Source organism: Miscanthus floridulus, chromosome 15 (genome assembly GCF_019320115.1).
Source record: "Miscanthus floridulus cultivar M001 chromosome 15, ASM1932011v1, whole genome shotgun sequence".
Lineage (NCBI taxonomy): Eukaryota > Viridiplantae > Streptophyta > Magnoliopsida > Poales > Poaceae > Miscanthus > Miscanthus floridulus.
The window spans coordinates 61,629,374-61,773,552 of NC_089594.1; the positions used below are offsets into that span (position 1 = coordinate 61,629,374).

Consider the following 144,179-nt stretch of genomic DNA (forward strand, 5'->3'; position numbering starts at 1 on the left):
TCTAGAGCACCATGAATAGCTCAATGCTCTAGCCCCTTGTTCCATGTTGCTAAAAGGCATCTTTTAGTGTTTATTGCACATACCATTAGTCAAGTTACAAGATCATGGTTGTAGTTGAGTAGTAGCATCAAACTACCCAATGCAATACCCCATAGGTGACAAGGTACAAGTACAAAAGACTAGGATATCCTTAGTGGTAGTCAAGGTAGACACATGCAGTATGAATTGAATGATTAAAGGTGAATAGGACAACAAGGAAGATCCCATGCTATACTTGCCTTAAAACACCGATCCTTCAGTAAGCTTTAGTCTTCAATGTTCTTCTTTTTCTTCTTGATCACCACGTATACCTCACCGACTGGACTTAATCATAAAGCACCACACAAGCATCCATACAATCATACGTGAAGCAAATAATAGATCTAAATTAGAACAGTACACCAAACATAAAATCAAGATGAAAAGTTTATAAAATGAATCTACGTCTTGCTACGAACACATAGACGCGAGAACACGCTAATCGAAGCTACGGTGAAAAAAAATACATCTACTGAAAGATTTGCTCATAAGAGAAAATATAAAACTATTAGCTTCATGTGTTTTAAATATATAAAAACATATATAAGACATTTCATAGAGATTATAATTTAAGTCAAATTTAGATTTGATTTCTAAAACTAAAGTGAAACAAATCATATTCTATTTATAAAATCCAGTTGCATAATTGTTATTTAAGATATAGTTCAAACCATGAAATTCAAGTATTAGTGACATGATAAACACTGTTACTAACACATAGATCTTGATGCTATGAATCTAACGCAACTTGAATGGACTAAAACGGATCTAGGACGCAGAAGATATGATGTAAACAAGATTTTTTTAATTGAATAATAGATTAAATCTAATCATGAATTTTTAAAAGTTAAAAACATGCTGAACAGTAGTATGAACATGTAGATTATGAAATTATGAACCTAACGCAATTTGAACGGATCAAATCGGAGTTAAAACGGAAAAGTTATGGCCAAAACAAAATCAGTGGTAAATCTGTAAATAAGTGAAAACGTATTTTGGATCTAAACCGACGAAACTACGCTTTCCAAAGAGGAAAACAGATTCTGAAAAAGTGCTATGGGCTGCGGGTTTGAAAATATTAAACTGGAGGTGCTCTTTTAAAACAAACCAGCGACGGCGGCGACGGTGACGACGACGGTGACGGCGACGGCGAGAGAAAGAGGAGAAAAATATAATTTACTACACGAGGGATTTCTCAAACTAGGGGCTCCCCATACGGTAGTTTTGGTGTGCTTTGCCTAAGGGGTTGGTTGATATATATAGGAAGAAAAACTCCTCACATCCACGTCAACAAGCGATATGATACTAATTGATGTTACCCCCTCCACATTTACTAATGGGCCTAAATAATCATTAAAGCCCATTAGTAAATAAATGCATGGGCCTTTAGGTTTTATTAGGATTATTACACATGGGCTTTGAGCGTTGGGAAAAATGAGAGATTTATTATTTTCGAAATTAATTAATTTCATGGATAAAATAATTCTAGAAAAGTCCAGAATTGATATTTACGCCACGAAAATTACTCCGAGACCTCCGAAAATTGGGGAAAAATTTCCAGAGACACTTTGGAACATGATGAACCCAAATAAATTATTTGGAGCTCATAAAAATATTATTGGGAACTTGCAACATAAAGATTAAGGTGAAGGAGGTAGGAATTAAATTCCAGAAAGAAGCTGGAAAATTCCTAGAGATAGATATTCATCTCCTAAACGTATAAAAAACACACATTTTGCACATAGAAACATGAGGTGCGACCGGCATGAATGCAACAAATACGTTTCTACCTTATGATAAATTTTAAATTAATCAAAATTTTTATGTTCCTATGTTTTCATGTGCACAAAAATTCACAAATAAATCATTTTAACTCTATTTTCAAAAGTGGCAAATTTTAGGGTGTTACAAAAGTTAGATTAGATGTTTTATCAACTAATAAGAGGATAAAATTGCATTATAAAGAAAAAATATTATTCTTAAATATAAGAATTAACAAGTAACACGTAATATCCATGGTCATAAGAAAATAGCATCAAATTAATCTGATACAACTATTATACTGGCCTATATTTTTACAATATTTCATGATCAGATGGCATAAATTTGAATGAATCAGAAACAAAAAATCATTTTTGGCCATTCGGCATAGGCCTATTGAACCTCGCAATAACTTTGAAGTTAAGCATTGAAACAAAGAACTTCTAACGAGGCGTATGCCATATAGCTGGAGGCCACATAAGTCTTGTTTGGTTGCTCGCATTTGGCAACAGCGACGATAGCAGCATTTGGCAAGCGCACCATGCATATTGAAATGGAGCGCCAATCACCGTCGGCTCCAAAATGTTCATCTCGATGGACAATTACTATAAGCAAGCGAGGAAGGATCATTCTTTATGCTACCATGAGAAAAGAAAGCACAGTGAGAAGCGGAAAATAATGAAAAGAAAGCACATGTGGAGAAGCGGAAAATAACATGGACAAGAACACAAACCATGTAGATGATCTTCTAGTGACGCCAATGGCATAAACTCATAAACAAGAAGGCGTTGGTCACCATCAGCACAGTAGCCAATTAGATTGACCAGGTTAATTTGATGTAAGAGACTGAGCATGAGAACCTCAGCCAGAAATTCCCTATTTCCTTGGAGACCATTACGATCAAGTTGCTTCACAGCAACAGCCTGGGAAGTAAAATTATGCCAGTATCCAAGACTAATACAGGGTGTAATTATAATTGTTATTTTCTTTTGTTAGCACTGTCGACCAACATTTTACTTAATGTTTCAACTCAGAAGCCAAATTTGAGAGGATTTAGCTTTACAGACAAGCATCAAAATGGTTTCAGACAGACTTACCTGCCCATTCTCCAAACGTCTTTCATATACAAGACCAAAACCTCCCTCCCCTAAAAGGCAATCTTGCCTGAAGATCTTAGTGGCTGCAGCAAGTTCATGAAAAGTGAAAGTCTGTTGCAATATTTTGACTGTTCCCGTCCCTATGGATAATTAGATCCTTCTTAGAGTAGTCCACCTTGTGATCTTGATTTATCTAAGCAAGGAGAAAGAAATTATACACTGAATCAGCAGCAGTTACACTCAAGAATTCAACATTTTAAAAGGTGCATAACTCAGAAAAGCAGAACTATATCAGTAGAAAAGTGTAAATAGATGGTGCATTTCACTTTTAAGGATACATTTACTTGTAAATAAATTCATAAAAATAGTTGTTTTATCCTAGAATGTTCCTCTTCTCTGCTTTGTAAGAAGCTATGTAGTCGGCTCAAGAAAGTTTGTGACGAGATCCTAACATACAGGTATGTTAAGCCGATGTCCCATAGTGTTCCGATGTCCCGTAGAGCTATTGTGTGTGATCGCTGTATCTACCTATGCTTTAGTTATACCCTCTAGTCTAAACTAGAATAGAACCGAAGTAATAGAGAAGTATTTAGGAACTTTGAACTCACCTGTTGTCCTCTCAACTTAGCTAAACTGCTCATTTATTTTATCATGGAATTCTACTATGTGTGTGTTATTATTCATAACTCTTATCATTATCAACACTTATCCCCACTTTTGTTTAGTTGGTATACTAGTTAGTAGATACATGATGTTGAACTATCAACTTCTTGAACCATTGTTTCCCTGTGGACAAATACGATACCTTAGAATACTACCGGTGAAAGCTACAGCGGTATCCGACGTTTGAGGATTTATCTGTGTGCGTTTAAAAATACCAACAAGCTTTCTGACGCTGTTGCCGAGCAAACAATTGGTGTAAAGATTTTGATACTAGCTTGATATCTGCTAATCTAGTTATCACTAGCTTTAGTAGGATAACCCCTTTTCTGTTGAATTGTGGAATAAGATAGGACAACAGACGCTGTTTCGACCTTCCGGCAAGCTTCCACAAGAAAATAAGAAATATTGAAGAACCCCAGGGCGCCTGAAGATTCAAGATCCATCAATGTTGGAACCCTGCTATCTCACAGGTTTGTATAGACATATATATATTATTCTAACCACGTATAGATTGGAGAAAAAGGTCAATGTCACAAAGATTCAAATCACATCTTAAGTGACGAATACAGACGCTGCACTTCTCATAAATTCAATCATGTGAGTCATGGTAAGTATGATCAAGAAAGGTGAGATAGTCTTGCTAATGGACTTTAAACTTGAGTCATTATCTTTTAAATACTTGCTCTCCACTGCATGTTTACTTTGAATAATTTATGCATCCACTCCGTTTAGTTTAAATTCTCTCATATCAAATTCACAACATATTTAGTTACATGCATACATTCATGCCACTTGCATCTTTTATTAAAAAAATCTCTCACCATGATCATGCTCTTTCATCTCTATTTGAATAAATCTCTATAATGCTTTTATGTTACCTTTTGTTTACTATAGTATGTTTAGGTTTGGAAGTATCTTTATACATCATTTTAAAGTAAGCATGGTGCTTAGTTTAAATCAAGAGGTGTGTGACCTTATTTCCAAAGGCTTTTTAAATTAGGTGTGGTGCTTAGGTTAAAATGCCTTCCTTAATCAAATTAGACATGAAGTTTAGTTTGGTTATTGAACTAAAACTTGTTGTAGTAGATATTGGTTATTTTGCTGGACTATCCCCTGCAAAAAACTCTCAAACTCAAATTGGGGAAGTTCTAAGATAAATTCACACCAGAGATGAAGCAAGGCATATTAATTCCAAAAACTTTGCACAAAGAAGACCCAACTCATTCTTCATGGAAGGAAGAACTGTGAGTATCAATGTTTATTCACATATCTTTTGTTGTAAGTTATCTTAGCCTTGAACCATGCTAGAATGCAGCTAACACATAAAATTTGTTAATAAACAAAATCTATGCTAAATCAATCCTAAAACCATTCTTTCATTGGCATAGAGGAAAACTACAAAAGTTATGGACATCAACCCGCAATGTAAATTTGTTGTATTCCATCAGGTATGTATCCACTAACATTTTGCAGAAAAAAATGAGTCTAAGTTATGCCTGTTCAAGGTATGAACCTGCAAATCCAGAAATCACCACTACAGCTGTAAAAATGGACGAGCAAATCGATAGGCTATGAGCAACATCAAAGATAATCTAGCATTGAGCCTTCCCAAGACTCAAGCTAGAATGCTGATGAGAAGCAGGATGCAACCCACCTCGTATTAACCAGGATATGCCTGCTTTCATCACCATCGAAAAGACCAGCTTGCACGTCAACAGTAAGGAATAAGACAACGAGATGCCACTACATCATGGCATGCATCATCGTGTCAATAAACATCAGTAATCAATGAGGTCTATCGATGGTGTCTTGTAAGGCCCTGAATGACCATAATCGTAAGACGACATCCCTTAGTCATTGGAGATGAAACTTCTATGTGAGTACCAATGAGGTTCCTTCTTTGATCATCAAGACGGCTAGGCGTATCGCTAACAAACAAAGAAGAAGAACCCTCCGCCATGCCATTAGAGGACAAAGACAAGCAAGGAGGAACTTGAGCTTACATCTCCAATGAACCCCAACTCGTCAGCCAAGAAATCAATAGAAATCAAGAAAGGTTGATGAAATAAGAGCATGTAGTTGTCCGTATCCTCATCTCCTGGATTAGATGATGCAAATACAAGCTAAATGCAAGGGAGAGGTCCTGCTCAGTGGACTACGAGCTCTCACCAATAGAAGATCATTCAGTAGAAACAAATCAAGGTCTGAGGAATGAAACAATGAGAAGAGTAGAAGGTCCAAACAAAATGCCTGAGAAAAGACAAAAGGATGGCATAACAAAAGAATGTGAAAGAAAGAGTACAATATAGCACACAAGATGCTCATGAACAACTCAAGCAAGGAAAGCTTCAAGCAGGAAGAAAAGTACCACCACAAGTCAACATCATATGGTGTCATCAGGCTCCAATGATGAAGGTAACATCTTAAGGTAAGTGGTCATTAATTAAAAATGATTCCCTTGATTCTGATATGCACATAAATGAAGAAACAAACATGTTTGAGTTACAACTTTACTTGATCCAACCTGACCAACTCAACATGTCTTGTTCTTTAAGCTTGTTCATAGCACCACTATTCTTGATCTTATAGTCTTAACCAAATGAGCTAAAATATTGCACATCTTATCTCTAGAAGATGATAGTCATAATCATGTAAAGATTGATACATTATGAAAAGATAGTACGATCCTTCCATAGATTAAGAAACTCAACCATTTTTGTCAAATGTTGTCAAATGCTACATTTATGCTCATCTTTCTAATCTTATCACCCATGTTATAAGAATGAACAAATCACATGACATCAACCTTATCATATTCAATATGCCTAAGGTTAGAGAAGAATAAGTAAAGTTTTGGTTATGTTGCTATTTTCCCACCAACAGAGCCCATGCAGCTTGATCTCTACCTTGTCTTCATGAGCAGGACACACTTCAAGCAAAGTGTGGGAGAGTTAGTTGATTCCCAAAATTCTACTAGTGAAAGTTCTAAATCCGGCACACAAGATGTCACTAGCTTCTACTACTAATGCTTGATTGTGAAATGCTAAACAAAGAGAAGAACAAGTCAAAAGAAAGATGAACATGTCAAACCAAAATCAAATTTAAAACCAAGACTGGGTTTGGAAGAAGAAGGTGGCACCACCATAGGAAGCGCCACTAATAGGAGGCGCCACCACAAGAATCCTCATCTTCAAGAGCAAACTGAGGGATGACGTATGCCTTTCTCTAGCCAAGGGTACCATGATAATCAAGAGACCTATCAACGCTTCAACAACAGGCTCATAATCATTGAAGAGACAATTGCTGCCATACTAGGTATGTTATTTAATCATACACAATGACAGGCAATTATGGGACACGAGGTGGCCAGTCTCCAACAATAGCAAAACCAAAATTGGGAGGCTTTGTTCTAGCACCTCCACATTCGGCCACCCCATTGAGCAACCACGTCAACAACCAGCTTAGGGGAGGAGCATCCCCCGTGCATCTAGCTAAGTATCTCTTTTCCCTTATTGTTTTTACTATTCTTAGTTTGCTTTATATATCTTAAAAAAGATGCATAACTAAACAAAAACAAAATAAAAATTCATCTCCATAGTAATAATAATATAGAAGTATGTTTATGTTTATAATGTGTGATCTAAAAAATGAAAACAAAATAAAAAGAGTGTGTCTATTTTGATTTTTAAGAGCTGAATAAAATAAAATGGACTCAAAAGATAATCTCTTAAAATGGAAATGATGAATAGTTGCTATGTTGTAATTCCTTTCAAGTATCTAGTTTTTAGCCTTGAATTCTCCCGAGTTTTAAATAAGATTGTTTTGATATAAGCATTTACTCTGAACTTAAAACTCGTGGGTAGCATATGCTTGATCTAAGTCTAGGTAATTGACTGATATGATATGAGAATGTCTGAGCTACTATTTATCTTGTTTCGAGTGACACCAAAATTCTAGAGATTTACTTTTTAGAAAACACAAAAAATGCTATGATGAGTTCCTGTATGACGAAGCTTGAATTCCCACAAGAGCTATACATGTTATTTAGGCTAGGAAAACTTCCACATATATGCTGCTTGTTTTGCATTGAGTTTGGTCAAGCCTTGTGACTCTAAGAGATTTGTCATGCTCTTAAAATCAAGATCACATACACACCACCCAAATATGCACTACTCCTACACTGAGAGTAGGAGCAAAAACATGCTTTCCATTTAGATTCACCCAAAAATGTTCTACTCCTACACTGGGGGTGAGCACAAAAACATGCTTGATAGGTTTTCCATCCACCAAATAAATGCTTCAAGTTCTTGTTACTATCTCTCAAAGTTTTGTTGTAGAAAAGAGGCATGGGGCTATGCAAAAGTTATTCATAAAAAAAGAGAGAAGAAAAAATGATGAAAAAAATAGACACAAAAGTGTCTGAGATATTGAAAACAATGGGTACTTAGATGCCTGCCTAAAAAAAGAGAAGAAAAGTATAAAGATAGCCCTATTCTCTCGTAAAAATATTTCCAAGTTTCAAATGAGAGATGTGTTTTCAAGGACCAAAGTAGAATTAGGATAGCCACCATATATATATCCGCCACATATATCCACACATATGCACATTTTGATTTGATTGTATGACTTAACTCTTTTTGGATCCGAGGTTTGACTTTACAATATATGCATTGCAAGTATGCTCTAGCTTTCTCCCTACCTATGAACTCCACATAAGCCTTAGTGATAGGAAGAGAAAAAGGCATAACATCTTTATTGCCCTGGTGAGGATCCACAATTACCATATATATATAGAGACTTGAGAGTGTCATACAATGGAATCTCTGAATTTTATTTTGAAAACTTATAAAAAACTCTAGAACAATGGTTGAGCAAAGGACTAGAGACATAGTGCTTGACTTGATCATTCTGTCTTTCAATTTCCAATAAGGTTTCACCAGGCTGTGGTGCTGTCATAACTAGAGGTGTTATGAGGAATTGTTTGAGCTCGTCAAAGGCCTTGTCGGCTTCAGGCGTCCAGGCGAACTTCCCCAAAGCTTTGAGTAGCTTGAAGAAAGGTAAACCCTTTTCCCCCCTAATTGGGATATGAAACGGCTTAAAGCCTCCGTGCATCCCGTTAGCTTTTAGACATCCTTTACGTAGGTCAGCGGTTTCATCTTGGTGACCGCTTCTATCTTTTCTAGGTTTGCTTTGATGCCGTGGTAGCTGATGACATTGCCTAGGAGTATACCCGATGGAACACCGAATATGGACTTAGTGGGATTCAGCTTCCATTGGAATTTCTTTAGGTTCTGGAAGGTTTCTTCGAGGTCGGCGTTGAGGTTATCGGCAGTCTTAGACTTAACCACCACATCATTGACATAGGCATCAACGTTCTTCCCAATTTGCTCTTAGAGGCATCGTTGGATAGCCCTCTAGTAGGTGGCGCCGGCATTCTTTAGCCCAAAAGACATGGTGGTGTAGCAATAGGCACCGAAGGGTGTGATGAATGAAGTCTTGATATGGTCTTCCTCCTTTAAGGAGATCTGGTGATAACCAGAATAGCAATCGAGAAAGCACAAGAGCTCACAACCGGCTATTGAATCTACAACCTCGTCAATGTGAGGTAAGTCAAAGGGGTCTTTAGTGCAGTGCTTGTTGAGATCGGTGTAATCAATGCACATTCTCCATTCATTATTCTTTTTTCGTACAAGGACCAAATTGGCAAGCCACTCTAGGTGATACACCTCTTTAATAAAACCAGCTGCTAAGAGCTATGTTAGTTTTGCCCTAATGGCCTCCTTTTTGTCTTGCATGAATCATCATAGCTTTTGCTTGATTGGTTTGGCGGTCGACGAGACATTTAAGGAGTGCTCGATCAGCTCTCGAGGAACGCCAGGCATGTCAGTAGGTTTCCATGCAAACATGTCGATGTTTCTATGGAGGAAGCTAACGAGCGCGTCTTCCTATTTGAGGTCAAGATGGCCCCAATCCGGGCCATCCTACTTCTATCGCCGATCACGAGCTCAACCTCCTTTATGTCTTTGGACTTAGTCATAGACCGAGGTGGCTCCTAAGTTAGGATCGCCTGCTCCTCTACTAGGATCTTCTTAGAGTTAGTGATGCAAACCTCCATTCTGGCTGAGAGGTCCATTGCTTCGATGATGGTGATTCCTTCTTGTTCATAGTCGTAGGCAGTGGAGACGTTGGCGTGTAGGGTGAGGATGCCCTGCTCCGTCGGGATCTTCAACACCATGTAGACATAATGGGGCATGGCCATGAACATGGCGAGAGCTGGTTGACCAAGGATGGTGTGGTAGGCGGTGTTGAAGTCTGCCATGAAGAAGTTCACGTACTCAGTACGGAAGTGGTCGGCGGTGCCAAAATGGACTGGCAACTTGATCTGCCCCAAAGGTTGGGATGCTCTGCAAGGTACAATACCCCAAAATGGAGAATCAATAGGGACGAGATTGTCCTTTGTGAGGCCTAACTTAGTTAGGGCTCCAGCGAAGAGGATATTGAGAGCACTCCCATCATCGATGAGGACCTTCTTGAACCACACGTTACAGATGGTTGGATCCCACACGAGTGGGAAACATCCAGGGTATGGGATATCTGCCCATTGGTCAGCCCTACTGAATGTGATAGGATGCTCCGACCAGTCCAGATATTTGGGATTGGCGACCGTGTCATACTTGGTGATCAACATGACCTACCGAGCAGTGAGCTTCTGCTGGTGTTTTCTCTCGAAGGCGGCGCATCCTCCAAAAAATTGTGGTGATGGTCTTGTTGGCATCTTGGGCAGTAGGTCGTGCGCCCTTAGGACGCTCCTCCACTTTGCCATTGTCTGACTTGTCGCCCTTGCATGTTCGCCATTTCTGCTCCTCATCGTGGAAAGCTTTGGCCATGCCATAGCATTGCCGCATGGTGTGATTGTTGTTCTTGTGAATTAGGCATGGACCATCAAGGAGTTCTTCATAGGCAGAATTGAAATTTCGCTTAGCGTGTGGCTGCACTAATTTGTCGATGGAGTTTCCTGGTCGGTGGCGACATGGTTGTGCAGCCCTTGATCCCTCTGGCTGATCAGCTTCTTCGGAGTCTGCGTATGAGTTTGCAACCTTGAAGAGTTCACCGATGATCTAGGACCTCTTGCGGTAAATTTTGTTGTACAGCTCCTGACGATGATGGAGTCCTCTAGTGAAGCAGAGATGGCCTCACTGTCTAGCCAATTCGTGGGTGGCCACATCTAATTCTGGATGTCGTTGACTTGGGCCTGAGCTGCTTTGAGCAGTGCTGGAATCTTTAGTATCTCTGGCGTTTGTGGGAGTCTAGAGAACTCATGGTGGCCACAGCCAGATTGGCGCTCGGCGTCTGCTCCACTCGCTGATTATCCACCATGAGAAACTCTTGTTGGAGATTATGGGCAAGAGGTGGTGGGCCACCTCTAGCAGCTTGGGTGGCATTTTTTGCTTCTTCATTGCGACGTCATTGATGATCAGTGTTCTTGGCTTCATGCTCATGGTGCTGGACACTAGTCTCTCCATCGACAGCAACACTGTCATGGCCAACCATGAAAAACTCTCTCCCCAAACCTAGAGGGAAAGATGGGTAGCTGTTGGCAGAGGCCTTGAAGTATGGCTCAAGAATTTCCTCTAGGATTGTGTGGAGCATTTTGTCTAGAAGATCTATTTGGATTTGCACCATGTTTACCATTGGCACAGGCTGGTCGGTCTCAAGGAAGTTGATCTGATAGAGGTCGTCGACATGGCTACGCTCGGTGTGGTTAGCAAAAAGATGGTGCACGACGTCCTGATAGATCAAACCCACACCCACCATCCCAAAAGAATAGGGCTTTAGCTTGCTCTCCATCGGGGTGGGGAGTGGTCAGAGTTGAACGGTATGCCCTTCCGAAGTTGTTGTGATCACCAGATCGGAATCTAGCTACCTTGAACGAAGTGGTCAAGCAGGTCGCTCGGTTGTAGCGGCATGGTGATCTTGGAGTACGAGAAATTCGTCGTTCGCTTTAGATTGATCTCAGACAAAACCCACGAGGAGCTGACATTCTGCTAAACGGTCTATGACCCAATCGATGGATGTGATCAGATCATCATTGTAGATGGATCTCCTAACCTAGCGGTGCGGTAGTGGGATCAGAGATGTCATTGCAAGTGTTAGCGCGATCGGTGCAGGGTGATCCTGCACCGCTGCCATGATCTCCCCGTTATCATCGAGGCCAATGATCCAAGTCATGGATTCGACCGTGAAGATCTAGCCCGGCTTGAGAAAGGACATGGAGCTTGAGAAAGTGACCATCTGGTTAGCCATGGAATTGGCACACATACCCCTTACCTGGTGCACCACTATCGGCAAAATCTAGTTGGTAGTCTACTGAGGGGTATACCCATGGTAGTAGATGATCGGTGGAGGTGCGTGTAATAGGAACCGAATGGTGACACGGGTGCAGAGACAACGGTTTAGATAGGTTCAAGCTATCTAATCGACGTAATACCCTATGTCCTGTGTCTTTGGTTGATTGTATTAAATATGAGATGAATTCGAGGGGGTCCCTACCCGCCTTATATAGTCTGGGGGGTAGGGTTACAAGTCGGTTTAGGCCTAGATCTATTCAGTTATATGGTAAGTATTTATAAGGAATATGACATCTATCATATCTGAAAAGATCTTCCTTCATTGCCAAGATGTCTTCTGATTGCCTTGCAGTGCACACCGACCACAACTAGGCACCGTAGGTCTTGATCTTATGGGATGGACCTCCCCTGGCGGTGCAGCCCATGTCTGTTGTCGTGGGTACCTGGGTTATACCCCCGGACCAAGTGAAGGTTAAGAAGCCCCATGGTTGAAGGTAATATGGGTAAGTTTAAAAGTTAGGTTAGTTTATTCTAATCCAGAGGAGAATTTTTGATTGAATGCATGTGTACTTTTGAGGCGTGAAAGCATTGTAGCAACTCCTGACCCATTGTTCTAGTTTAACTTTGCTTAGGGACTGTCAAAGGGTAAGCTTGGGGGAACTTGTTGATGGTTGTTAATGTCAATCATAAACCATCAACATATCCAACATATATGCTTAATTCCACCACTAAACATAGGTATAGGGGTTTAAACTAAAGAATTCCATGAGCTTTTGTGAATATGTGAATGTAGGAGGATTATCTAGAAAATAGCCCGGGACCACTGTCATACACTCTAAATAGGAAAACCGACATCAACAAGTGATTCTACCTACGACACCTGTGAAAGTTGACTCAACATGGAGCCCAAGACCCACCACCAGAGGGGGAGGCCCACCTAGCATTATGGTGCGCCGACCGGCCTAGTGGGGAGGTCAGTTCAGTCTACTCTAGAGTCCATTCGCTCTCCATCGCCTCGTATGCGTTTCTAAGATCTACACCCTTGATTTTAATGCGGTTTTAGGTTGGTTTATCCAACGATGATTGAGGGAGTCGACGCAGATCGATGACGTGGCAATGCCTTGCCCCCTACTCCATCTCCCCTATCTAAGTGTTGACGGTAGTTAACATTCATCATAAACCGTCAATATAACTTGCATAAATGGCTAAAATGGATCACCACTATAGACTTAGGGGTTTAAACTGACAATTTCCATGAGTTTTGGTGAATCTATGTTGTCAGCAGGATTTAATCAGAAAACCACCAAGGAGGACCTATTCATCAAAGTAAATTATGGAATTATGCCATGTAAACAACATGGGAACACTCTAGAAGACTCTAGGAGGCTATCCACCGAAGTGGAGCCCGTGCCCCTAACATGTGGGGTCGGTTGGCCCCACTAGCAGACCGGTCGGCCTATGGTCCCCCCATGTTAGCCCCTCGTTGCTATGCTGGTTCTCCACCACCTTAAGGATTGCATCTCCACCATTTATTCAAGTTGGTTTGATCTGAGGGCTCAAGATTAATGCTTTGACCTATATATACCTGCCTACACCCCCCTACAAGGCATTGACTTTTGATCCTAAGAGCCTAAGGGCTAGAAACCCTCATCCATATTTCCACCAGGATCAGAGCTAGCAATCAAGAGAAGATTAGTCCTCGATAGGATCTAGTCTTGTATTAGAGATAGAGAGATAGAGTGAGAGGAAAGAGTTTGGAGGAGTCCTGGCCTATTGGTGTTCACTCTATGGCTTGTACCCTGGTGGAATCAAGTTCTTTATGAGCTTGCTTCTGAGATTTCTTTGGTAATCGACTTCTAATTCAAGTAAGCATCTTGTTCATATTGTTCTTCAGGTTTGCGACTCTCTTTTGAGTACTTTAATCCTTGTAGCTCTTGGGTTAAACTAGTATTCATAGTGTAAGCGTGGTGCTTAGACTCAGTTACTCGTGGATGTACCCTATTTTCTAGATCGGTGGTAGCTCACGAGGGTGACTCTTATAGCCTCATTGAATCCTTTGTAGTCCACCTCCTGTTAGTAGGCCTAGCAGGACCTTGTTACTATAGGAAACATACTCTATCTGTGTTTTCTCTAGTAATATCCCTAGAATTGAACAATAGAAGATAAAGTTTATCAAAGTTAGAACTAGAAGACCTTAGCAGTCTCCCCAACACTCCTATTATCTAGCCTTGATTGTGAAGTTAGCTTAAGTTAGATTTGGTTATTCTCACACATGTTTCTTTGAGTTCAATATAAAACTAGGTACTCTCGGTGAAGTGCTACATCGGTATAATATCTGTGCGCTTGTGGATTATTCTGTGTGCATTAATATATACCAACAAGCATTTCAGGCACCGTTGTCGGGGAAACGGTTGCTGAGTTAACTTTGAATCTAGCTTATCCTTCTATCATTATTCTTTTATCTTTTATTCTTTTATCTTTTCTTTTATCTTTACCATGGATCAAGAATGCACCCCTATCTACCGATATGGTGCACCCACGAGCGCATGCCTATATCCACAAGAATCTTCAAAGCCTATCCTAACACTTGGCTATGAGTTGCGCCCATGTTTAATTAATATGGTTTAGGATCAACCCTTTTCGGGCGAAGATGATGAAAACCCCTATTCCCACCTAAATGAGTTTGAGCAGACCTGTGCATGCCTACACATAGCGGGCATGTGAGATGAAACCTTACGATGGAAGCTTTTTCCTTTCTCTTTGATGGGAAAAGCTAAATGTTGGTACACGCTCACCATAGGGACTAGACAAAGAGATTGGGAAGCCTTATGTTCTAGCTTTTGCTTACATTTCTTTCCCATCTCTAGAATAGTCAGCCTTTGTTTAGAGGTTCTATCTTGTAAACAAGAAGAAAAATAATCTCTAGGCATGGCTTGGGAATGTCTTAACGCTCTCATTAATACTAGCCCTGACCTTGACATTCAAGACCCCATTCTTCTTCAACGCTTTTATATGGGTCTTGATAGAAAAACCTTGAAGCATCTCGATGCGGCCTTAGGAGGCTCGTTCCTCCATGCTTCTGCCAATTCGGGGAGAAGCATTCTTACAAAAAATCCTAGAGAACACCACTGAAGAAGTAGAAAATAAGCCGCTAGAGGAGGAATCCTAGATAGCTGAACAAGAACCTTTGCCTAACCCATCATCAACTTTAGCTATCCCAAATTCGGAACCACCGAAAAAGGAGGAAACTCCAATTTTGTATTTTATGCTTGAATCTGAGGATGAACTTTTTGATGAATACGGAGATACCTCGAATTACCATATCATGAGCAGACCCCAGAAGCCTAGGAAATCATCATTCCATGAAGAAATCATAGATCCTTCTGAGGAAGCTTTCCTTCAAAAGACTACGAAAGAGCTAGTATCTATTATAAGCAATGAATGGTTAGAAGAATCAGAGCTTTCCTCTGATATGATTCGCTTAGATTCACCTTCTATATCCATTCATAGCCAAATTAATAAAGCTCTTTTGATGCTCTTTATAATCTAGTTGTGGGTGTTAATATTATGTCTGCATCTTTTGCTCATGATTTATTGAAACACATGCCATTAACCCCAACAACAAAGTTATTGAAAAGTCTATTAGGACACATTCTTCCAAGTTTGGGAATTTTCTATGTCCTTCCTATCTAGGTAAAAGGAACTAAGGTTCATCTGAGCTTCTATATTTTTGATATTATGGAGTTCGACCTATTGAAGGACAACCAATCGAAAGACTTATCCAAGAAGGACAAATGGGGAAGTTGAATATAAGACTTGGGAAAAAACTTTAAACTTTCTATACCCATTACTCATTCTCTAAATGCTAAGACCGAGCCAATTCCCAAGGAAGACCCAAAGGAAGAGGTTAAGGTTGCATCTCTTGATGACTTGATCGAACCCAACCTTGAAGATGATGCCCATCTCTTCATCTAGGAGGAAGAAGAAAATCCTACTGAGTCGGAACCTCTAGATGAATTGCTAGAACCACCTAAGCCCACCATTGATCTTAAACCCCTACCTTCTAGTCTTAGATATGATTTTCTCAATAATGATCAGGATTCTCCTGTGATCATAAGTGATAAACTTTCTTAGGAAGAATCCCTACGCTTGCTAACTGTCTTAGAAAAGCATCGCTCTGCTTTTGGTTACTCGCTCCAAGACCTTAAGGGAATTAGCTTTGCACTTTGCACCCATTGCATCCCTACAGACCCAGATTCTATACCTTCTAGGGAGCCCTAGTGTAGGCTTAATAATACCATGAGAGAAGTTGTTAAGAAAGAGGTTTTAAAACTCTTGTATGCCAGGATCATCTATCCCGTACCGCATAGTGGGTGGGTAATCCCTATTCAAGTTGTGCCTAAAAGGGAGGCATGACTATTGTTAAAAATGAAAAGAATGAATTAATCCCTCAAAGAACCGTCACTAGATGGCGGATGTGTATTGACTACCGAAAACTTAACAAGGCAACCAAGAAAGATCACTTTCCATTGCCCTTCATTGATGAAATGTTGGAGCGACTGGTAAATCACTCTTTCTTCTGTTTCCTTGATGGGTATTCAGGTTATCACCAGATTCCGATTCATCCAGATGACCAAAGCAAAACCACTTTTACATGTCCATATGGAACTTATCCTTACCATAGAATGTCTTTTGGGCTATGTAATGCTCCAGCTTGTTTTCAAAGATGCATGATGTCTATATTTTCTGATATGATTGAAGAAATCATAGAAGTTTTCATGGATAATTTTTCTGTTGATGGAAAAACTTTTGATGATTTTCTTAAAAATTTAGACAAGGTTTTGCAAAGATATGAGGAAAAGCACTTAGTCCTTAATTGGGAAAAATGTCATTTCATGGTTAGAGAAGGTATAGTGCTTGGACATTTGGTGTCCGAACGAGGGATAGAGGTAGACAGAGCTAAAATTGAAGTAATTGAACAATTACTTCCTCCCGTAAATATCAGACGGATCCGCAGTTTTCTTGGTCATGCGGGGTTTTACCGCCGCTTTATAAAAGATTTTTCTCATATTGCTAGACCACTTACAAATCTTTTGGCTAAGGATGCTCCCTTTAAATTTGATGATGCATGCTTAAAATCTTTTAACATTCTTAAGAAAGCACTCATCTCTACACCAATCATTCAACCCCCTGATTGGTCGCTACCTTTTGAAATTATGTGTGATGCTAGTGATTATGCTATAGGGGGCAGTTTTGGGACAAACAAAAGATAAAAAGAATCATGCAATTGCTTATGCTAGCAAAACTCTGACATGACCTCAACTTAATTATGCAACAACTAAAAAAGCGCACATGGCTGTTGTTTTTGCCATTGATAAGTTTAGATCTTACTTAGTAGGAGCTAAGGTGATTATTTATACTGATCATGCTGCTTTAAAATATCTGCTCACTAAGAAAGATGCTAAACCTTGACTTATAAGATGGATTTTGTTACTCCAAGAATTTGACTTAGAAATAAAAGATAAAAATGGAGTAGAAAATTATGTTATCGATCACTTGTCCAGAATGTAGTTTGAAAATTTACAGGAATTGCCCATCAATGATTTGTTGTGAGATGACATGCTCTTCAAGATCACGAAATCCGACCCTTGGTACATGAATATTGTTAATTTTATGGTTGCAGGTTATGCACCACTAGGGGAGAACAAAAGAAAGCTCATCTACGAAAGTCATCTCCACATATGGGATGAACCGTACCTCTTCAGAGTCTGCTCTGACGGCCTACTTAGGAGATGTGTACCGGAAGAAGAAGGCATCAAGATTATAGAACGATGCCACTCATCACCACATGGAGGACATTATGGCGCATTCCGCACTCATTCAAAGATCTAGCAAAGTGGATTCTTCTGGCCAACCATGTATGAAGACATGAAGGACTTCATCAAGAGATGTGGAGCATGTTAGAGGTACGGGAATATTAATTCAAGAGATGCGATGCCACTCACCAACAACCTCTAGATTGAGCTCTTTGATGTTTGGGGAATCGACTACATGGGACCATTTCCAAAGTCAAAGAACTATGAATACATCTTGGTGGTAGTTGACTATGTATCCAAGTGGGTTGAAGCCATGCCCTGCAGAGCATCTGATGCTAAGAACTCGAAGAAAATGTTTGAAGAAACAATATTTCTATGATTTGAAGTTCCAAGGATGGTGATTAGTGATGAAGGCACTCACTTCACTAACAAGAATTTTCACAATTACTTGTCAAAACATGGGATCCATCACAATGTCGCTACTCCATACCACCCTTAGATAGTGGCCAAGCAAAAACATCAAATAATCAAATCAAGAACATTCTATAAAAGACGGTCAATGAAATGGGAACTGCATGGAAGGATAGACTACCTGATGCACTATGGGCTTATAGAACGGCCTATAAAACACCACTTGGGATGTCACCATACCAACTTGTCTATGGAAAGACCTATCATCTGCCTGTTGAGCTAGAATTCAAGGCTCACTGGGCCATCAAGCGATGGAACATGGACTTTGAAGCCACAGGAACCAAGAGGAAGATGCAACTCTCTGAGCTTGATGAATGGCATGAAAAAGCATATCATAATGCCAAGATATACAAGGAGAGAACAAAGAGATGGCATGTCAAGAGGATCAAGAAGAAGGAGTTTGCCCCTGAAGATAAGGTATTACTTTTTAATTCCAAGGTGAAATTATTTGGACACAGGAAACTTTGGAGCAAATGGGAAGGACCATTCAAGGTGATAACAACCTCGTCGCATGGAGTGGTAACACATCAAAATGACGAAGGTACGTTATTCAAGGTAAATGGCCACCGTCTCAAGATCCTTCTAGAACCTAAAAAACCACATGAGGATTTTGACGAGGTAGATTTTCTGATTTTACCATAGATTTACACCACTGTCATACTCTTTACATTTCGTAACGCAAAAATATACTTTTCAGGATTAGAAATCACCGCGAGAAAAATCCCCGCAAGAAGATGACATGTGGGGCCTACCAGTCCCACCTATAGGCCGGTTGGCCCACCTGTTAGCCTCCTCACGCAATTTTGATTCTCTTGTGTCTTCTAGATCCTTCCTCCCCACAATCCCATAGTTTTTTGACACATTCTTCTTTCTTTCGTTATGAGACCTCTAATGGATAGATCTTGACCCTTGCTGCAAGTTGTTCCCCCTATAAGCGAGCCCCTGCCTGCCTCCATAGCCATCCCATCAAATCCTCCTGTCTCCAACAGTAGCAAAGCTCTCCTCTCTAGTCCCCATGGCCAACAAGCAGATCGTCCCTTGCGGTTTTGATCTAAACAAGAAGCCCGACGCGCTTGCACTGAGCGTCGTTCCTCCAAAGATCACCCCCATTATCTCAAGCTAGTCTTACTTCACCCAAGCTATCTGTCATCCAATGATCACTCCATTGCCGCCACACCCACTTCTTTGAAGGCAAGCCACGCCAACAAGAGCCTCATCTAGACGTCCAGAAGCTAATCAAGGTGACCAAGGAGATCAACCTCCTTCCTACGAAGGGACATGAGGTGCTAACTAGAGTCAAGACCAATATGTTTGGAGATGTTACATGTGCGAAATATCAGTCGGTCACCCCTCGTACAACCATCAATGGAGTCCGGGCTATGCTAGATCAAATCAAGGTTGTTCCCCTGAAGGAGAAGAAGAGGAAGGCGCCATCAACTCTCCAAGAGAATAAGGAGAAACACCCTTGGATGACCATTGCCCTCTTAGAGAAAAAGATTGAAGATCTAAGCGATGTTGTCTATACCTTAGAACAGAGGATCGGCGAAGAACACATTTATTGCAAGAGCCTGCAACAAGATTTAAATGCTTTGAATCATTTTGTTGCTAAGACGAGGAAGTGAGAATTAGGTAGTTGATGATAAGGCACGAGTGGTTAGGTCAAGTGTTTAAAGATAGTAGGGCTTAGCTCAGATTGTTAGAGTGGTTGAAGTTTGTGCTAGCTAGTCAAGAGTTTGTGTTTATGTTGGTTTGTGTAATAAAGTGCCTTATGATGTTAATGGAGTCTTATTATTATTATCTGCTCTCTATTTCTTTTAGATATATGTTTTATCTCCACATGTTGTGCATAAAGGTATACAGGAAAACAAGTGTGGGGGAAGCACACCGCGACAATAGAACGGAATTCGATCACAAAAATCATGAAATTCAAGAAGTAATGGACTAAGAACCATGTCGACCAAAGATGGACCCAAACGGGCTCTGGAGCAGGCCGCCCAGTCTCCCCTATAGGCTGGTCGGCCCACCATAGTGGCCCCATGCTTCATCCACGGTCAGGTTTGATCCCAATACATTCTATTTTCACATGTTTCACTTTATGTTTCAAACCGAATTGAAAATCCTTTGATAAAACAACTTTAAAACCTGAGGAAAGATTATTTTTCTCCTTAGATCCTTGTTTTGACTTTACAATATATGCAATGCAAGTATATTTTCATATTTATCCCTACCTAAGCTCCATATAAGCTTTTAGAAGTAGACAAAAGAAGGCAAAGTCATCAATGCCTTGGTGAGGATCCAAAAATACTATATATACAGAGTGATTTGAGAGTACCACAAAAGGAGAAGGTAAGCTATGTTTTGTTTTCAAAAATTTTAAAATTTTTCTCCAATTGACTTGACTGAAGGAAGATGGTGATCTGTTTCAAGCTCTTCCATTCTTCAACCGCCCAAAGTTTCACGGTAGACACTTTGAATCATGCAGAGCATGTATGACTGGGAATAGTTTTATGTTGATGACTTGTCCTAAGGTTATGTCTTGAGTAATCCATCCTTTTATCGAGGATGAGTAAAAGCCTAAGTGTGGTGGAGCTTGTTGACGGTAGTTAACACTCATCACAAACCGTCAATATAACATGCATAAATGGCTAAAATGGATCACCACTGTAGACTTAGGGGTTTAAACTGACAATTTCCATAAGTTTTAGTGAATCTGTGTTGTCAGGAGGATTTAATCAGAAAACCACCAAAGAGGACCTATTCGTCAAAGGAAAATATAGAATTCCACCATGTAAATTACATGGGAAGACTCTAGAAGACCCTAGGAGGCTCTCCACCGAAGCGAAGCTCATGTCCCTGACATGTGGGGCCAGGTGCCTCACCTATAGGACGGCCGGCCTATGGCCCCCCATGTTAGCCCCTCGTTGCTATGTTGGTTCTCTACTGCCTTAAGGATTGCATCTCCGCCATTTATTCAAGTCGGTTTGATCCGAGGGCTCAGGATTGACGCTCTGGCATACATATACCTACCTGCACCCCCTCTAGGGCATTGGCATTTGATCCTAAGAGCCTAAGGGCTAGACACCCTAATCCATATTTCCACCAGGATCAGAGCTAGCAATCAAGAGAAGATTAGTCCTCGATAGGATCTAGTCTTGTATTAGAGATAGAGAGATAGATTGAGAGAAAAGAGTTTGGAGGAGTCCTGGCCTGTCGGTGCTCACTCTACAACTTGTACCCTGGCGGAATCAAGTTCTTTATGAGCTTGCTTCTGAGATTTCTTTAGTAATCGACTTCTAATTCAAGTAAGCATCTTGTTCATATTGTTCTTCAGGTTTACGACTCTCTTTTGAGTACTTTAATCCTTGTAGCTCCTAGGTTAAAGTAGTATTCATAGTGTAAGCGTGTTGCTTAGACTCGGTTACTCGTGGATGTACCCTATTTTCTAGATCGGTGGTAGCTCGCGAGGGTGACTCTTATAGCCTCGTTGAATCCTTTGTAGTCCACCTCCTGTTAGTAGGCCTAGCATGACCTTGTTACTATAGGCAACATACTCTGTCTGTGTTTTCTCTAGTAATATCCCTAGAATTGAACAATAGAAGACAAAGCTTACCAAAGTTAGAACTAGAAGACCTTAGCAGTCTCCTCTACACTCCTATTATCTAGCCTTGATTGTGAAGTTGGGTTAAGTTGGATTTGGTTATTCTCACACACGTTTCCTCGAGTTTAATATAAAACTAGGTACTCCCGGTGATGTGCTACATCAGTATAATATCCATGCGCTTGCGGATTATTCTGTGAGCATTAATATATACCAACAATAAGGCGCCCACTAGTTCCTCTAGGAGGCCATCATCTATTGAGAGCCATCTCTCATTCAAATCAAGATACACCACAAGAGAGAAATCTCCACAAAGCTCTCAAGATGCAGAAGTAGATTAGTTAGTTTGAGAGTTAGGGAGAGTTGAGCCATGCTCAGGTTATAGAGAAATCTTCGGAGGTTGGGTATATCTTTGTATCTTACCTTTGCAAGACTTATGCTTTAATATAGTTATCTTATCTATTTACTTTTATGCCTTTCATGTGTATGGTTAGTATAGTTTTCATACCTTAGCATTGGATCTTCGCTTGCATTGAGTGCTCTAGTTATGGATCATGACTAGGGTAGTAATCGATTGGCTAGACATGGCGTCTAGTTTATAGGTTACCTAAGATGGCACCCAACCCTATGGATAGCTGTGGTAGCCCTAGGTGGTGACAGCCCTGATGCCCGACGTAGTCCACCAGGTTCGGGTTGGTGTTTGTAGGACCATAGTCAGAGCTTCCTAGTCTCTTTCTCATCCCTTTCTGAGGCTAGTGTTCCGATGTCCCGTAGTGCTATTGTGTGTGATCGCTATATCTACCCATGCTTTAGTTATACCCTCTAGTCTAAACTAGAATAGAACCGAAGTAATAGAGAAATATTTAGGAACTTTGAACTCACCCGTTGTCCTCTCAACTTAGCTAAACTGCTTATTTATTTTATCATGGAATTCTCCTATGTGTGTGTTATTATTCATAACTCTTATCATTATCAACACTTATCCCCACTTTTGTTTAGTTGGTATACTAGTTAGTAGATACATGATGGTGAACTATCAGCATCTTGAACCAACATTTCCCTGTGGACAAATACGATACCTTGGAATACTCCCGGGTGAAAGCTATAGCAGTATCCTTGTGCTTGCGGATTTATCTGTGTGCATTTAAAAATACCAACAACACCGTCACGGTGGACGGTGCCCTATCAGGCGCCTATCGATGTCTGAGATGGAAGAACGCCGCTGGCTCGGCCTTTGTTTCAATTGCAATGAAAAGTTCGGGCGTGGTCACAACCAAGTGTGCCAGCACCTGTTCTTGTTGGACCTAGCGGCGGCGGATGATGACCATGACGCCACCCCCAATGACTCGACACTACGAAACCACCGCTATCGCTCCACGCGATCACCGACGTCCACACCAGCAACACCATGCTGGTGCGCCTCCAACTGGGCGACATCAATGTCCACACCCTCATCGACTTGGGCTCGATGCAAAACCTCATCACCAAGGAAGTTGCCAGCCCCACTGGTCTCCCATGGTCTGCTGTAGCTACGCACCCATCACAATGGTTAATGGCGAGCGCGCGCCGTGCACAGGCGTGTATAAGCGGGTGTCGTTCTCCATTGCTAGCGATCAATTCTCCATTGACTTCTTCATGCTCCCCTTGCCAAGGTACGATGTGGTGCTGGGTACCCAATGGCTCACCACACTTGGCCCCATCCTGTTGGACTCTGCGGCCTTCACTATGTCCTTTTGGCACAAGGAATGTCCGAGTCTGTGGGCACTTGAAGAAGTTCGTCGGCACCCCTCCAGCTGCACCACCAGCGCTTCCATCCTACCCACCATGATGATATGGTACCTGAACCAGAACGTGCTTCCTGTACGCACCTCGTTTGGGGTGTTCGCCAGGTTCTCATGCACTAGGAAATGCGAACCAGCTGCATCGGCCACTTGGGAAGACATCGACAGGCATCCTCAATCGCTATACATCCTTCCAGCTTGAGGACAAGCTGCTCATCGAGGGGGAGAGATGTCATGCGCATGCAGCTGTGATCAATAGCAATTAATAGATGGTTGAGGATTAGTAGTTATGGCAGCAGCAGTAGAGGCGCATGCAGCTGCCAGGAGCACGGCAGTAGAGGAGCATGCGGCTGTAATCAATGGCAATTAGAGTCTGGGGAATAGATTAGAGTTAATGAGAGATTAGAGTTAACGTTGGGGAGAGAAACAAGGATCTAGGGCTGGGCGCCTAGGGGCTGAGCTCCTCTATATTTATACCCTGTAACCAGTTGAGATTGAATCAAGCAATGAACAAACCTATTCCTAATCTCCCTATTCTCTCAACCCCTTCAACATAGGGCGTCCAGTGGATAAACCCCACGCCATTACCAACCCAAGCTACGAGCTTCGCAGTCGAGGGCCAGCTACCTTGAGTACCAATGCCCTTGACAACCTTGCTGACTTGAAAAGGATGAGATACTTGTTAACCTTCTTTCATATTTGTTAACTAGTGGCCAAAATCAGCAACTGTTGGCTTTATTAAGCTCTGGGGTAAACTAAGGTAGGTAAAGGGCAGAGTACCTTTGGGAGCAACCAAATGTCTGAGCCAAAAGGTTAAATCTCTCTTCATTGACATTAATAGGTACCATCATAGACTTTGCATAGTTTACTTTGAGGCCTGTTAACTCAGCAAAAGAATTGAAAATTGCTTTCAAGAAAATAATTGCCTTGCATCCCCTTGCATGAAGATAATGGTATCATCTGCATATTGCAAGATAGGGAAGTCATGGTCATGAGGTAGTGTCACAGGTGGGGAGAGAAGACCTTGCTGCTGAGCTGAATTGAGGATACTTTGTAAAAAATCAGCTACAAGACAAAAAGAAGAGGGGACAGGGGGTCCCCTTGCCTCACTTCCCTGTTGCAGTGGAAAACCTTGCTAGGAACACCATTTAGTAAGGCTACAGAAGTACCAGATGTAAAAATCATTCTCATCCACTTAATCCAAAGTTCAGGAAAGCCCTTTTGTTTACCATGATTTGTATCATTAGTTCATGCTCAACTTTGTCAACTTCTTTTTCAAAGTCTAGTTTTAGTATAATGATTTCCCTTCTTGATTGGTGGCAAAGATGCACGAACTCTAAGGACCAAGCTAAACAATCCTGAATGGATCTTGCCTTAATGAAACCATACTGATTTTTATGGATGAGCCTAGGAAAAACCTGTTGAACTCTATTTGCAAGAATCTTAGTTATGACCTTCATGGAGGTGTTCAGGAGGGAGATGGGTCTAAAATCTAAAACTCTAATGGTGTTATCATTTTTTAGCACTAGGGACAATATGAGATCCATTCAGACTTTGCATACAAACATTTCCCAAGTAGAAAGAATTACAAAGATTGTAGAAATCATTGCAGATGATGTGCTAGCACCTTTTAATAAAATCAGTGTTAAAGCCATCTTGGCCAGGAGCTTTATCTAAAGGCAAACTTTTAAGCACCAAATCAATTTCTTCGTTACTAAAATGGGTCACCAAGGAGGACAAATCATGATTAGATTGGATAAGATCAGACAAATTGAAGGTGATACCAGTGAATGAAGATACTCCCAGCCTTTCCTTGAAGTAGTGCTAAATAAGATTAGCCATGTCCTTGTGATCAGTGACCAACTGACTAGATGAGTCTTCAAGAGCTGTAATGAGATTGCCCCTGTATTTGATTGTAGCATTAGCATGAAAAAAACTTTGTGCTTCCATCACCTAATGTGGTCCATTTGATAGACCATGTTTGCCTCCAATAGATATGCTGCTGGTGTTGGAGAGAAGTAAGTTTTTCCTCCAGCAAGGATTTGAAGTTCCATTCTGGAATGGTTAAGTCCCTGAATTCTTCAATGAACAGTAGAAAAGAAAGGGTTAGCTTGACATTAGCAATTGCCAATTTGAGGCTGGAGAGGTTTTTTGCCACTCCTTTAAAACTCTCAGGTTTTTGAATTTTGCAGTAATGATTTGCTACATCTGTGATGTAAACAGGAGCCACCCAACCCTGCTGAACAACATTCATAAAGTCATGATGATCCAACCAAAAGTTTCCAAAACAAAAGATATTTCTACTGGGATGGAAGTGGAGATGGAAATCAGACAAGGTACATGGTCAGAGGTCTCCATGACCAGAGGGTAGACAAAGGTTGTAGGGTAGGAGATTGTCCAATTAGCAGATGTAAAGAACCAATCCAGCCTTTCTAGAAGTGGAGCAAGTTGCTTATTAGTCCAAGTAAACCCCGTACCTTTCAGGGGCAATTCAATAAGACCTAGTGCACTTATAGCTTCATTAAACAAGTACATTTAAGTGTGGTCACCTCCACGTTTATTCCTATCAGCTGGACTTCTGTATAGGTTAAAATCTCCCACCAACAACCAATTAGTCAAGTCAGGCATCTGAACATTCTTGAACCAGCTAAGAAAATCCCTTTTACCAGATGAGGTACAAGGAAGCATAAATGTTAGAGAGGACTCAGATGTCATTATTGTGCTTAGAACAAAACTCTAGAGAAAGACAGTTGTTATTCTAAAAAATCTTAGTGCCAGCGAAAAGAGAAGATTTCAAGATGACAATGGATCCACCAGAAGCACCTAAAGAAGGTATGTATTCAAAAGCATCAAAAGAAGGTGTACAAATTTTCTTAATGAACATAAGATCAAAAGATTGTTTCTTAGTTTCTTGGAGACAGACAATGTCACACTTACTTTCAACAATTCTGTCTCTTACAGCATCCCATTTTTTTTATCAGAGTTAATACCTCTAACATTCCAACATAAAATATTCCAATTTCTAGTAGCCATAAAACAAAAGAAATGGGCAACATAGGTCCTAGACTACTGAGGACCAGTGGAAGCATCCCCCTGACTAGAGGATTCAGCTTGAGAGTTCTTTGCCTTCTTTTTGGTCACTACTTTCTTTCTTGTAGGCTTGGCTTGGAGCTTGGAAGGAGACAGATCATCAGGGTTAAGACCATAGAAGGAGGCACCCAGGTTCTTGATGATCTTGGGAGAGATTGTTGGAGGTGTAACTGAGCAACACCCAGGCAATTTCTGTCCTTACAGATGGAGGATTTGAAGCCTATATGTAGTTTCTTGAGCCTTGTGCTTCTTCTCACATCAACTTCAGAGAGGGGTGCTTTCCCTTTGCCTTTGCCCCTGTGCCTTTTAGGAGTCTGGAGCCCATCAGAGCTATCAACCAATGAGCTAGGCATCTTCTAGATGTGACAGCTGCTCATCCTCTAGGAGTTCTAGCACCATAGAGGATGATTGTTCAAAGTTTGAAAAAGCAGGAAGGACAACATTTGGGCAATCTTTAGGAACGGAGAAAAGGGTGGCATTACCTGACATTTCAGATCTCATAAAGCTCGAAGCATTGGATTGTAGGAAATCCTTGGCCCAGTCAAAAGTCGGAGACTGCAAAAGGAGGAAAGAAAAGAAATTCATCCAAGAATCAGGGATAAGATCTGAAGGAGCACATTGAGAATGGTGGGAAAAGAATTTTACCCAATATCTGTAGGCCTCAGGTGAAGGACCAAGAGGAGGCAGGTGACCAATTGGAGACAAGTTACCAAAAATATGATCAACAGCAGGTTGAGCAATCTGCACCATCCCAATCTGTATATTCTGGTCAACAGGTTCAGGGCCAAGCTGATGGAGATTGTCAGCATCATAACCCAGCAGATCTTCAATCTGAATTTCATGTGGGATCATTGGCTGGAGGTTGTTGAAATCAGGAAAGGGTGCAATTTCAACTTGAGGAATGGGTAGTGCAACTTTAGGAGGCTCAACATCAGAGTCCGTGCCAGTTAATTCATCCATGACAGTGATGTGCTCCTGCTGATTCTGAACAGCCTCTGGGCCTCCCAAATGAGCAGCACCAGCAGGGTTGATGATGACTTCTTCCTGAAGATCTTACTACAGTTATGATGAGTAATAGGAGAGTAGCGAACACCAAGAACATGGGAAGCAAACTCACCAAAAGAAGAGAAGGTAACCAGTGAGGAGGCTGAAGAAGAAGTCATCGCTGAAGGCGACGGTGCCCTGAGGCGCCAAGCTCGACTCCAGGGGACGATTACAGGGGGAGGAGGAAGAATACCGGTGACTTCTTTAATGTATTCGGTGATTGAGTGAAACAATTTAGGCCTTAAAGAGGGCACCTGCCCACCTGGCAGCGAATGATCCCGACATATTCGAGAAACTGAAGGGTCGGGGGCAGGGTGGGAGAATCCAGGCGCAATATCACATTTGCCAGAATCGTGCCCAGGTTGGAGGCATTTGCGGCAACGGATAGGGCCTGTGCAAAAAGGCAGCTCATGGGCCAGAGTCAAACATTTAGGACACAAATTGATTACAGGCTTGAAGCCAGGGTGTTTGAACGAATCTGGCACTGGGCCTAAAATGCCAACACGTGAAAACTGTTGGGTGGCCTCAGCAATTGAATGTGTCTGAACGGCCGAATAATGAGACGATGAAACTTAATTACCAAAATTAATACGCGAAAAAACCAGTCTTCGGCCAGGATTATTGTGAAATTTGAAATTTGAAAACTCCATGGAAGATGAAGCAAGAGGAAGACGATGATGACCATGGACAGGGATAGCATTGGCACCTGTAAGATGAGTAGGCTGGCGCTGAGGTGGACGGCCTCTTTTGACAACGTCAGACCATTCGGCTGCTTGCACTGCTTCCCAGTTGCGCAACTCTGCTTCATAGTTTGGCCCGCCACCATGCCAGAGGTGGAAGAAGATTTTGAGGTCTGAGCACTCGAACGAACGTAGCTTGAAGATGTGAAAAGCCCACAGACTTCGATGAAATGGAGAACCTGAAAACACGATCAGCCAACTGCACCACACGAAAGGCTTGAGAATGGCCTCCCCGCACAGATTGAAGCAGAGCCCCAACCGATTGAGGAGAGAGATGAAACTTGCATCTTCCCACAGATAGAACGAGAACAAATTCTTGCGAAGAGGAAGAGGAAACAAAATTGATTGGGGAACCAAAACGACGAAGAACCTCGGCCTCAGTCACCCGACCAGGCCAGGAATCGAGAATTGGAACCTCCATGGCCAGTGATGAGGCTGAGGTGCCATGGGAGGTGAGCTTCTCAGAAGTCGCCGGGATCACCATTTCAACCGAGATCCAGAGTTTGTATAGAGCAAATTGTGTGTGTGTGTGTCTACAGATGATGAGCTACAAAGGTTTCTCTGCGATCAATTCAGGATCCTTGCTCGGATTAATGAGTCTATACATAGGGGCCGGTTCGAGGACTCCCTTGTGCGTGAGCAGAACCCAGAGATGTGTGATATACTCGCCACCGGTAGCCAGTTTGTTAATGTGGGCGGTCAGATTGTTGGACGGTGTGACGCATAGCAGCTTCTCTGCCCACACCCTTGCAAGCAATTCCCATAGTGTTGACTTGTTGTTGGAGTATTGGTCCATTAGTTGGTCGGCTAACTTTATGCCATCGGCCAGGATGCCTTCGTATTTGTCGCCATTTTTGCCGAGACCGGACAGCCTATCCAAGACGGCGTCCTTGGAGCGGCACCCGACTAGGCAGTGTTGTTGCGCGTTAACCTGCAGCTCTTCCAAGAAGAGTTTCGTGCTGTGGAAGTTGTCCATCACCAGTTCCGTTGCGTAGAACAGCAGGTAGGAACTGTAGTCCGAGAGCGTGGTGGTCACCAGCTTGTTCTCGTCGGGGATGGCGGTGGTGGCGACCTGCTGCTGGGAAGTCTGCTTGTAGTCACATACCGTAGTAGCAATGTGCCAGATGAGCATGCTTCGAATGATCCCCTGACCATGTATGCTCCATCTAAAAATCAACAAGAGTGAGTCTTCGTATAATGGTCGTCCTGTCCTGAGATATAAGATATTGAAGGTTTAAAATTTTATGCCTAATTATAAAGTATATGCTCCAATCCAAAATATCGTAAAGCTCTTTATACCTCAATGATTCTTCTTTCCCCATGTTGATGAGCGTCCTGACACCATGGTTCATGTTGTGGCTGTGTTTAGTTGGGCGAAATTTGGGAATTTAGCTACGGTAGCACTTTCATTTTTATTTGGCAATTAGTATTCAATCATGGACTAATTAGGCTCAAAACGTTCGTGTCGCGATTTCCAACCAAACTGTGCAATTAGTTTTTTTTTCGTCTACATTTAATGTTCTATACACGTATCGTAAGATTCGATGTGATGACTGCTGTAGCACTTTTTGAGAAAACTTTTTAGAACTAAACAAGGCCTGTATCACCTTATTTCATACTCACTTGCATTATTGCCAGTGACCCGGACCCATCAACCCGTCCACATGTTTCTTTTATTTTTAACACTTTTTTTAAACTATTCTTAATTCTAACACGGTTTTTTTTTAAAAGTAACACTTTTGGCCGCGTCTATTTTCAGGGCGCGGTGAAACAACTCTGCCGCGCCATGCATGGCGGCGCGTCAGGGTTGCGCACATGGCAACGTCCCGGCCCGCTGGTCGCTGATGTGGCAGACCTTGCCGTGCCACCGATCAGGGCGCGACTGTGACGTGCCACCCGTCAGAGCACGGCAGAGCCAAATAGAGGCCCACGACCCAGTCCCTTTCCTCCCTCTCTGTTTCACTCCACGCCGCATAGCAACCGCCTCCGCGCCTCCCCCGCCGGCTCCCTCTCTCCCTTGTCTCCCTCTCTCAGTCCCTTTCTATCCCCACTACGCCACCGCCCCTCCCCGTCGCCGGTGCGGCCGCCGCTTTCCTGTGGCGCGGCCTCCCTCTCTCCCCATCCTCTTCCTCCCCTATCACCCCCTGTCCTTAACCCTCCTCCAACTTTGGGCGCAGAAGAAGCATGTGTCTAGAATTGTTGAGTTCTCCTTTCATAATTGCAACGAATATTTTGTCAAGAGGTGGGAACTTGCGCAGAGGAATATAGCTGAGCAGGAGCGATTTGGAAAGGCTGGAGCAGAACATTTGAAGGAGGGCGAGGAATTGGCCAAGCAGCACACCGCCGAGCCGTATGGACTCCGCCATTATATCTTTAGTGTACGGGGCAAGGGTGGCACAAGCTTAAGCAGCGAACATTATGGTGGACGAAACTATCGAGTTGATCTTCACAAAGTAGAGTGCAGTTGCAACGTCCCTCAGATCATGTAGGCCCCTTGCTCTCAAATGATCACGACCTGCAGGGTTCACGGGTATAACTTTGAGAATATGCCATATATGTCACCCTTGTATCTTCGTTCGAACACCGTTAGTATTTGGGAGAGGAGCTTCGAGCCATACGTTGACCCGACATAGTGGCCTGTAGTAAGCGGCCTCCGCTTCATCTGGGGCCTCTACGGCCTGAGTGAAGAACACGTCATCATCCTCCTTCGCCTACAAGCCTCCTTCCTTGCCCTCTCCTCCTCTAACGCCCTCCGTCTCTCCAACCCCCATTCATCAAGCCTAACATCGATCGGGTTACGAATACCGCGCTGTCTAGCAAACTCACGCATCTTGTTTTTATGATGTTTAACGAATAGGTTGACGTAGTCAGGTCCATATCCCCTGTTCCGTGCAATTACTTGTCTCCCCTTTAGTTCATCCAAGAACTTAGCTTGACCATCATAATATTTCCACCTGTATTTCCTAGTGCTCTGTTCAAACAAAAAATTATATCAGGGTTTATCATAGCTTGATCTCCGCATTCGCGCAGAGGAGGTTCCTCGAGTCGTCTAACTGCGGCTAGGTGCTTCTCCTTAGCCGTCATTGGCGGGGGTTAGGTGGGTTGGAACCCACCGCTTGAACCCATCACGTGGATGTCTCCCTCTACATCAATCGTCGAAAAGGAGGTACCTAGGGTCAAACTTGTCTGCACCATCAATCCATTGAAAGAAAAAACGCCTCTCATGGGTCTACACAATAAGATTCCAACAAAATATTAGTAGCCTACTTAAACAAATGAAGAAAAAAAGATAGTGAAAATAATTACTTACATTAAAACGACTACATATGTAGAAGCAACGTGCCGCTGTGTCTGGATGTCTCGATTGAAACACGTCAGCCGGGAAACCACAGTCACAGTTAGGGACAGGGAGGTCAGGAGAGACGGGGTATCTTTGCAAGACGCGTCGGGGTATAATTCTCTAGGACGACCCCGTTTTCGCCAAAACTCCTCCCGATACATGTCTTGCATTTAACAAAACAGTTGTAATTTAACAAACAGAAATCAAAACATCACAAATTAATGTCAACGAGAACCATTTGCATTATAACAAATAAAATATAACCTACACTTTGATGCAAATTCTATCTTAGATGTAAACATGTAAACTATATAAAAACTATACTTTGGTCACTAAAAATTGGGTACATCAACAGTGTGTCCATATATTTATTCACATATAAAAGTTGAGATGCAATCTCAAACAAGCAAAATTCATATAAAAATTGATCTTAGAATACATGGTAATCATAATTCTAAGTAACCAATTAACCTTAACATTGGCAATCATAATCCTAATATGTCAATTCAATGTTCTAGCTAACTCATATTTTTCTCCATACCCTAACTACTCATTAAAATCCTTCGATCCACCGTGGAGGAGCTTCATTACCTTAACAAGGCCGAGGAGGAGCTTCGGGGAAGGTAGGAAGGGGGCCGGCAAGGGAGGGAAAGTCAGAGGTCGATTGTGGGGGAGTCGGGAGGCAATGGCGCGGTGGTGCAGGCTGGGAAGCGCGGCGGCGGGGGCTGGGCGGCGCGGAGGCTGCTGTTGTGCGGCGCGGAGTGAAACAGAGAGGGAGGAAAGGGACTGAGCCACGGGCCTCTATTTGGCTCTGCTGCGCCATGACGGGTGGCGCGTCATAGCCGCGCCCTGATAGGTGGCGCGGCAAGGCCTGCCACATCAGCGACCAGCAGGCCAGGACGTTGCCACGTACGCACTCTTGACGTGCCGCTATGCATAACGCGGCAGAGTTGTTTCGCCGCGCCCTGGAAATAGGCGCGATCAAAAGTGTTACTTTTGAAAGAAAAAAAAAACAGTGTTAGAATTAAGACGCAGGACGTTGTATACAGCGCGCTTCACAGGCATGGGCAGATCCTGGTGAGCCACGAAGCTGCGCCGGAACAGTTTACGCCTTACCCGCTTCGGTAGAAGAAACGGCACGCGAGCAACAAGAGAATTTTGGGACCGGATGCAAGCACCCAGAAGCGAGTACTGCAGATGAACCCTAGCAACCTCTCCATGATGGGTTGCCCTCGCCACCGAGGATGGCGCACGTACCTGCACGCCATGCTCACCTTGTGCCAGTCGAGAACAGCAGTGTCATGTACCGGAACGATTCCACCATCACGAACAGAATGGTCAGCCTGGTCAGCCAGATGTCGAATCCCGTGGCGACCGCCGCAGCGGATGAACCAACGAGGGCATCGTCACCCTCAGGGTCAGGGCCACGGTACCGCAGCAAGGCTGGGGAGAAGAGAGCACACAAGCTCAGCGTCACCGCCGCGCTGAACACTAGTGTCTCAGGTACCAAAGTTTGGTGAAGAGATGGGTGCCTCGCGTAGAAGAAATCAAACAGAAAACCGAGCTCCACCTCGGTGATACGGTACTCCCACTCATGCTCTTCGACGTCCCCAGGCGGGTTCCAACTGGTTTCATACTCTTTGCGGGTGGGATAGCACCCAGTGAAGCGACGCAGGAGCTGCCTGAACAGAGCAAATGACAGGCACAAGTCCTTAAGATTGCCTGAGCTCAACAGCGCACCGTCGCACTCCTTCACCATCTGAATGTCCACATCTCTGTCTCCTCTACGTCCATCCTCCAAGCCCGCATCACCGTCACCGTCAACGTCACCAATGAGCAGGAGCCTGTCTCTCCTGGTGATGAACCTGTTCTCCTCGGCGAGAGTATGTTCTCGGCTACCCGCCAGCAGGAAACCCCACAGGCGCATCGAGAGCTTAACAACGTTGAAGAGGACAACTCTGATCTGGAGGTGCAAGGAGCTGGGGTAGGAAAGGAGCAGGAACAGGACATAGACAATCTGGGCGGCCTGGTTCAGCATGGTGCGGGCTTGCTGGTCAGAGCCATCGATGCTGCAGGCAGCAATGCCATCAGCGCAGCCAAGGAGGAAGCACGCCCATACGACCACGAGCTCGTTGCGGACGGCGGAGGACTGCATGAGCCCAGTGGTGTAGGATACGGCCGGGTAGCTCAGTATAAGCGCCAGCGCCAGCCAGATTAGGAATCGGAAATCGGGGCTGCGGCTGCTCCGGCGGCCTGAGCTGAGGAAGACCGGTGTGACGAGGAGCGCAAAGGTGAGGGTGACCAGCACCTCCACGGGCTACTTTGGCAGCCCAAATTCCCGGAGGGATCCCTGCGAATTTCTTGGGCCAATCTCCCCGTGCCAATCTCCCCGGTCTCCCCCGGACCAAATTTTGGTGCTCTTTAGAACCCCATCAACCCGAGGTTCGCAACCCGTTTCCCTTCGTTTTTCACGCAGAAATAATCCACGTGCGAGGAGGCCGGGAGGGTTTCCCCGTGCGCTCGCGAGTCGCACGCGGCTTCTTCCTCCGCTCGCGACGCCGCCCAGTCGCAAGGCCGCCGCCACCACAGCATCCGGTCGCTGCCGCGCCGATATCCAGTCTCTGCCGCCCCTCCGCCTCACGCCAACGGTGAGCCCGTCTCCGTCGCCGTGACTTTTGTGGTCGGCGCACCCTGGCTCCACTTCGCTCCACTACCGTCATTATCGTCAGTCAGTCCACCTCCATCCACATCTCCTTCCCCATAGAAGCTTCTCGATCTGCTAGAGTTTCATCCACATTTGTTTCTGGTTGATCTTGGAGTTACCGGTCCGCAGCTCGGACGCTTCTACCACTAGCCATTGTGCCGTCCGCGAGCAACACCGACGTCGCTGGCAACACGACACAACCTCTGCCTCTACAGGTTAGTCTTCTGTCCGCATCTCACACCCCTACTTGTAAATCTGGGCAAAACCGCTACTAGAAAGATCCACCGTGCTGCACCAAGGTTGTTTCAGATCCAATTGCTGCATATAGCTTAAAGAACTTTACTATTCATTAGCAGAGTGATTCTATGGTTTCTTGTTTGTAATGTGAAAATAGATATCATGAATTATGATTCTTCAATAATCGGTAGAGATTGTAATGTTCATTGGTGAGCTGGTTTCTGTGTTCAAAACACCATTGCAATAGAATAGGATGGCATGCTGTGATGGATTTTTTTCTAGCATTGCACAACAACTATATGCATGCTTGTAACGGTCCAGACATATATTGGTTGGGACGTTTGGTAGTCTTGCTATTTTCTAGCATGCAGACTAGTATAGTAACCGGTCACTGCAGTAGCAATTTTCTGCAAGGTGACTGATGCATTTCTTTTATTCTATTGTGACTTGTTGTGCTTTTTAGTATAGTCTTGCTATTCTCTAGATGTTAATATATTTTTTCTAAAAATTGAGCTAGCCAAACTTGACCCTATGGTTTGAAAAAGAGGGAGTAGCGTAATTAAACCTGCAAAGCCAACACCGCACCTAGGTTTTGAATCTGAAGGATCTGAAGGATTATTGTCTACTTTGTGCCATGTTTGTTAACTTTTACTCTCGCTGACGGTCAGCACGAGATCTTAAGCAGAGTGTGCCTTTTTAATTTGATGGCAGCGTGGGATCTTAAGCAGAGTTTGTTATTTAATTCTAGTGGCGTCATACTCGTTATTTACTCAATCTAATAATCTGCGTGCTAAATCTTGACAAGTGCTTCTGCTACGGCCTCTAATAGCACAAGTCTATTTGCTATTTTTGATGGGCTAGACGTCTCAAGTGCATACAATGAAGCTCAATCTGCACCTTCCAATCAAGATTCTATGCAAGGAGCAAGGGGTGGGAGAAAGCGTAAGCAAAGTCATATTGGTTTTGCTATTGAGAATTTTGTGCAGTATAAAAAGATGCAAACAAGCAAAACCATGGAAAGTCTCAATGAAAAGAAGAAACAAGATGAAGAATTTTCAGTCCACAAGTGTCTCAATAAAGTGGATGCAATGGAACTTACTGATGTAGAGAAGGCGTATGCTATGAATGTCTTCAAATCTTAGATAGACAGGGAGGTATTCATGAAAATAAAAAACAAAAGTGTTCGCTTGATTTGGCTCAAACAACAGATTAGGTATATTATTTGAATCTGCCCTTCTAATATCTGGGGTATATATGAACTGCAGTCATTAGTTTAGGTACTTCCATTTTTCTTGTCTGAACTGTAGCTTACTATCGTCCGTTCAACAATAGCTTGTTCTGCACAACTGCATTTCCTTTTTTTTGTTCGGATCTAAATTCTTGACAGCAACAATGCCTTCCATTATCATTTAAATATTACATATTAGTGTAGACTTATTTTGAACATATTTTTGCTATTGCACAACGATGACCAGGTAGTCAAAATGCACTCTTGGTCATCATTGTTGGAATAGATTAGTGTACTCTTATTTTAGTATTGGTAAAGTTAATAACTTAGTATAAAGTATAGCATTCCTCTTTTTTTCCTGTGCCAGCAGTCTAGCCATGGTTGGTTTCCTGAAGCTGTCCAGACAAGTAGTTGAACCAACTATTTTCACCATGTTTTGTAGCAAGTTTGAACTGAATATTTCCACCCATACTAACAGGACCTCACAAACGTTGTGTTTTGTTTGTGGCACTTGTATGAATACAGTGGAAGTAATAAGTCAATCCAAGATGTTAGATGGCACTTTGCTGTTTCAATCATATTTCTTTCTTTTTCTTTTGAGAAAGCTAAACTATCCTTTTTGTGCCTAGTGATTCATTATATCGTATAATCATTGAAATAAGTATGGTTCTTTCTTTTTTTGTGAGTGAGCATGGTCACAATTGAGCTGCAAAATGAACTTGTTCTGTTCTTGACCATCTTTCTTTGAGCTACAAATGATAGTCATCAGCACATAGTCCAGGTGGACAGGCTCCCAGCTTGTCTGCAGGCTGCCTCTAGCAGAGCGAGTGCATCCGTCCTCGCCCTAAGCACAAACTCCTAGCTTTTTGGATCATTGATTTTGATTTTGTCTAGTTGTAAATTTGTTTAAGCTATTATACTTTTTCTTTGTGTTACTTGCAGAGGGATCGGTGGAAGCAATGCATGATCCGAGAAAAGTGATGCGGACATGCTCAACATTTGTGCTGTCATCTTGTCTGCAGTCAATCAATGCGTGATCTGAGAATTGTCAGTTTATAGTGATCCTATTTTATTTTTCATTACCTCATTAGGTATTGAAGGAACCGTGACGCCTAAGAGGGGGGGGGGGGGTGAATTAGGCAACTTAAAAAACATAACTCTAAACTATGGCCTCTTTTTCTAACCCTAGCAAAACATATGCAATAGATAAACTATCTAGTTGTGCAACTATGATTTTACTAGTGTGTTGCTATCTCTACCGCAAACGTAGTAAAGTAATCAATGTAAATGCGGAAGCTAAAGAGCAAGGTAGAGATATCCAAACTCCCGTCGACGACTCCGGTATTTTTATCGAGGTATCGAGAAGCGCGCAAGCTTCCCCCTAGTCCTTGTTGGAGCCCCTCGCACGGAATCCCTCGCAAGGGCCAAGCTCCTAGTCGGGTAACTCCATGGATAGCCTCGGGCCTTCCCCACGCGCAAGTGGGTCTCCGACGTGCCTTCCGGCAAGCCTCTCCTAGATGCTCCCCACCGTCTTCACTATCAAGCTTCCGGCCGAAACGCCACGCGCCTTGTTCCCTTCGGTACACGATGGCGGCCACACCACAAACGCGGTTGGTGTGATCTCACAAGACTTCAAGCCCCTCCGATGTACAATAATGGTGCGCGGAAGCACCAAGTGGTAAGAGGTACGCAAACCTCACTAAACACTAGGCCTAAACCTAGAGCAAGCGCGTGAGCGATGGTCTAATCAACCTAAGCACTTCGCAAAGCACCTACGCTAATCACCTAGTAAATCATTAAGCTCTATGCAAGTGGAGATCACTAAAATGGTGTATCAACACCCTTGGTATGTTTCCTCAGCTCCACACCTCTCAAATGGCCGATTGGGGGTTGTATTTATAAGCCCCACTGAGAAAGTAGCCGTTGGGGTCGAATTCCCGTGAAACTGCTACTGACCGGATGCTGAATCGTCCAGACCGGACGCGTCCGGTCGTCCCGACCGTTGAGCTAGCAATATATTGATCAGACGCTGGCCAGCGTCCGGTTGACTGCCACCGGACGCGTTCGGTCGCAGATTTGCCGCTTTGTAACATTACTGTACTCGATCGGACACTACTGTCCTGCGTCTGGTCAGTTTCAGCGCCCGCGTCCGGTCCAGTGTCCGGTCGCCTGTCTGCCGAGTCCTCTGCCCAGCGTCAGGTCGCTTGTCCAGCGTCCGGTCAACTCAGTGAGCTCGTACGGCTTGGTTCCAATCTTCGTGCTTGGACTTTGCTTGATATCTTGGGTCTTCTCTTGTGCTTCTAAGGTCTTTCTTAAGGTGTTGATCATCGGATCACCACGTCGCCTTTGTCCAAGTCACGTCTTGCACCCTATTGAACTACAAAATAAACACTTGCAAATTCATTCGTCCAATTTGGTTGTGTTGGTCATCAAACACCAAAATCCAACGTAAATGGGCCATGGGTCCATTTTCCTTGCAATCTCCCCCTTTTTGGTGATTGATGACAACACGACCAAAGCAAGCAAATGATAAGAATTTGGAGATTAAAAAACTACCTACTTGCTAGGATGCAATGCAAAGGGCAAAGTTATATGATACTAATTGATAGATGCCAATTAAAACTTTACTTAAAAGCTTGTCTTGCCCTTGCAAATGTCCCCATGTGATATTATGGATTAAAGCCTAGCTTTCTAAAAAAAAATTCTCCCATTACTTAGACTAATCCATAATTCACTTTCCTCCCTTTCTCGGACCATTACTACTTGTAACTAAATGCTTGTCTTTGGTCCTTCAAATTCTCCTTCTTTGGCATCAAACACCCAAAAAGGAATATATTAGTAGCACAAGGGAGGGTCAAACTTTATGAACCAAAAGAATGATTTGATTAGCATGGAATAGGTCACAAAACTTGATTATCACATTATATAGACTAAACTCCCCCTAAATTTATGCATACATATGATAAAAAGCAAAGCATATACATAATTAGCAATTTATTGCACAAGAGAGGTTAATCTATATAATGCATGGAGAAAGCAAATAAATATCAAAGTGAGATCAACATGGTGATATCGGTTTAGAAATACCACATGTGAAAATCAAGTTGACTTCTATCAATTGAAGTATAATGCTTTCCTCCGGGGACTCCATTTTCCTTGCAATGAGACTACTACACACAAGATAAGCTTGAAAAGGTGTTAGTCTCAAAGCATCCAACTTGTAGATTAAGGAGAAAATTTCCTATTTGACACCAGAAATAATGATGCTTTTCTATTTGACACCGAAATTAAAATTCTTTCCTATATGTCCTCCACTTAAGTTTTTCTTTCCTATTTGACATTTCCATCAGTTCTGTTAGCAACTAACGTTAGTTGTCCAAGTGAGGCAATGGGAAAAGACCGTTATGCCCTTTGAGGGAAGCAAATGAACTCGGTAGTCTCTAGGAGTCGTGGCTGTTCGTCCTCAGGGCTGGCCATCGCGGACACGCGGGCGAGCGCCGCGGCCTTGAGGCCGGCCATCGCAGACATGGGGGCGGCCAGCGCGACCAAGGCGTGAGCGAGCAGGGCCGGCGCGCCGAGGACACAGCACCAACTCACAGCAGGCCACCGCGCCTGCTAGCTCCGGCGAGGCCGCGCCCATCCCGTCGCCGCACCTGCGAGCTCTGGCCCCGGCCACGCCGCTGTGGGAGAGGCCGCCATGGCCGTGTGCCTGCGAACCCTGAACGCCGGCCGCAAGCTGTGCTCTATTTTGCCCCCGTGTTTCTTTGCTTGATGTCATCATGACGTCATACGCGTTATATGGCTGTTTTCCTTTAGAAAAATAATCTCATAAATTCATTATATATTATGAATACACGTATACGTGTCTCACACCAGCAGCAAAACTGAGCCATCCATCTCGTGATCTACGGCTAAGATTAAACGGATTGATATTGAACTGATATAATTATAAGTAATTATATAAGATTATGTTCATTCCTTTATTTATTTTACAAAAGCAAAAAGAAAAATATAGCAGTTCGAGATAAAAACATTCAAAAAGAAAATAGCAATGTCAACCATGGAATGTCATGACTGGTAAAAAAAAACTCCAGGGGTAAAATGGACTTTTCTCCTAGGACTTAACACCGTTAGCCGTCCAAACTGACGGAAATGTCAAATGGGAAAGAAAAACTCGAGTGAAGGATAGATAGGAAAGAATTTCAGTTTCGGTGTCAAATAAGAAAGCCGCAATATTTCTGGTGTCAAATAGGAAATTTTCTCTAGATTAAGCTCCCCCTAAATTTGTGTACACAAGTGTTGAATACTTGTAAAATTTGTGCACATTGATTTAAGTATCAAAATACCACTTGAAAGATGATATTTGGGAGAGATTATCTATAATTTGGACTTTGGCTCATATTAGATAAATAATTATAAAACAAGCTATGTGCCGTGCTCCTAAACAATTTTAAACCATGTAGGTTTGCTCCAAGGGTTGATAATGAAACTGAGCAAGCCTACCATATGATATACCTATTGAATGCATGACAAAAGATTTAAGCATGTAAATGCAAACATAGGCATGAAAGATAACTAGATGCTTTAAGAGTATATCAATTGAAAAACTAATACCAATTGAAATGAATACTAATTGAAAGTAATGATATTTAGTTACCTAACATGGGAAGGAGAATTTAGGTCCATAGTATTCACTAACCTACTTGGCAATGCCTTTGTCCATCATAATGCACCCCATGAAATGCACCCAAACTTTGCCAAGTCTCCAAATTCTCCGATGTCCGATGGACTTCTCACTTCCCTTTCGGGATCCAAACCTTCTTGGTGCTCTTCATGTTTCAAATGATTTCCTTTGGCACCCAAAAGCGTTTGACCCCATTGTTGGCTTGCTTGTTCACCTTGATGGCCACCACCTTGTCATTTTTCTTTTTCTTCAAGAGATAAGGTGTGGATGCCTTCTTGTCCACCTTATTGGTGTAGGTGTTGGAGAGCTTGCTTGTTTGCTTTTTCTCCTTCTTCTTTGCTCCTCCCCCATTCTTCACCTTGCACTCATAGGACTTGTGTCCTTCCTTGTGGCATACATAGCAAACAACGATTTGTCCTTCATCAAGCTTCTTCACTCCCTTGATGGTGTTATCTTGATGAAGTTGGGTTTGCTTCGCCTTGCCTTTCACTTGAGTCAAGTCCTTGGTGAGGCAAGCTACTTCTTGCTTGAGTTGCTCATTCTCCTTTGCAACCTCTTGTGTGCATGTATCTACAATAACTTTCTCAACATAAACTTGGTTGCACAAAGGTGAGTCTAAACATAAATCATTACAAGAAGTAGAGGCATCCTTTTTAGACATGTTAAAGATAGAACTTTTCTTTTTAGATGCCTTGGTGGGGGTTGTGCTAACGGCTTCAAGATTAGCAACTTTATTAGTTAGCTCATCACAATGTTTGCACATGGTTTCCATTTTAGCAAGCAAACTATTATATGCTACTTGTGAGCTAGCTAACTTTTCTTTTAATTTTTCATTTTTCTTTAAGAGTTGCTCATCATTGATTGTGCATGCATTTGTTGTTGCACTAGTCTCAAGTTTCTCAATTTTAGTAGATAGTTCAACATTGAGATTAGCAAAGTTCTCATATTGTTCAAGTAAGGTTTTGTATGCTTTTTGTGAACTATCTAGCTTTTCTTTTAAACTTTTGAGCTTCTTTTGTTGACTACTGCAAGCTTTAGCATAATTAAGATTTTCTTGCACAAGTTCATGATAAGAAGGCATATCATCATCACTATCACTCTCACTAAAGGAAGAGCTTTCGTTACCTCGTGCCATAAGGCACACACGAGAAGAGCTTGATGATGAGTGCTTGCGGCCTCGCCTCTTGTGATGGGGTTCTTCCTCACTTGAAGAATCATCCCATGATCTTATTGATGTGAGGGCTTGGTTTTTGCATGCCTTCTTCTTTGTCTTGGGTGTGGGCTTGTTTGGACAAACTTCCACAAAGTGCCCCAACTCGCCACATCCATAGCATCCTCTCTTTCTTTGCTTATTTCTTTGATTTGTGAAAATGAAATCTTGAATTTGGATGGGCACACCCTTGACATTGAGCCTTTGGATCACCTTCTCCACCTTGTTGATCACTTTGATTGATTCTTCATCAAGATCGGAGGTGGAGGAGGAAGATTGATCATCACTTGAATCTTCATCATCATCATCATTGTCCTTATCTTCTTCTTCATCTTCACTTGAGGAACTTGAGCTTGAGCTTGTCTCAACTTTCTTGCCCTTCATCTTCTTTTTCTCGCTACAAGCGAGAGCTTTGCCTTTGCTTGATGAAGAAGCTTCTTCTTGACCCATCTTACGTGACATTTCAAATGCCACTAACTTGCCAATGGCTATGCTCAGGGTCATGTTGCTCAAGTCCTCCATGTTGTGAAGGATGGTGATGATGCTTGCATATTTCTTTTGTGGTAGCACGGAGATGATCTTCCTCATGATGTCTGCATCATCTAGCTTTAATAATCCTATAGAATGGAGTTCATTGATAATTAGATTCAAATGAGAATACATATCACGAACAAGCTCATCATCATTCATAGTAAAGAAATCATAGTTTTGCTTTGCTAGATAATGTTTTTGCTCACAGACATTGCTTGTGCCGTCATGGAGCTCTTGGTGTTTTAACTAAATTTCATGTGCCGTATTTAAAGTGAATACTTTGTTAAAAACGTCCATACTAAGTGATTCAAACAAGCAATTTTTAGCTCTAGCATTGAAGTGCATTTCTTTTTCATCACTCTTTGTGGGTTTTTTAGGATTCTTGATGGGTTTCATCCCGTCACGAGTGACTCTCCATACACCCAAATCAACCGCCTCAAGGTGGCAAGCCATTCTAGCTTTATAGTATGGGAAGTTAGTGCCATCAAATTGTGGAGACCTAGCGGTATCCATCCCAACCACTCTACAATAGCATCGGCTCAATGGCGGTTAAGCCAAAGGTTCAAATATGAGCCAACCGGCTCTGATACTAATTGAAGGGACCGTGACGCCAAAGAGGGAGGGTGGATTAGGCAACTTAAAAAACCTAACTCTAAACTATGGCCTCTTTTTCTAACCCTAGCAAAACCTATGCAATAGATAAACTATCTAGTTGTGCAACTATGGTTTTGCTAGCGTGTTGCTATCTCTACCGCAAACATAGTAAAGTAATCAATGTAAATGCGGAAGCTAAAGAGCAAGGTAGAGTTATGCAAACTCCCGTCGACGACTCCGGTATTTTTACCGAGATATCGAGAAGCGCGCAAGCTTCCCCCTAGTCCTCGTTGGAGCCCCTCGCAAGGAATCCCTCGCAAGGGCCAAGCTCCCAGTCGGGTAACTCCGTGGATAGCCTCGGGCCTTCTCCACACGCAAGTGGGTCTTCCGACGTGCCTTCTGGCAAGCCTTTCCCGGATGCTCCCCGCCGTCTTCACTATCAAGCTTTCGGCCGAAACGACGTGGGCCTTGTTCCCTCCGGTACACGGTGGCGGCCACACCATAAACACGGTTGGTGTGATCTCGCAAGACTTCAAGCCCCTCCGATGTACAATAATAGTGCGCGCAAGCACCGAGTGGTAAGAGGTATGCAAACATCACTAAACACTAGGCCTAAACCTAGAGCAAGCGCATGAGCGATGGTCTAATCAACCTAAGCACTTCGCAAAGCACCTACGCTAATCACCTAGTGAATCATTAAGCTCTATGCAAGTGGAGATCACTAAAATAGTGTATCAACACCCTTGGTATGTTTCCTCAGCTCCACACCTCTCAGATGGCCGGTTGGGGGTTGTATTTATAAGCCCCACTGAGAAATTAGCCGTTGGGGTCGAATTCCCGCGAAACTGCTACTGACCGGACATTGAATCGTCCTGACCGGACGTGTCCGGTCGTCCCGACCGTTGAGCCGGCAATATACTAATCGAACGCTGGCCAGCGTCCGGTCGGCTGCCACCGGACGCGTCCGGTCGTAGATTTGCCGCTCAGGAACCTTACTGTACTCGATCGGACGCTGCTGTCCTGCGTCCGGTCCAGTGTCCGGTCGCCTGTCTGCCGAGTCCTCTGCCCAGCGTCTGGTCGCTTGTCCAGCGTCCGGTCACCTTAGTGAGATCGTTTCTTCGCGATCTTTCGTACGGCTTGGTTCCAATCTTCGTGCTTGGATTTTGCTTGATATCTTGGCTCTTCTCTTGTGCTTCTAAGGTCTTTCTTAAGGTGTTGATCATCGGATCACCACTGTCGCCTTCGTCCAAGTCACGTCTTGCACCCTATTGAACTACTAAAATAAACACTTGTAAATTCATTAGTCCAATTTGGTCGTGTTGGTCATCAAACACCAAAATCCAACGTAAATGGGCCAAGGGTCCATTTTCCTTATAGGTATGTTGATGGAGATGATAGTAGGAATGCCGTATATTAGCTTTGTTGGAAAAGATGATACTTGAGTAGAACTTCTGTACGAATTTAACATGTGGTGCTTTAATTTATTTATATTATGTTTTCTGCTATTTTGTGTATATATCTTTGTTGGAAAAGTATGGTATAGTGATAATCTGTAGATTTGTACGCATAGCTTACGTGACAACAACAAATAGAGAGGTGTATTTTCTCGTGACCGAAGCAGGGAAATTGCATTCCGCTTCCAAACGATAGCAGGGAAATTACCCATGCGTGGATATCTCCCCTGGAATTTGGATAGGGATTCTACTGTCCAAGAAAATCCCTCCCTTCTGATTTGTTCCCAGGGTTAATCAACCTATGGCTGCCAAAGTAGCCCCACACGGACCATGCGGCCCACTGGGGCTGGCTGCCCACGCCGTGGTAGCACCGGGTGGCGTTCTGGATGGACAAGTGCTCCTGGCATCATCTTTTGGTTCTGCAGAGGTTTATTGCTAGTATAATTGATAGTCGACTTTGATCATGAACACTGTCACTATATACAGAAGAAGAGATGGTGGCAAGTATGAGTTCTTGTGATTGAGTCAATTTCACCGATTATTTTGAACAAGATGTTATCCTTCACGGAACCGGAACAATATTTTTTAACAGGGACTTTTGGATGTGGAAATCCTTGGGCATGAGTTAACATTTCACGGTTTCGTGTGATTCATCATATTTAATTTAATTGTTTAAAAATATGGATGAAGTCGACATTCAAACTTTTGTTCTCTCTTGACTATCGTAACCCACTAGATGGTCTTCAATCTTCATGCATGGAAATGGACCGGAAGCCCGGTGGAACCAACGACAAGTCTAGATATTGTCAGTTTAATTGTCACCAATCACTATGATCTGGACTTCCATACAGAAAACACCAATGATGGCGAACCAGCAGCGGAACATGCACGGGAAATTGCATGTGTAATGCCAATCTTGACCTTCTTTGGCACGCTGGGTCATTTCATTATCTCATCTCGTACAAGATTATCTATGGTTCGCTTTGTTGGTTCATGAATTCACATTGCACCAACCGTGCGGTGACAGCTTAGCAACACATGTCATCTGTCCGCTCCCGTCACCCACGCCTTTTGTTTTGTTTTGAAATTAAATAACAACACCCCTCCCATCAAAAAAGCAAGTGCAATTGATCTTGCTCAATTATATTCGATTTGTAATGGAATTCCAAATGGCACTTACGAAGGGACCGTGATGTCTATGTCTAACAGCAGGATGAATTAGACACTAGTGCAGAAATAGTTTTTGTTGAGGTCTGAATTTTTTTTACATATGCGGTTAAAGAGCGCAGGCTCTAGTACAAACAAACATGTGGGACCATGGATTTGAACCGCTAGTGCAGATACACCTACAGTGTGGTAGTGTTAGGTGAATGTCACTTAAGTATATATACCACCAATGTAAATTGATTCTACACTATAGCTAGTTGTTGTCTTTAGTTACTACCACACATACGGTTTTCTTAATTGCCGCCTACTAACAAATATTTACACTAGCGGTTTTCTTAATATTTACTCTATAAATACTTTTTTCTTTCCCCAACCAGAACTATACAGATGAAGCCACCCTCCATTGTTGCCATCCTTGGAGGTCCAAAAATTGCAAAATACAAAGAGGGAGGTTTTCATCTTCATTTCTTTGAAGCAGGTTGCTCAAGAAGGCTAATTAATGCCTATTGTTGAGTACGTAACAGCGGCGGTACCTAAACCCTAGATTGGATAGCGCTATAATAGTGCTATTAACCCCTTGATTGATTCCCTTAATTAGTCAGGGGCTCAGGGGCCACACCCAGTGGTTGCGCTCATATGCCCTTGCCGCATAACGGAAAAAGGCCCATCAGGTCTTAGGTGGCCCAATTAGAAAGCAACTTTGGTTCCTAGGGAACGCCTTGGGACAGGTCAGCGGCCAAGTCTCCATGCTCGAGGGCTCAGGAAGCTTCAGAGAGTGCCTAGTCTCGAACGGTCACAACCGACCACAGAAGGCTGGGAAGCTTGGCTCCCTCAAGGTGTTGTGTCTCGACCAACCTTTCACTCGCAGCGACATGGGAAATCACCTGATAAACCCTGACAGAGGTCCAGAGCATGACACGTGGGCAGAGCTACAGGGTTCCATGCCCTACAAGAGCTCTGCCTCCTCAACTTCGTGAGGCTGTGTCAACCACTCCCATTTCAATGTCACTGCCAGGGGTGTGACACAACATGACAAAGCGAGCGCGCACCATCTATGTCAGGATCGCCTCCCTCTTAAGTAGGTTACTTAACCTGAGTAGTCTTCCATTGACTACCATTAGTTAGATAAGACACTTAATCGGTCATCGTAGTACACCACCCATATGATGTACTGAACTAGTTGTCGCGGGGTCAAAACCGAGGCAAACATTGTTGTTCGTCGAGTGTCACTGACTGTGAGGTCTCTGGTGGTTCGGGTAGACTCAAGAACACAAAGAACACACAGAGGACACAGAGGTTTATCCTGGTTCGGGCTATCGAGGCCCTACGTCTATCAGTTTGATGATCCTTGTATTCAAGAGCACCCAAATCGAGAGGTTACAACAGAGTGTAAGAGAGATTTGGCCAGGGATCGCTAGGTGTTAATCCTAGGCTCGTCGGCGATCAGGTCTCTTCCTCGTCGGAGAGTGTAAGAGACAATGGAAAGGGGAAGAGCTCTCGGTACTCCTCTCGGGGTGGCTCTACTCTCGGTGCAGAGCTCAAGCTGTTGGTCATGAGGACTCGAATGAATCTGTTTTGTTCTTCTGTTCGTCCTCTCCCCTCTATAGGATCCGACCTCCCCTTATATATCGAGTTAGGTCGGGTACATGGCGGTTTGGGGAGTTTAGTCTATTGTCTACATGTGTCAGGGTATAGGAGGGCAGTTGCAGCAGCGCAGATGGACCTTGGCATTGGTGTGGAGCCGAAGAAGCCCTGGTCATCGTCCGGCTGCTTTGTTCTAATGCTTTGACCGTCAGGCTTTGTCTGCTTGGACCAGCCTCCACCAGGTGCACCTTCTGGAGGCTTCCTTGGTGGCGAAGGTGTACGTCTTGGGGGCTAACGAGTGGGCACGGGAGCCCCCGAGCCCCTGAAGCCAGCGGAGGGTTTTTTGTCCCCTTATGTCATGCCTCGTGCGTGACCCTATCGGAAGAGAGGTTGACAGTGCTTGCACCCACTAGTGCAGGCGCTAGGGAGCCCCCGATCCATGGGCGCTCGGGGCGCTTACTTCCAGCCTAGGTCTTGGCTTGCGCTAGGGGCCGGGACTAAGGATCGGGCTCAGGGCTCCCGTCGATTAGGAGCCTGGGGCTCGTGTGAGCCCTCGAGCCCCGAGCAGAGGTAGAGGACACACTCGGGCTAGTGCCTAGTCCTTGGCTAGAAGGTCCGTGCGAGTGCACCTGAGGGTCGTGATAACCTGTGCATGAGGAAGGTGATGGTTGCGTGGGTCCCCTGGCCTAGTCTCTCCTAAGGGAATGCCCCTTCCCTTGGCAGTTCAAAGAACGCCGTAGAAAGGATGAACTTAGGTGAGACATAATGACACTCCCGGACTCCGATGGTCAACTACAAGTTCTAGCACGCATTGTCAGGAGCGGCTCAGTGTTGTCGGCCATGACAACAAGGAATGAGGATGAATGATTCGAACCCCCAGAAAACTCTATAGCAGAACTAGCTTGCGCTGTTCTACCACCTCTCTCTTTCTCTCTTCCATTGTAAAAACAAACATGAAGAACTTGTTGCTGGACATAGGGCATAGACATCCGGACTAGGATAAGCCCTTTTGTATCTTGAGTGCTAAACCACCGAAGTCCCACACATCGACTCATCGATCAATTCACTAATCACTCATCATGGTTATGAACCCACAACAGTCTAAATTGATGCATTTGAGAAAATAAATAACAATGCATATAAACTTGTAAGATGCGCAAGTCTAAATTGATACCTAGAGCTGCTAGTCCTTGTAAGATAATTGAGAAAATAAATAACAATGCATATAAACTTAAGTTGTCTTCTGAGTTCGGGGTTAGTTCCACCTTTAACATTGCAGATTTGAAGCCATATATGGGAGACCAAGATGAGCTTCAGTCGAGGATGACTCCACTTCAAGAGGGAGAGGATGATGTGGACATCACTCCTTATGATGTACCTACCACTCCACCAACAGCTATGCAAGGATCGATGACTACAGCTAGAATGTGACAATTAAATCTAGAGGTGAGCTTGTTTTTAAGCGATCCTTTTCATGATTATGAGAATAAATTGCTACCTAATGATGTTATCATTCTTAAGAACATTGGAGCGGGTCACGAAGAGCTTGGAGAAAGGCAAGGAGTTAAAGAAGGCCCGCAAGGGCGTCCAAGTCAAGAGGGAGGTCTAGCCTAACTTGAATTCAAGTCCAGCTCAGCCTTCAGGAGCAGCCCGCACTAAAATGTATGCCCAAGACGCATACAAACTCCATTTGTGATGTTCTACTTATGCACGTAAAGATAACTTCATAAGCTAATCAATGGCATTGGTTTCACATCAAAATTCCACCGAAGTCAATAGGAATCTGCCAGTGTGCTGTAACACTGTGTATCATCTTAGAGCCCATTAGGGGGCACATCCATTGGGTATACACGCCCTCAAAGACTTTATATTGAGCCTCCACCAAGGTTTTGGGATTTTGCTTAGATTCATCTATCATTGAACAGTCGACGTTCATCGGTTTGTGAGATCCTAACTTTGAGTGCTTAATTGTACATTCATAATTGTCACTTCATTCAGATTGTGATCTTTAGAGTTCTTACTTGTGTTCTTCGATTCATAGGCAGGGATTAGCTAGTCTTGTTGAGGTCAACTGGATTGTGACATGGTTGCTAACTAGAGAGATATGGTGCTATTGCAAAGGTTTAGGTTTTTTGATATAAAACCGGATCGGTGTGTCACTTCTCCACCGAATCGAGATTTACCGCCACCCGACAGAAGATCAGGACCCTCATTCTCATCACTGCACTTCATAGACACATCAAGGGGAAAAAAACAGGACTGCGACTGATGCATTGACTAATAACAAGTGGATCAACGATATCAACTATGACTGATGATTGACATCATTACAGAATATGTAGTGATGTGGGGTCTAATACAAGAAGTGGGTCGGCAAGAACAACCATACACAACCACATGGACATGAACGGCGAATGGACAGTACTCCGCAAGGTCAGCATACACCCTCCAGTTTGAGGGCAAGGTAAAATGTCAAATAGCAAGAGCGACATGGAAGACCAAAGCACCTCCCAAATGTAGGTTCTTCCTTTGGATGATGCTACAAGATAGGATTTGGACGGCGGCAAGACTGCAACTGAGAGGGTGGCTGAATAGTCTACCAAGCACGTTGTTCATTGAATGTCCACACTCGAGGCAAATCTGGACAGCAATAGCGGCCTGGTCCTGTAGAAGAAGCCTATCCCCCTCATCGTTGAATAGCCAGCTATAAGATCTCAAACAATGGTTTGCTAGCATTGCTGATCAAGAACCACCTTCTATCATGGAAGGCACAAGAGCACTAGCCATGCTCATTAGTTTGGGAGATATGGCTAGAAATGAGCAATAGAGTTTTCAGTCAGAAGGTGGTTAGTGCAGGGATCAAGGCCGATGGAAATGATCACCCTTGCACACCATCGGAATAGTCAAGAATCATATGTTTAGGTGATAAATTTTCCTTTTTTTCGAAGTTGAGCTGTCGTTTTTTATTTTTAGTGTAAATTAGACTACTATCTTCAGGGGTGACAAGCAATGAAGCAATCCAATCAAGAACTGGAAGCCTTGTAAAATTCATGTGCTGCTCGCACGCTTTGTACTCTGCTTCTCCACGTATATAAATACAAGCCGGCATGGGATCTTTCGGAAAAAAAAAACTCATAATTTAATCCGGCTATATGGAAAGGCATGAGGGCTTTGTCATCAAACCTTAGAAACTTTGGCCATTAATTGTTTTTAGAATATCTTGTTCAGAAAAAAGATCATATGGTAGGCCTGTGTCTTGAAAAAATACTGTAAGAGATACTCGCAAAATTTGTTTCTAGAGATAGCTTACATATGGCACACATCACATTTATACAGAAACACTTTAACAACCCATCTTGTGGAAGAAGGGAATCAACGACTGGTCTTGGGAACGACACGTACGCCTTGTTCAGGATACCACATGAATCTCACAGCTCAAAGTGTAGCTACAGTAAGGTGGTATCGTAGATCTCCATGCCAGGACATCAGATTTCCCACGAAGCACATCCCTCCCCAACAAAACATCTGGAACAGTTATCATCGGAGCTTCATCCTGAGCAGAAACTATCTGGTACCCATTAAAAATGGTGCAATATTCCTTAGAGCCATTCAACAAGGGAAACAACATGGGAAGTAGTTTTCTGTCTTGTGAAGGACTAATGACAGGATGCGCATCGAGTAAGAATGGATATCTCTTGTTGACCTCCTTGAAACATGACAAAGCCATGCGCCAGAACTTCGCACTGAGGTTATCTCTCAGCATCCTAGCTATGGCGTTTCCAGCAATGAAGGAACCCTTCAGGCACGTGGCGATCTCCATGGCCAACGATGCGAGCTCCGGTTCCTCCTCAGGGTGCATGCTCCCAAATGCAAGAGCTTTGAAGAAGTACCAGTACGCTTCCTGAGTTAGATATCCTATCTTGAGAGCCCTTGTTGTTCCTAATCTCATAATCTTGTTGGACCGGCTACAGATTATGATCTTGGTCACAACATTTGTTGTAGATGTAGCAAACCTTGTGGATGCTGAGCATCGAATTAGACGACTCCATGAAGCCTCACTGATATCTCCGTTCACTTCAACAATAACCAAAACACTCTTGCTGCCTCTCTCCGAGGCATGCCTATGATACTTCACCCTGCTACCACCACCTCTGACATGAGTAGCAATCCTTTCATCAAGGTCGTCTTCGGCGAAGAACACAATCCGGTAAAAGGCCCTGCGCACCCTTTCATCGTTGCATACATATTCAAGAAGTGTGCTTTTACCGGATTTCGGTGGACCAACAATTGGTAGGACATCAGGATGATGATCTTCAGTAGAGCAGCCAGCAGGAGGGTACTTTTGGGCCAAGACGAAGTTGATAATGTGTTCCATCTCTACATGGCGATCAAACATACAGTTCTCCAGGTTCAAGTAGGTGCTATACAAACAGCGGTACAATGGAGGGCAGCCCTTTAGGAAGACGACGAACTCCGCTGCATCAGTGATGACTATCTCTAGGGAGCCGAGCACCTGACGCAATTTTTTCTCACCAAATTGACTACTACTCCTGCCACCACTACTACTACGACGCAACTGAATGCGCTTGGCAGGGTTTAACTTAGAGATGGCAAAGGACGAGTAGTGACTCACGTTATCATCCTTGGCTTGTTGGTGGGCTGCTGGGTCGTACTTGAAGGCGTCCAGCGCGTACTGGCCTCTGAACATGCCCGCCTGCAGGATCTTGAGCTGCTCGAGCATGGCCTGGCTCCTGATCTGCCGACCGTGGGCTTCTTCGACGATGATGCCAACCCTTAACAGCTTGCGGCGCAGGTCCTCGTCGGAGGGTAAGGAAGCTGCCTCTGCCTTGTCCTTGGAGAGTTTGGCGATGAAGAAAGACATGGATCGATTGGTGATCTCACCCAGAAATGCAGATAAAGCAGCCTCCATTTGATTAGTATAATCAGACTTGCATTGGTCAGGAAGCACAGAGCCGGAAAAGAGAGCATATATCTTATCTGAAGTACGACTAGTATTTCTTCTGTCCGTTGTGGTCGATGCAGTGGCGGACGGTGCCAGACCGCCGGAGGCAATACACCTCTTACCGTCCTACGCACGGCAGGCAACGGGGCAAGGGTCAACGCCGGCAAGCGAACGGTCCAGACTCCAGAGCAGGCATACAAGTCGACACCGTGATTGGAGCTAGTTTATTGTGAGAGAAAAATATTATATTATAACTGATAAATTCTGGCTGAAATCAATAAACTAATAGACTGATTAGCAGGACCGAGCGAGGGAGACTTTCCACGCCACTTTCCCACAATCTAGAGACATTTGAATACATTCAGAGTTGACCAGAGACATTTGAATACATGGGGAAGGTTGACGCTTTCATTAGAGATAAACGACATCAAAGTCTTTGGTCTAAAAAAATACATTGAGCAATAGCATACGCCCTGTTTATTTGGGCTGGTTGGGTTTATAAGTCATAACTAAAAATACTAAATACTATTGATTGGTTTGGTATAAGAAAAAATGCTGTTCGTTGGTTGATAAGCCATGGCTTATAAGTCAAATACGATCAAGCGAATAGGCTGATAGTTCAACTGCAATACTGTATTGTATCATCCAATTGTACCAAGTAATATTTGTATTAGTTTCTGAGCAAATACTACCTTTCTCGCTCATATCTAATAGTACTTATTAACGTGCATCCACTTTGTCGCTGACCATTTGTCGCCTTTAATCACTGGACTTGCAGCTAAATTGAAAGGGATTATTTGCAGTTGAATACAATGGCATACATGCATGACGCTTAATTAACCGTATGTTGAAAAACATGTCATAACAGCAAGATTACTGGGTAATATAAACTCACCATGCATGCTTTGGGATCACGAGATCCATCAGGCTTCATGCTCCAGAAAAGCAATGCATCTCCCATTTTGGGTTTAACAGAGATACCCCACTACTGTAGAAACCATTTTTAGGGATGGCTTATAACTCTTTGTAGGGGCGGTTTGGCCAGCCGCCCCTACCAAACCGTCTCTACTATTTGTAGGGACGGTTCTCAGGCCGCCTCTACAAATTATTTGTAAGGGCAGCTGTAGTATCAGCAGTCCCTACAAATTGATTTACAGGGGCGGCTGTAGTACTAGCTGCCTCTATAATACCTATTTGTAGGGGCGGTTTAATCTAGAACTGCCACTACAGTACGTTTTCCAGTAAAAGAATTCAAATTTATAATTCAAATTTGACCAGAACACTGTTTGTTTCCGCATATTCCATCTAGCATTCGCGTTGCCGAAGGCCCCACGACCAATGTTCCGAACCGCGTTCGCGTTGTCGAACGCCCTGCGACCAGCGTTCCGAACCGCGTTCGCGTTGCCGAACGCTCCGCGACCAACGTTCCGAACCGCGTTCGCGTTGCCGAATGCCCCGCGACCAGCGTTTCGAACCCCTTAGACTACAAGCACAAGAGTATTATATAAACTACAATTACAAGTTCAATTCACAAGAATATATACAATCCATCATTAAATATACAAATTCCATACACATTGTTATCAACGTCCTAGGGCTAGTCTTTCAGTCTCACGAAGGTGTTGATACTGAGGATTTCTACCTAAGTTAGACTCTCGGTCATGGTAGACGTCTTTGACGTGTACAATCTGGTTCAATATGAAGTTGCAAAGATCGCCGACGAGCTCTAAGAGTTGGTCATCCTTGTATGGATCTCTTTTTATTCCTTTCTCTTCTTTCCACTAGAAGAGAACAATTTTCGGTTTAGTATTTTCATACCATGTACTGAAGTTTTTATACTATGGGTGAAGAGGTTCAAACTTACCTTTAAGGGGTGTCTTCTGTAGGCACCAGTGTTACTCATCATATAATATATATAGTATCCACAATGTACACTCCCAGGCTTCTGTTTGGGGCACTGTGTGTTTTGCATATGAAAATGTTAAGTAATGTTTTTGACAGCCATGTAATGGAGTACTGAAGAAGTAAGTTACACTTACCACACATAGTGTTTTTATAGCCAGCTTGCCTTCCATGATGATTAGTGACATAGAACCTAAATGTCCTGTTCGAATCATTTTAGCAAATACAACTTGTTATAATCCAAAAGTGAACGTTACAAGTATGTATACAAACATATAAGCTAATGAGGATAGTCGATAGGTATACGTCTTGAGAATCGATATGAAGTCTTTGTATGTCACCGGGTCCCTATCTATTGAATCAAAGACCCATGCCATGCTCCTCCCGACATCAATGGCTATACAAATCCAGTGGTTGCTGCATGGATTTAATCATAGAACTAGATAAGCTCTTTTGCATCGAATAAAATATATCGAACAAAGCTTTAAGTATAGAGTTGAACTTACTCGAAGTTGTATGGTAGCCATATAGTAGAGTGTTGTTGGAGAGTTTTGAAAGCCAGGGCAATGTATGCCGCAACCTTAAGGGACTCTTCCCTTAGTTTTGCTGTATGGATGTGCTCTTTCTCCCGAAGAGTCTTTGCAGCAGCTAGCTCTTTGGCATCCAGTTTCCACTATTTAGGATAATTAAAATTTGTTTGGGCTATAGCTTGAGGGTATAGACACTCGGCTTTCACACTTGGCATTTGTTTGACAATGTGCACTTGCATTCTACAAATCATGGAGTGGGTTAGTTACAACAAAATTCAAAGATTACATTCATATCATATAGGGAGGACAAGGACTTACAGGAACCATGTGCGAATTAGATTCATCTCCATTTCTCCTAGGTGAAAACATGTGTGCATGTCATTGAAGTCAAAGACAATTTTCCTAGCTGGGCTTCCAAATATGCCGGTAGGGAAGCATGCTTGTATGAGGTCTATGCTCATTGGGAGAACACGAAAGTACCAATCATGGAACCTTCTTATTCCAAGTGGTAGGCGCTGAATGTCCCAGTTTGGTAGGAAGGGCTTGCCTCTTTCATATATTTTCGGGCAATCCTTTGACCATTTGATGGCATCAATATTTGGATACTGCTTTGCAATTTGGTGGAGTTTGCTAGTGACGGCCTCCTCAGAACCCCGTGATGGGACTTTTTAACTTGGTTCTCAGGCTTGAACTGGTCATGGGAATACCACTTGGACATCGACAAGACGTCTTTCATCGGAACGTAAACTAGCCTTATGGTGATTGGATGCTTCTTTCAAAGTTCCCATTCAGGCACGTCCTCATCTTCTTATGCATCACCTTCTTCAGGAGGCACTCGTTGTTCATGTATCGGTTGTGCTTGTTGAGAAGACTGTGGCATCTCATCATGCACATGCTCGGTACAAGCTGAAGAAGGTTGTGGCATCTCATCAGGCACATGCTTGCTAGGAGGCGGGGAAGAATGTGGTATCTTAGGAATGTGGTGGTCACGAGACGATGAAAATATCTCCTCGACCTCAACAACTTGCTCCAAATTTGGGAGAGGGGGAGGCGGCGAAGAAGTAGTCAATATAATATCCCGTTTGTGCCAGAGGATGAACTGCCCCATAACGTCTCCAAGTAACACCAGTCCCTCGGGAGTTACAGTAGTCTATCCTCTATAGTATGAACTCGGGCTTCAAGGTATGCACCTCGACCCTAGTGTAGTCCGACGGTATCTTACTATTGTGGTGTAAGCCACTAGGAAGGATGTGCCACACCCGTTGCCACCTCCATCATAGTGCTCTACCAGGCCACTGAGAAACACCAAGGTGTAACTAGTTGGTTCCTGTATGCGATCGATGGGGGTTGTGGTTGCAGTGGAACCTTGGCTGCTAGGAACTTTCAGAGGGCTGCCAACTAATGCCTGTTCTCCCAACAGGCGTCACTAATATCCGTGGCTCCGTAGACAGCCCTTACTCCTCCAGCGCCTTTGCAACTAGAGCCTTTACTTGGAGCTCAAGATTAGTCTCCCGGTCTCTGCCATGTTTCTTCTATATGTGCCTGTCCTCTTCGAATCCTTGCTTCTAGGTCATCCTTTTCCCTAGCCCCCTAGTGCGGCCTGTGTGCTCCTTGTTTCCCAAGCCAAGGCAAAGCTCATCCCTCTCTCTGGAAGGATTGAATGAGCCCTTCTCCTTGTCTTCAGCATATTTTAGTATCCTTGATACTGCCTCTTGGGTCTCTGGCTTATTAAACTTAAGATTACCGCCGGATGATTCTGTACTCCTCGCATATATCTAATTCCTTGAGCATACCTTCAAATTTATCAGATCAATATTCCCAGCAGCTGCGGCCTCTTCGTCCATCTTTCTAAACTGCTCTTCCTTGGCATAGTAGCCACCGGGGCCTAGATGATGGTAGTGTTTGTTCCTCTTCACCAGCTCGGTGTTACGGGCACTGAGCTCCAATGCCTTTGGTGAAGTATTTTGAGCCACGAGCTCCTCCCATTGACTAGGAGTTATTTTGCCGAACTCATTGAAGGGAGTTAACCCCTTTTTGATATACTTCGTGTTGAGCTCCGACCTCCAACGTCGGAATGACTCTCCCATCATCATGAAAGCATTTCTTTTACCAGTTCATGCTTACCCTCCAGAAATCTAAAATTGAGCTTTAGCTGCCTATCCCATAGTTTATTCTTTTTGTTCTCTGGTACCTCTTTCTAGTTAAGGATTGCTGGGTTCAATTTATCTCTTACTAGGGCCCCGATCACATTACGGAATCGTCCTCTTAATTCCTTCGGCTCAAGGATCTCCCCTGCTGGCCCAACCTCCATTATCACATAGCATGCCTTATCTGGATATAGATTTCCTTTTCTATCCCCTCATTTCCTCTTAGGCATGGTAGTCGTGGTTGTGTCTTGAGGTTGTGGAGTAGAGGCATCGTGATCCGTCTCTGTGGCTGTTGCCTCTGCTCTCCTTTCCTCTACTCCATCTTGTCCAGCGAGATGTCACGGACGTCGATGTTGTCTTTTCTGAGTTTTAGGAGGGACCTATATATACGACAGGTCAAAGTGTTAGCACAGGTAACACAGCCAAAGCTTTAGCAAAATTTACAAGCTAAGGCTTTTTCCCTATCTCCTCATTCGGGTCAAAATCCTTGTCCAAATCTTCCTTCGTTGGCCTCCTTCTGGCTTCACGTGGGAAAGGATCCTTGGGACTTTCATATCCCTCTTCTGAGTCATCATCATCATCATTCTCTTCTTCTTCACCTTCAGCAGCCTCTCCTGCTCTTCCTTCTGCTCCCCTTCCTCCTTATCACACTACTCCTGAGTAAGCATCACTTCTAAATCCTTTTCTAACTCATTATCGAACTGCTCCTGAGTTAGCTGGTCCTCTAGTGCTTGCTCCTCATAGGTTGGCTGCTCATCATGCTCGAGGCATCGAGCTACACTATCTGGTATCCACGACATTATTTCGCGCTTTGTTCTAATAGATGTAAGAAAGTGTGCTTTAGGTACGCGAGAAGGTATAAGAAATTAAAAAGGTATATAAACCAAAGTAGTCCTATAAAACAACAATATATAAAAAAATGAGTAGTAGCAGTAGTAGAGGCCTTAGAAACATGTCAATCATCATTTGATCATGAACTTGGAGCATCAAGGCATCATAACAGAGAAGAGAGGAGAAGGTAATGTAGGGGCGACTGCTAATGATGCCAAGTTCCTCATAAGTTCTTGATCATCAGCTCATATTCCATATAATGTATTGAAAGGGCATCTAGCCCTTTAGTGGGTTTTGGATGATTGAATGACAACGTGATTAAAGAACTAACCCGTTTGCTAAGTGTGGATAGGTAATAGGTTATCTCACAGGTACTTAATTAAAGCCAAAATGATGTGTTGTTGTATAAACAATCTAGTTCAAGCACAAGACAACAATGCAAATGGAATTCATGCAAATGCTTGTTTATTGTGGGATTTTCATGTACTATGTGAAAGCAAGCTCGTGAGTATTAATTAATGAGACATAAGGGATTGCATATGGAATGGTCTCATATTTGAAGCTTGCTAAATTGAAATGAAAAAGATAACAATACATATGAATGGATGATTCAACACAAGATGTGACTTAATGGCTTGAGATGGTGAAGATAGCAAGGAAAGGCTTCGAGATACTAAGCAAGGGTGAAGGGCAAGCGACGGCTTGGTGGCCAAAGAACCTATCTAGGGTGAAGAAGAAAGTACTTGCATTTAGTTGAGGTACTAATCAAGCTAAGATGATCATATTGATGTGAAGGATTAAATCTATATTGGACAAGTTGATTAAAGTGACTTGATGCATTTGGAGTTATTCATATTTGATGAATGGAATCAAGTCACGTGCTCAAGATGGCTATGCTCAAGTGACAAGATCAATATTGACATGTTGGCACCCTCACTTGATGAAGATTGAAAGACACGACATCAATTTAAAGAAGATCAACTCAAAAGGTTTAATTTCTTTTTTCTTTTGATCTTGAGTTAATAGGTATGCCATACTATTAAGAGGGATGCAAGTTTAGGTGGTCTGAGGAAGATAGAGTGCTCAAGTATAATAATTAAATCAAAAGAGAGACACTCTAGCACTTCACGAGCATAAAGAATAATTTTCTGTGACTGTCGGTGTTGGAAGTCCCGACGTAAGCCGGAACTCCCGACAGTCGGAAGTCATGACTCTTGTCGGAAGTGCTGACTCCCAGTCACTGCCTGTGCGATGACTGTGGACGTCGGAAGTTCCGACGTGAGTCGGAACTCCCGACAATCGGAAGTCCCGACCCAAGCCGGGAGTCCTGGCATCGATGGTTCTACTGACCTGTTGACTGTGCACGTCGGAAGTCCCGATGTTCGTTGGAAGTTCCGACCGTCGGAAGTCCCGATGTTCGTCAGAAGTTCCGACGTTGGCTGTCTCGGGTGGACTTTGACCTTGCATGAACAGTGTTTTCTTCATACGTCGGAAGTCCCGAGATCTGCGTCGGAACTCCCAACGTAGATCTGAACGGTTAGTTTTTGCCTTGGAGTATATATACCCGTCTCCTTGATTCTAACCGTTGCCCACTCACTTCATTGCAACGAACACTCAGCCAAAACAGCCCCCAAGCATTCTAGGCTCCCCTCTCTTCACTCCTTTGCTTCCAACTTTGATTCCCAAAGGGTTTGAGTGATTGGAGAGTGGATTGAGTGAGAAAAACACTTTGAGCAAGCTTGAGCACTTGATTTCTTCGTCAAGCCGGTTTGATTTGCATTTGTTACTCTTGGGGATTTCCCCTAGCCGGCGAGGCGTCGCCCAAGAGCTTCCATCTTGTGGAAGAGCCTTGGGAAGTTTGTATTACCCTTGTTTTCTAGTGAAGAAACTCAAGTGACCGTTGTGGTATCCTTGAGTGAGGCAAGGAGGTGGAAGAGACTCCGACCAAAGTGGTCACCTCAACAACGAGGACGTAGGAGCTCCTTTGTGGGGCTACCGAACCTCGGGATAAATTCTTGTCTCCTGCGTGCTTGTTGTTGTTGTGATTTGCTTGAATTTACATGTATTTAGTTATCTTCCTCTCTCTAGCTATTTCTTAGGGTTTGGGCCTCGATCTATGGAGTGGTGGCTTATCAACGTCAAGAGAGTGACCCAACACCTTACCTTACCACTAGGAAGTGGGTTTGTAAGTTATCGACATCACAAAGTTCATTTTAGCACTTGTAGTTCATTTCCCGTAGGGGTCGGAAGTGCTGACAGTTTACGTTGGAAGTTCTGACCCAAACTGTCAGGACTTCTAACACGTCGGAAGTTCTGACCCAAACATCGGGACTTCTGACACGTCGGAAGTTCTGACCCAAACTGTCGGGACTTCCGACATTAACTGACTAGTGCATTTTGATTCAACTCTTTGGTTGCCGTTGTTTGGCTCCCTAGGTTTATCTAGTATCTTTTATATACTTTGTGGCTAACTTATGAGGGGTTGTATTACTTTGATTTGGAGTTTCCATTTTGGAAACTCCTATTACTAATCGTTGCCGCTTTTAAAGGTGTTGATTTTTCAGAAACGCCTATTCACCCCCCCTCTAGGCGACATCCTAGATCCTTTCATGTATAGACTTGGACAATTTCATCATCAGCAAAACAAAGGAGAGGAGAGGAGAGGATAGATTTGGCAAAAAAAAGCAACAGTTGCTTAACAAACATAGAGAGGAAAAGGTGTAAAAAAGGAACTGCTGCTTCTCAAACATAGAGGATAGGAAAGGTGGCAAAAATAGAGGAGAGGGGAGATTTGGCAAAAAAAGCAGGTGCTGCTTCCCGAAAAAAGCAACAGCTGCCATACTGACTTTTCTCGATCACACATGAACATCATATGCTTAATATCTTCCGAACCTGATAGGCGGATCGGACAATCAGAAGTAGTAGACAGTAGTAGTAGGGAAGTAGTAGAATTAGTTGACAGAAGTACAAGTAGTTGATAGAAGACAGAAGTAGAAGTAGTAAACAGTAGTAGTAGGGAAGTAGTAGAAGTAGCAAAAAAGCAACAACTACTTAGGAGAGGAGAGGAGTAGAGTGGAGTAGAGGAGAGTAGTAGTAGAAGAGGAGTGGTAGAGTAGTAGGAGAAGAGCAGGAGGATAGTATAGTAGTAGAGTAGTGGTAGGAGTAGCAAGTAGTAGTAATAGGAGTTGTAGGAGACCAACCAGCAGCCACTAGTAGTAAGAGTTGATAGAAGACAAAAGATAATAAGTAGCAATAGTAGTAAGTAGAGAGAGGAGTAGTAGGAGTAGCAAGTTGTAGTAGGAGTAGTTGGCCAGCAGCCACCAAGTACTAGGAGCAGACAGCAAGTACAGAGAAGATTAGTAGCCACCAGCCACATAGTAAGAGAGAATAGTAGTAGAGAGTAGAGACTATGGAGTAGTAGAGCAGTAGTAGGACAGCAAGTAGTAGTAATGAGAGTTGTAGGAGACCAACCAGCAGCCCGCAGCCCACAGCCAGCAGCCACAGTTAGGAAAGCAATAGCAGTTAGGAGAAGATAATAAGTAGCAGTAGTAGTAAGTAGAGAGAGGAGGAGGACAACCAGCAAGCAATGAAAATAAAAATCAACTATCTATATTCCCAAGAAAAAGGTTTCAAAACATAAAAGAGACTAGCAGTTATTATAGAAAGACAACTATCTATGTTCCTAAGAAAAAGGTGTACTATGAAGTTTTCATTTTAACAAACTGGAAGAGAAACCAGCAATGTGATAGGTAGCTACGTAGAACTTTCATGTACATGCAGAACTACCAAAAAATGTGTGAACTTATAGTCCATTAAATTAGGTAGGAAAGTTGAATTTATAGTTATTTACAGGCCCAGTTATACAGAAGGTTGAACTAGATGCCAAATTTGGAAATTAAACAAGTTGAGGTTTTTTTCTCACAAGAACACCAAGCTGTAGTGGCTTATAAAAATGACAAGCCACAGACTGCTCTAGCCGCACAACACTGTGGAAAGGGTAGCTGTTCATAATGATGATGTTGGTGATACAATGTATAATACATTGTTAAAGCACGCTAGAACAATTCCTGCGAGTGTGCCAGTTGGCAACTAGTTCATGGTATAATGTACTGCATCAAACAAATACAGGAAATTGAAGTAAAGACTGATTAATTGAATACATGTTAAATTCAAGAGCAAGCACATATGTCACTGGTACATGGGCAAATCAATGATTTCGGACAACAGTTCAAAACATATCACAGCAATGAAAAATAGCAAGGCTAATAGTAAAAAAAATGTGAGGCTAGGTGCAGTGCAAAGAGTGCTACAAAGGCAAACATTAACACCAGGATGTCATGCCAACTACATGAGAGATGCCTTGTGCCCTTTGCACACATGAGAACCTATCCCTATGATAAATAGTTCTACAGCTGGGTCACATGAGTGGCAATGTCAAAGACAGTTACCAAAAGCACCCTTATCATGCTTCAAACACAGCTCTGTTTTTCGCAATATCATTTATTCTTTGGACAAACTCTGCCTATAGGACACCGAACAGGCATGATACACAAAAAATCATTTACCCAAATCTTCCCCTCCCCTCTACACATTGTTCAGGGAACTCCCCAAATACTACCCACCTAGACAATTTACTTGCTGCAATGATAAAAGTAAGGAGTAGAACAGCTTTGGTGGCCAAATCCTGCCAGTGGGTCGCCTCAATTCCTAGGTGCATGTCATTTTTTGGTCGCCTCAATGCCAGTGGCCAAATGCCTCAATGTAAAGAAAGATTGCACTAGAAATAAATATAAAAAAATATTGGTGCATGTTGTGTAATCCCCCACTGCAACATTAGGTTTAACTTATATGTTCAAGTAAGAGCTTAAAAATGGAACACCACCTGAGGCACCTCAAAATTTCAATGTTTTACACATTATCATTAGAATGTGCACACTATTAGATGTTGCCTGATTTAATACAAACTGATTTATTTTTTGTGACAATTACTAGCTTGCTTCAATAGATAAGCTCAAACAAAACACAGAACTGGTGCTTAGGTCATGCCGCATGCATAAAAAACACTAACATCAAAGTTGTTGATTAGTGACTGTGAGAGATTGAGTTTCCTAAGTTTCCAAAGACAACTAAGATATTTTACAAAATCACAGACAAAAGGTTTGGGTCATATGGATGGGAAAAAAATTGGGATGTAAAGAGCAATCAGCGAAACTGAATATTCATTAATATTGTTATCTCAAGGAACCTAGAAGAAGTGAAGAATGCCAATGCAACTTTTGTATCCATACATCACTATTCATTACTATTCCACATGATTTCATAGCATTGTTCCCCTTTGAGAGAATCTCATGCTCCTAATACTACATGACAGTACAAAGGATGGACAACCAAAAAAAGTGAGGATAAAATTCAGGCTTTATTAATTTCAAAATCAACCATCTATTTACCAGGGGAAACTATCCATAACCAAAAAAAGGAAGGCATTTGTAGTGGCATAATTTAGCACTGATCCAAAACACTAGCCAATGCAACTTGTCGCAGCACTCATATACAAAGAAAAACAAATAGATTTAAATTCAACACATCCATTCAATGCCACCAAGGAGAACATGCCTAACGAACTAGCCATGATGATGAGAGGTCACTGCTGCTGATTGAGCCATTGAAGGAAAAACAAAAAAACAGTGCAAAGAGCTGGAAGAAAGCATCAACACACTCACCGGAGAGCACCGGAAGGAGTGCGGATGCCGGTGGAGGTGCGCGGAGGCCGCTCACCATTGGAGGTGTGGACGGTAGGGAAGGAGTGCGGACACCGGAGAGCTCGGGCACCGTGGCCACTCGCCGCGAGAGGGAGCACAGACAGCCGACACACCTGGGCCACGGGAGGGCGGGGAGCAGGCCCACGGCACCTCAAGGTCGGAAACCCTAGCGTCGCCGGTTGGGTGCGGGGAGGGGGCACGCAGGTGCAGGAAGGGGGCGCGGGCATCGAGAGAGGTCCGGGGGTGCGGAGAGGGGGCACGGGCGTCGGGAGAGGTCTGGGAGGCGGTGTCGGCGGGGCGTCGGGGAAGGAGTGGGTAGCCTGACAGCGTCAGAGGAAGAAGAGAGCGCCCTACAGGTTTTCACCCGTGCACCCTTGTATTTATACTCAGGCCGATTTCTAGGGGCGGTTCCTGATCCAGCCGCCCCTACAAATGCATTTATAGGGGCGGTTCCTGATCCAACCGCCCCTACAAATATTTTCTATTTTTTTAAATTATTAATTCTGTATTTTTTATATCACAAAACACAAAGTAATATAAAAATAATTGTATATATGCACAAATATAATGTTTTGTATTATTCTATATATGCAGAAATATATATATAAATAATTATAGTCAAAACAATATAGAAAACAAAAAAACAAAAATTAAAATTTTGAATTTTAAAACTCCAACTACAATTTTATGACATTAAATGAAATAAAATGAAAATATTGTAAACATAAAAGTTGTATAACTCATCAACATGTACAACTTTTATTTTGGTCATCTTGTCATGTGACTTTGTTTGAACGATTCAAAATTTGAAATTCAAACAATTTCAACTTGAAACAATATTTTAAAGAGTAAATGATTTCAGATGAAAAACTCATGAATACCAAAGTTGTAGAACTCATCAATATGTACAACTTTTATGTTGATCATATTTTATTTGACCAAATTTGAATAGTTGAAATTTTGAATTTCAATAAATGGCAACTTCAAACTAAGATTTTGAAACCTTAAATGATTTCAACAATAAAAGTCGTGAACATAAAAGTTGTTGAACTCATCACTATCTACAACTTTTATTTTGGTCACTTCTTCATATGACAAAGTATTAATAAACATTGTTCACAAATTCACATATGACTTATAGTTTCATGAACTATATGAGAAACATGTTGATTTGTGAACAATGTTTACTATCACTTTGTCAGATGAAGAAATGATCAAAATAAAAGTTGTAGATCTTGATGAGTTATACAACTTTGGTATTCATCACTTTTTCAGCTGAAATCATTTAATGGTTGAAAATCTCATTCGAACTTGTCATTTTTGAAATTTGAAAATTTGAAGTGCTCAAACTTTGTCAAATGAAAAGGATGACCAAATCAACACACTAACTTGATAGGGCATGATTTTAGAAAATTTTAGGAAAAAAAACCATCACATTTGGAGTTAGTATGAGGAAGAAAGACTAGTTACAAATTTATCCCAGAGATTTAAAAAAATCACAACTGTTCATAATGATCAATGATGAACAAGTGTGATTTCTCTTTTTAATCTGTGGCTGAAACTTGTAACTAGTTTTTCTCCCTCATACTAACTCCAAATGTAATGGTTTTTTCCTAAAATTTTCTAAAATCATGCGCTATCATTTTAGTCTAGTCATCTATCTTTGTCACTAATTTTGAATAATTCAAATTTTGAATTTCAGAAAATGATAGCTTCAAACCTGATTTTCAAACACAAAATGATTTCAGCTGTAAAGGTGATGAATATAAAAGTTGTATAACTCGTCAAGACCTCCTACTTTTATTTTGGTCATTTCTTCATTTTATAAAGTGTTAAGTGATTTCATAAAGTTTTAGTAGTAATATAGTGGATGTTCAAATTGATTCATCTGGATGTTGCAAAGGGTAGTCTCACACATATGCATAAATGTAGTCTCACATATATACAAAAATATGTAGTCTTACATACATACATAAATATATAGTCTCACACGTATGCATAAATGAAGTCTTACAAACACATACTTACACAAACACTCCACGTTCAACAACTAGCTAGCCCGCTGTAACGACTTTCTCCTTGATACCTTTTCGTTCCCATGGCAATATGTCTTTGGGTAGGTTCTTTTCCACAACACTGATCTTTTTAGGAAAGTCTGTGAATAGCGGCATCTCATTGTAGTTATTGTAAGCTTCAACATCGTCAACGCCATCAACTCTAATAATGTGTTGTTTCCTGAAGGCAACCACGTGCTTTGTCTTCTTCTTCGGGGGGAGGTTACTTAGTGGGTCAAACATATAGAAAACTTGTGTGACACGTAAAGCAAGCATCCAAGGGTCATCTTGGTAGCCTAGATTCTCTAGGTCCAGGACTCTTAATCCAATCTCATTCAGTTGGTGTTGTTTGATCTAGCGGCATCGAAACAGGGCCACCGTTATATCCCTTCCATAGTCAAGTTCCCATATCTCTTCAATGATGTCAAAGTATTGGATCTTTCACCCCAATGCATCGAGAGCCTCTATTCGAACACCGCTATTTTGGTTCACATATTTACTATCCTTTGCGTGGGTATAGTATGTATACCCATTGATGTCATAAGCATTCCAAGATATCACTTATCTCAATGGCCCCTCCGCCAACCTACTGATGATAATAGAGTCTATGGTTTCTCTAGGCGATATGTTTTGGTCCTTCAACCATGTAGTTAGTCGTTGCTTGTGTTGTTTTATGACCCAATCATCCGAACGGCCATTTCTCTCTGCCATAATGATAGCCAAGTGTTTATCAATGTACGGTTGTATCAGTTGTGTACTCCGCAAGACACTGTAATGCGCCCGACTCACCTCTTTGTAATCATGATCGATGAACACTTTTCTACCATTGGTGCCCTTCCCAGCCAGCCTACCCTTGTGACGAGAATCGGGTTTACCAATCCTTTTTTGTACTTTTAGGTACTCTTGACAGCACTCGACGACTTCTTCAGTATTGTAACCCTCTATCATGGAGCCCTCTAGGTATGCTTGATTATGCACGTATCGACTTAGAACCGACATGAACCACTCGTAGGACCATATTTCATGCAAGTAGCAAGGGCCCAGCGCCTGTATCTGATGAACCATGTGAATCATAAGATGTGGCATTATATAAAAAAAGCAGGAGGTAAACACATCTCTAGTTGGTTTTGTGTCTCCACCATAAATTTATATAGGTCACTCAGCTCTTGCTTGCCAATCGTCTTTTGTGAGATCTTCAAAAAGAAGTAGCACATGCGGGTGATGGCCATTTCAAGAACTCTAGCTTTATAGCCCTGATTGCAATAGGTAGAAATACTATCAGCATCACATAGCAATCGTGAGCCTTGCAGTGTTTTATTGACAAGTCTTTCATCGACACTAGCTTCTTCACATTTGCTAAAAACCAAGTCGAGACTTTGATCCCCCTCAGGAAAGTGCATATAGCTCTCTTCTCGTCTGGTGTTAGGTTGAAGCACGCTGTGGGCAGAGTGTATTTTCCATTAGCCTCAAGTACCAGGTGAAGTTGTGGCATCACTTTTAGCTGCACCATATCTTTCCGTGCTTTCAGACCATCCTTTGACTTGCCTGTGTCTATCAAGGTAGCAATGAGACTCTTAAAGACATTCTTCTGCACGTGCATAGCATCAATGGCATGGAGGACCTCCAAGTCTGGCCAATAAGGTAGATACTAAAAGAAGATCGATTGTTTCTTGAAAGGTACGCCTTCGACAGGAGGTGTGCTTCTATCTCTATTTGTCCTATCCAGATTCTTCTTTCCATAGATGACATGTATGTTTTTCACCATTCTGTACACGTGTTCTCTATTATGACGTCTCTCCAGAGGGGGTTCATTCTCTGGGGTGTTGTCATAAAATCTAAAGAACAATTTACTGTGGTACTTGTGACTTGTCTTTAAGAAGCGTCGGTTCCTTAGGTAAACTATCTTCTTAGATGCATCTAGGTACACCCATATAGTACCATTCAAGCAAACCAAGCATCCCGTCTTCCCTTTGATCTGTCCAGACAAAGCAAACAGCATGGGGTAATCATTGATAGTAACAAATATTATTGCTCTATATATGAAGTCCTCCTTTCGAAATGCATCATACATCTGCTCCCCATGCCTCCATAGCCTCTCCATTTCTTACATCAAAGGCTCGAGGAACACGTCTATATCAATGCCTGGTTGTTTAGGGCCAGAAATAAGAATAGTGAGGAGAAGGTACTTTCTTTTCTGACACAACCATGTTGGGATGTTGTACACTAGCCATATGTTGTGGTCACTCATCCTCTCATTGAATGGATTCATTCCATCAGTGCTCAAGCCAAACCGTATATTCCTTGGGTCATCGCTGAATTCTTTATGCTTCTCATCAAACCTTTGCCACTGACTACAATCAGCCGGGTGTGCAATCTTATCATCATCCACCTTGCGCTCATCATCCCACCATATCATGAGTGCGGCTTCTTTAGGGTTTAGGAAGATACGTCTCAAGTGGTCGGTCACTGGTAGGTACTATATTACCAAGGTAGGAATTCTTCTTTGCTTTGTATCGTTGCCTAATAGAGTGTCCTCTGGGGGCTGAGATTCTTGTACCACCTTTTTTGTACCCTTCTTATTTATCTTTTTCCCATGGAGGCTTCGTCCCCACCGTAAAGGTTATTGTTCTTGTACTGGCTGGCCCCACACCGGGGATATTTATCCAGTGACTTGAACGTTTTGTCATGAAAAAGTATATAGTGGTTGGGGCATGCATGGATTTTTTTCAACCCCCATTGTCAATGGACTTATGACCTTCTTCGCTTGATATGTGTTGGCGGGAATTGAGTTTTGTTGTGGCAGCACCCTTGACAAGAGATGCAATAGATCATTGAAACTACAGTCTGACCAGCCGTACTTAGCCTTCAGGATGAGCAGCTCAAGCACAAAACGTAGCAATGTCCAATGTGTCGGACAACCCTTTTCAATACCATATACAGTCTCCTTCAATGCTTTTATCACCCTTTCTAAATTTTCTATACCTTTCGGGCTATTTAGTAAAATCTTTGGTCTAAGGGCTCGAATCATGTCCTCCAAATCATCTTCATCCCTGACACGTGCTCCACCATTATTATTGGCACCACCTTCGTCGTTACCATCCCAACCACCAGCATCACCACCTTGTTCATTGCCAAACTCAAAATCCATTTGTGCATCAAGCTCTGCTGAATATTGGGATAGGGATTCTATGGTTTCGTCGTCGTATTCCTCCTCATCCTCATCATTAATAATAACCGTTTCACCATGATGAATCCACACTGTGTAGTCCTCAACAAATCCTCACATAATCAAATGTGATATGATGATAGTCACATCTGTCTATGTCATACGGTTCTTGCAATCTTTATAGGGATAAATAATTGTATCCTTATTCTCTTTCAATGTCGTTGCATGCTTCTTTGCGGCTTCAATAAATTTATCCACCTCTTCACGGAAACCTGCCTTGAACCTTAATGAACCATACATCCAAGAGTTCCTGTACTCCATTTTTTACAACAACAACAAAACAAACATTAAATGACTACTTATTCAGATATATATAAAAATGAATCAAATTAATAATTACTTGAGAATAATTGTATATACTTCAGATATATATGAATATAAATCTAATATAATTACATGAAGCATACAAACACACCATGGTAGAGGAAAATTAATTAATGGTCCATTTATCCATAAATAATTAAAATACATATTTATTGATTACAATAAACAATTTCAAAGACAACAATTAGCAACAATTATACTTTACCCAATATCTTTCATGCAAACCCTAGTCCAATTTTATCAAACATAAATTTACAAAAACTAAATTAATAAAAAAAATCAAACCTTAGATCTAGATCTACATGTACATGAAACATGCATAAAACTAACTAATTGTTCACTAAAATTAAGAAACATGGACCAAATAAGGGTATGATCTTGTTCTCCTCCCTAATTTACCCTAGTACATTTCAAACTTGGGTCTAATTTGCTTCATAAATAGCTCAAGCACCATAGAAGAGAGAGAAAAACAAAACTTTAATTACTCACTAACCAACCATTAAAACTTAAAAAAGTGTGGAATAGCATTTTCTTACCTTCTACAACCTCTCCACCAAAGGATTTAAGACCAAAACCCCCCCCCCTAGTAGAGCAATTTTTGGGAGGTGCCCAACACCTCCCCATCTTTCTTTCACGGGTTGGAGTGAGTGACTCGAGAAGGAAGAAAGTGCTGCAGTTGTGTTATATGTGGGTTATTTGTAGGGGCGGCTGGTGATTGAGCCGCCCCTACAAATCGGAGGTATTTTATACGGGGGCATTTGTAGGGGCGGCTCAATCACCAGCCGCTCCTACAAATAGAAACACCGGGGGCGGCTGTTGAGTGAGCCGCTCTGACAAATCAGACCCATTTGTAGGGGTGACTCGTATCACCAGCCGCCCCTGCTGTTCTATTTGTAGGGGCGGCTGGTGTCTGGGCTCCCGAGCACGCCACTGTAGGGGCGGCTCCATCACCAGCCGTCTCTACAAAAAATTCGTCCCGTTGCTAAAAATATTTTTTACGTAGTGCCCCTCTTTGCCGACGGTGCGCTGCCTTTCGCTGTCGCGTTAGGGAAAACAGTCTCACCACCCTCTTCGACATCCCGAGCTTCATAAAAAAAATATCACCATGAAGAAAACGTCATTCTCACATTTTTTTTATTTAGTCACCGATAATAATACTCACAGATACATGAGAAAAGTCGCCATACGAGGTCCTCCTACTTTGGTGATGGAACTACCGTCGGTGTACTCAAAGTGAGGCTCGAACTTCTGCCCAACTGCATAGTGGAGAACTTGAAGGCCCTCTCCATTCTCTACAAAAGTAGAGCGACATAAGAGATTGATTATATGATGAATTATTATGATCAAACATCTTAATTACCATAATCCCATAATCCAGGTGAAGCCAGATTATAGAGAATCGATTGTCCAACTTATCAAACTAAAAAGGATAAAATACAAATTTCTCACTTTAACCCACCAATAATCAATCATCATATTATTTTGAGACAAACACTCTGGTTATTATAATCTATAATCCTAATTATAATAATCCTATGTATAATCCTGATTATAATAATCCATTTGTGATCTAAACAAGCCCTTAGCTCTATCAAACAACACCATCCAAACATCAAACGTAGTGAGTATACTAAATATTTTTTCCATGGAATAGTAGGAAAACACATCAACATTAAAATACCTCCATCTTGAAAGGATGCAAATTTAGGTTAGTCAAACTACTAAAAATTTGACCAGATTTATAGAACAGAGTATATTCAAATTTATGACACAAAATATGTATACTACATATAACAATTAAGACATTTTCATGACTAACCGAATGACATTTATTTCATCTCATAATACTGATATTTTCTTAAAAACTTGATCAAACCTGAGTACTACTCTAGAATCGCATCTTTTCCGGATGAAGTACATACCTATAGGTACCGAGGTGTAATCTGCTATCCTTTGCTCAATTGTACGAACAATTGTGTCCTGCCCTCTTGTAAGAAACATTCCTGAACTTGTTCGGCTACTGCATATATCGCCATCAAGCAAAATGAGTATCACACACAGGTAATGCAACATTGTAACATTTCCTGAAATTGGAATTTAGGCAATGCTCAAACCTGCTATCCTTGCCCCCTCCGGTCAGGGGATCAACTACTTTCGACCTCGTCAGGCGAGGCTTTGCTAGTGAAATCAGATGGTCACATTCTATCTTGGACTGAGAACGAATAGCGTAGGATTCAGTGGTTACGAGATTACATGGTGAAGCAAACTAAAATGAACGGAAAGACAGTCGACAATAACAAAAGGGAGGTTGAAAATGAACAAGAAATTAATTAGTACTGACATTAAATTAAATCAACAGCCAAACAGACATGACTTCATATATACACATGTTGAAAATATTTGTCAAGTGAGAATAAGTAGAAAAAAAAATGATAAACATAACATGTTCCTCCCCATTCCACATTCATATACACTGTATGAAATTAGGATGGTAAAGATTACAATGTACATCCTGCTCCGCTAAAAAAAGGCTCTTAGTATATACTAGTAGACGTTTCAAGTAAGCTGCCAGTAGTGCTGCCGCCATACACTACGTAAAAAATGTTTTTTAGCAATAGGATGATTCTTTTTGTAGGGGCGGCTGGTGATAGAGCCGCCCCTACAAATGGTTGCTAAATGAGCCGCCCTTACAAATAAATTTGTAGGGGTGGCCGGTGTTATCAGCCGTCCCTACAAATGGCCCGATTTGTAGGGGCGGCTAGATATCCAGCCGCCCCTACAAATTGATTTGTAGGGACGGCTCAATATCCAGTCGCCCCTACAAATTGATTTGTATGGATGGCTCAACAATGAAGTGCCTCTACAAATAGACGCCGAAGTAAGCACTTAAATTCAAATTTTGTAAACGACCTCGGATGAAGAAACAATCTAAATGAAAGTTGAAGATCTCGAAAAGTTATGAAACTTTGTAGTTGACAACTTTTTCAGTTGAGATCATTTACTACTTAAAAATACTGTTTTAAATTATTATTCCTGTTTTGTCCTCTAATTCGGAGCCAATTCTTAAAACTGGCCTAGTTTTCACATACGAACTCCGATTTGGACGTTCCATATATCAAAATCGATCAAAAAATTTTTTTGGATCCGTCCATCCTTGCTTTGTTGGGGTCGGAGAATTTTAAATTGGTCAAAAACTGATCACAAGATCATCTTTTCGTGGTCACAAGCTTTTTGTCGATTTTGAGCACGTCTTCTGAAATTTCCATAGGCCACATCTTTCACTTGTTTGAGCTCATATTTTCTGTGGTTACTTCTTTTGTGCTCCTAAGTGAAGGAAAAATATCAAAAAAAGAAAAAGAAAAAGTTAAAATTTCCCAAAAAACGATAGTCCAAAAAATAGAAAAAAAGAGAGGGGCAAAAGAGGAACACTATCTAGAGGAGCACATAAAGAAGGCCCAACGTTATTTTGGAACACTAATTGATTTTAGATGAAAAAATCATGAACATAGCAGTTGCAGAACTTATTAAGATCTATAAGTTTTATTTTGGTCATTTCTTCATCCGATAAAGTGGTAATAACATTGTTCACAGAATTTACATATCTCTCTTATAGTTTCATAAACAATAAGAGGGATATGTAACATTTGTGAACAATATTACTACCGCTATGTCGGATGAATAAATGATCAAAATAGAAGTTATAGATCTCGAAAAGTTATGAAACTCTATAGTTGACAACTTTTTAATTTGAAATCATCTTGTCAAGAAAAATTACGTTTGAATTTCTAAAATTTGAAATTTAAATTTTGTAAACAACCTCAGATGGAGAAACAACCAAAATAAAAGTTGTAGATCTCGATAAGTTATGAAACTTTGTAGTTGACAACTTTTTGATTTGAAATCATCTTGTCAAGAAAAACTACGTTTGAATTTCCAAAAATTTAAAATTTGAATTTTTTAAACGACCTTGGATGGACAAACAATAAAAATGAAAGTTGTAGACTTGAAAAGTTATGAAACTTTATACTTGATAACTTTCTCATTTGAAACCATCTTGTCATGAAAAACTACGTTCGAATTTCTATTATTTGAAATTCAAATTTTATAAGTGACCTCGGATGGAGAAACTACCAAAATAAAAGTTGTAGATCTCGAAAAGTTATAAAACTTTGTAGTTGACAACTTTTTTCATTTGAATTAGTTTAGGGCCTCAAACAATCAATTTATGCTCAGTTTTGTATAATACATGGGGAATCAAAATGGATTGTGGACACAAGTGAATGTGATGTGTAGTGGTAGAGGAGATGGTGCGAGAGAGAGGTCGCCCGTTTGAATCCCGGCTGACGCAAAGTGTGAAAAAATCGTGAAAAAATGCTGCAACCATAGAGTGAGGGTGTGTGTAGCTGCCGATGGGGACCTCCTCGATTAAAAAAATTTGCTATTTTTTTGCCCCTTTTTTTGTGGTTTCTGAAAATTGATTTGTAGGAGTGGTTCAATATCCAGCCGCCTCTACAAATCAGATTTGTAGGGGTGGCTAATAACACCAGTCGCCCCTACAAATCGATTTGTAGGGGCGACTGATAACACCAGCCACCCCTACAAATCGATTTATAGGAACGGCCTGAGAATCGCCCCTACAAATCAGTGATTTTTAGCCACCCTTTCATAGGGGCGGCTGGCAAAACCGCCCCTACAGAGGGTTACCGGCCGCCCCTAAAAACCTTTTTCTACGTAGTGATAATATCGTCCCACTATGTTCTTTTGTGCATCTATCATAAGTGTACAAAAACATTAGGGATAGGATTAATTCGTAAATAAGTTAAATCACATGTAAATTTCAGTGGAAGAGGGGCGATTGATGAGCTGGTGGTGTCGCAGGCAGCTAAGCAAATTCGATCGCACGAGCATCAACTAACAGTGGTTTGGTGTTTTGCTGCCCCCACTCCTCAACTAAGATTTCATCAACATACAAAAAAAAAAGGAAAATTTTTCTGTGGGACACTCCACTTATGTGAAATTGGTTGTGGGACACTGAAATATTTTTTCTGGGTTGTGGGACACTAATTTCTTTCATGTAAGACACCGCCCAGTGTACCTAGAGCAAAGAAAAAAATACCGTATCCTGCAACCAATTCTATGAACGACCAGTGTCCTGTAGCAACAAAGAAAAACAACTCGGTCGTGATCTCCAAATTATTAACCAGTGTAATAAGATTGCATGTAGGACATCATATGGTCTTTTTCGCGTAATAATAGAAAGGAACGAGGCAAGGGACTCACAAGGAAGTTGTGGTACAGCCTAGCGTGGGCTCCGACGACAACTCCTCCGTCCAGAGCCTTGCTTTTTTCGGTGGCATCTTTGCAGGTCCTGTGTAGAGGAATTTGTTGAATCGGTATAATAGTATCGTGGCGTCCATAAAATTCTTATCATCATGGGCTGTTTATCGGAGCACATAATTGCTCAGTGTATTATTATTAACGATTAGTTTATCTAGCTAGTTAGGCTACCTGTCATTGTCAAAGGGGCTGACTGATATATGGTAGTAGTGCGTGGAGAAGGTAATAATAACTAATAATAAACCTCAAATTTAACTTCCCATATATATAGATTTCTGACCTTATATATACGAATACATGTTGACCTGAATTTGGGTAGGAGAAAGGAGTCTAGCTAAATTCTGAAACTAATACAATGAGATCAATCACGTCAATTAATCAGATTGAGAAAAAAGTGAGTAGATTGCTTCACATTGTGACAAAAAAAAATCCAAACTCATCTAAGTTCGTGATCGGAAAAGAAAAACATACGAAGGATTAAGCAACAAAACTTTGCAGATTATTACTACACCTGACGCAGTACAGATGTTTTGGACGAATCAAATTAACCAATGTTAACCACACGTTGAAACGATAAATCCACTGACATATTTACCAATATTAGAAAAGCTTGTCCAAGATGCATGTGGTTTACCTAAGCCGCCGCCGCCGCAGCGTGATGAATCGGACGACGACGATACCTCCGCCTGCTTGTCTGCTTTTCTCCACGCTGAGAAAAAAACAGCATAACGCAGCCAGCCGCCGGTCCTCCATCACTGCATGCACCTCGTCTATTTCTCTCCCGCTAGTTGCCCACAATAAAGTTTCGGAAAAAGTCTACTTCACCCCTCCCACCTTTTATACTTGATCTACTTCACCCCCAACTATGAAACTGTCTATTTTACCCCCTAAACTTTTCAAAACCGTCTATTTTACCCCCCTGGGCGGGTTTTCGGCGGCGGCTTTGCTACAGTAACAACAGGGGTTTGGTACAGTAACAGCGGGTTGCTACAGTGACGGTGTGTTTGAATTTCCTTTTTTTATTTATTTTCGGTGAATTTTTGAAAAATCATAAAATAAAAAATCTAATTTTATTGGACTCCACGTGAGTAGATCTACACATGTGGAGTCCAATAAAATTAGATTTTTCTATGATTTTTAAAAAAATTCACCGAAAATAAATAAAAAAAAAGAAAATTCAAAAACAACAACACCGTAGCAACTGTACTGTAGCAACACTGTTGTTACTGTAGCAATTCTCCAAAAGCTGAATTTTTGTGGACATATTTCTCATAGTGTTATAAACCCCTCCATAAAATTTCATGTTGTTTGGAGATCGTTTGACTATGTTTTTTACTTTTCCCTAAAAGCACTCTTTCTCGGTCGTTTTGGTCTCCGATTGCTTCCTCATCTTTCTAGCATCATTTCTTAGGTCCATAGTACTGCTGTGACTACGTGATCTTGGCAAGTGCTACTTGAGGGGTTCATGGATTGTATATGGGACATAGGCCAAGTTCTTGCAAAGAACTTTAATCGGCTCTCATTCAATCCCCCCCCCCCCCCCCCCCCGAGAGCAACCGTGTCTCTGCTGCTCGGCTCTCTTCCTTAAGTGAAACACACACGTCGAAAAGGATCAAGAAAACTATTGAAGAGTGGAAAGATATAGAAAAGTATTTTTGTGCACATAACTCTTCAAATGGTGACTCAGATAGTGAGCTTTAGAAAAAAAATATTGGAGATGCTCTAAGGTTAGGAAAGGGCAGCCAGCATTGGCGCCTTTGTTCAGCGCGTGGCCGATGCCTGATCTCCACTGGTAATATGGATTGACGGCCTGACGCCTCATATTTACGCGGAGTGCTTCATGGTTTTTTTCGCAATCGTGTCCTTGGTATGTTTTTCATTACTAGCAAACGTGCCCGTGCGTTATAACAGAACCCAATAGTATATAATTCGTAGCTCATATGAACACGGTTAATAAGGCCGGATCACATGTGAGATACGTAGAGCGCGATCCAACACATATTGCACTTAGATTCTGTATCCATTGTCGCTAGACATAAGTTGTTCTGATTAGTATGAGTATGGGTTATGAGTCCACGTCCCATAACATGAAAAGCTGGACAGAAGAAAGTCTTCACTTCCCGGATAGTTAGGAGAAGGTGGACAGATAAAATAAAAATGAAATTTAAACTCTTTAATAATAGATATAGATAAATACTATGTATAAATGTTTAGATATAGATAGAGCTGTTAAGCTACGAAGAGTTTTTGAGTTTTGGTTCTTTTTTATTTTTTTGTTCCGTTAATGCCCGTGTTTAATTTTTTTCCACCGTTCCATCTCTATTCTCTAGCGCGTTTAGATTTTCTTTGTTCTTCAGGTTTCGAGTTCAATTACGTCCAGTAATGCCTTTTCGTGTTCAGGTCCGGTAATTCATGCTTCCAGTTTCTTTTCTTTCCGTCCTTGTTGGTGTCCGGTTTTCTGTTGGCTTCGGAAGCAATTTTTACACGATTGCTATCATCCTCACAAGTAGTTTGGAAAAACCGGACCAAAAAATGAAATAAAAAAAGATAGTTGGGATGTATGATTTAAGTACTATAGTTAGATGAATATTTGCTTTTAAAAAAGATGAATATTTTTGACTTCTTAGGGTTCATTCACCGCCGTCTCTGTATTCTCCGTCGAGATCCAGGAACGACCCCTTCTCACCAGCCCTCAGCTCCCCAACCAAGCACGTGAAGGACGCGGCGGTGACTGTGCTCCCGGCTGCGGTGGCGGCGGCCGTCCCCGCTGCCCGGGGGGTGCGGGTGGCGAGGTGCGCGCGTCCACGGACGCGGCGGTCCGTGGTGACGAAGCTAGAGGGCGGGCTCGGCAAGCCGGTGCCCACCACCAACTACCACGCCTGCTACGAGTACCAGCGCCGCTGAGGGATGCTCGCAGTGTGGCGGGCGATGAGGAGGAGGACGACGTCGACGACCTGGAGGGCGAGTTCGGCCTGCAGGACTGGTGGCGCGGGGCATGACGATGACCCGCAGTACGTCGCCGAGTCCATGCTCAGGGCTAGAGGCGGACCGACCTATAGGGCGAGCTTGGGCGGCCGCCCTAGGTCCTCTCTGGTGAGTTCCACTAGTAGCCTTAGTTCTCTCGGCCGACGACGGCATCCGTCAAGCGACTCAGCGAGCGCAGTCGCAAGTTGGTCATCTGCGTGAGGTTGAAGAAGATGCGTCCTGCTGGGCTGTCTAGCAAATAAGGCCCATCCCCACCCTAGTCCTCAAGGGTCATGGCCCATTTTCTGGCCCAATGGCAATAGGGCTTGGCGCAAGGCAAGTTAGAAGGACCAGGGGCACACGCACATTCGCTCAATCGCTCGCATAGCAGCTCAGGAGCTCAGCAGCGGCGCTCCAATCCAACTCGCGGCGGTGCTCCACTGCTCTAGGCTGGCATGCCATGCTCCTTGCCTCCCTTCTCCGGCTTCCCCGTCCCTAGCCCCTAGCCCCCTATGCCGGCGTCCAAGTGAGCGGCGGCGGGTGGCCCTGCGCGCGGCTGCACGGCTACGCTCGGGCGACCGAGGAGCGAGGACGTCAGCACCCAGCAGGCAGCAGAAGATGGATGGGAGAGGAGATGAAGCGATTGTGGGAAGAGATGAAGCTAGAGCCGGCGATGCGTCTAGTACGGCGAGGAGGTCGGCAGCTCCAACTCCATTGAGCCAGAAGCGGTATAAGAAAATAGGTGCTGCCCTTAATCCATTATCCATTGCAAATTGTTAGTCAAATAAATAGATAAAGATTGATCTCTGACTAGTGAAATCAATTCAACGGTTAATTGGTTTTGCAGATTTGAAAAGCTTTTTTCCTAGTACAAATTCCGCAAGCGATTGGTTACAATAGTATGATTGGTTGGAATATAGTGTGGCTAAGGATGCAACATTTTGCTTCTATTGCTTTCTTTTTAAGCAAAAGCCCTTAGAAACACATTTTGGTCATGATGCATTCAGTAAAGACGGGCATAGTAATTGGATTACAATATAGATAGGGTATACATACATAGTTAGATTGGTATATCGGTCAAGTTTTGTATCTGTACGTAGCGATCTGCCCTAGCTCATATTTTTGGCTGGGTCCGCCACTGCTCAGGGCACAGATGAGCTACGGCTGCGGTGGGGACGCACATCCTGGCTTCAGCCCGTCCCCAATGTGCCGCTCCTCACCAACGGCCAAATGGTACATACATGCTGCTCTTCTCTTCCTCTGCTGCTTGCATTGCTTGCTTTCGATTGAAGTCTGCAGGCTAAGACAAGCAAGCAAACGAAGCCATTATTGTTATAAAGCAACAAATAGTGATACTTAAGTGAATAAGAATTGCTATAGCTTGTTTGTCCTCTGCCTGAAACTCTGTTGTCTAAAGGTCCATGATTGCATAGATAAGTCACCCGAATTGTTGTGGAGAAATATGAATATGCCAATATGACACCCAAGTGTTTTTTCTGCTAATTAAACATTGTCATGTATTGAGTATGTCCCTTTTCATATTCGTTGTTCCATGTGGGATGATTTGAACAGTTGATTCAGTTACCTATCTGAATAATATCGCTTAAACTTGTCTTTCCTGTTACCTTAGCATTTTACATGTCTCAGTTATGAACTCTGGATATTTGCTAGCTCTTTTGGTTCAGATGATACTCCATTTATTTCCAATTCCATTGGTGTCATCACCCCTGCATCTCAGCATGGATGGGATCAAACCTATAATATCATGATCTATATGGTGTACATTTGTTTCCTTATTGTCTGATGCTTCTATCAAGCACTTGTTTGATAGGAATTGCATGTTGTTTTTCTTCCAAAGGAAGCAGCTCATCTTCTAATGTTTGTTTATTTTTCAGGTCATCTGAACCAATAGGTACTGGTGCCACTTTCAAGGCCTTGAGGGCATGGCTGCCAACAACATGGCTGCTAGCCTTAACCAGCAGATGATAGCAGATGAAGGGAATGTTGAACGCTCACATAATGAAGTCTTCTAAATCATTGCCTAGTAGTTGAGGCATGTTTAGGATTGCAACATCTTACTGATCTTGGATATGTGCAACTGCATATCGACTTACTTTGTATGAACTAGTTGTAAGGTTGCTAGTTGCTTTGCTTAAACTTCTGTATTCTTCATAGCTCATATTGTTCCAGGCTTATAAGCATTTGAAATCGCTTGGATATATCGTTGGAAGATTTGATGTTCCTTGGACAATGAAGCATAGTTGTACTTGTGACACTGATTAGAGCTTAAATAGAGTAAGACTAAAGTTATGATCTCTACAATTAATCTAGTTCCATGCCTATCAACTTTGTATCAAATTATCACCCAAAGGTTTCTGGTGACAATACTCTGTTTTTCCCTTCCCCATACTGGTCTGAACAAGGAAAAAACACTAATGAAACTGAGGCATTATTTATGTTGACTAGGGAAAAAGGATTGGATTGGCTGAAAATGTCAGATTAGAACTTGACTAATCTATGAATGCATGTGCCAAGTATATCTATAATAGGTTTGGCTCTGGCACTGGAAATGTCAGATTAGTCACCACCTGAAGTTGTCTAATACATCTTTCAGATAGATAATAGTGATTGTAAGACTGAATTAGTGAAAAAGACGTACCAAGTACCAATCATCATAAAATGTAACCACAAACACAGAAATCAAGGTTACAAGTAGCATAACAGCCATGGTGGCTTTGGAATTACTTAGCACTAAAAGCCTAAAGCAACCAGTAATAGCTCCAACTCAAAGCAATCCTACATCTCAAGCCATATCCAGCCCAAGGCAAGGGTAAGCTCATTTTGTAATGGGTAAGCTTCATGCCTCTAATTCAATAGCCTGAAAAAATGTGCAATCACTTTATTTTGACTGATGATCCACCAAATCATTATCTGTAACGTTGGACATAACTAAAAGTACGCAAGCTGATAATACAGTATGGGTAAGTTCACTGTAAATATGTTAAGATAGTTCCATTATTAGTAAAATTTGGTGGTGGTAACTGGTAAGCAATCTGAGATGCAGGAATCTGAGAAATGAACAATAAATTAAGAATCACTGAAACTAACAGCTGACCCATGGTGCACCAAACTTCAGTTACTTCAACATTGAAAAAACCATTACTAATTGGGCTATTTGATAATCGACAAGGCTAATTAGAAAACTAGACATGATAGTAGAATGACAGTGCTTATCAGACATATACAGTAGCCCAGTGAGAGGGTTCAAAGTACTACATGGGTTCAACTGGTCATAGGCTCACATCACTTCGAGATGACCAAGCCAATCTTCAGATAAATAAGAAATTGTAGATTCAGATCAATATGAAATTGCAGGTTCAATACAGGATAACAAAATCATATAGATTGCAAAACTCAAGGCATATATAACAGAAACAGTGTTGCGTCTTGGGCATCCCAAGACTACAATACAATTACCAGATGAAACAAACAATAAAAGAAAATCACACCATAAATCTCTTTACATGATGTCGAACAGGTTCATCAAATAAAATCTGCCCTACAGAGCATGGTTTCATTTTAACTAGACTTACAAGTTCCTCTAAACCAGAGTTCACTTACTAGCCATGTACTAACTATAACCAGTGCAAATGATTGCAAATCGAATTACACTACTAACATATTCTCAGCGAACAAAAACCTAGAGAAAAGGAAACTGATGATCATGTGGCAATGTTCAAAGGATATGAAAGAAAAGCAATATTCTCTAGTAAAGCAGCGAGTGCAGGGTTTCAGTTTCAATTTAGTTGAGGGCAGCATCACAAGGTCCAACTAACTACTAGGCTTGCGCTACACACGACTGAGTAGCATGACAACACAAGCATCACTTCAAATGAGTTATGCACCAGCGTACCTATTATACAACAGCAAGCGGATCCTTGGCAAATCATATACCCAGCACATCTTTAGGGAGCTTTGTTTCCAACAAATGAAGAGTAACATTAGCCATAACTAGACAATCCTCATAGATAGGTAGTTTTTAGCTTTGATGAACATTACTCTTAACTACCTCTTCTCTCATGGAGCATGTTCGACGATTGTGACCCTCACCCTTACACAGGGTACATTTCATCTTAGATTTCTTCTTATTTGAAACTGACTTCAATTTTTTCTTCGGGGCCCCTCTGCTAGGAACATGCATGGGAACTAAGACATTTCTTGACTCTGCAGAATCAACATCTAGGGTTTGTGGCAACACCGGACCATACCTCGTGTCTCTGTTCTCTCCTCTATTTGGTAGGATCATAGCAGCTTCCTCATGCAGAACGCGTTTGAGCCGCACATATGCTTCAGGTGAATGAGATGCTATGAAGGATGTAGTGTGACTGATATTGCGTAGCTCATGGTACCTCTATAGGCTATCGGAATAGTCATACATGGTGCTCTTCCTTACAGGAGGAAATGCACTCTTGTCCCCCCTTGTCCACCTTTTCAAAACATAGCAGCCTAGAAGCTCGCGTTCTTTGTGATAGCCCAATACAAAGAAGATGTGTGAGCAGGGGGTTCCAAGGGACTATAACTTAAGATAAGAACAAGAAATTCTCTTCAGATTGCCTTCATCAACACATATCTCGCATTTCACATGGTATTCTCTATCTCCTTTATCCTCCCTGCCAACAATATACTTAATCGTATCATAGCCATCTAGAATCTCTCTCGCAAAACACTTTTTTGGCTGCTTTTATGCAGAACTGCACCATGGCAAAAACTCTTGGTGTGAATGATTCCGCAGCCTCTTTCTCAATAATTGAAGCATCTGGTTCTCAGCATGGCAAAGAATTCGATGCTTGAAAGTCCAGATTTGCTTCATTACTGCGCAGCCGTGAAAGGCAGTGGTCAAAGTGCTCTACCAGCTCGAACAGTGTCATTTTATGATCTAGATTTACCTAAAACCTAGAGTTTAGGCTTTCACTCCACTGGTTGCTCCTCAGTCCTAAATAGCAATTATCAGCATGATACGTAGCACACCAGATTTCCCTCCTCTCATACATCTGATACAACCACGACTCCTTATCTATAATGTTATGCTTATCCAAGAATTCCAGCCATTTCCTCTCAATATCTTCTATGGAGAAACACTCATAAAGGAAATACCTGAAATCATCCTTCACACCATCATCATGAAGATTACGCACAATGTTCTGCTCAATATGCCATATGCATTGCCTATGCGATGAATTCGGCCACACTAGCCCGATTGCTCTCTGCATAGCAAGGTCTCCATCAGTGATCACGAAAACCGGATGCTTCTGAACCATGGCATCAGAGAATGTGCTAAGAATCCACACATATGACTCAATTGTCTCCTAGGAAATAATTCCACATGCAAAAAGAACTATGCTGCCATGGTGATTCACCCCAATAAAAGGAAAAAGGGGCAGGTTGTACCGATTCGTTTTGTACATGCTATCAAATACGACGACATCACCAAATGCGACATAATCAAGCCGACACTGACTATCACACCAGAGTAGTCCCTTGAGGTGCCCTTTCTCATCAGTATTGTAGTCGAAGAAGAAATCAAGATCCCTATGTCTTCATTCTGTCAGGTAACTGATGACTGTTTGAGCATCACCAGTCTCCACCTTATTGCGATGGAAAAAATTATACAAGTCCCTTGATGTAAATCCAACCTTATCATACCCATCGTATTGCATTTCTATAATATCCATTATCTGGTGTTTGCGGATCCCAGAAATTTGCATTGCCACAATATCAGCTTTCTGCTCGTCGCTGATTCTTCTATGTGAACGCAGAAGACAAGTAAGGTCTCGTTCCGCCATCGGATGGTTGTGTTCATAGATGAAATCCTTCACATACCACTGCCATGTGTTCTGATCCCGTGCAATCACAAATTTAGCAGGGCATTCAACATGAGTAATATTCCGCGGCTTCATAGCTGCAAACAAACTTCCGAAGGGTCCTCTCATTGTGGTCATTGCCCCACTCACAATAGCTTTTCCTCACACTAAATCCTTTCCCGCTACCGTATTTGTTATAAAATCAATATCCTTCTTTTTCACTACCAAACATCTTCCTAACAATTTTATTATACTCCAGCAAAGAATCAAGACCTAGCATTTCCTCCTGCATCAATTAAAAAAATAGAGTACATTAGTATGCCACGTCCTACAAAGATATCTTATGCATAACAGGTTCTTTGCCTACATGCAATCATCAGTAAAGAAAAAGAAATGACCAACCCTAGTTAACAACTCCATCGCAAAGAGCGTCATGACAACAGCAAGTTCGAAATTAGATTGCTCAAATCACGTGTGCAGTTATAAGCACCACTTAACCCACCAAAAATAAATAAACCTATATGAGGAATACAATATATGCCAAGAATCAAATTCACAAACAAACATTGTTTACCATGTGCATCAATGCCATATAGCACATGTTCAAAACTGTGGCACCAACAGATTGCAGATAGATAGTCACACATCAAAAACAAGTTTAGTAGCAGAGCATGCAGCTGAAACCAGATTTCACCGGATTATATTATCACTGCTGAAAAGGACCTGACACATTTTTATGATTTTCAGCTGTGCTTTATCTCACTAATAACCAAAGTACAGTTTACATAATCCTCCAAGCAAAGTATGTTTGTTTAAGATGGCCATGTCCTAGCAACGAGCAATGGTTTATCCTGAAATCAGGATATCATTCCATTGACACTGTTCGCAAGTGAGATGAATAGAATTTAGAATTTATGAATCCATCGTTAAGTGCAAAACAAGTGCTTGGATCATACACCGGAAACAAATGCATTGTTGCATTCCCAATTCATGCTATATGAGATAAATCAAATGCAAAACAAGTGCAGAGGACGGGAACCTTGGCCTTCTGCGATTGGAGCTCGATTGGATCTAGATCAGAGAGTTCTCCATGGCAAGCGCTGTTGACGAAGAGCACGGGGTGGCCAACGGGGGCCAAGCACGTCTCCTCGGCAACTGCAATGACGGCGCCAGCGGGGGCACGGGCCGCAAGCGCTAGGCGCGGGCGCAGGTGCCGTTCGCGTCAGGCGGCGGCGCCGGGGAGGAGGGAGGAGCAACAGCGCTAGGCACGGGCAAGGGCAGGCCGGCGACGATGGCGCCACGCGAGGGTGAGGGCAGGCCGGAGACGGCTAGGGCTAGCACGAGGGATGGGCGCCGGTGTTGCGGGAAGGCGGATGTCGGGTAGGTCGGCAACGTTTTCCCTTCACATAGGAGCTCGGGTGCGTGGGCGGGCCGGGAGGTGGGCCGGCAGGGGGTGGTAAGTTGGCTTTGCGAAATGACCATAATACCCTTGGACTGAATAAAATCAAGAAAAATAACTATTTGGGTAGGCATCAGGAAAGCGTTTCCAACCATTGTAAAAGGGCTCTTTATTTTTAACCAAATCACAAAACCACACATATAACAATTTGAGAGTGGAAATCTTTGTTTCTCAGAGAAAGGTCAATGGTTCAAAGAATAGTGTTGTGTTTATTATTTGTATTTTATGTTTATTTATATGAGGAAAAACAAAAAAAAACCACCACAGCTTAGGAACCTATTTTTTTTAAATTAAAAGACCAAGCGGGCTTATATATTTAGGTAAATCGATTTTAGGTGGCGGTTATTTTTAAAATGCCTATGGACTGTTTCTACACCATTTAAAAATAGATTTTAGGTGGCGGTTATTTTTATACCGCCTCTGCAAATTGGATTTTCGAGGCGATTAATTGTGACCGCCTCGGTAAATGAAAACAACCGCCTCCGAAAATCCATTAGGCATTTTACGAGGTGGTTGGATTATGTGACCGCCTCGGTTAATAAAAGGGACACCCCCTCACAAAATCATTTTTATAGTAGTGATTTTTATATTGCAGCTAACTTATTTGCTGCTCAAATATGCTTTAACCTTATTTTTAAATGGTGTAGAAACAGTCCCTTGTCAAGGAAATAGAGAATGATCATGACCAGGAAAGCAATTTCATGGAACATTGGAATAGGCGACCTGAGCATTGGAATTCGAAAGAACCACTCCTTTTTCTATCTTCTTGTATGAATGCTTCTATAGTGGATGAAACACATGCTATAAGTGACGAGATGCATGAGAAAAAAGTTAGCACCATTGCTAGGTAAAGTAAAATATACTACATGTTAAGAAACACCGCTCGTACACGGTAAAACAGCCTTTACTTAAATAAATTAAATAAATACACAAAAGGCGTGACAAAGATCACCCCTGGTTTTCTAGTTGTACTTGTTAACATACATCCACTTGGTCGCTGACCATGCATTTGTCGCCTTTAATCACTGGACTTGCACCTAAGTTAAAGCAGAGATTTGCAGTTGAATAAAATGGCATGACACTTAATCAACTGTATATTGAAAAACATGTCATAGCAACAAGATTGGGTGAAACTCACCATGCAGGCTTTTGGGATCATGAGATCCATCAGGCTTCATGCTCCAGAAAAGTAATGCATCTCCCATTTTAGTTTTAACAGATATACCACTCTTTAGCTTTGGACATTGAAACTGCTTGCCTTTTGCTGTCGCGTTAGGGAACACAGTCTCGCCACCCTTTTCGACATCCGAGCTAGAAAAATTCAAATATTGCCGTGTAAAAATGATAATCTCACATTTTTCAAATTTGATCAGAAAAAATGTCGCATATTCATAGAATACAAGTATATTATAATAATACTTACAGATACTCCCTCCATACTAAAAAATAAAGTCATTTTGGACAACGACACGGTCCCCAAAGTATTACTTTGACTCCTTGTTTTTTATAAAAATATTTATCAAAAAGTGATATATGTATATTTTTATGAAAATATTTTTCAAGACAAATCTATTGATATGGCTTTCATATTTCTAAACTCAACGACTTAAAAGTTATTCATGATTTATATTCTTGATGTTTGACTCAAGCATTGTCCAAAACGATTTTATTTTTTAGTACAGATGAAGTACACAAGTAGAGTCGCCATATGAGGGCCTCCATTTTCTGTGACGAAACCACCGTCAGTGTAGTCAAAGTGAGGCTCAAACTTCTGTCCAATTGCATAGTGGAGAACATGAAGGCCCTCACCATTCTCTACAAAATTACAGGAAAGCAATTAAATTAAAATAAGAAAAAGGTGCTACTGGCATTTGAAGTAAATTGCGTGCTGTATAATAAAATAATCCGACACGATCACACGAATGGCATTGCGCCCATCAGGTTATGCTGTTATGGGCGGTTACTGGTTTTCCATTTGCTGTATTAATAAAGTACTCCCTTAGTTCCAAATTATAAGTCGTTTGACTTTTTTTACATAAATTTGCTATGTATCTAGATATAACATATGTCGATATACATAACAAGTTGATGTATAAAAAAGTCAAAACAACATACTTTGGAGCGGAGGGAGTATCTCTTATTGATGGTATACATCTACCTCTGTTATATATTTAAATGCACAATTAGATGTCAAACCATTCACTTTAGGAAAACTGCACCTAATGTACAGTTCTAACCATCTTAGTTTTCGAGACGACATAATGGTGAGTGCACAATTAGCACATTCAACTGTTTTACATTGTGCAGTTTTTAGTGAAATAATCCGACATAGTGGCATGCATTATATAACATTGAAACCTCCAAGGCTAGAGTGAAGTAGACAGAGCATGCTATCCAAGAACTGCAACACAATTTATCAAATGCGCGAGTAATTAGCTGTGTCAAACAGCACCACCCAAACATCGAATGTAGTGATCATACTAAATATTCTTTTCACTGAAAAGTAGTCAAAACATATTGTCGGTGTTTTGGACCCGAGGGTCCTCAACCAACTAGTGAAATGTACCGCGTGCCCCTAATCCCGGATGCTGATGCAAAGAGACACAAGGTTTATACTGGTTCAGGCAATAGTTACCCTACGTCTAGTCTGAGAGATCGATCTTGTATTCCTTGCACCGAGGTGCTCGTAGTAGGGGGTTACAAGCTGGGCGAGAGAGGGAGCTAGTCCCAGGTCTCTGCGTGGAACGGTGTGGATTGCTTGAGATGTTGATCTCAGGCAGTGCGGAGGAGTGCGCGTATTACAGAGTGTTGCACGCTTCTTGCGCGTGTGTGGGTGAGTCTACGTGAGTCTCTGCATCTGAGTGTCTATCTGTGTTCGTCCGTGTTCGTGAGTTCGTCCTCCCCCCTGGAAACGGCCCCGGTCACTCCCTTTTATAGTTGAAGGGAGGACATGGGTGATACATGTGTTTGTCACGCGGCGTTTTGTGAGCGGAGATGGTGTGTCTGAGCCCTGTAGCTTATCACTGTGGCGGCATGGTCGATGGAGCGGTCTTGTCCTTGATGCACTGGAGCGACGCGCTGGTCACGCCCGATCCTGTGCAACGTGGGAGCTCTAGTGATAGCTTGACGCAGGGCATGGCACACACTGTGGACGACGTGCCGGTCGCTGTATGTTGACAACGTAGAGAGTCGAGGCCTAGTTGGTGCAGAGGTCGAACCATCATGGGGGGCTCGGCGGGCGCGAATCCCGAGGCTACCAAGACCCCGAAGCGGATGGCCGAGGCTCGGAGGGAGCAGTTGGTCCTGTACACTGATTCTGAGGCTACAGGTACCCGGACTTGACTGCCCATACCGCGCTGTCCTCGGAGCAGGGGTTAGTAGCACAGTGCAGTACGAGTGTCAGTCGTGGGCACAGTGCCGAGCACAGCGGCCGGTAACCCCTGCCCCGTCCTGTCCCGGACGGCATGGTGTTGATGCGACTCCCATCTTGTCGGTCACTCCGCTGTGTCAAGCTGTCGTTCGGCTGACATCGCGGGAGTGGTTGGGCGCGCTAGTTGGACGTGATGTTCTGTCAGGGAAACCGGTCGAGGCGGAGGCGATGGGGTTGTCGCCGAGCCGGCCTTGAGCGAGATGGAGAATTGGTACCCCATCCGAGGCCTTATGAGCCGGCCTTGAGCGAGGCGGAGAATCAGTACCCCGTCCGAGGCCTTACGCGTGGGGTCTCGAGCGAGACGGAGAATCGGCATTTCGCCCGAGGCCTTACGTGCGGGACCTCGAGCGAGGCGGAGAATCGGTTCGAGATGGGCCGGGTGGTCCAGCCGATCCTCGAACAAGGTGGGGGTTTAGCCCGTAGTTGTCTCTTGGCTTCGATTTTTAAAGGGTCTAAGCGATTTTTTTGGCTCTTGCTTAGGGGACCCATTTTTGTGGTACCCGACAGTAGCCCCTGAGCCTCAGGGAGAGTGTGAGCGCTCTTCCTGAGGTTTCGCTGAGACTTGGCTCGCGGTAGCTCCTGACGGGATGATATTTCGTACTCGAGGCCTCAGTGGGTGCGCGTGAGCGTACCCGCCGGGTGTAGCCCCCGAGGCCCTGGAGGAGTGGATTTATTCCTCTAGAGGCTTTTCTCATGTTTGAGCGAAGGGTCTTATCGCGTTTGCCGAGTACACGAGTGCGAGTTCGGGTCGCTGGGTCTCGGCTTGGTTGTAGGAAGAGCCCCTGAGCCTCTGCACGGAGCGAGAGGGCGATCAGGAGTTCTCCTGGCTTTTTGTGCAACCCTCGCGCATCCTTTTTGTTCGGAAGGAGGGGTTGTTTGCCGAGCCCTCGAGTGCGAGCCTAGGTCGCTGGGTCTCGGCTTGGTTGCAGGAAGAGCCCCCGAGCCTCTGCACGGAGCGAGAGGGTGATTAGGAGTTTCCCTAGCTTTTTGCGTGACCCTCGCGCATCCTTTTTGTTCGGAAGGAGGGGTGGAATATGCCAGGCTACCCTCAGTGGGCGCAAGCGGTGACACTTCCAGTGAGCTGTTATCGGGTAAGTCCGAGTGGAGGCCCATGCCCCATTCGATAGGGGTCGGCTAGCGGTCCAGAGACGCACTCCAAAAGTACCAGAGGGCTTCTCTAGTGGGTCTCAGGGCCGTTCGATTGGCTCTGGGGGCTCAGTGCCTACCTACGGTGGGATCCCATTCAGAGACTTCCCTGCTGGTCTCGGACATGACTTAGGGCATCCCAAGCATTTGCTTGCTTGGGCCTCGGCCATGTATGGGCTCGCCCATAGTCATACCTGACTCTGTTGTCCTGGGGCGGCTGTCAAAACCCTCGAGGATCCAGCCTTTGAACCCCTGGACTGTAACAGGCTCGGTGCCTTTTATCGCGTTTTTCCCTATGAGTTCGGGTTGCTTGTCTTCGACCTGGTTGCAGGAAGAGCCCTCGAGCCTACGCACGGAGCGAGAGGGCGATCAGGAGTTCCCTAGGCTTTTTGTGCGACCCTCGTGCATCCTTTTCGTTCGGAAGGAGGGGTTGTTTGCCGAGCCCTCGAGTGTGAGCCTAGGTCGCTGGGTCTCGGCTTGGTTGTAGGGAGAGCCCCCAAGCCTTTGCACGGAGCGAGAGGGCGATCAGGAGTTCCCTTGGCTTTTTGTGTGACCCTCGCGCATCCTTTTCATTTGGAAGGAGGGGTGGAATATGCCAGGCTACCCTCGGTGGGCGCGAGCGGTGACACTTCTGATGAGCTGTTATCGGGTAAGTCCGAGTGGAGGCCCATGCCCCATTCGATAGGGGTCGGTTAGCGGTCTAGAGACGCACTCCAAAAGTACTAGAGGGCTTCTCTAGTGGGTCCCAGGGCCGTTCGATTGGCCCCGAGGGCTCGGTGCCTCCCTACGGTGGGATCCCATTCAGAGACTTCCCTGCCGGTCTCGGACATGACTTAGGGCATCCCAAGCATTTGCTTGCTTGGGCTTCGGCCATGTACAGGCTTGCCCATAGTCATACCTGACTCTGTTGTCCTGGGGCGGTTGTTGAGACCCTCGAGGGCCTAGCCTTCGAACCCCTAGACTGTAGCGGGCTCGGTGCCCAGTTCCTTAGTCTGAAAGGAATCGGGTGGGGGATATTCCCCTCCCATCGGCTGACAACGGTAGGCGCGCCTTTTGAGGTGGTTTCTCTGGGAGGCAGAACGACGCCTGCCATCGCAGTGGTTGGATGTGACGTGATGTCTGTGGATGGGACGTTACCGTGTGCGCGATTAATGAGGAAAAGGTGAGCGTGGGCGGTTTAATCGGATCTAGATTAACTGCGCCAGATCTGAGGGAAACTTCCCCGGTTTTGTTGCCCATCCATTTCGCCCCCTTCCTGCATAAATACGTGACGAGCCTCGTCCCTCTCCTCCTTACCTTGCCTGCTTTCACCTTTTCTGCCCTCGAGCCATCGCTAAGAACAAAGAGCGTCTAGGAGAAGAAGGGAGAAGGGGGAGGAAGAGAGGGAGGGAGCGAGCCTTACCACCGTAGCCACATTCCCACAGCACTCATGGCCGGCGGTGCTGTTGTCATTCAAGCGGATCCTTGGGGTCCGCCCGACGTGTCCATGGAGACGCTGCAGTTGCTCGTCGATGATGGCCTCCTCTGCCTGGTTACTGACCCCACCAGGCCAGAGTGGATTGCTCCAGTGGGCGAGCAGGAGCCGAGGACACATGATGGCTACATCGTGAGCTTCGTGTCCTTCCACGAGCGTGGTCCCAGCCTACCGGTGGACCAGTTCATGCGGGCACTCCCGCACTACTACGGCGTGGAGCTCCACAACTTCAACCCCAACTCCATCGCGCAGGCAACCATCTTCATCGTCGTCTGCGAGGGGTACCTGGGCATTGCCCCCCACTGGGAGCTATGGCTCCACCTCTTCCGAGCGGGGCTCACCACCAAGCCGACGGGCACGACGGGCATGCGGAAGGCGATGAGGGCCGGCGGTTGCACTCTCCAAGTGCGCCAAGACTAGCAGCTCCTCTACATCCCGGCCCAGCTTGCATCGTCCAACCGTTGCTGGTACAACAGCTGGTTTTACCTCCGCAATGATGACGACGGACTTCCCCCCTACACCGGGTGGGTCGTGGAAAGCCTATCGGAGAAGTGGAGGTACGGCGTCCTGGTGGTCGATCAACCCAAGCTGCAACTGCTCCTAGAGGGACTGGAGAGGCTGTATAGCCATGGCCTTACAGCGGTTGTGGTCATGGTGGCCTTCCACCATCGAAGGGTGCTGCCGCTGATGGCTCGGCAGCGGCGCTTGTTTGACATGACACTAGATGAGCCGATCGAGGGCATCTAGATGTCTATCGTCGCCCTCTCTGATGAGGAGATTCTCTATCGGGTGAGGGAGATGGTGGAGGGGTGGCTGAGGAGCGGTGGTCTGACCCCTATCATGATGCGCCCGTCGCGGGGTTACCTCTCTCTAGTAAGTCATGCGTCGCTGTGGCTCCCGAGGCCTCCTCGTTCCTCATAGTTTCCTGTTCCCTTATTTGTGTTCGTTGTTCCTGCAGGGGATGAGGGATGTGCGAGCCTCCCCGCCGCCTGTTCTCGAGGACGTAGAGCGGTGGGCGATAAACCGGGTGCATGCCGAGGCACAAAAGAAGAGGAAGGACGCTGAGAAGGCAAAGCGCAAGAGGAAGAACCTTGAGCATGAAGAGCGGGAGAAGCATTGCTGGCAGCAGAGGCACGATGGTCTCCCGGTGGAGGCGTCTCCGTCACCGTCGTTGTCGGACTCCCCGAGCGATGACGACGAGAGCAAGGCGGGGCGGGGTACCCTGGACCATCTCCCTGACATTAGGGGGATGGCGCCCGAGGCATTGGCGAGTAGCCCAACGTATCCAGGAGGAGGAGGAGGAGAGGACGCCTCGGGGCCAGTGATCGCCCACCCTAGGGCCAAGGCCGACACGCCCAAGGCATGAGCGTTAGGGAAGCGAGCCATCGGCCCGGTGGGCTCGACGGCAGAGGTGGAGCAGGCGGCGGCGGCGGTGACGCAACCACCCCCGTAGAGGGTTGAGGGGGCACCGAAGCCCAGCGAGGGCCGGCCAGCACCGGCGGACATAGAGGCCATGCCACCACCGCCGCCATCGCCGTTGAAGAGGACGAGGGACGCGGTGCAGAAGCAGTTGTGTCCCCGGTCGAGGTAAGTGTTTTATCAGTGGAGTTGTAGTATCTCCCGGTCGTCCCTTGGTCGTATGCTAACTTTGTTAGTGCTCTGCCCTCAGTCGGAAGCATCAGGCAGAAGTGCCCACCCTGGCGCCATGTAAGGTGCTCAAGGTGAGCACCAGCTCCACCGCCCAATGGGTGGTGGAGGCGCAAGCCGCCATACAACGTGGCGCGGCCTCGGCCAGGGCCGACCCGAAGGAGCCAGACGCCCAAGGAGAGGCTACTGAGGCGGCCATGAAGCGAGCGGGGGAGGAGGCGCCTATGTCCCTTGAGGCCGAGGCCCACAAGTCAGATGGGGTCAAGGCGCCCTCAGTCACTGAGGCCACCAAGGGCGAGGTGACGGAGGCCAGAGCCCCCGGGACCACTGAGGCTGGGGTGGTGGAGGCTGGCGTGAGCGCGACGAAGCCGGTGGCCTAGGAAGCAGAGATGGAGGTGGGGCAAGCTTCAATACTACCCCCGGTCCAAGGCCCACCGCCGTTGTAGGAGAGCATTCGGGAAGTGGAGGTCCATTTGATCTCCTCCGACGATACTTCCCAGGGGAAGGAGGTGGTGGATGCCGAGGCGGCAAGCACTGTGGAGCAGCCGGCTCCGACCTCTGGCGAGGGAAGCTTGGCCCTTATGCGGGTACAACCCGAGCCCCATGGGTGGGATCACCCACGTGTCTTGTGGCGGAGCTGGGACTACCCTGAGGGGAGCCTCTGTTCGCTCTCGAGGACGCGGCCGAGGGGGGGCGCTGGAGCACTTTTGAGCAATATCGCCATCTGGCAGAGCGATCACTGTGGACAGCGCTGTCCATCATGGCTGACGATCTGCCCGGCGTCGCCTAGGTACGCGCCTTCTTTTCTCGTGTGGTGTCATCTTTTTCCCGAGTTCTCTCGCAGCGCTTGACGTCCATTCTGCCTATCTAGGAGCTTGAGGACCGGTCCCTCGGGAAATCACTGTTCCTCTAGCATGAGAGGGGCGTCTAGGACTAGCTCCGGCAGCAGAAGGACCTCCTTGCCGGTGCCAACAAGCTTCTGTCGATACGGAGCGTGGAGGTGGAGGACCTCCGCCTTTGCTGTGCTGATGCGAAGGCCGAGGTGGCCACGGCTCAGGACCAGGCCACCCCTTTGGCGGTGCGGATCAAGGAGCTAGAGGAGGAGCTGACCCGGGTGGCCGGCGAGCGGGACACCTTCAGGTCCTAGGCCAAACAAGTGGAGGCCTCTACCAAGGCCATTGCCGGGCAGCTGGGGGTGAAGCAGGGCGCACACCTGCTGACAAAAGGTGCCTTGGCTGAGGCCTCTCGGGTCGAGGCCCTAGCTTTGAAGGAAAAGACCGAGGGTGAGTCCCGTTCCCCTCGTTTTATTTGTTTTTCTTGTGTTCGACCCCTAACACCCCGATGTGATGCAGGGTTGGAGAGGGAGGCTTCTAGGGCGGCCGAGGCCTCTTGGGTCGAGGTCTAGCGCTGGAAAGAGAAAGCCGAGGCCTCTCGGGTCGAGGTCCAACGCTGGAAAGAGAAAGCCAAGGGTGAGTCCCATAGGCCTTCGCCCCTATTTGGCTTATTTCCTTTTGCGCTTAACCCCATCCTACTTGTCTTGGCGTAGGGTTGGAGAAGGAGGTCACCCGGGCAGATGAGGCTTCCATCGTGGTGCAGGCGGCGCTCGAGGCTGAGATCAGGGAGCACAACGCGCTACAGAGCATCGCCCGTACCGCCTACGAGTCCCTAGAGGTTGAGGGGGTCCAGTCGGGTAGCTCCCTTGGGAGCCGCTTGACCGCGTTGAGCGGCCAAGTGCGCGAGCTACTCCAAGGGGCGCTGCACACGGGCGTCAAGCGTGCCCAAGCTGTTGTCTCCTCACACTATGCCAGCATCAACCTCGAGGCCATCAGCGATGGCTATGTCTTGGCTGAGGACGACGAGGAGGCCGAGGAGGAGGTCATGAAGCTAGCGGAGGTGGCTGAGGCCCCTAGCACGGCGCTGGCCAAGCTGTTTGAAGAGGAGGTGGTTCCTCCTGCGCCGACTGTCGACGCTGGCGATCCTGAGTTCTGACCTAGGCCAAAGGGGCCGTGCAAATAGATTAGGGATTATGTTACTGTATCATAACGCTGGTGGACGTCGAGGCCTTTTAAAGTACTCATGTATATGCTTTTTAATCGTTTTGTATTGTATTTCCGAGCCTCTGCCCTCTGTCTCGTCTCTGAACATATCGCTTGCAAAAAACTTCCTCGGAGCCTAAGCTGCCCCTCGGGAAAAAGGTGGTGAGGGAGTGCCATAGCCCGAAGGCATAGGCCGTCTCATGGCTCGGCCGGTCTTTTGGCCCTGAGACAGACTTTCGGTCCTTAGGTTTTTTACAATCGATTTGTCAGAGTACACTAGAGAGTTTGGCGTAGAAATTTTTTCAAAAAACAATTAAAAAATGGTCCCTGGGACTACGGGGGTCCCCCCCTTCTAGCCCCCGAGGGAGGCTTGGTTCTGTAGAGGCAGAACTGAGTCTTGTTCGAGCCTCGCGGTGGGTACCTCTACAGAGACAGAGCCGAGTCTCCCTTGTAGCATTATCGTAACGCTGATCCCCCATTGATAGGTTCGGGGGGTTTCTAAAAAAATTAGAACAACTAAAGAACGCTTCTTTACCGTATTTCTAGAAACAATGTATACAATGCTTGGAAATTTAAGGGTAGAAGAGACATAGCTATTCTATGTTCCAAGCATTGGTGAGGATTTTGCCCTTCTCGTTGGCTAGGTTGTAGGTCCCGGGCATCAGCACTTGGGCGACGATGTACGGCCCTTCCCATGGCGGGGTTAGCATGTGGTGGCCCTTGTTGCTCTGCCTCAGTCTTAGCACTAGGTCGCCCACCTTTAGGACTCGGCCTCGAATGCGCCGGGCTTGATAGCATTGTAGAGCTTACTGGTACTTGGCCAAATGTAGTAGTGCAACGTCACGGGCTTCCTCTAGTTGGTCGAGGACCAGGTGGCCTAGGAGAAGGGCTATGGTCCTCCCCACTGTCGTAGCGACTGCCTTGGTGCGGGTGGTAGCCTCGGGCGAGCACCTCGTTGTCGTGGCGCCGCCGCCTACTGACCACATCGTGGTCGCCTTGTGCCTCGCATCGGTTGCCAAGGCGATCGTGCACCAAGGGGGGCCCGTTGGCCGTTGGGGCCCAAGCAGGCTCAGGACGAACCGAGGCACCTCTACCCCGCCGAGGTGATGCCACGGGTAGTTCCGAGGCGCCTCCGCACCGTCTAGAGGCAGAGCTTTTGGCCTGCTGTACCGCAGCGGTCTCGAGGAGGTCTCGGAGCTCGCCGTGGACCAGTCGCCCCTCTGTGGTAGAGGGCTCGGGCATAGTTCAGAGTAGCATCGCCGCTGCCGCGACGTTCTGGCTAGTGCGATTGAAGATGGGGGGTTGCTCGCCCCCTACGTTGTTGTTGATGCAGTGGTTGATGTCGCGAGCCCTCTGCCGGGCTGGTCCGCCATCACCGCGACCCCGCTGCTCTTGCTCGAGAGTGTCTTGGAGCTGCTGTAGAAGGAATCGATCTTGTTCGACCTTGGCCTGAAGCTCACAGAGTTGCTCCAAGTCAAGGTGTCGAAGTTCCTTGTGGGCGGGGTTCTTGTTCCACGCTGTCGGAGGCTCGATGCGTGGAGGTGCAGGGTCGCCTACCCCCTCACGGGGCGGGCAGTGACTGCCTGCCCCTTCGTCCTCATCGCCCACACTCGGCATCCCGAACTCGACGTAGAAGCACTCACGAGTGGGATCGTAAGTGCCCTCGTCGTCAGAGTTGGAGTAGCCGAAGCAGTAGTCGCTCGCGGCCAGGAACCGACGCATGGCTTTAGGGTCGCGAAGCTCAAAGAAGTCTGCTCTGGCCCATGCCTCGTCCTCCTCCGAGGAGTCAGCGTGGGTGTGGGTTGAAGTTGTGGCGTCGAGGTCGAGGGCGAAGTGTTGGTGGCATCCTGAGGGCTCCGCGTGAGCGGAAGCGTAGGCGGAAGCATAGGCGGCGGTGGTGTTGCCAAACCCGAAGGGGTACGGGGATGGTGCCATCACCGGGCTTTGCTCCGCCAGAGTCGATTCCTCAAGAGGTGGCGGGACAGAGCTTGATGACGGGGCGTCGCTGCGCGCCACCGGCGTCTTTCCCTTGCTCAGGCTTAAGCTGGATAGGTCCCCAAGTAGGGACTCCGTACCAACAGCCGGGCATGGGATGCTGTGTGGCAGAACCTCTTAAGTTATAGGGCCCACATGCACCTGTCACTGTCCGACGACCTTTGACATTTATGCATATGTTTCCAATAACTTAAAAAGACTGTCGGGTGTCCTCGGGAAACCCCGAATCATCCACGATTTCCGAGCAGGATCACGTTACAGAGTCAATGCAGTATTACAACATTTATTCAAATATCAAAACCAGAGTAAAAACAGCGGAAGTCTTACAATAACATAGTTTACAAACAGTTGTTTCAACCCTTACAAACTAAGTTCCATAATTATTACAAACCATAGTAGTAGTAGAGTGGCATAACTAACATATACTTAACACACAAAATAAACATCCTGCCCAAGGATCACACATTTAATTCTCATCGTCAGAACGAACGATAGTCATGCAGCACGATCCAAAACAGATCTGCTCATGAGGCTCACCTGCAACAAGGGGTCAACGAACCCTGAGTACAAAGGTACTCAACAAGACTTATCCGAAATCTTAACTGATAAACTCAGTAATGCAGGCTCAAGGATTCAAGGTATAGCTTTAACAATGATCAAAGTTCTTTTGCGTAAAAGCTCTTTTAACAACATTCTTTATATAGAAAACTTCTCTAGAATTATATACAAAGCTGACACGATCCGCACTGAGATCATGAAACTTCATATCCAACATCTTCACAAGCCTTATTTAAGTTCTGGTTATTAATTCTACGATGATGAACAGTGAGTTGAGTCTCCATAACCGAGGAGCAACGACGATTCAAACCGATTAAAACCCAGCTGGGGATTCCAGACCACACGACATATGCAGGTCCCCGACCTACATATACCAACCTACCCTCAGATCCTCTAAAACAAGAACGGGTCCGCGCCACCCGAGAACACAGTACTCCACCATTCCAGCCCATGGCCACGTGGGTACACGCTATTCCCGCCATCTCTCCACTCCCAGTGCGCAAGTAGCCATTCTCGTAATAGAATTGCCAAGTTCAGGCTTACCGGAGTATGTGGTTAGTACTACAAATTCTCACCTCATGCAATTCAACAACGGACGTGCCTTAATCGACACAGGCGGAAAGAACCCGCTCACAAGACCTCCATGTCTTGTGGCTCACACTCACCGAGTCCGCCCGGTCTAGATTTATTACTCCACATTCCCATATCACATGTTAACATAGTTAACCAGTGTTCCATTTGTAACTTGCAGGTGGCAGGTAGTTACCCGACCTTCATCGTTCTACGCATGGCTAAGCAAAACTAGGCATATACGAGTTTAAAACTGGTAATATGGTAAATATGGAATAACAAGGGTGGTAATGCAACAATTAGGCTTTTACTTAACTCCTAATCACTTAATGCAGTAACGGAAAGCAAAAGCGAAATTAATTTATAAAACACAAGGTAGGGTTGTATGCATCCGGGGCTTGCCTTCGTTGACGGAAAAGTCCGATTCCTGCGACGTTACACAAGTATTTGACCCGACCTCAACAGACGGATTAACCTCTTCAACAGCTTGATTAACTACCACGTTTTCACCTTCGTTCACTATACGTAATAACAATGCCATGTTTAATATGATGCAGAATTTGAAACATGATGCTCGATGAGGGATGAAAAATTAATAATTTGAATACAACTTTCCTTCGCGGTACAGTTGCAAGTCAAACAAACTAATTCTTTTTCGTAAACACATACATCAACTGCCAAGGATCATTAACAACAAATGACCCAAGGTCATCACTCAATCCAAAATTTCAAACAAAACCTAAATCACTAAAGGTTACTATTTGCTTTTATGAATTAATTATTTAATTCAAAATTATGAAATAAATCAACTTATTCTAATTGAGCCCAAAATTTTAGTACATGTTCATTACATGTTAACTAAGTGGCAAAACAAATTTCATAATTTTTGGATAAATAAATAAGCCTAGAAAAATCCTGGAAATCCATTTATGAATAAATTGAGCAATTTTTATCACATTTAAAACTTACTGAAAAACATTATTTCATATTTTTCTTAAATACTATACATCTCAGAGAAGTCACACAAAAATTTTCATAATTTTTGGAGCTCTAAATAAATCTACACAAAAATAACAAAAACATACACTATTCATTCAAATCTGAAAATAGAAAAATCCATTTGAACGCTGAGTCACTGACATCGGACCCCACCTGTCATCTTCTACCTCCCGCGTGTTGACTACGACGACGACGGCGCTGACCGGTGCAAACTCACCGACGGTGAGCCCAAAGGCGACGGTCAAGGTACCAAAATGACCACATCATCACGGCACATCGACTGAAGGCACTAGCTAGACGAATTACTATGAGTTACGAGCTTGGCGTCGGCCATGGCGGATGTGGTGGCTCGGCGACGTTACGCCGGCGAAATGAAGCCGAAAACAGGGAAACAGAGGGCATGGGAAGGTCCAGTAGCTCACCACGAACACGTTCAAGCAAGAATTAAGGCCGGAGAAGTAACGTAAACACGGGTCGACGTGAACAGCAGCGGCGGCGGAGCAAGGATCGTCGATGACGGTGTGCCGGCGACTGCAGTGGATAAAACGGCCAAACAATAGTGAAATGAGCACTACGGCATCGAGACGAAGCTAAAGGGACATCAATCAAGGGCAACGGCTCACCGATGGACTCTGGCCACGAAGATGCGCATGCGACAGTGAGGTTACCGGCCGCGAGGAAGAAGGCGATGAAACTCGAGTTCCCGGTGAAGACAGGCCAAATTGGTGGGTCAGATGGACGCGCAAGGTTCAGGCGGAGCTGGGACTAGCTTTAACAGCGACGGTGGAGCACGACAACGACGGCACGGGCTCGCCGGAGATGGAGCAGCGGCGACGGGAAAAACAGAGAGCGAAGAAAGAAGAACGACGGCGGCTCCAGAGCTTTATAGGGCAGCCAAGGAAGCGCAAGGAAGCCATGACGCAGCCTTTAGCGCGCCAACGCGACGCCCAGACGGCCACGCGCGCGACTGGAAGCAAGCCGAAGATCGCCGCCGGTGTAGCCTGAGCGGTGAGTACTGTTCACAGAAATTACAAGTTTGCCATTCGCCAAATTTCACAAATTACTCTCAAATTTTCATAACAACTCAAAAATCTCCAAAAATAAAAGTTGTTCAAAATCAAAAGTTCTACAACTTTGCTTTTATAACCATCTCCTAATTCGGTCTAGATTTTGAAATGAACTTTTGAATTTGAATAGGGAAATTTACCGAATTACGCCTTTTTGATTTACTCAAAAATTTTCTAAACAACTTGAAAAACTCCAAAAACAAACTTTGTATAACTTGCCAAGCTCTACACTTTTTCTTTTGGGCCCAACCCCAAAATATGCTTAGATTTTGAAATGGATTTTCAGGGTAGGGTTTACATGTTGAAACGCGGGGTTTTCTCGAAAAATTCAAAACCCAGTCAAACTTTGAACTTGAGTCAAACAATACAATTCAACACTCATTACACAAATGTAAACTTGTTTTAGTAAATGCACATCAAAGTTTTCACCAAATGCCAAATGCTTTGCAATGCATATGATGACATGTCAGATTTTAACATTTAAACACCCGAGGTGTTACAATCCTTCCCCCTAAAAGAAATCTCGCCCCGAGATTCAAAGCCATAGGGTATGTAATGGAAAAGGAAATGTGTCGCAAGAACACATACAAACTCTGTCCATAAAACAGCTAAGGTTACTTTTTCAAAACACAATATGTACCACCGAGCTCAACTAACATTACTCGATTCTATATTGACGCTAAAAATTCAGGAAACTTTTCTAACAAGTAATCTTCTGATTCCCAAGTAGCTTCCTCTTCTGAATGTTGATTCCATTGTATTTTATAGAACTTGATTGTCCGTCTTCAAGTAACACGATCTTTCTGATCTAACACTCGGATAGGATATTCGGAATAAGTTAAATCCGGTTCTAGTTCCACTCCTTCAACTTCAACATTTTGTTCAGGCACTCGGAGACACTTCTTCAATTGAGAAACATGGAACACATCATGCACAGCTGCAAGATGTTCAGGTAATTTCAAACGATATGCTACTTTTCCATACCTTTCTAAAATTTGATAGGGTCCAATATATCGGGGTGCCAACTTTCCTTTAACACCAAAACGGTTAACTCCCTTCATTGGTGATACTTTCAGATATACAAAATCTCCTTTGTTAAATACCAATGGTCTCCGTCGTCTATCCGCATAACTCTTTTGGCGGGACTGAGCTATCTTCAAATTACTCTGTATTTGCCTAACATTGTCTTCTGTTTCTTTCACAAGATCAACTCCAAAGAATCTTCTTTCTCCAGGCTCAGACCAACTCAATGATGTTCTGCATCTACGACCATAGAGTGCTTCAAATGGAGCCATTCTAATGCTTTCCTGATAACTATTGTTGTATGAGAACTCGGCTAAAGGTAAGCATTCATCCCATTTTTTTGGAATAGTTAAGGACACAACACCTTAACATATCTTTATTGAATTGTACCATAGCTTACTCTAGACACATTACATGGAGCTTACTAATGTACAAACAAACCTACGGGTACGAAAACAGAACTACATAACTTAACTAAAGCTACTATTATACAACTCTCCTCCTTTCCTCAATTTCTTCAAACTTCAGGCTCGGTATCCATTCCGGAATTATTACCGCCTTCATCATCACTTTCATCGATCATTACTAATTCTTCAGGATCTTCTTCTTCTTCCTCTCCCAATTCATCATCATCGGCAAGGATGACACCGGGGTCCATGGCATCAGCTTGAGGCTCATGATTTGGATTCAGTAGATTGCTAAGCCTATGAACTTCCTCATGTAGATAGGTATTATGTTCTTCTAAATCTTCTACATAGAATTCTAGCTCATGAGTTCTAGCTCTAGCTACATTTTCCCTGTGCCAAGCTTCATTTCTTCCCTCCACCGTACGAACTAACATACTTTCGCAGTTCCTATGCGCGGTGGTGAGCTGCCTCAATTGACCCTGTAATTCACCTATTTGTATAACATCCAAAGCCCTATCTCTAGTAGATTGTGCTAACTCTGCGGAAATCCTCTGTATCTCTGCCTGAGGATCAGGCCTAGTACTGCTACTGCTAGCACCATCATTTCTAGGGGCAAGTTGGTGACGAGGAACTCCTTTGGGTCCGGTGGACTTACGGGGCGTCATCTTGGCACAAGCCATACTGTAGGAAACCAATTTAATCCAAGTAAGACCATTTGATCAAAATCCAAAGAGTAGCTAAGATGGATTACATTCCTCAAACCAGTCTCACTACTTAACTCCAGACTAAGAGGTGAAGGAAGTAACGAGTGAATTATTCATGATGCATGAATCGTTCTTACGAACAAAAACATCAAAGTTTATAATGCACATAAACAACATTTATTTTTATATAGGGCATAGCATAATTACTACTCCACCACACAAAACATTTTAATCAAATAGGGAATGGTGAGAAAGAATTAAGATAAGTCAGAAGCAATTTGGACCAAATTATCAAGTTAAATTTAGTCATCCCAATTCATTTTGAAGTTTTCGTAAAACAATACAGCAAAACCTTGTAACGAACGCTCTGATACCATTCTGTGGCAGAACCTCTTAAGTTATAGGGCCCACATGCACCTGTCACTGTCCGACGACCTTTGACATTTATGCATATGTTTCCAATAACTTAAAAAGACTGTCGGGTGTCCTCGGGGAACCCCGAATCATCCACGATTTCCGAGCAGGATCACGTTACAGAGTCAATGCAGTATTACAACATTTATTCAAATATCAAAACCAGAGTAAAAACAGCGGAAGTCTTACAATAACATAGTTTACAAATAGTTGTTTCAACCCTTACAAACTAAGTTCCATAATTATTACAAACCATAGTAGTAGTAGAGTGGCATAACTAACATATACTTAACACACAAAATAAACATCCTGCCCAAGGATCACACATTTAATTCTCATCGTCAGAACGAACGATAGTCATGCAGCACGATCCAAAACAGATCTGCTCATGAGGCTCACCTGCAACAAGGGGTCAACGAACCCTGAGTACAAAGGTACTCAACAAGACTTATCCGAAATCTTAACTGATAAACTCAGTAATGCAGGCTCAAGGATTCAAGGTATAGCTTTAACAATGATCAAAGTTCTTTTGCGTAAAAGCTCTTTTAACAACATTCTTTATATAGAAAACTTCTCTAGAATTATATACAAAGCTGACACGATCCGCACTGAGATCATGAAACTTCATATCCAACATCTTCACAAGCCTTATTTAAGTTCTGGTTATTAATTCTACGATGATGAATAGTGAGTTGAGTCTCCATAACCGAGGAGCAACGACGATTCGAACCGATTAAAACCCAGCTGGGGATTCCAGACCACACGACATATGCAGGTCCCCGACCTACATATACCAACCTACCCTCGGATCCTCTAAAACAAGAATGGGTCCGCGCCACCCGAGAACACAGTACTCCACCATTCCAGCCCATGGCCACGTGGGTACACGCTATTCCCGCCATCTCTCCACTCCCAGTGCGCGAGTAACCATTCTCGTAATAGAATTGCCAAGTTCAGGCTTACCGGAGTATGTGGTTAGTACTACAAATTCTCACCTCATGCAATTCAACAACGGACGTGCCTTAATCGACACAGGCGGAAAGAACCCGCTCACAAGACCTCCATGTCTTGTGGCTCACACTCACCGAGTCCGCCCGGTCTAGATTTATTACTCCACATTCCCATATCACATGTTAACATAGTTAACCAGTGTTCCATTTGTAACTTGCAGGTGGCAGGTAGTTACCCAACCTTCATCGTTCTACGCATGGCTAAGCAAAACTAGGCATATACGAGTTTAAAACTGGTAATATGGTAAATATGGAATAACAAGGGTGGTAATGCAACAATTAGGCTTTTACTTAACTCCTAATCACTTAATGCAGTAACGGAAAGCAAAAGCGAAATTAATTTATAAAACACAAGGTAGGGTTGTATGCATCCGGGGCTTGCCTTCGTTGACGGAAAAGTCCGATTCCTGCGACGTTACACAAGTATTTGACCCGACCTCAACAGACGGATTAACCTCTTCAACAGCTTGATTAACTACCACGTTTTCACCTTCGTTCACTATACGTAATAACAATGCCATGTTTAATATGATGCAGAATTCGAAACATGATGCTCGATGAGGGATGAAAAATTAATAATTTGAATACAACTTTCCTTCGCGGTACAGTTGCAAGTCAAACAAACTAATTCTTTTTCATAAACACATACATCAACTGCCAAGGATCATTAACAACAAATGACCCAAGGTCATCACTCAATCCAAAATTTCAAACAAAACCTAAATCACTAAAGGTTACTATTTGCTTTTATGAATTAATTATTTAATTCAAAATTATGAAATAAATCAACTTATTCTAATTGAGCCCAAAATTTTAGTACATGTTCATTACATGTTAACTAAGTGGCAAAACAAATTTCATAATTTTTGGATAAATAAATAAGCCTAGAAAAATCCTGGAAATCCATTTATGAATAAATTGAGCAATTTTTATCACATTTAAAACTTACTGAAAAACATTATTTCATATTTTTCTTAAATACTATACATCTCAGAGAAGTCACACAAAAATTTTCATAATTTTTGGAGCTCTAAATAAATCTACACAAAAATAACAAAAACATACACTATTCATTCAAATCTGAAAATAGAAAAATCCATTTGAACGCTGAGTCACTGACATCGGACCCCACCTGTCATCTTCTACCTCCCGCGTGTTGACTACGACGACGACGGCGCTGACCGGCGCAAACTCACCGACGGTGAGCCCAAAGGCGACGGTCAAGGTACCAAAATGACCACATCATCACGGCACATCGACTGAAGGCACTAGCTAGACGAATTACTACGAGTTACGAGCTTGGCGTCGGCCATGGCGGATGCGGTGGCTCGGCGACGTTACGCCGGTGAAATGAAGCCAAAAACGGGGAAACAGAGGGCATGGGAAGGTCCAGTAGCTCACCACGAATACGTTCAAGCAAGAATTAAGGCCGGAGAAGTAACGTAGACACGGGTCGACGTGAACAGCAGCGGCGGCGGAGCAAGGATCGTCGGTGACGGTGTGCCGGCGACTGCAGTGGATAAAACGGCCAAACAATAGTGAAATGAGCACTACGGCATCGAGACGAAGCTAAAGGGACATCAATCAAGGGCAACGGCTCACCAATGGACTCTGGCCACGAAGATGCGCATGCGACGGTGAGGTTACCGGCCGCGAGGAAGAAGGCGATGAAACTCGAGTTCCCGGTGAAGACAAGCCAAATTGGTGGGTCAGATGGACGCGCAAGGTTCAGGTGGAGCTGGGACTAGCTTTAACAGCGACGGTGGAGCACGACAACGACGGCACGGGCTCGCCGGAGATGGAGCAGCGGCGACGGGAAAAACAGAGAGCGAAGAAAGAAGAACGACGGCGGCTCCAGAGCTTTATAGGGCAGCCAAGGAAGCGCAAGGAAGCCACGACGCAGCCTTCAGCGCGCCAACGCGATGCCCAGACGGCCACGCGCGCGACTGGAAGCAAGCCGAAGATCGCCGCCGGTGTAGCCTGAGTGGTGAGTACTGTTCACAGAAATTACAAGTTTGCCATTCGCCAAATTTCACAAATTACTCTCAAATTTTCATAACAACTCAAAAATCTCCAAAAATAAAAGTTGTTCAAAATCAAAAGTTCTACAACTTTGCTTTTATAACCATCTCCTAATTCGGTCTAGATTTTGAAATGAACTTTTGAATTTGAATAGGGAAATTTACCGAATTACGCCTTTTTGATTTACTCAAAAATTTTCTAAACAACTTGAAAAACTCCAAAAACAAACTTTGTATAACTTGCCAAGCTCTACACTTTTGCTTTTGGGCCCAACCCCAAAATATGCTTAGATTTTGAAATGGATTTTCAGGGTAGGGTTTACATGTTGAAACGCGGGGTTTTCTCGAAAAATTCAAAACCCAGTCAAACTTTGAACTTGAGTCAAACAATACAATTCAACACTCATTACACAAATGTAAACTTGTTTTAGTAAATGCACATCAAAGTTTTCACCAAATGCCAAATGCTTTGCAATGCATATGATGACATGTCAGATTTTAACATTTAAACACCCGAGGTGTTACATGCTGGTGGAGCACGGTGCATCATCCTAGGCTCGTGCGGTGTCGGGGTGGTCTCGCTCGCGTCGTGCCTAGCGAGCGTGACTGATGAGGACATTGCCACGCTGGACACACCGACGCCATGGTCTTCCCCAAGTTGCAATTCGTTTCCAACTCAGCTGCCACGTCGTCCTCGGATTCAGCAGACACGTCGTTACTGTTTCGGTCATAACTTCCTCATACGACATCGAAACGGGCCGTTCTTGGATGCGTTGGAAAGGGGACGACGATGCCGTCGTTTTGGATCTGGTCCCAGCTCCAGAAGGTCCATGGATCATTCTGTGTGACCACAGCAAGGTGCTGCGTCACCTATTTGGGCCAACTTGGCCATGTATCGTGTCGGGCCTTAAGCCCAAGTTGTGGGCGCCCAACCCCTGGCCGTCCCCAACCCTAGGTCGAGTCTTTAGACTATAAACACAGCCACCGCCGCTGCTACACAATTGGGTTTTGTTTAGAGTTTAGTTTTCCCTCGAGAAACTGAATCGTTGATTGTAACTGTGGTGACAAATCCTTTTACAGTGATCCAGGGCCCCCGTTCTTGATCTCCTCCACTGTGTCGATTAGTCCTTTGGAACCGAGTTCTTGAACCCTCTATTGATATTCGCGTCATTCATATTTGCAATTTCAGATTGCGTGTTTTACCTTCTTGCTTGTGCTCTTCGATTCGCTTGCAGGAAAAGCCTTCTTGGCGAGGTCAATCAAGTTGTGCTTGGTTGATAACCAACGGAGCGGTGGTGTAACGGTTGCAGGGTTCGAATCGTGTCTGATTTGAAGCCGGATCGCCAACGTCGAGATCTCCACAAATCGAACTTACCGGCTACCTCTCGGAAGATCGAGCCTATACTCATCAATTGGTATCAGATATTTCAGGTTTACCGTGAGGTATAATCTCGTTTGCCTTAGATTCATATTTGTTCATTACCTAGAGTCCACAAAAAGCCCAAAAATATTTCAATTTCCGCTGTCCTATCGCCCTTTGTGCCTTTGCAATTTCATTTCAGATTCGTGTTGTTCAGTTTGTGTCCGTGGTCGAGTCTTGTTGCTGGTTTAGGATTGTGTTCGTGGTCGTAGTTCAATCGCCCGTTGCTGTGATTTTGTTTTCCGCCGCTATCCCATCCACCGTTCCCAAACAACAAGTCGAAGCCACCACATTACTCGACTTGCCCCGCTAGCCGCCTTGTGTAACTTCTCGCCGCCGCGCAAACCCTAGATAGGTTGCCAGCCGCTCTTATTTTGCCTGCATCGCAGCCCTCCTTACATCATCAGGCGAATACCTACTGCTGTGATCGGTGTTAGAGTTTAGGGATGCTTTGCCCTAACTGTCGCCGCCGTGTTGTGCCTCCCGGAAAACATACCTTGAGATACCTTCGGTAAAACAGGCATAACTTTTCGCTCGTTTATCAGAAAAATCTAAAATTTTTTGTGCAGCTTCTTGACACCATTTGGACCCGACCCAAACTCGGCTTCGCCCTGTTTGGTTTCATCAGAATTGCCAAAAAAATTCGGGAAAATATAGAAAAAAAATTGTCAAAGTTTTTGCACGCTTTTCAGAGAACGTGCTGAATTTCTGTAGACCACATCCCACCTCAGTTGTAGGTGCCAATTTTTGTGGTTGCATCTTTTGTGATCCTTGTTCAGAGAAAAGTATAAAAAAATAGTAAAAAAAAAGTTTGTTTCCTACTAGTGCCTTTTGGGAAAATCCGGGAAAAATTCAGGAAAAAGGAGAAATCCGGGTTATTTGCTTGTTCTGTGAATTCTTTCGATCGTCCTTTGTTTTCACCTTGTTGCGCTACGTCTCGACACGTCTTAGCCAGCAACTGTGATTTGTACTTTGGATCCAGATTGAACAATCGCTACTCTGCACTCGTTAATTGCTAATCCTTGCTGTCATATTGTGTGCCTACCCATAGCTCCACATATTCTTCTATCAGCACAGGTTCATCTTGTAACTGTTACCCACGCTCAACAACAGATTGCTTCGCCACTTTGGTTTTGCTCCTGTTTGGCGTTGGTAAGAATACAGGCAAGACGGTGGTAAGCCGCTTGTGATTTTGCATTCCACTTTCACCACCACCACTTATTTCCTTTTAGTTGATAGGGATAATACTTTGGTGTTGTCTTTTTCTATCTTCTAACCATGGCAGGAACTCCGACGGACTTCAATGAGTGCATGTCCAAGGGCGAGCTTGCAACGTTCATGACTGAACAACGCAATCTTATGACCGAGCTGACGCGCAACGTGAACAATCTGGTCACCCGCATTGAACAGCTTGAGCAACGCCCTCCACCTTATCGTGCTGATGATGAAGATGCTGGTGATGAAGATGTGTATGCTGACGGTGGTGCCCGTCGCCGCCTCAACTTCAATCGTCGCGGTATGGCAGGTAATAATCATGGTAATAATGATCATTTTGCTAAAATTAAATTTAGTCTACCACCTTTTGCTGGTAATGTTGATCCAGAGGCATATTTAGATTGGGAGCTTGCTGTTCAACAAAAATTTGATTCTCATAATGTTCCTGCTGAGCATAGAGTTAGACTTGCTACTAGTGAGTTTACTAATTTTGCTTTGTTCTGGTGGAGTGATCTTTGCAATGCCAATAATGCTGCTGCTGTGCCTCAAACTTGGAATGTTTTAAAGCAACGTATGAAATCTCGTTTTGTTCCTCCTTATTACCAACGTGATTTACGTTTGAAACTACAAACTTTAAAACAAGGTGATAAAGGAGTAGAAGCATACTATCAAGAATTGCTTATTGGTTTAGCACGTTGTGGTATAAATGAAGATGATGATGATGCTAGTGCTAGATTTTTTGGTGGTTTAAACCATGATATACAGAACATACTTGATTACAAAGAATGGCGCAATTTTTCCCAATTGTATCATCTTGCTATTAAGGCCGAACGAGAAGTACAGGGACGCAAACAACACCATCCTCTCAGGTCTAACAATGGGAGGAATTTTCAGCAGCGTTCCGAGACGGAGACGCCCAACCTTCCTGTTGCACCACAGCCATCTACACCTCCATTTTCTTTCGGGGTAAGTAAATTGTCTAATGTGCAGTTTCCACAGCTGAAGAAAGGTGGCACTCCGGGTGCTTCTACTAGCTCCTCCTCGTCCAGCTCTAAAATCATTTGCCACCGATGCAAAGGCATGGGACATGTCATGAAGGAATGCCCCAGTCGTCGTGCTTTCATTGCTACCGAGGATGGATATGTAAGTGCTAGTGATGTTGAAGATGATTTAGCCCTTGCTGCTAACATTGATGCAGATCCCATCGAGGGCGATCATGACAAGGAGGCCATCACCATTGACTCTGTGGCTGCTGCCGCGGACTACCCTAGCCTTCTTGTGCAGCGTGTGTTGAGTACACGTGTGGGTCATGAAGAAGAGATGAAGATCCAACGCCACAATTTGTTCCACATGTATCTCATTGTGCAGGGTTGTCGTGTTCTCACTATCATTGATAGCGGGAGTTGCAACAACTTGGTGAGTTCAGATTTGGTTGACAAGCTTGGCTTGACCACACGACAACATTCGTATCCATATAAACTTCAATGGTTCAATAATAGTGGTAAGACTAAGGTAACTAAATCAGCACGCATTAGCTTTTTCACAGGCTCTTATCATGATACTGCTGATTTTGATGTTGTCCCTATGCAAGCTTGTTCCATTTTGTTAGGTCGCCCATGGGAATTTGATAATGATGCCTTACACCATGGTAGAACTAATACATACACTATCATACATAAGGACAAGAAAATTACATTGCTGCCTTTGTCTCCTACGGATATTATTAAACATGCTAATGAGATCAAAAATAAACCTCCAACAGACATTGCTAAAAATAATGGGATTAAGTTAAAAGGAGGTGATTTTCTTGCTACAACTCCTGCTACTGCTGAGTTATGTGATAATCCTGATGCACCATGTTATACTATGTTTTGTCAACCTTTTATGTCTGGTGCATTGCCTGCTGTCACTAACCTTTTGCAGGAGTTCGCTGATGATGGGATGGAGTCGAGGACGACTCCAATTCTACAACGTGGGAGCTCCAGTGATAGCTTGACGCAGGGCATGGCACACGCTGTGGACGACGTGTCGGTCGCTGTATGTTGACAACGTAGAGAGCCGATGCCTAGTTGGTGCAGAGGCCGAACCATCGTGGGGGGCTCAGCGGGTGCGAATCCCAAGGCTGCCGAGACCTCGAAGCGGATGGCCGAGGCTCGGAGGGAGCAGTTGGTCCTGTACACTTATTCCGAGGCTACAGGTACCCGGACTTGACTCCCCATGCCGCGCTGTCCTCGGAGCAGGGGTTAGGTAGCATAGTGCAGTACGAGTGTCAGTCGTGGGCACAGTGCCGAGCACAGCGGCCGGTAACCCCTGCCCCGTCCTGTCCCGGACGGCATGGTGTTGATGCGACTCCCATCTCGTCGATCACTCCGCTGTGTCGAGCCGTCGTTCGGCTGACGTCGCAGGAGTGGTTGGGCGCGCTAGTTGGACGTGACGTTCTGTCAGGGAAACCAGTCGAGGCGGAGGCGACGGGGTTGTCGCCGAGCCGGCCTCGAGCGAGACGGAGAATCGGTACCCCGTCCGAGGCCTTATGAGCCGGCCTCGAGCGAGGCGGAGAATCGATACCCCGTCCGAGGCCTTACGCGCGGGGTCTCGAGCGAGACGGCAAATCGGCATTTCGCCCGAGGCCTTACGTGCGGGACCTCGAGCGAGGCGGAGAATCGGTTCGAGGTGGGCCTGGGTGGTCCACCCGAGCCTCGGACAAGGTGGGGGTTTAGCCCGTAGTTGTCTCTTGGCTTCGATTTTTAAAGGGTCTAAGCGATTTTTCGGCTCTTGCTTAGGGAACCCCTTTTTGTGGTACCCGACACATATCAACTTTGAACCCAAGCACGGTAGGTACCAAGTACTAATACCACCGTCCTGGAACGATGCAATTTTAGGTCTGCATCTAGTCAAACTATTTCAAATTTGACTAAATTTATAGAACAAATCACTCAAAACTTTGAACCCAAGCACGGTAGGTACCAAGTACTAATACCACTGTCCTGGAACGATGCAATTTGAGGTCTGCATCTAGTCAAACTATTTCAAATTTGACTAAATTTATAGAACAGGTCATTAAAATTGACTATGGCAATACATTTCGTGACTAACCTAGCTAATTATACTTATTTAATCTCATCATATTGACATTTTTGCAAAAACTTAGTCAAATCTAAAATGATTTAACTCAGTACTATGCTAGAATCGCATCCTTTTTTCGGATGGAGGAATTGAAGTACATACCTATAGGTATTGAGGTGTAATCTGCTATCCTTTTCTCAATTGTAGGAATAATTGTGTCCTGCCCTATTGTAAGAGACATTCCTGAACTTGTTCGATAACTGCATATACCGCCATCAAGCAAAATGAGTATCACTGGTAATGTAACCTTGTAACATCCCTGAAATTGGGATTTCAGCAATGCTCAAACCTGCTTTCCTTTCTCTCTCCAGTCTGGGGATCAACTACTTTGGACCATGTCATGTGGGGCTTTGCCAGTGAAATCAAGTGGTCACATTCTTTCTTGGACTGAGAACGAACAGCGTAGGATTCAGTGATTACCAGATTACATGGTGAAGCAAACTAAAATGAACAGAAAGACAGTCGACAATAACAAAAGGATCAGGTTGCAAATGAACAAGAAATTAATTAGTCATGACATTAAAATTAAATCAACAGCCAACAGACATGACTTCATATATACACATGTTCAAAATCTTTTGCCAAGTGGGAATAAGTAGAAAAAAATTGATAAACATAACATGAACCTCCCCATTCATATATATACTGTATGAAATTACGAGAGTGAAGATTACAATGCACATCGTCCTGCTCCGCTAAAAAACACTATTAGTACTAAATCTCATGACATCTGTATATACTAGTAGACGTTTCAAGTAAGCTGCCAATAGTGCTACCGCCATATCGTCCCACTATGTTCTTTTGTGCATGTATCATAAGTGTACAAAACCATAATAAGGGATCGGATTAATTCGTAAATAAATTAAATCCAAGGTAATTTTCAGTGGAAAAGGGGCAATGAGCTAGTGGATGGCTAAGCAAATTCGATCGCACAAGCATCAACTTATAACGGTGGTTTGGTGTTTTGCTGCGCGCACTCACGCAAAACCGAACAAAAACAACTCGGTTGAAGTCTCCTATTTATTAACCAGTGTAGAAAGATAGCATGTAGAACATCATATGGTCTTTTCCTCGTAATAATAGAAAGGAACGAGGCAAGGGACTCATAAGGAAGTTGTGGTACACCGTAGCGCGGGGCTCCGTTGACAACTCCTCCATCGAGGGACATCTCTGCAGGTCCCGTGTAGAGGAATTCGAATTGGATATAATATATAACGTGGCATCCATAAATTTCTTATCCTACCATCAACAGCTGTTTATCAGAATACATAATTGCTCAGTGTATTATTAACGATTAGTTTTGCTAGCTAGTTAGGCTACCAGTCAAAGGGGCTGACTGATATACGCTCGTAGTGCGTGGGGAAGGTAAGAGCATCTCCAAGAGTTTCCAAAACAATCTCTCAATCCATGATTTTTGGTGAGATAGAAAAAAATATATCTCCAAAACTCCCAACCCCACCTCCCAATCCTCAACCTAAGATGGAAGGATGTGGCAAAAAAAAAAGTAGGACCGGGTTCCAAATATAAATGTAAAGAAAGTATAAAAGTAGTGAGGGTGATCCAGAAATAGTACGGGATTCATGAAATTACCTTATATATCCTTTAAGAGCCAGATTTTGGAAATTGTTGGAAGGAAGGCAACAAATATACTCCCAACTTTTTTTTAGTCACTTGGCAAACTCATTATTAGTTTACCAAGTAATTTTTTAAAAAAACTATTGGAGATGCTCTAATAGCTAATAATAAACCTCAAATTTAACTTCGCATAGATTTCTGACCATATACGAGAATACATGTTGACCTGAATTTAGAAGGAGAAAGGAGTGTAGCTAAGTTCGTGATTCAGAAAAACATACGAAGGATTAAACAGCAACAAAACTTTGCAGATTATCACTACCTGACGCCGTATAGATGTTTTGGACGAATCAATCAAACCAATGCATGTTAACCACGTTGAAACGACAAATCCACTGATATATTTACCAATAATTAGAAAATCTTGTCCTAGATGCATGTGTTTACCTAAGCCGCCGCCGCCGCCGCTGCCAGATCAATCGGACGACGACACGTCCGCCTTGTCTCCGTGCTGAGAGAAAATAAACAAAGTACTAGTAACGCAGCCGGTCCTTCTCCATCACGTACTGCATGTATCTCTATTTATTTGCCGCTAGTTGCCCTACTAGGATGCAATTGGCCACAATAAGGTTTTCCTTATTTTGTTCGAACACATGCACAGCGTGTCTGTCGTCCACCATACAGGAATTCGATCGGTCACGCGTCTGTCGCCTGGGGCGGGCCTCATCGGCACCTGGACCGGCCCACACCGCGCGCGCTAGCACGGCCGCAGTGAGTTCTTCCCCTTTCGGTACGAGTACTCCCTCCGTCCAGCAAAGAATGTAATTTTACCATAGTATCATGGTTTCGTATTTTAAGTTCGATCAAATATCAATATTTATGATATCAAATAAATATCATTAGATTAATTACGAGATGTATTTTTGTAATAAAATATTTTGGAGCTATAAATGTGAATAGTATTCAGTAGAAATTTGGTCAAACATGAACCACTTTTGATGGCACGCAATCCATAGTTGCATTCTTTTCTGGATAGAGGATGTACTACTCTTTAAGGAAACCGCAAAGGTTTTGAGTCGCCGACCGTGGCCACATCATCATTTTTACTTTACATCATCGGATCCACGGCGTGTGTGGCCCTTCTTCCTTCCTGCCCTTCTCCCGCGTTTGCATGCTTACTAACCACTCGATGGGCTATGGGCTAGGCAGCTAGCTAGTGTGGAGTGGAGGGCGAGGTCAGCGTCCAAACCTGAACAAACATCCTATAGATCGAGTTGCTTTCTATAAAAAAACAGGTGCTAAGTACCTAACAGTGAGGTTACCTAAACCCCTAGATTAGCATCGTGACAATGCGACTAAAACCCCATAACTGATTCTCTTAATCAATCAGGGTCCAGGGACTACACCCATTGTGTGCGCTCGCGCGCCCACACTAGATAACAAGAACGGCCCATCGGGCCCACGACGGCCCACTTCCCAAATGGCCTCGGTGCTTGGGAGAACTCCTCAAAGCGAGACCACACTTGCGTCCCCACGCTCGGGGGCTAGGGAAGTTCTCGAGCCATCCCGGCCTCGGTAGGTCGGGACCGATCAAAGAGGGCTAGGATTCGTGGACCTCCTAGGTACCTTCTCGATAAACCATCCATTCTCGGCGATGTATGGAATCTTCCGCCAGGCTTTGACAGAAGCCCAGAGCGTGATACACGTGCAGAGCCGTAGACCTACTGAAGCTCTATCTCCCCAACCCCGTGAGGGAATGTTGCCCACTCTCGATTCGGGGCAATGCCCAGGCATGACGCAACGTGACAAAGGGGTCGTGTGCCGTCTCCGTATGAGGGAGGGGATGGGCGCATGGGTCCCTCCATTTGTCTTTCATGAGGAAGCACCCACCCTATGGCGTAGATCGGATACCATGGGGGAGGATGAACTCACGTGACACACAATAACATCTTCGCGCTTTCATGGTCAGCTCCAGGCTCCTACAGTCAGTGTCAAGACGATGCAACATTGTTGGTCACGACCACCAGAGAAGCGAACAACGTCGAACGCCTCCAATGACTTGAAGATTAGGACATGAAACCCTAGCGCTCCCTCATTGGCCGCTGCCTCCAAGCCGGGTCGCGAGGTCGATGCCTCCCTTCCACGTCGTGCGCCCAATGTCTCCCTTCCACATCGTGCAGCCGCCTCCTGCAAGTGCCACCGGGCCACTGCCTCTGGTGAACTCCACATGCTGACAAGCCTCCATTCTCCCGACCAGCAAGTAGATGTTGCGCTGCGCTGAAAGCGCATGTTGCAAGTGTATGTTTCAATCGTTTTAGATATTTTAGAGGTATGTTGCAAGTGCTTCATACGGATGTTGAAAAAGTATATCGGGATATTGCACATGTTGCAAGAGTATGTTCCAAATGTTTCATCTGTTTTTAGTCTTATTTGCAATAAGTATTTTTCATGTTGCAAGTGTTTCATGTGGAAGTTGCATATTTTGCTGTGGCCATATATGTATGTTGCAAGTGTATTGTTCAAAATGTTTCAGATGTTTTAGACGTATGTTGCACGTATTTTATCTGGGTATTGCATATGTTTCACGCATATGTTTGGAAGTGTTTCATCCGGATGTTGGATATGTTTCACACATATGTTGCAAGTGTTTTATATGGATGTTATATATATTCTACAATGGCTACACACGTGTTTTCCTGATGTTTCGTACGTATGTTGCAAGTGTTTCATCTAGATGTTGCAAAAGTAGATATGGTGTCTCACATGTTCACAAAGCGCGCGCGGGCCACTGTGTGGGCATGGGCCACGGTGCGGGGCACGAGACACGGTGCGAGCATGAAGCAGGCACAGCAGGTGTGGGCGTTCGGACGCTAGCCTCGTCCAGACATCTGGGCGCTAGACATACCGATGCAGTATATTGTTGATCTCAATACCCAAGCCAATGAATTTTGTCTTTGTAATGAGCAAACCAGTATGCAACATCATGTATACTGCTATCAGCCTAGAGAATGGAAAGCTCCTTTTTAGCTGCTTACGTGTTAGGCCATTCACGTCGCTTTTATATTTCTTAGGATTACAGATGGACATACATATTGATTTTTCTGATTCTTTTTTTTTCATTTTAGGTCATTTTTATTTTTATGGACCTTTTTCTTTTGATTTTTGCTTACTCTTTTGCTACATATTTTATTTTTCTAATAAACGAAAAGCAGAATTTGATTTCAATACCGAAGGCAATGAATATTTTATTTTTATTTTTCTGGACCCTCGTGTGTACTCCAAACAATAGTATTGCATATGAGAAGTTGATTTTGGTGGTGTTTAACCCAATAACTATTTGTATAATTCTTGAGATAAATCACATGACTGCAATAAAAAAGGTGTTTGATATCTTATTTAATAACAAAATAACATCTTTTTGGTGGCACTACAATTTATTTAGTTAGATTACCCTTTGTTAATAAAACTTCACTTTGAGTATACCAGAAAACAATAAGGTTTTCTTCTGCAGGAGTTTTACTTTCCAAATAAATTTATTCGGCAGGAGTTTTACATTCTAAATAAATTTATTAGTTAGAGAAGAAATGACTCGTTTCATCAAATATTCATACATAGAGCGAATAAAAATTTATTCTCGTCTATGATGATTCCAAGCAAAAGTGGCCTCATCATATGTTAGGTCGATAACAAATTCTTGCACTTTTACATGTGCATCCAATCAAGCTCTCACTGCACACCAAAGTCTTGCGTCCACACGCTGAATCTTTCCGTATCAAAAATAGAGCACTACTGACCGTGTACTTGGACAAGCGCACCAACTTTTCCAACACGATTTGGACCAAAACGGACACTGTACCTACCTGACATCGAAGTAAAGACTTCATAGGAGGGCAAGGCAACATCACAGATTCACAGTTCCAGAGCTGCATCAATCTTTGTCTCTGCCAAATCAACATCCTAACGTGTGTGAGAGAGAGAGATCCATCCAAGTCTGGAATGGAGACTGCCTTGTCAGTAATTTTTGGTGAAATTGCCCATCGATCGATTTCATTCCTCATCAACAAATTCTCCAAGGAGGCAGCTGCTCTCCCACCTGATGAGAACCTGCGCCGCGTGTTGATGCGGCTTGGCATCATCGTTGAGGAAGCAGAGGGCCGGCATATCAGAAACCAAGCCATGCTACAGCAGCTCAAGGTTCTGTGTGAGACCATGTACCGAGGCTACTATGTACTGGACAGCTTCAGGTACCGAGTTTACAGCGGCAACGATGGCCGGCGTGGACGTGTGAGTCACTCTTTTGCCCTCTCTAAATTCAACCCTGCAAAACGCATTCAGTTGTGTGGTGCAGCAAGTAGTAATCATGATGAAAAAGAGCTATGTTGAGTGCTTGCCTCTTTGGAGATAACCATCACTAACGCTAGTGAGTTTATCATGTTTCTCAATGGTTGTCATCCCTTGTACCGCCGGATATACAGCACGTACCTGGTTATGGAGAGGTGTATGTTTGCCAAGGTTCTAAATCTCCGGCTATAGCCTCTCCTATCTCCGGCTATAGCTGTTTGAGAATGATTTAGCTAAACTTTTTCATATACAAGTTAGCCATTAGCTGCCGCTATAGCCCGATATAGCCGGCTATAACCTGTTTTTGGACATAGAAAGCTAAATGGCTTAGCCGGCTATTTAAAATGTTGATGTTTGCCCGCCATGTTGAAATGGAGCACATCATAAACTTTCTGATGGAGAAGGGCTCTCCAGGCACTCAGAATTTGGATGTCCTGCCGATTGTTGGTCCCATGAAAGCCGGTAAGAGCACCCTTATCGAACACGCATATGCAACGATGAGATGGTACGCATGGCCTTCTCCCAGATTGTGTTGTTAACAGAAGATGATCTGGATGAAAGCCTTATGACTTCTATAAGACATGGTGGCACGGTAAAGCATCGAAGTAGTCATGCCTTGGACAACCAAAGGCTTTTGCTTATTGTTGAGCTAAATGGAGATGTTGATGAGGCCACATGGAGTAACCTATATTCATCATGCAAAAGGTATGCTGCAAATGATAGCAAGGTCCCAGCCTGTTCGCTTGCTCGTAAACGATCGTAAATTTCCAGCCGGAAACAGTGTTTTTCTCTCACACTAAACCAGCCAGCAGTAAATAATCCACGATACGATACGGCCTCCCGAACAGGCTATAATATGCAGCCGCTCTGACAAGATTGAAAGATACGGAACAACACAGCCTCTCAAGGTGGAGTATCTAACTCAGGAAGCATACTGGTACTTCTTCAAAGCTCTTGCATTTGGAAGTGCAAATCCCGAGGAAGAACCGAAGCTCGCATCTATGGCTGTGGAGATTGCGGCTTGCATAAGTAGTTCTTTCATAGCCGCCAACTCGATGGCTCGCATCCTCAGAACTAATTTCAGTGCCGAGTTCTGGCGCATGTGTGTGTCATGGGTCAAAGGAATTAGGCAGCTGAGAGATGGCCGCATATTCGGTGCACATCCGGTTAGTCCTTGCCAAAACAAGAAACCAGCATATTCTACAAGAATAAGCAACCCCAATGAGTATTGCTGGATTTTTGACGATTATCAAGTAGTTTATGCTCGCGATGAAGTTCGTCAGGAGATAACACTCCAAGAGGTTTTACTAAGGGATGATGTACCTCATGGGAACTATGATGTCCTGGCGTGGAGATCTTCCATACCACTTCACAGTTGCTGCATTTTTAGATGTGGGGTAAATAACAAGGCGCCAAAAATGAGTGTCCAGAAGAAACGTACACATTCCTGATACCAGCCATTGATTTGATTATTTGTTTTTGTGTATGTGTATGTGTGTGTGAGAGAGAGGGATAACATGTCGTGTCTTCTCTCTCTAAATGTGATGTGTTATATGTAAGACAGACAGACATATAAGATGATCAGTAATCATTTGTCCTTCCATTACAGTATCTTCACCTAACCTTCTACGATCTAGCCATATTGCTTGTCAGACTAGAGATTCAACTAACAGTTTATTTTTATTATACTGTTCAAATGATATTTGTCAAGGAATCAAACGGCCAGTGAAGATAACAGAAGCAGCGATCCACATCACCGTCTAACATAAGCAGTCCAATTTGCACTGAAAGCAAAATCCATCCATTCATCCAACTACGGCCTTGTTTGGATGTTGTCGGATTCGCATCATCCACGTGTGTTGGGGTGGATTGGAGTGAAACTTGAATTAAATTTCATCCAAATCCACTCCAACAAATATGGATTGATATGAATCCGACAACATCCAAACAAGACTACTATGAAAGTCCACCCACATCTGCCACCTGACTGCATGCCTCCGACTCCCGCTGCCTCCATGCGCCTACACAGAAACGCCTCCACCCACCTTCAAAAAAGAAAATAAAAGGCTGTTGCTTCCTTCCTGCCGCTCCACACCGTCGGTGGAAAAGAAAATGCCGCCACTTCGCCACTGTCCTCTGCTGCACCTGCTGCTTGCTGTGGTGCTCCTCCAACCTCAGCTCGAGTTTCTATGTTGCTCCATATTTTTTTTAGCCTTGTTTGGATGCACATATATTTATCTCAATCCACATGTATTGAACTGGATTGGACTGGAATTAAACTAAATTTTATTTCATTCCAACACATGTGGATTGAGATGAATACACATGCATGGGGCGTCTTAGCGCCCAAACCATAATCCTGGGCCAATGATTTCCCGCCTGTCTGACCGCGAGATTTCCGGCCCGCATCCCCCCGCACTAGCAGCCTACGCCTGTCTACCCGCGAGATTTCCGGCCCGCACCCCCCGCACTAGCAGCCTACGTTCCAGACCGCAATTTTTTTTTGCTTGCCTCTTCCTCCAGCTAATTCACAAAAATAGTGAGATAGAAGGGTTTGAACCCAAGACCTTATAGTCTAGGATGTCATTATCCTACCACTATAACATATCAATGTTTGTGATAAATATGAAATATTTTTATTATTAAACCATATAAAATCATATAACGTAACAAAACATATACCACGACAACATCATAGAACGTAACCAAAAAAATTACGACGGCATTATACAACATTTATATCGTTGAACATCACATGTATACTACGTGAATATCACCGAATATATCATAGAACATCATTGTATACTACGTGAACATCACATGTATACTACGTGAATATGACAAAATAAATCATAGAACATCACATATATACCACGTAAACATAAAAAAGCATCAAAGAACATCACATGGATAACACGTGAACATAAAAAACATAGAGCATTACATGTATGTGAACATCACAAAAAATATAATAGAACATCGCATTTATACTATGTGAACATCACAGAATACATTATAGAACATCATTGTATACTATATGAACCTAACATGTATATTATGCGAATATCATAAAATACATCATAGAACATCATAAAATATATCTCAGAACATCACATGTATACCATGTGAACATCACAAAACATAAAATAATTAATTATAGTAAGAAACAAAAAATGAAAATAAAAAAAATAATAGAACATCACATGTATGACACGTGAACAAAAAAAATATCACAAAACATCGCATGTATAACATGTGAACATCACAAAAAACATAAAATATCACATATATACTACATGAACATCATAAGAAACATCATAGAACATAACATTATATACCACATGAACATCGTAAATAAATCATAAAACATCACATCTAAAATAAAAAATTCAACATAAAAAAATAATTAAGGTAAAATAGAAAATAGAAAATAAACAAATCTATCTAAAACATGAAGACAAAAGAGGAAACAAAAGAAGAAAAAATCCAAAAAGAATAAAGAATAAAATAAAATAAAACAAACATAATAGTTAATTATAGTAAAAGCAAAAAAAGAAATACAATAATAAAAATATAAAAATAAAAAATCACATGAAACGAATGAAAGACGGGAAATAAAAAAATAATAAGAAAACAAAAAATAAATAAAAGAAACATAAAAATTAAAAATTAAAAACATAATAAAAATCACATAAAACAAAAAAAGAAATATAAATAAAAAATGAAGCACGAAAAAGAAAAAAGAGAAAGCAAAAAGAAAAAACAAATAGAAAAGAAAAAGAAAAGAAAAGAAAAAGGAAAGAGGAGAATAAGGAAAAAAGAAAAGAAAACTAACGTACCTGCTCCGTCTTACTGCGGAACCCCGCACGAACGCTCCCATCACGCCGCGTTTTCTCGTGCACCTGCCAGCAGGCGGCTCCGGTCCGAATGTTCGGACCCGAAGATTTCCGCACATATATCCAAGCAAGGCCTTAGGGAACATGAGGGGTTTTGAACCCCTACTGAAATTTTATTGAAAGGAGAAGGCGTCTAGTTACAATCATGAGATAAAGGATAAAGAAAGTCGAAAAGAAAATCATAAAAATTACACAAAGGCTTCTAGCCATAAATCTATATGGGGATGGAGCTTCATTTTTGCTATGAGAATAATCAGAGCAAATTCCTTCCTGAAAACTTGTCTGCACCTTTGTACTGAGTGAGGAATATTCTTGAAGATGATATCATTTCGCATGGTCCAGATAGACCAGCACATTGTGATCAAAACCTCCATGAAGAATGGCAGCCAGAGTTGTGTCTTGAAGCTTTCAATTATGAACCCTGTATCTAGACCAGCAAGCCATAGAAAAGGGGCACTCAAACAGGAGGTGAGCAAGATCTTCCTCAACATTTAGGTTATAGGGAACGCCATTATAATCCATGAGGTGCATGTTTTGCCTTCGGAGCAGAGCTTATGCAAATGTTTCAATAATAGGCTCTCATTCTGAATAGTTAAGTTGAGAACACCAAGACCACCTTCATCTTTAGGAAGGTAACCATTGGCCAGGTTGCCTTTGGAGGCATTTTACTATTAAGATCTGAACCGGCCCCTCCATAAACAATGTTTTCTATATTTGTCAATCTGCTTGATCACAGTCTTAGGGAGTAAAAAGCTACACATAGCAAAAGTTGGGAGGGCTATGATTACTGCATTAGTGAGCTCTAGCCTCCTTGCCTCACTTAATACAATTATACACAACGTATTCGAGAAAAAAGCTCTAGCCTCCTTGCCTCACTTAAAGTTGGCAACCCTAAGTAAGTAAAAGGCAAGGTACCCTTTGAACATCCAAAGTTGGCAGCTAGGACCTCTAATCTTTATGTAGAAACATTAATAGGGACCATCATAGACTTATCAAAATTAACTCTGAGGCTAGTGGATTCAGCAAAGGAGGAAAGGATGTCTTTAGGTTATTTAACTCATTGATATCACCATTCATGAAAATAAGGGTATCATCAGCATATTGTAAAATTGGGAAATCCTCATCACTTGGCAAAGTTATTGGTAAACTTAGCTGATGATTGATGCTTGCATTGTTGAGAATTGTCTAGACAAAATCTGTAGCTAAGACAGAAAAACATAGGTGAAAGAGGATTACCTTGCCTAACTCCTCTCTCATAACGGAAAATTTTCCCAGGTACTCCATTGAGAAGAACAACAAATGTGCCTGACTGGAAGATGGATCTAATCCACTGAAGCCATTTGGGAGGGAAGCCTTTATGTTCCACAATTTGGGAGGGAAGGTGAAAGAGGATGCAAGGAAGGGGCTACCATTTGCCCCTTATCTCATGTTTGTGATTGAGAGTGACCGGGTATACCTTTGTGAAGGATGGAGTTCACAAGCCTTATAGAGGATCGAAGACCCACCACTCAGCAGTTGGAGACACAGTTACCTCCACCTCTAGACAGCAGCTAGACCTTCAGCTTTTGGGCACACCTCTCGCTCTTTCTTAGGCCATCGGAAGAGCAAGCTATCTCGGATGATCAAGGCCATTTTCTCTACCTGCACCTATGTTGCGACTCAAGCCTACGAGGCACAATTGGAGATCTAAGAGCTTAGGGAGCACGCAAGACTTCCATAGAGAGGCCCTCATCCACCTCCATAGTTCAGTGACATTTCCGAGTTGTCTAAAAACAAGGACGTTGAGGATGAGGAGCAGCAGTAGACACCTGTTGGATCATCAAGCCATTCTTTGTCTCATGCTACATGATTTATAGGCTTGACTCACCACGTTGGCAATGCGGTGATCTCCGACTCTGACGATGATGAAGATGGTGACGACAATGGTGACCACGACGACATCCCATTGCGTGACCTTTAGCACTGAGTTTCTTGTGCCTTCTCTTTCTTTTTCTCCTTTTTGGTACTTGATGCCAAAGGGGGAGAAATTGAGGGGGTACAACTTCTCGACGCCATAGAGGAGCTCTACATGTCATATCCAGTTTGTGAGGTTGAGAGTGTTAGTTGAGACTGGTTCTCAAACTCTTTTGGTTGGTTGTATTGTATACTTAATTATGCTACCTATGGACTTGTATGTATGTGATATGTTGCTTGTCGTAGTTGTTCAAGTTCAATGCAGTAGCTTAAAATTGATTGTTAGATATGTTGGTGTGGTGCTTGTTTGTTTTTTCACTAAGTGTCATTTTCTGTGGCAGTGCCGTGCATGGCATGTTCAGTGTCTTTTTGAGCGCATAACTATCATTCGCATCACATTTGTTCTATATGACATAGTGTGCAGCACCGCACAAGAGCATGGATATAGGGGGAGCCCCATCACTTAACTCAATGTGTGAAACATTGGCCTCTTATGCCAATTCAAGAAATTCAAATCTTGTTTCATACATTTAGGGGGAGACTCTAAACCCATGGATCGAAAATCTCAGTTTATATTTCATTCCATTCTAAGCTTAAATTGTTTTGTCATCAATTACCAAAAAGGGGGAGATTATAAGTTCAATCAAGACATAATGTGGGTTTTGTTGATGATGAAGGGGCTAAACCCTAGTGATTCCTTGAGAGATTGGCCACCAATTCACAAGAGAGCTTGCCATCTTGAGCTTCAACTCCTAGAGCACTTGGTTCACATTCAAGCCGGCGTCTTGGATTTTGTTACTCTCAGAGCAAGGCTCCTAGACGGCTAGCATCACCCATAGAAGCACTACATCCTCTTGCAGGTCCTCCAGGAAGTTTGTAATCGCCCTGACATTCTAGTAAGAACTCTCAAGCTAGAGACTTGGTCTCTTGCTTTGAGAAGAGGATAAGATTTGGTGAAACCCAAGCCTTGGTGGCCTCCTCAACAATGTGGAGTAAGCAAGCCTTTCTGGCGAGATGAACCACGGGATATACCTTGTCCTTGTGCTCTTGCCGTTGGTTTTGTGCTCTACTTTGTGTTGGTTCTAATATTAGGGTTTGCTCCCAATCTACTTGTACACTAGCTCACTACCTTGGAGAAGTGGTGGAATAGGACCTATCTACTACCAGGAACAAAAGTATTCCACTCGATCTACTTTTCCCTAGCAAATAATGAATTATAAATTTGAGTTGTTCCAATACGCGAAACTGCCGCAGTTGTACCTGGAACTTTTGTGTCGCAGCAATTCTGTGCACAAGTGCAACAGTGCCACGCCTATTGCTAACCGCTGCATTGAGTTTAATTTTTAAACAGACCTATTCAACCCCCCTCTAGACTTGCCTGATCCTTTTTAGCTTCATAAATGATTTTGCATTGGGAACCCAACATCTTTTAATAGTTTCTTTGTCTCTTACATTTTTCTCACTTGGAACTCTTTATTTTCTTAATTTACTCGTGCGTCTAATTTACTCCGATCTCATGAGAAAAACACCAGATAGGGAGCGGATATGGAGTCTCTCGACTGTGGAAACTCACGAGTTGGAGAGGATATTTGACAAGTTTTATTTTTAAGGGGAGCTCTTTTACCAAACCGTTGGAGGAGTTTTTCCTTTTTGCTAAAAAAATAGGGAGTTGTTTTCCAAAACTCCTTCAGATGCTCTAAATGATTAGCCGATTCCACTAGTACACATGTGGCCTTCAATCCCGGTTGGAAATGGACTTCCAACCGAGATTGCAGACCCGGGACTAAAGGCTAGGATCTTTAGTCCAGGGTCACGCAACCAGGACTAAAGCCCATCCTTGAAACTAAAAAAATAGTTTAAATCCTAGAGACCTCTTCTTGCGATGTGTGAGATTCAAACCCAAGACCCCTTGCCTCGCGCGTAGCTTACTTACCAACTCAACTGCACACAACACGTGACAAAGTCTTGGGCGCTCTCCTTTTGACACCGTGAGGGACCTTTAGTCCCAGGTGGGAGACCTTTATCCAAGTTGGTGACACCAACCGGGACTAAAAGGTCACTGTTACCAACCGGGACTAAAGGATAGTCCTAGTTGGTGTTACCAACCAAGATAAAAGAGTCTTCAGTGCCTGTGAAATTTAGACCAAACACAACCGAGACTAAAGGTGCGAACCGAAAGTCATTTCTCTACTAGTGTTCCTAGTGCCCACATATATACATGTGTATACGGTAACTCTTTTTTACAACTCACACACCACACACACCGTAAAATTTTTTACATTCGCGCCTTGGACAAAAGAAAAATCTGACCTTATACTAGTGTAACCCTAATCTCCAAGGAGGGGGGTAGTCAAGAGGGGTAATCCTGAGCCCCTGTCATCACCCAGAGATGCCTTTCGTCACCAAAACTCATCAATGTACCAACAAGATTAGGTGCTGCTCCATCAAACACACAACGATTCCGATGATTCCAAAGAATCCAAGCACCAAGAATTATAGTGGAATTAACCCCGTCCTTGACTAAGCCGCTGGCTGCTTCATCTACCTTTTTCCACAATAATACAAAGGAGGTATCACTTTTTTTAGACATGATAAGGACTTCTGATCTCGTTACCTTCAAAAACCAACATCGATTTGGTTAATATGAGGAGCCTAACCTGTGCGTCCAATCTAGAATTTATAGTTTGGTCATATAATGGAATTTAAAAGCTCTTCATAGTATCTTGAGATTAACTTTTTTTTGTTTGCAGGTAAAACTTAATGATAATTTCATCAACAAGAAAAGCATTACAAGTCATTGCTACAGAATAGCCTATAGGTCAATGGAACGTTCGCGGTCACAGACAAGGAGATTAACAATCTTCAGGTACATGCAACAATTCTCATGGAGTGATTTTTTTAACGCTATCTTGATTCTGAATTTGATCATCTATCAGGGAAGCTGTGAAAGATAAATTGAAAGCAGGGTTGAGACAAAAGCAGCTAGTTCTGCTGTTATACCATGAATTAAATTTTGGCTCTTTATATGTAAAATCCATTAAAAAGTTTTTATCTAGAAAATGCACCATTTGTTTCTGTATTGATCACGTTTTCCATTCTGTTTGGGGGGGGGGGGGGGGGGGGGGGGAGTCCATTCCAATTGGTACAACCATATCTTGTAATTCATAAAGATGATGTGTTGTATGTTGCTCACTAAGGCCTTCCCAACGCTTCTTTTTTACTAGTATCCCTAAGTGCCACGTAGGATCGGATAAAAAAAATAGGTGCTCTACACTTGTCATAGTGGCTTGCATAAGCTACATATGCTTGGGGAGAGAGAAAGTGGTCCATGCTAAAAAAGAAGAGAGAGAAAATAAAGGTGAGGTATGATGAAAGGAAAAGGTTTTTTTGCAAGCCACAAGTAGTGATAATTTGCATTGTGTGAATAGTAGTCTCAATATTTTCCGGTCTATGTGGATCACTTTATTTATACTAGAACCACTAAGAGTGTTAGCCTCCATTGGTGGTGCCCTAAGGGCCCATTTGGTAGGGATCCATATTCTCGTAGAAACGTTTCGAATCTAGATTCTTGCAAGAAATATTTTGGGTGATGAATCAAAATCACTTTATGAGACCCCTAAGTTTTTGCTGGTAGCGTAGAATATGATGACTCTTATGTTTGCAGTAGTCAGAGTTTGTGCCATTGTTCACACTTGCACTGTCCATGTACATATTTCATCAAATGATCCAAGCATTATAGTGTTCTCTGTGGTGTTTGTGTTTTTGTACAATCAGATGATATGATCCTCTAAGGCTATGCTGAGTCTTAATTCTGTTCTAATTTCCAAATACTCCCAAAAACTACATCTGAGAATTGAGCTAGTTTCAGGGGCTTGGGTTGTTCATATATCACTAAAATTCTGAATCCATCTATGAAGCAAGAGAATTTGATGTTCCTTGCACAGGTTTACATGTTGTCCACATCTCGATACTCAGTATTCCAAATGATTTCATATTAGATCAGTTTCAGGTTATCCTTCAATCCTCAATATGGAGAAAAGGATACTGAATGTATGCTGATACAACACAGTAAGGAAAAAACGTGTCACAGTGCGAATCCACAGTGAGCGTTCATGTTACTATCATTGACAATGCCGCACGGTACGCAGATGATCTGAATGCAAAATGTTGGTCTCTGAAGAATAATGCAAGACTATGATCTGAATGCACACAGGGTCACATGTATTGAGAGCTGTTTTAGGTGCCACATCAGATGAGTACAAAAAAAACTCTCCGTTCATATGCTATGTTTGTGAAACATTTTTTTCCTATGAGAGTAGCGCCAAAGTATAAATTATTACGGTTCATATGCTATGTTTGTGAAACAAAATTTTTCCTTTGAGAGAATTGCCAAGTATAAATTGTACCGATAAATAACTACAATCACGTCATTTCAAAATCTAGAATGTGGTATGGCAAATCTGGAGGAGTTCGGCTTCCCAATCCTTAAACATCCCAATGGGTGCTTATCTTCGCCCTTCTCATCACGATTGATGGATGAAAAATGATGTGAAAATTCGGCTAGAGTATGCCGTTCAACTGTTGGACTCCCAACATTATGCAATTTTGGGTGGTACTAGAGAGCAGTCATTCCTGCAAGTTCACGCAGTTTCTCGCACACGACGAAGGTGATCGTTGTCTGAGGGCCTGATCTCGCAAATGTGGCAAATCCGCTGAAAATATACTAGCTTGTTAGGATGGGAAGCTGTAAAATTAATGCAAGTTGAGTAACTCAAGATTTGTATTAGCTGAAATAGCAAGTGCCATGAAGAATCATGTACTAAAGCACTTCCAATATAGAGATTTAACAATGAAAAACAGCATGAATTTCGACTCCAAATATAATGCTTTAAATAATTCTGACGCAAACTGTGGCTGATAATTGGTGAAGCATTATACTTTGCTGGTCTTTCATTAGCTCATTTTCCAAGATATGCTGGTAAAGCTAGTGTTTACACCAAAATTTGGGAAAGAAGAACGCGGGAACTCGGAGCTCCTAAGATTGTATCATCAGGGAATCGATCAGATGCGATTGATATTAGCTGGTTTTGATGCCGTATTGAAATCGGCTATTTTAGGGATGACGTCAGCAGACAACATCAACGGACTACGACTGGATGACATCAGGGAGAAAATTATGTCGGACTCTACAGAAAGGGAAATATTATGGTCCAAGTTATCTTAAGTTAGGGATGTTTTCTCTTATACTAAAGGTTGTAATGAGTCATACTTGAGTAAGATTCATGTTTAGGTTTTAGATATAAATATTGAACCCCGACTATTGTAAAAAGGACAATCCAATCAATCAATACCAAATACTTTTTCGGCTTCACGCCAACTCTTAGGAGTAGGAGTAGTGTAGATCTCGGCGAGTTCTTCAACAAGCAGGGCTGCATTGGTTCGGCCGACCTCCGGCTTGTCTGTAAGTACCGTCATGGCTTATACCTCTGTTCATAAGGCTACATCGGTCCGGCTAACCTCTTGCGAGCTCTACTATAAGCTACTTATCGATCCTTATCTAGTTCAAGTACGGCTACATCGGTTAAGTTCGACCTCCACTGCTCGAATTAGATTAATGTCAAGTTATCGGCTCTACTAAGGGTGGCATCCTTCAGGTAGATTCATTAAGTTACCGATCTTGCTGATGTCCTTATTGTCATTAGTTTTAGCAATATCAACCTGTTCGATCGAGATCGAACTAGATCGGCCTCACATCCTTTTAGTCCCTCGTTTATCTTGTCATATTACGATGGTTCTTACTTTAAACGACGGATTATGTTTCATCGACTGTCCTACTTCGATCTTGATCGTGCATAGTACGCTGTTAAGCCATGCCTGATCTTGAGGAGGTTTGCTGGCTAGTTGAATCTAGTCTATAGCTCGCTATTAAGGCTGTAACGATCTGAACAATCCCCACTGATGGCACTCTAGATCGGAGTATGCTAGCTGGTAGGCTTGCTTTCAACCAGGCGTGACCTTGACTGTTTGTTATGCTTGCATCGGCTAAATAGCCGATTTCTCGTACTTTAACGCTCATAGTGTGTCTTCATGATTCTGTTAAATGTGAATAGATTTGTTTGCTTTAAAAGGTTTAATCTGTTATCTTTATTATGGCTGCCATCGATCCGGTCGAACCACACTATTAAAGATAATAGATTAGATTTGATGAGTTTATAAACATGTTCGTATTAAGTAGTCGATTGTTCTCATGCTATGATCCTTTTTCTACCTGAATGAGCTATTTCAGCCGATTCGTCTATGCTTTCACACATATAGCATGTCTTTCAGAAAATCTGTCAACGTATAGATGGTTTCATAGATTCTTTGCCTTTAGTTTGTTGTTATCATCATAACTGCATCGATCCGGTCGAACCTCACTATTGATGATAGCATATTAGATTCAGAGCGTTTGTAGATCCATTTGTACTAGATAGTCGATTTTGTTTGCATGTTATATCCTTTCTCGTTAAACTTATCTGCTCAATGTTTTACACCGGTTATATTTATCTAGTTGATGATGTTACTTATATTTGGGCACATTGCATTCATTACTATAAAATCAATTATGACCCGCAAGCTTTACAGTCCTTAACAGTCGATTTCTTCTTGTATCGGCTATTTAGTCGATTTTTCCGTCTGGATGCTCTCGAAGCGGCACACTTGGAACTGTCTGGGCAAAATCGACATGTTCCATCTTAAATTACTAATAAATTTTCTCTCTTTGTCAATTGCATGTCAAATTGACTGGCACGCCTTCGGGAATTCATAGGGTTGGCTGGTCCTACGTTGAAGCCAAGCGGATCTCCAGGCTCATCCCAAGTAGATCCTTCTAGCTTGCTGCGTGTCGACATGTTTTTTGTGACAACACGCGTTCTGACACGCTCGGTGGGACCCCACAATCGTCATGGCAACTCACAACAATAGGGACATCCTTATGGTGCCTTATAAAGACTACCTAATGAAGATAAAGATGTCATCAACAAAGCTATAGAAGAATTCTAGAACAAGTGTTTGTTGTTGGCTACAAATCAAATACAAAATAATTCTGGATCAGCAGTGCAGTACGTGCAATAGCCGATGGGGCAAGTTCAGAATCAAATGGTTAACTTTGGTACATCAGGCCAGATACCATCGTCGACTCAAAAAATAGTGCCATCAGTTCAAATGATTCGTAGAGATACAGATCTTAACATCTACAACTAGAGACTTCAAGCAGCGAATCAGCAAAGGACCCAACAGATAGAGATTCTATAAGGATATCATTATGGCACAGATTACAATACCCTTCACATGATTCCAAATCCAGGATATCAAGATACCCAAAATTTTAATCCGCAGATGGGTCAACAATTGCAGAGAAATCCAGATTCAAATGTTGATGAGTTGTTGCTCGGAGTGACCGAGATGATAAAGAATCAGTTCAGTTTGAAACCAAAAGGACAGACCTTTTCGTATAAATGTCCATATCCAGAGTGGTATGATTTGGTCGCTCTTCCTACAAATTACAGGCTCTCGAAATTTACTAAGTTCATTGGTCAAGATAACACAAGTACAATAGAACATGTCAGACGGTATCTTACACAGTTGGACAAAGCATCCATCGAAGAGGCTCATCGAGTTTGTTTCTTCTCCTTGTCCCTGTCAGGACCAGCCTTCACTTGGTTTTCATCGTTGCCGGTTAATTCCATTGCCAATTGGGCTGACCTAGAGAAGAAGTTTCATACATATTTATATACTAGGATAGGAGAAAATAAAATCACAGATTTGACGACCATAAGGCAGAGAACTAATGAATCGAGTGCCGAGTTTTTCAGAGGTTCTAAGAGACCATAAATTTGTGCTTCTCATTGAATCTAACTGATGACCAGCTAGCTACTTTGGTCGTTCATAGAATGTTGCCAACATGGAGAGAGAAGCTACTTGGGCAAGAGTTTGACAACTTAGGTCTGTTGGCTCAACGAGTGGCAGCACTCAATAGCTAAATCCAGAATATACATAGAGATACCCGATTCTAGAAGAGTGTTGTGATTGTCGAAGCCTATAATCCATATTCAGTTGATGACGGCAATGAGGATGATGAAGAGATTACTGCGGCCGAATGGAATTGGGGTAATCAGACAATGACAGTGCCAAATCCTTGGGTAAAAGGAGTTGAAGAGAGCTATGATTTCAACGTCACAAAATCGGACAAGCTCTTTGACTTTTGTCTGAGAAAGGACAGATCAAGTTGCCCGCTAATCATGTTATGTTACCTCCTGATCAGTTGAAGAATAAGAAGTTCTGTAAATTTCATAACGCTACTTCTCATTCTACTAATGAGTGCAGAATTTTCCGGCGACATATACATAGGGCTATTCAGCAAGAAAGGCTTAAATTTGATACACCTCGGAAGATGAAAGTTGATGATAATCTTTTCCTAAGAGATCAGAACATGATTGATGTTAAGTTGCTCAAAAGGAAGACCAAAGTCCTAACATCAACTAGGGCCAAAGAAACTAGAACAGTCGATCCAGAAATGCAAATATTGGCTGATGAATATAGGGAGATTAAAAGGCATTGTGACCAACAGAAGAGCCGATATAAGCAGGGAGAGACATCAAGGAATGGGGCGATAAGGCTGTGTGTCACGTATCGAATTTTGTTGAATAAATGGCAATGATAGAAGGAAAAGGATCATCAGCGTTGGTTAGAAGAGAAAGAATACTAGCATCAACAGGAGAAAGAGATGTATGAAAGAAAGCAAGCTGAATCACATTGGAATTGTCTTTTCTTCAGACATTGTTGGAATGAATGTTTAAAATTACCTACTAGAAATAATTGCCCAGAGTGCAGTGAGTAGTATTGGGAGTTTAGTCAATCTTAAACCAACCGCCGGTCTATCCATGCTCAAGACGAGTATCATCATAATAATATGGATCGACACTTAAAGATTAGAAGTGTTCATGATCGGCTTGGGAAGTGAGTTGTTGATCAAAACAGGGTTGATTATGAAGAAGAAGGTAATGAGGAAGAGTATGTTTGGCAGGAAGGGCAATGGTGTCCAAGAGGTTTGACAAGAAGCCAGAAAAGAAGGGTGCAACGCCTAAGGAACAGAGAGCTAGAATAGGCTTAGGCATCTAGTAGATCTCAGTTGTGGTGTGCTAAACAAACAGCCGATAGGGGTCAACCATTGACTAATATTCAAATGGCTTTTCTGTTACCGTCAGAATTTAGAGCTCCAGCGAATCAAGAAGTCTATTCAGATTTTGATGAGTAAGAGTATGAGAAGATAGTTGCCAAGTTGACAGTTATATAGCAAGCTATATTCGACAAGCCAGTCAAGCATCGGCACTTAAGAGCTTTATATGTAAAAGGTTTCATTGATTGGAAGTCAATGAGCAAAATATTGGTAGATGGAGGTGCTTCTGTTAATCTTATGCCTTACACTACTTTTCGCAAGCTTGGTAAGGGACTAGGAGATCTGATTGAGACCAACATGATGCTTAAGGATTTTTGGGGTAATGCATCCAAGACCAGGGGGCAATCAATGTCGAATTGATGATTGGAAATGAGACTTTGGTCACTACATTCTTTGTCATTGATGGAAAGGGTTCATACAATTTACTCCTTGGTCATGATTGGATTCATGCAAATTGTTGTGTACCATCGACTATGCATCAATGCTTGATTCAATGGCATGGAGATGATGTTGAGCTAGTTCATGCTGACGATTCTATGAGTATAGCAATGGCTGACCCAATGTATTAGGAACTGGAAGACTTCAAGTGTTTTTCTAGCAAACTATGGGAAGGAGGCTTCATTAAAATCAATGATGAAAGCCAACAACTGATCCAAGCAGTCGACTCTGAGAGTTTGTTTTAATGGATAATCCAATAGATGGTACAGATAGTAAACTAGAACATGGCTTTACGTCGGCCGATAAATTATAAGAGATAGATATTAGTTTTGGAGATAGGCCTAGGCCTACGTATGTAAGTGCTAAGTTGGATCCTGAGTATAAGCAAGAGTTGGTGGATCTATTGAAGGAATTTAGAGATTGTTTTGCTTGGGAATATTATGAGATGCCTGGTCTAGATCGATCAATTATTGAACATCGGTTGACAATCAAACATGGATATCGGTCGTTTAAACAAGCTCTGAGGAGATTTAACCCAAATGTTCTTGATGATATCAAAAAGGAGTCTGAAAGATTACTAGAAGCAAAATTTATCTGACCGTACTGATATACAGAGTGGATATCGAATGTTGTTCCTGTGTATAAGAAAAATGAAAAGTTAAGAGTTTGCATCGATTTCAGAGATCAGAACAAGGCTACACCCTTGGATGGTTATCCAATGCCGATAGCCGATATGTTGGTAGATGCAGCAGCTGGGCATAAGGTTATTAGTTTTATGGATGGCAATGCATGATACAATCCAATTTTTATGGCTGAGGAAGACATAGAAAAAATAGCTTTTAGGTGCCCTAGCGCAATCGGTTTATTTGAATGGATTGTAATGACCTTTGGTTTAAAGAATGCCGGTGCAACTTATCAGAGGGCGATGAATTATATTTTTTCATAAGTTGATCGGCAGGGTTGTTGAAATCTACATTGATGATGTGATGGTAAAATCTAAATGGTACAAGGAATATCTAGCTGATTTGTGGGAGACTTTGGAGTGCACAAGAAAACATGATTTAAAGATGAATCCCAATAAGTGTGCCTTTGGAGTAGCAGCTGGACAATTTTTGGGTTTTATGGTTCACAAGAGAGGAATCAAAATTGGTCAAAAAAGTATAAAAGCAATTGATGAGGCAATGCCCCTGACTACTAAAACAGAGTTACAATCTTTGCTTGGTAAAATTAATTTTATCAGGAGGTTTATTTCAAATTTGTTAGAAAAGGTTCTGTCGTTTTCTCCCTTATTGAAGTTGAAAGATGATCAAGAATTTAAATGGGATGACGTTGAACAAAAGGTGTTAGAGGAGATAAAAGAATATATGAAATGTCCACCCGTGCTGGTCCCTCCTCAGCAAGGTAAGCCTTTTAAGTTGTACATGCCAGCCAATAACCAAACGATTGGATCGGCCTTAATGCAAGAGTTTGAAGGAAAAGAACAAGTTGTTTTCTATCTAAGCAGAAGGCTTTTGGATCCAGAAACAAGATATTCTCCTATTAAAAAGTTGTGCTTGTGCTTATATTTCTCTTACACTAAGTTGCGACATTACTTGTTATCGGCTGAGTATACAGTTGTTTCCAAGACTGATGTGATCAAGCACATGTTATCAATGCCAATATTAAATGGGAGAATGGGGAAATGGATTCTTGCATTGTTGGAATTTGACTTGAGGTATGAATCGGCTAAAGCAATCAAAGGGCAAGTAATAGACGATTTCATCACTCAACATCATAAACTGAGTATTGGCTATGTAGAGCTGATACCTTGGATGCTATTCTTTGATGGATCATCGTGCAAGTAAGGTGGTGGCATTGGTATTGTTATTGTTTTACCTCGGGGGGCAAGTTTTGAGTTTGCTTTTCCAACTAAATCAATGACTACCAACAATCAAGCAGAATATGAAGTTATTCTTAAGGGACTTCAGCTTCTTCAGAAAGTAAAGGCCGAGTCAATTGAAGTATTTGGAGATTCACAGTTAATTATTAATCAGTTGATCGGCTTATGTGAATGTAAAGATGATATTATGAGGGGATACTATAATGAATGTCAGAGGTTACTCAAGGAGTTTCCTCATATTTCTCTTTAGCATATTCCAAGGGCACAGAATCAAGAGGCTAATCAGTTAGCTCAAAGTGCGTCAGGTTGTCGAGTGTTTCAAGAGATCTTAAGTAGTGAAACCGTGACTAATGATTGGAGAGTGGAAATAGTTGATTACCTTAAGAATCCATACCAGAAGGTTACCAGGAAGCTAAGGTATAAATCAGCTAAGTATGTTTTGCTAGATGATCAGCTGTATTACAAGACAATCGATGGGGTGTTGCTTAAATGCTTAAATCAAGAAGAAGCTAAAGTGTTGATGGGTGAAGTACAAGAAGGGATATGTGGAGCTCATAAATCAGTTTATAAGATGAAATGGATCATTCGCAGGACTGGATATTTCTGGCCAACAATACTAGAAGATTCTTTTGAATATTATAAGGGATGTCAAGATTGTCAATGTTTTGGTAATATTCAGAAATCACCGGCATCGGCTATGAATCCAATAATCAAACCATGGCCATTTCGAGGTTGGGGAATTGATTTAGTTGGCCAGATTTTTCTGTCTTCAAGTAAAGGACATAAGTTTATATTGGTAGCAACAGATTACTTCACTAAGTGGGTTGAGACAATTCCTTTGAAGACGGTAACCTCAAAAAACAAGGTTGATTTTGTCAAGGAGCATATTGTGTATTGTTTTGGGATTTCTCAAACCATCACTACTGATCAGGGGACAATGTTCAGATCAGAAGAGTTCAGAGATTTTGCTGCCAGTATGGGAATTAAGTTATTCAATTCTTCTCCTTACTATGCTTAGGCTAATGGCCAGGTAGAGGAGTCCAATCAAATTATGATTAAGCTAATCAAGAAAAAGATCGAAGAATAGCCAAGGATGGCCTATCATGGATCGATTAAAGTGTCACCTTATGAACTTGTGTATGGTCATAACGTAGTCCTTCCTTGGGAGATTCAAACTGGATCGAGCCATGTCACACTACAAAGTGATTTGTCAGTCGAAGCTTACAAAAATCTTATGATGGATGACTTAGAAGACTTAAGTTGCCATCAGCTTCATGCTCTTGAGAATATCAAAGCCAATAAGCTAAGAATATCGGCTTCGTGGTCGCCTAATTGGGAAGGACCTTATCAAATTAAACATTGTGCGCCTAGCAATGCTTATATTTTGGAAACACTAGGAGAAGAAGAGGAGTTCGACAGAGCAATCAATGGAAAGTATCTGAAGAAATATTATCCTAGTGTTTGGATTAATACTTGATAGCCGATTTGTTCAGTCATCGGCTCTAATAGCCGGTACCAGAAGGGTATCGCCTCTAGTTCAAAAATGGACCCAAAGGAGTAAAAGCCGATACGATATGTATCGCCTATAGAGCAAAAACAAACACAGAGACAAACATGATATATACAAAAATATTGTAGGAAGTTCACTAAGACGCAGATTTCATTCATTGATCAGTTACAAGCTAATCGAACACCCTATTTACGACGTCCTGAGCTGAAGCAGTGTCCACGATGGCTGTTGCGGCATCTTTGAAGTCCTCAATTTGGTCCTCATGTGCGTCATAGTCGTCGCCCATCGGAAAGCCTAGCTCCATGGTGCAGAGATCATGCCCGGTCTGGACCTGCGCCGCTGCCAGAGCCATCGCCATGCCGCTATAAACACCATGGAGGGCGATCTCCTGAACACGCGCCAAGACGTCCTATAGGCGGTTGTTGAGGAGAGGGCCTCGAGCGTTGACAACCATTGTAGCCGTGTTCACCGTCAGTTGGAGGTTCTCCAACTGCACCATCAAGGCTGGAAAATCACGGAAACAAAGGAGCTATCAAGACAAAGACAGTGGAAATTAAAATGAAGGTTTTGTTGGAGTTCCTCTTACCCGCCACCATGGCATCTGACTGAGCCAACCGTGCCCGAGCAGCATTGGTTTCTTCCTCAGCGGCGAGGAGGGTGGCTTGAGAAGCCTCGAGGTGGCTCTCAAACTAACCGTTCTCCTGAGTTGCCTCAGAATAACGGTCCTTGGCGGCCCTCCACTCCTGGAGGAAACACCGGGCGTCGTCGCTGTTGTAGGAGTCCGACGATGAGTCCGGCACGGCAGCAGCAGATGCAGTAGTAGAAGGCTCGCCGGTCCTAAGAGGAAGCCACGGGAGGCTGTCATTGAGGATGAGCCTACATATGCATTAGTAGATGATTCTCACTATGGACGGGAGCGTTCAGTGTTACCTCATGTGGTAGAGCCGCTGGCTGACCGGGACCTCTTCCTCTGGGAGATCTTCCGCTGTGCGCTTGCCGCGATGATCTTCTCCTACCATGGATGTTGTCCTAGATCGTGGAAGAATAAGGGAAATTGCTACGGGGTTTGTGAAGGTGAAAAAGTACAGGGAGCGGAGGCGATTGTAGGTGTAGATGTGCTTGAAGCTAGAGCCCTTAGCTAGTGTTTATAGCCATGGAGATGGGATGCTCGATATCTCAGAATGTGTAAAGGCAAGCCCAATTAATGGAAGAGGGGGCGCTGTTCTACCAGTACCTAGAGAAAATGCGGCAATTAATGACTGGGGAGGAATTTGAAGAGTTTTTAGCATGAGATCCATTTTAGATTTAATCGAGTCAGATCGAATCACAAGTCAAAATCGGCTAATCCGAAATGGCTATTCTATTAAGCCTCGAGGAGACACGCAATAGGGCAGATAACTTCTTACAAATTGGTACAAGGAACATGAGTATAGGGCAAAAGAGGAGTCACTTAAAATGAAGAAATTGGTTGCTAGCTTCTCCTATTAGAAACTAAGGGCTGAAGAACACTTTGTTCACTATGTCTTTGGCCTAGGAAGCGAGGGCTACAGAGTTGGCGGTATTGAAGAAGTCCCTGACCAGACGCTCATGGTCTTCAGGGTGTTCGGTGGCTGGTAAACCATGGGGAAGAAGTCGAACCTCGTGGCCAGAGCGAGCTTGCGCAACAGCCAATGCCGTGGCAGCACCATGACGAACACCATGAAGGGCAACCTCTCTAACATGGTTTGGGATGTCGTACAGGCGAACCATCGACATGGCACCCCTGGCGTTGATGAATCCTACTGCATACTCTATAGCTGATCGAAGGCTTTCCAACTGGGCCAATAGGTCTAGAAAGATTCAAGGAAAGAATAATCAAGATCTTGAAGACAACACTAAAGAAATAGAGGATTGTGGTAGATATCTCACCCATAATTCTAGCCTCGGCCTCGGCCAGCCTCGCTTGAGTGGAGTTGGCCCCACATTTTGAGATGATGAGAGTGCCCTACGATGCTTTCTGATGAAAGTCCATTTGCCCAAGATCATGGGTTGCATTCTCCTGGTGATGGAGACACTAGTGTGGTGGCACAGACTCATCAAGGGCCGCTTCAGCAAACCTCTTGCCGCTCTCCATATCTTCAAGCCTATTGAAAAACAAATCGCACCAAGGGCATAGAAGGTTTGGGACAAAGCAAGTTGTTTTTCGATCCACAACCATGGCTTGCATATATAGCCTGGGAGATGAGAAGATAGACATCATCAGGGGTATGGAATTGAAGTCAGTTATGGAAATGGATCAACACTCTAGAAATTCAGGGAACGGTTCACTGAAGTACAACAGATTTAGACTTATTGCTTCCCATAAATTATAGATACCATGGGATTGATACAAAAGTTTACATCAACCGACGATCAGCCCACTAAGGCTTCCTTGGATTGAAGGGAGTCCGGATCCCCACAAGGCCGAGGGTCATCATGGACCAAGTCATATCGGCCTGCTGATAGAAGTAGCATCAGGGGTGAGAAAAGGCCACCTGCTAAAAAGATGCCCATATACCCAACCGATTTCTCGGCATGAGCACTTAATAGAGTGAACAAGGGGAAGATGTCCACACATTTGAACCCTTACGAACACTAGAACAGCTCTACGATCATGTTGAGAAAACTCAGGTGATGTTATAAGAATTCTTCTAACCACAGCAGCTGATCCTCTTGCTCAACAAGGCGCTGAAATGAGCGACACAATCGCCCTATGCACAAGAATTCTTCTAACCACTCAAGACCCTCATAGTAAGGTATTATACCATGGAGGGTCTAGTAGAGCCAAGGGTACTTGACGAAGTAAGTAAAGGGAAACATAACTGAGTCGTTGGGTTGCTCTCATCAGGGTCGGATAAGCATTTATAGTCGATCTGGAAGATTGAATCCAAGCGCCCGTGAAGCAATAGTGCTCTCGTGAAGCTTTAAAGTATGGGCTCATAAGCAGCCAAGGACAATTGGTAAAAGTGACAGATAGTAGGCCCTAGGTCAAGGTTCTCTACCCATGACCATGGACCCATCGAGGGTATAGGCGTGGTAATTTTGGAATAAAATTACTTTTATTCGAAAATTAGGGGGCATGTGTTTACACCAAAATTTGGGAAACAAGAACGTGGAAACTCAGAGCTCCTAAGATTGTATCATTAGGGAATCGATCAGATGGTTTTGATGCAGTATCGGAATCGGTTATATTTATGGATGACGTCAGTAGACAACATCAAAGGACTACGTACGGATGACGTCAGGGAGAAAAACATGTTGGACTCTACAAAAAGGGAAAGATTATGGTCCAAATTATCTCAAGTTAGGGATGTTTTCTCTTATACCAAAGGTTGTAATAAGTCGTACTTGAGTAGGATTCATGTTTAGGTTCCTGGTATAAATATTTAACCCCCGGCTATTGTAAAAAGGACAATCCAATCAATCAAAACCAATTACTTTTTCAGCTTCACGCCAACCCTTAGTAGTAGGAGTAGTGTAGATCTTGGCGAGTTATTCAACAAGCAGGGCTACATCGGTGAAAGGTCCTAATGGCTAGAGGGGGGGTGAATAGCCTATTAAAAATTTCTACAACAACACTTAACAAACCGGTTAGACAATTATGAGGCGAAGCAAGTGTTGCGCTAGCCTACTAAAAATACAAGCCACCTACCACAATTCTAGTTTCTATTGTTTCTAACCACACAATGGCTATAGCACTACACTAAGTTAGTGTGCTCTCAAAGGCTAACTAAAGAGTCACACTAACCAAACTAACAAGCTCTCACAACTAGCTACACTAAAGAGCTTGATAACTAGTTTGCGGTAATATAAAGAGAGAGAGCAAGATAGTTATACCGCCATGACGAGGAATGAACCAATTAATAACAAGAATGAAAACCAATGAAGACCAATCACCTCAGAGTCAAATGATGATGCAATGATTTTGTACCAAGGTTCACTTGCTTGCCGGCAAGCTACTCCTTGTTGTGGCGATTCACTCACTTGGAGGTTCATGCGCTAATTGGCATCACACGCCAAACCCTCAATAGGGTGCTGCACAACCAACACAAGATGAGGATCACACAAGCCATGAGCAATTCACTAGAGTACCTTTTGACTCTCCGACGGGGAAAGGTCAAGAACCCCTCACAACCACCATGATCGGAGCCGAAGACAATCACCAACCTCCGCTCGACGATCCTCGCTGCTCCAAGCCATCTAGGTGGCGGCAACCACCAAGAGTAACAAGTGAATCCCATAGCGAAACACGAACACCAAGTGCCTCTAGATGCAAATACTCAAGCAATGCACTTGGATTCACTCCCAATCTCACAAAGATGATGAATCAATGATGGAGATGAGTGGGAGGGCTTTGGCTAAGCTCACAAGGTTGCTATGTCAATGCAAATGGCCAAGAGAGTGAGCTTGAGCTGGCCAAATGGTATTTATAGATACCCCCAAACAATAGAGTTGTTGGCTCAATTATTGGGCTGACTGCGCATCGACCGGACGCGCAGCTCGTGTGCATCGGATGCACCGGTCGTGTATACCGGATGGATCTGGTAGGTCGACCAGACACGTCCGGTCGCTCCCTGACTGACACATGTCCAATTTCAAACTGAAGTAACCATTGCTGCCACACATTCACCTATGACTAGACGCTCAGTTAGAAAGGACCGGACACTGAGTCGTAGCATTCGGTTGAGTCTAGAGAGCACCCAGGTCCGATCAGACGCGTCGTTAGAAAATGACCGGACGCTAAGCCTCAGCATCCAGTCAGAGCACCCAGGTCCGATCAGACGCGTCGTTAGAAAATGACCGGACGCTAAGCCTTAGCATCCAGTAAGCTCCCAGAACTGACCAGATGTGTTCGGTCACTTCGGACCGCACGCTCCTAGCGTCCGATCAACTGTTACGCTAAACATCGACTTCACTGATTCACACCGGACGCGTCCGGTCGCCATATCGGACGCGTCCGGTCACTCTGTGACCACCGCGACTAACTTTTTTCAACTCTATCTTCTTCACCCTTGCTCAAATGTGCCAACCACCAAGTGTATCACCTTGTGCACATGTGTTAGCATATTTTCACAAACATTTTCAAGGGTATTAGCACTCCACTAGATCCTAAATGCAAATGCAATGAGTTAGAGCATCTAGTGGCACTTTGATAACCGCATTTTGATATGAGTTTCACCCCTCTTAATAGTACGGCTATCGAACCTAAATGTGATCACACTCACTAAGTGTCTTGATCACGGAAACAAAATGGCTCCTACCATTTATACCTTTGCCTTGAGCCTTTTGTTTTCTTTCTTCTTTTCGAAGTCCAAGCACTTGATCATCACCAAGGCAACATCATCATCATGTCATGATCTTCATTTGCTTCACCACTTGGAATGTGCTACCTATCTCATGATCACTTGATAGACTAGGTTAGCACTTAGAGTTTCATCAATTCACCAAAACCAAACTAGAGCTTTCAGTCTCCCCCTTTTTGGTAATTGATGACAACCCTTATTCAAAGATATGAATTGAAATTTAATTAAATCCATGTTGCTTGCCCAAGCATATTTACCATGTGTAAAAGGATATGGACAAGTTTCATGAACTTCATATGGTAGCGTTTGCTCCCCCTACATATGTGCTAAGAGTTTGGATTGTAGCTTGCACATATGCTTAGATAGAAAATATAGGAGACAATGTCTACCAAATGATGCTAAGGTATAAGAGATGGACCTTTGAAGCGTGATACCAATTGAAGTGCACCAATATACCATCCTTAGCACCATTAGTAACTAGACATACACAAAAAACTAGAATACCCCGTGAGATGAACATTAGAAGTAAGAGTCTAGTTTTTATAATGTGGGCATGAGTCTAGTTACTTAAACCTATGCATGCTAGTTTTTCATTTCATCATCCAAACCTACAACTAGCATACACAACACAAGCATGGATATTGAAATTAAAAACTTGTGCCATGCAAGCAAACATGTGAAATGCATATTCAAATGCACCATATAAGTCCATGAGCTTGCTCCCCCCTACTTGTGTGCTCAAAATTTTAATTAATCCCCTTCCTTTGTCATATCTCTCCCCCTATGTCAAATTCTCCCCCTATCACTTATATTTTTATTTCTTTCCCCCGTTGTTGTATTTTCACTATCTTAGTACACTATTTCTATTTCTCACTATTTCTATTTCTCCCCATAGCACTAGTATCTTTGTTTTTCTCCCCTTTTGTCATCAATGACCACAAAGGTTCAAAATGTAGATAGGTGGAGATTATTAATGTCAATCAATGGGGTGAGGATCATGTTCCCAAATTCGATTTAATCTAGAATACTTGCCAAAGACATTTAACTCGGTTTGATCCAAGGACAAGCTTCTTCACACCTCCAAATATGGGTTATCTTGTACCATGTTGAGTTAAACACTTAGAGCTCATTTTCTAGATCAAACACTAGGTTTACAAGCTCACAAACATGTCATATGCTACCACTACACCAAATTAAGCATAGAAGCAATAGTAGTACCATCCAAACATCAAAATAATTTGATTTTCATGAATGAGTCTATCAAATGTGAAAGATTTCTAGATGCACTAGATATGTCCTTAGCAAGGATGTATGCCATGCCAAACAACTTTTACCTTGGATTGCTCGGAGAGGCATGTCATATAAGTGGAGGGTGCATCAACACATTTGAGAAATCCAATATGTTCAACTCATTTATTAGCTTGTAAACTCTTTTCTCATCCAATGGGTTGGTGAATATATCAACAAGTTGATCTTCGGTGCCTACACTCTCAATGCAAATGTCCCCTTTTTGTTGGTGATCTCTTATGAAATGATGGCGGACATCAACATGCTTTGTTCTTGCATGTTGAACCGAATTGTTGGTCAACTTGATTGCACTCTCATTGTCACATAGCAATGGCACTTTCTTGAACTTGATTCTAAAGTCACTCAAAGTGGCATTCATCCAAAGTATTTGTGCACAACAACTACCGGTGGATATGTATTCAGCTTCGGTGGTTGATAATGCAACACTATTTTGCTTCTTTGATGACCATAAAACAAGTGATCTTCCCAACAATTGACATGTGCCCGAGGTGCTCTTCCTTTCAACCTTGCATCCTGCATAATCTGAGTCAGAGTAACCAACTAGCTCAAACTTTGCTCCTTTTGGATACCACAAACCAACATTTTATGTAGCTTCAAGTACCTCAATATTCTCTTTGTGGCCTTCAAATGACTTTCTCTTGGTGATGATTGAAATCTTGCACACATGCATACACTAAACATGACATCCAGCCTTGATGCGGTCACATAGAGTAGGCTTCCAATCATAGACTGATACAATTTTTGATCCACTATATTTCCACTTGCATCACTATATAAATTGCCATTTGTTTCCATTGGTGTACTAATGGCTTTGCTATCACTCATGCCAAACTTCTTGATCATGTCCTTGATATACTTGCCTTGACTCACAAATGTACCATTCTTTAATTGCTTGATTTGAAGACCAAGGAAGTAACTCAACTCTCCAATCATGGACATCTCAAACTCATTAGCCATCATTTTTCTAAATTCTTCACAAAAGTCTTGATTGGTTGATCCAAATATGATATCATCAACATAGATTTGCAAGATAAATAAATCTTTTCCAATCTTCTTGATAAAAAGAGTGGCATCAACCTTGCCAATCATGAACCCTCTAGAGAGTATGAAGTCCCTCAATCTCTCATACCATGCTCTAGGTGCTTATTTCAAGCCATACAATGCCTTCTTTAACTTGTACACATGGTCGGACTTCTCTTCATCTTCAAAACCAGGAGGTTGCTCAACATATACTTCTTCATTGATGTAACCATTGAGAAATGCACTCTTGACATCCATTTAATAGAGCTTGATGTTGTGGGCATAAGCATAGGCTAGCAAGATTCTAATTGCTTCCAATCTAGCAACCAGGGCATATGTTCCTCCAAAGTCAAGACCTTCAACTTGTGTATATCCTTGTGCTACCAATCTTGCATTGTTTCTTACTACTATCCTATCTTGATCTTGCTTGTTTCTAAAGACCCATTTGGTTCCAATCACATTATGTCCCTTTGGTCTCTCTACTAATTCCCATACTTGATTTCTTGTGAAGTTATTCAATTCTTCATGCATAGCATTCACCCAATAAACATCCTTCAATGCTTCATCTATCTTCTTTTGTTCAATGGGTCACACAAATAAGAAGTGCTCACAAAATGAAGCCAATCTTGACCTAGTTTGTACACCTCTTGAAATATCACCAATGATAGTGTCCAATGGATGATCCTTTGCAATATTGATTGATTGGAGGATTGGAACTTGATTGCTTGCACTTGCTTGATCATTGGATTGAGATGATGCACTAGCCACTTGATCTTGTTCATTATCATGAGAGCCACTTGTACAAGTATTATTTGTATCATCTTGCACATATGAGTTTGAGAGCACTTGCACTTGATCATCTTCTTCATCATTCACTTGCCTAGG

General features: G+C 43.2%; 1 protein-coding gene and 5 pseudogenes across 1 annotated transcript; 1 reads left to right on the forward strand and 5 right to left on the reverse strand.

Moving 5' to 3' along the window:
- Window positions 1-26,494: 26,494 nt before the first annotated feature.
- Window positions 26,495-34,419, reverse strand: LOC136507534 (uncharacterized; annotated as a pseudogene).
- Window positions 34,420-50,495: 16,076 nt separating this feature from the next.
- On the reverse strand, window positions 50,496-52,227 carry LOC136509655 (disease resistance protein RGA2-like). The gene has a single exon (XM_066504399.1). It carries the CDS (start codon window positions 52,148-52,150, stop codon window positions 50,630-50,632), a length of 1,521 nt encoding a protein of 506 aa, XP_066360496.1. The 5' UTR covers window positions 52,151-52,227; the 3' UTR covers window positions 50,496-50,629.
- A 663-nt stretch (window positions 52,228-52,890) lies between these two features.
- Window positions 52,891-74,313, reverse strand: LOC136507535 (probable prolyl 4-hydroxylase 3; annotated as a pseudogene).
- An 8,069-nt stretch (window positions 74,314-82,382) lies between these two features.
- On the reverse strand, window positions 82,383-83,100 carry LOC136509531 (protein FAR1-RELATED SEQUENCE 5-like; annotated as a pseudogene).
- Window positions 83,101-85,539: 2,439 nt separating this feature from the next.
- On the reverse strand, window positions 85,540-111,994 carry LOC136508581 (probable prolyl 4-hydroxylase 3; annotated as a pseudogene).
- A 4,413-nt stretch (window positions 111,995-116,407) lies between these two features.
- On the forward strand, window positions 116,408-118,203 carry LOC136507536 (disease resistance protein RGA2-like; annotated as a pseudogene).
- Window positions 118,204-144,179: the final 25,976 nt, after the last annotated feature.

What these genes read in the sequence shown, in the direction of transcription:
- LOC136509655 (XM_066504399.1), bottom strand. Translation starts at nt 52,150, where the DNA reads ATGGAGGCTGCTTTATCTGCATTTCTGGGTGAGATCACCAATCGATCC.